General features: G+C 46.5%; 6 protein-coding genes across 13 annotated transcripts in view; 2 read left to right on the forward strand and 4 right to left on the reverse strand.

Annotated features, from left to right (window-relative positions):
* polr3g (polymerase (RNA) III (DNA directed) polypeptide G) overlaps positions 1-3,122 on the reverse strand; it is a 4,851-nt gene extending 1,729 nt beyond the window's left edge. Inside the window, exons 1-4 of one of the 2 annotated variants that reach the window (XM_056285754.1) lie at positions 3,027-3,122; positions 2,405-2,536; positions 1,410-1,539; positions 1-46 (exon numbers count right to left, since the gene is read on the reverse strand). The exon at positions 1-46 is cut by the window's left edge and continues 20 nt beyond it. In XM_056285754.1, the coding sequence (XP_056141729.1) occupies positions 1-46; positions 1,410-1,539; positions 2,405-2,515 (287 nt within the window). In that variant the 5' untranslated portion in view covers positions 2,516-2,536; positions 3,027-3,122. Of the gene's footprint in view, positions 47-1,409; positions 1,540-2,404; positions 2,537-2,671; positions 2,806-3,026 lie in introns of those variants that run through there. The other variant, XM_056285763.1, reaches the window with a different exon arrangement.
* Positions 3,123-3,228: 106 nt separating this feature from the next.
* mblac2 (metallo-beta-lactamase domain containing 2) lies at positions 3,229-8,147 on the forward strand. Its single transcript, XM_056291804.1, has 3 exons — positions 3,229-3,910; positions 6,946-7,160; positions 7,442-8,147. The coding sequence occupies exons 1-3, from the start codon at positions 3,469-3,471 to the stop codon at positions 7,613-7,615; spliced, it is 831 nt and encodes a 276-aa protein (XP_056147779.1). The 5' UTR covers positions 3,229-3,468; the 3' UTR covers positions 7,616-8,147.
* A 3,201-nt stretch (positions 8,148-11,348) lies between these two features.
* Positions 11,349-97,655, reverse strand: rtkna (rhotekin a). 6 transcript variants are annotated; one of them, XM_056283197.1, is made up of 11 exons: positions 97,421-97,655; positions 23,115-23,376; positions 21,624-21,677; positions 18,894-19,011; positions 18,434-18,658; positions 18,173-18,267; positions 17,443-17,549; positions 17,090-17,221; positions 15,815-15,980; positions 15,165-15,269; positions 11,349-14,067 (listed from the first exon to the last, which is right to left on the reverse strand). In XM_056283197.1, the coding sequence occupies exons 1-11, from the start codon at positions 97,529-97,531 to the stop codon at positions 13,346-13,348; spliced, it is 2,097 nt and encodes a 698-aa protein (XP_056139172.1). In that variant the 5' UTR covers positions 97,532-97,655; the 3' UTR covers positions 11,349-13,345. The 6 variants fall into 6 exon arrangements, with proteins under 6 accessions (XP_056139172.1, XP_056139196.1, XP_056139181.1 ...); XM_056283221.1 differs by lacking the exon at positions 97,421-97,655 and adding an exon at positions 65,797-66,385 and having other exon boundaries at positions 23,115-23,371; XM_056283206.1 differs by lacking the exon at positions 97,421-97,655 and adding an exon at positions 65,797-66,385.
* A 13,938-nt stretch (positions 97,656-111,593) lies between these two features.
* Positions 111,594-116,077, reverse strand: smn1 (survival of motor neuron 1, telomeric). 2 transcript variants are annotated; one of them, XM_056289318.1, is made up of 8 exons: positions 115,945-116,077; positions 115,075-115,146; positions 114,857-114,976; positions 114,001-114,192; positions 113,530-113,700; positions 113,064-113,138; positions 112,782-112,889; positions 111,594-112,677 (listed from the first exon to the last, which is right to left on the reverse strand). In XM_056289318.1, exons 1-8 carry the CDS (start codon positions 115,990-115,992, stop codon positions 112,615-112,617), a joined length of 849 nt encoding a protein of 282 aa, XP_056145293.1. In that variant the 5' UTR covers positions 115,993-116,077; the 3' UTR covers positions 111,594-112,614. The 2 variants fall into 2 exon arrangements, with proteins under 2 accessions (XP_056145293.1, XP_056145301.1); XM_056289326.1 differs by lacking the exon at positions 114,001-114,192.
* A 54-nt stretch (positions 116,078-116,131) lies between these two features.
* Positions 116,132-119,175, forward strand: hspb11 (heat shock protein, alpha-crystallin-related, b11). Its single transcript, XM_056293699.1, has 5 exons — positions 116,132-116,332; positions 116,518-116,624; positions 118,657-118,725; positions 118,834-118,877; positions 118,988-119,175. Exons 1-5 carry the CDS (start codon positions 116,238-116,240, stop codon positions 119,078-119,080), a joined length of 408 nt encoding a protein of 135 aa, XP_056149674.1. The 5' UTR covers positions 116,132-116,237; the 3' UTR covers positions 119,081-119,175.
* A 5,972-nt stretch (positions 119,176-125,147) lies between these two features.
* lzts1 (leucine zipper, putative tumor suppressor 1) lies at positions 125,148-138,080 on the reverse strand. Its single transcript, XM_056294003.1, has 9 exons — positions 138,021-138,080; positions 134,860-135,206; positions 134,550-134,687; positions 133,202-133,364; positions 132,670-133,061; positions 132,382-132,555; positions 131,364-131,495; positions 131,013-131,207; positions 125,148-125,901 (listed from the first exon to the last, which is right to left on the reverse strand). The coding sequence occupies exons 2-9, from the start codon at positions 135,088-135,090 to the stop codon at positions 125,347-125,349; spliced, it is 1,980 nt and encodes a 659-aa protein (XP_056149978.1). The 5' UTR covers positions 135,091-135,206; positions 138,021-138,080; the 3' UTR covers positions 125,148-125,346.
* Between the last annotated feature and the right edge of the window lie 6,099 nt (positions 138,081-144,179).

Consider the following 144,179-nt stretch of genomic DNA (forward strand, 5'->3'; position numbering starts at 1 on the left):
TCCACTTGACTTTGCCTCAGGTACCGCTCCTTGTATCGTTCCACGTCTGTTTGATGTGTAAACAACAGGTTTTTACTTCAGTGCATTTTCACATGACCTCCAATCCAGCGTCCCCACACCCACACCTTCAGTGAAACCAGAACCGCCACATGTAACTTGATACTCTTAGCTACAACAGTGCACTACCCCCCCCTTTTTAATCCCCAGTTGTATCCGGCCAATGACCCCACTCTTTCGAGCTGTCCCGGTCGCTGCTCCAACCCCTCTGCTGATGCGGGGAGGGCTGCAGACTACCACATGCCTCCTCCGACACATGTGGAGTCGCCAGTCGCTTCTTTACACCTGACAGTGAGGAGTTTCACCAGGGGGATGTAGTGTGGGGGAGGATCAGGCTAGCCCCCCCGCCCCTCAAACAGGTGCCCCGACTGACCAGAGGAGGCGCTAGTGCAACGACCAGGACACATACCCACATCCGGCTTCCCATCCACAGGCACGGCCAATTGTTTTTGGATCCCCCCTCCCCTTTTTTTTTCTCCCCAATTGTATCTGGCCAATTACCCCACTCTTCTGAGCCATCCCAGTCGCTGCTCCACCCCCTCTGCCAAGCCAGGGAGAGCTGCAGACTATCACATGCTTCCCTGATATATATGGAGTCTCCAGCCGCTTCTTTTCACCTGACAGTGAGGAGTTTCGCCAGGGAGACGTAGCACCCGGGAGGATCACGCTATTCCTCCCAGTCCCCCCCCCCCCCGAACAAATGCCACAACCGACCAGAGGAGGTGCTAATGCAGCGACCAGGACACATACCCACATCCAGCTTCCCACCTGCAGACATGGCCAATTGTGTCTGTAGGGACCCCCGACCAAGCCAGAGGTAACACGGGGATTCAAACCACCGATTCCCGTGTTGGTAGGCAATGGAATAGAACGCCACGCCAATTTCGCCAGTAGTCCTGTTACAACTAGTTCCTCAGGATCAGATGAAATGTATGGCTGCATTAAAATGTCTTCAGGATGTGTCACTGGAAGCACACTGCCATTAACGTTGTTTCATACACATATTTCATTCAAGTTGGTTGCAATTTTCAAAGTTTTTTTTTTTGTGAAATAGAAAATACAAGAAAGACCTACCGGTAAAACCATCTCTACTACCTCATAGAAACATACTTGATCCAATCACTCATCCCTGACTGAATAATGGAGCTCTAAGAGCTACTAGCCAGACGAAGCAGTAGTGCTAACCCAATAAGCTGCTATACAAACCTGCCTCTCTCTCCATCTCCACATATGACTTAAATGCTCAAGTCCCTGAGTGTTGCAGTAGCAGCCAACCGTCTTTCCATCACATGCTATAGGATGTCATGTTTCTGATGTCCAGACTGTTTCCCGTGCACACCTCATCTCCTCACCTGCCTTAGCAGCCAGAGGTCTGATGTTGTGTGGTAGCCGTTGCATGGTTACTCTCATTTCTTGTTTCAAGGCGAGCAAGTAGTCCTCTTCTTCACCAACCTTTAGTGGCACTGGCTTGAATTCTGTGTTCTGCGAAAAGACGATTTGTGATGTGAAACTCTCCGACAAATTATCGCCCCTCCACGAGTAAAACGGGTGATCCAGAACTGCAGTCTAGTCAAAAGCTGATGGTTTCAACTTTGGGGACTTCCATCGTTAGTGTGAACTAACAGATTTGTGTGCCTATTTTTTTTGGGAGCAACTACCGGTTATGCTATGGAGCATGTTTGACAGTCTGCAGTGTGAGGAGTATATTTCAAATGAAGACTCCTACCTTCACTTCAATACATTGCATTTTAGCTGTATGAGTCAGCTATTTACATTAAATCCCAAACATTTTTAAATGGAAATAAAAAGTATTCAATTGGGACCCAGGACAGACATGAAATCTAAATCATTAATTAAAAAAATATATATAATAAGGCTGTTCACTTGGAATAAAAACCAGTAGTTTATTGGCACTAATTGTTATGCGCTACACAACCCCTTCATCAGGCGGTACTCTGTTTTCCCTGTGCCAACTTGAACACACAAACCACGCATGCGTGTGGAAAAGTTGCCAAAGATAAACATTACAAGCCTATTTCATTTGTGCCCTTCAGCCTTGGTAAACTGACGACATGTGGTTAAGGGTAAGCACACCTAACAAATTATGATTCAAGCCAAAAAGTGAATTCTCTCCAAAACCATCATTCACAAACAAACAACAAAAAAAAGCTTCAACATTTTGGAGCATGCCACAGATGGGGGAACATAAACCAGTATCTTGCAGTATGACTCTATGCAGAATACACATATATTTGACAACCTTTACAGGAGCCACTCCAAAATGAAAAATCTTCAGCAGTTTTTCCACAAGACAGCAAAATTCAAAATGAATATGATCAATACTTACTGGAAACAAGGGTTGAGGCCCCACCCTGACTTCTGGCATGAAACCCCTGGTGATGCCCAGAGCCTCGATGTTAAAGGAAAAGGCAGCTATACCACGGCCCTTGCCAGCCATGGCAGCAAGACTCCCCAACTCCTGCAAACAGTTCACATGAAGCCGAGTTACCTCTCGCGTCCGTCACCACCAACGAAATCACTTCCCTGTATTACTTTTTTTTTTTGGAAACTGTCACATAAACGATTCAAGATCAATCTGACATCAGTTAGTTACCCGTGGATGTAAAGGCGAGGTCAACACATTTCTATCCTTTCAGCATGTTTCACCGAAAACGCCTCGCCACCCCGTTACGTTTACGCATCAAACCACGTGGTAACACGCTGAGTCTGGATTATGAGGAGAAATAAACCCCTGTGCTCTGTTAGGCCTGTGGAGCGTGTTTGAGCAATTCGTTACATTTCATTGAGCATTTCATGAATCAGCACCCCCCCCCCCAACATCCCCCCCACACCCACCCACCCACACACACACACACACGCACACACACACACACACACACACGCCATACAACGTCCAGCTAGTTTATCTATCTATGGATTGGTAATGTCACAGCGGTCTGGCCGAGTACCTTATTGGTAGAGAGGAATTTACCACCCGCCCAATCTGCTGAAGAGATGTATCTGGAGAATAAGGACACGTTTGCACCGGTGTGGAGAACCTTTGCACGTTTATTTCATCCCCGTCCATCGACCGAGGGGGCTTTTAAATCGGCACGCCTCGACCGACGTGACGAACGCCCCTTCCAGCCAATGGCGGCGGGCGTTGCGCGTGCGTAACGCGTCCGTTCGGCCAATCAACGTGAGCTCCACCGACAAAGGGGCGGAACGGCCGTCGTCATTACGTGAGCTCCACCCACGAGGGTGTGGAAACGGTCGCCGTCATTTTAGCCCAATGAAAACAAGCTCGCGTCTGACCACCGGACGGTTATTAGCTGCCAAAAAAAGAAGAAGAACAGAAACCTCTTATCGTAATATCCATATCACTCAATTCTCGTAAACGGATGAATTGGGATGTCTGCCACAGACTGGTACGCTCACAAGTCTCTCGGCGATGGGATGTTCTGGATCCAAGAGCGGTTCTACCAGTCTGAAAATCGGGCCAACATTTGGCTGCTGCGCGGATCGCACCAGGACGTGGTGATAGACACGGGTTTGGGTCTGAGGAGCTTACCGGACTACATCAACGCGAAGGGGCTGCTCGGCGGGGATCCGCAAAGGAAAAACCCGCTGCTGGCGATCGCCACCCACGCCCACTTCGACCACTCCGGCGGCCTGCACCAGTTCCAACAGGTGGGCGTCCACAGCGCAGAGGTCGAAGCCTTGGCCAACGGAGACAACTTCGAGACGGTCACCTGGCTCAGTGACAGAGAGATAGTCCAGGCTCCGGCTCCAGGATGGAGGGCACGGCAGTACAAGGTTAAAGCCGTGCAGCCCACGCATATACTACAGGAGGGTAGGTAGGCTTCATCTTACCCCCCCGGTGTGTGCAACGTGCAGTCGCGATGGGCCACTTTGGTGGCTCTCTGATCTAAGACCAGATCGGCCTTCTCTGTAACTGGGATCTCTGCGTCACTAAATACGTATGTGAGATAAGGCTTTGGTCAATATGAATGCAATTAGGCAGTATTTAAAGGATGCCTCCACGTGCTCAGTTCCATTAGAAACACTTATACTGCACAGTGAAAGAGGACCAACATCCTACACACACACACACACACACACACACACACACACACACACACACACTGAAACATAAAGTACATGAACCCTGATCATGGTCTGCTTTCACATCTGTCCATAGAGACAAGAAGGCTGTATACCTGCTTTAAGTGATGACCAGGTTGAACATGGGCAGCCATTCATTTGGTCGAGCTCTGTTTGCAGTGTACACTATATTACACACAAAAAGGACTACATAGAAGGGAGTCATGTTCTCAGACGGATCCACTATAAACAAACCCGAGTTCTGATTGATGGGTCTACGTGTGGCCAGACCTATAAACCCCTTCATGCTGCGACCTAAACCATGCATATATATCCCCATCGACAAAAAGAGTCTTTTTGTCTATGGGGATATATGCATGCTTTAGGTCGCAGCATGAAGGGGTTTATAGGTGTATCTGGCCACACGGTATCAGATATCTGCAGCACACATAAAAAGGACTATAGAAACGACAGTCATCTGTTCTTGAAAGGGTCCACCGGAAAACAAAAAAATATTATGGTTTATGATGGGATGCTATTAAAACGGTCTCCTCACAACTTTAATATTCCATCTCTACTAAAGAGGAAAGAGCAGAGGAGGTCCTCTAGAGAACATAATAAACTGCCCATATAGTCACAGAAGCATTAAACGGTGCAGTTGAGTCATAACTTCTGGCCATTAATTTGGCAACGGACAACTTTTATTTTTATCTGCTGCCCGCTTTCGTATCTTTGCTGATAGTAATTTCTGCACCGTCAGTCAATACGCGGACCCGTTCTGCTGTGTCAGAGCCACTGCTGCAGTGCAGATAAAATATCTTATAGCCCAGCGTATCATTTGCAACCATCTGCCACACAATCTGATTGTCCCAAATCAGTCCAAGCCTCTCTTTCCTACCCTGCATCTAGTGGTAATTCCAGGTGGCTCGGCGATGATCTATTCCACTGCGTTTTCCCCACAAGGAAAATGAAGTGTAGCATATCACACATGGGGTGTGTGCTCAAGTCTGGGAGATTGCATGGAGTCGATCCAAGTTATACAAGTTATAACTCTGAAGTTATGTCACATAGTGTGGGGTGGGTCATTGATTTTAATGATTTTACAAATCCTTTTTTTTATTATTGAAGGAGTGAATCGGTAACACTTCACAGGAAGTAAAGTAGTTCTCCATTTCCTTTTGAAGGAATAACAAAACAAAACCCCATTCAAACTAGTGAAAATAATATTAATAGAATAAAGAAGATAATAAAACAAAATTAGACAATTCTGCTTAGTGATGCCCCCCTCGCACCTACCCCCCCCACACACACAATTATACCATTATGTTCTGTATAGCAATTCAAAGCAACAGGATGTGCTCATGAGCAAAGCACACACGTAGGCATGTCATCACACACAGAACACTCAGGTCTGCCCCGTGGACTTAATAAGTAAATAAACCTACAATTATACAGACGTCAGTGACGTTGCTCAGTCCTCACCATGGTCGGGCATGTGCCCCGTCCTTCAGCCAAACCTCGAATACAAATAAACGGAGTAATAACAACACAGGGCGGGCTCCAGTCTCATCCATCAGGCAGTACTTCCAAGATTCTCAAAATGTGTCACAAAGGGTGAAGTGAAACCTTTTGATTGATCCCCTCAACGTGAATTTGATTTTTTTCTAGTTTAAGAAAAGATATAACGTGGGCATCTGGGTAATATAGCAGTCTATTCTGTTGCCTACCAACATAGGGCTCGGTGGTTCGAATCCCTGTTACCTCTGGCTTGGTCGGGCGTCCCTACAGACACAATTGGCCGTGTCTGCGGGTGGGAAACCAGATGTGGGTGTGTGTCCTGATCACTGCACTAGCGCCTCCTCTGGTCGGTTGGAGCACCTGTTCTGGGGGTAGGGGTAACTGGAGGGAATAGCGTGATCCTCCCATGTGCTATGTCCCCTGGCTATGTCGGGTGAAAAGAAGCGGCTGGTGACTCCACATGTATCGGAGGAGGTGTGTGGTAGTCTGCAGCCCTCCTCGGATTGGCAGAGGGGGTGGAGCAGCGACCGAGATGGCTCGAAAGAGTGGGGTAATTGGCCAAGTACAATTGGGGAGAAAAAAGGGTGAAAATTTGACATAATGTCTTTTTTTGTGGCTTTTTCCTGCTTTTTCCCCCAATTGTACTTGGCCCACTCTTTCCAGCCATCCCGGTTGCTGCTCCACCCCCTCTGCCAATCCGAGGAGGGCTGCAGACTACCTACCACATGCCTCCTCCGATACATGTGGAGTCACCAGCCGCTTCTTTTCACCCGACATAGCCAGGGGACATAGCACATGGGAGGATCACGCTATTCCCCCCAGTTACCCCTACCCCCAGAACAGGTGCTCCAACCGACCGGGGGAGGAGCTAGTACAGCGACCAGGACATATAACCACATCCGGCTTCCCACCTGCAGACATGGCCAATTGTGTCTGTAGGGACGTCCTACCAAGCTGGAGGTAACACAGGGATTTGAATTGGCGATCCCCGTGTTGGTAGGCAACGGAATAGACCGCCACACTACCCAGATGCCCCAGACAGGCATAATGTCTTTTAGCCAGGAGGCAACAGATGGGGGACTGGGAGATCTTCAAACTGGTAAAATTCTACGACAGGCAAGAAGTGACGTAAAAGCACTGATGTCCGATTGATTCCGAGTTACAGTTAAGGTCTCATCTGGGATACCGAATATTACGATTAAGGGGCAAGGCTGATTTTAATAATTTTAAGGGGGTAATTTCTCTCTCTCTCTCTCTCCTCCTTAGGTGACGTAATCAATCTCGGTGACCGGCAACTGACGGTGCTTCACATGCCTGGTCACTCTCGGGGCAGCATCTGCCTGCATGACCGTGACAACAAGTTGCTTTTCAGCGGGGATGTGGTGTATGACGGTGCCATGATCGACTGGCTGCCCTACAGCCGTGTCAGTGACTACATCGGCAGTTGTGAGCGACTGGTGGGGCTCGTGGAAAGTGAACAGGTGACAAAGAAACAGACCGCGGCACTCACTACTTCACACACATGTTCAGTTACTTTTTAATTGGATTCGTTTACGTTGTCTGGCTGAATGGAACCGATCGGATCATCCTGAAACGGTTCGGGTCAATAGATGCACTAGGAGCCAAACTGACTCAGATTCATACTGATCCTGGTGTGCATGAAAACAATGCTTCCTTGTGTATAATAACTAAAGATTTTGAAGTTCACTTAACATATGGCAGTAATGTTCATGTTTTAATAATTGCCACATCTACTGCAAAGGTTGACCAGGTCCTTCCGGGACACTACAACACCTTCGGAGGGAAACGGCTCAACCGGCTCGCGTCCACGTACATCACCAGAGCCGGAACCTGCCCCGCAAAGTTCTCCACATTTGCCTGGAGGACTCTGGCGGGGTTGGCGCTACGGGCATCCAACCCACGGAGCGGCTGCTAGCGAGAAGGTATGGGAGTTGGCGATAGCAAAAGCAGGCATGAAATGTTTGCTGACTCTGGTGGACAGGGTCGAGGGTCAGAAGGGCAGAAATCCCCTCGTTGGTCTTTATGTCACAAAGTGACATTGTTTTACTTATGCAGCCCTTCAGAATTCATGTATTTATCAAACAGTCTGTAGAATGGCCCGAGTGGGGCGTGAATCAGTCAGCGCCATATAGAGCATATACTGTATTTGTGATTGTGAACATGTGTTTATTTGGTTTAACATGGTTGAATGGATGATTTTATACTGTCAGCACTTCAGTGAAGAAACAAGGGCACAACAATGGTATAACTCAGCACTGCGAACAGAGAGTAGGAAGCTTTGAGCTCTGCTCTGAGACCTACCTTACATGAGTAAATATGGCCATAGTATTTCTCTATGCATACAACAATGCTCAGTGAAGACTTGGTGTCAACTACCTCCTGTGTTAGTAACAGTGCTTTGTACTATTAAATTGTATGACTTCAAAAATAAAAACTAAATAAATAAATAAAACAAAGCCTCTGTTTTACCTACTTATATGGGTGTAACTCAGACAGGCTTCTGTAGCCTCTATATTTAGACGCTCAGAGTTTCTTTGTGCGTGTTCCATGTGAGACGGCGTCTTCAGAGGGGATTTATTACGACTGCGAGAAGCGAAAAGAGAGAAAATAATTCATTACATTCTCGGGTGCTTTTAGTAGCCAACCTAACACAACGCCAGCTATTTTATTTATTTTTTAACTTCGGAGAAATGTTCCTTGCAACATCAAAGGAGAAGAAAAACATTAATCTATCCATCTGTCTACCTAGACTACTTCCATACAGTGTACACAGAGTAAGATGAGCATTTCTGTGACCTCAGAACACTCGTTTAAGTGACCGGTATATTCTGCCTTATGGTTTGTGTGGTGCCAAGGAGAGGAATGTGGAAGGACAGATGGTGGTGGGTTTTGCGAAAAGGATGGAGATAGCTGTGGTGAATACACACGTTTCAAGAAGAGGGAGGAACACGGGGTGTTGTATAACAGTGGAGGAGGTGGGCGTCCAGGTGGCGTGGCGGTGTATTCCGTTGCCTACCAACACAGGGATCGCCGTATCGAATCCCCGTGCTACCTCCGGCTTGGTCGGGCGTCCCTACAGACACAAAAAGCTGTGTCTGCGGGTGGGAAGCCAGGTGTGGGTATGTGTCCTGGTTGCACTAGCTCCTCCTCTGGTCAGTTAAGGCGCCTGTTTCTTACGCGCTACGTCCCCCTAGTGAAACTCCTCACTGTCAAGTGAAAAGAAGCGACTGGCGACTCCACATGTATCAGAGGAGGCATGTGGTAGTCTGCAGCCCTCCCCGGATCGGCAGAGGGGGTGGAGCAGCAACCGGGATGACTCGGAAGAGTGGGGTAATTAGCCAACTACAATTGGGGAGAAAAGGGGGGGGGGTGGAGGATGGGGCGCCCCGGTGGCTCACCTAGTAGAGCGCATACCACATAAGGCTGAGTCCTTACCGCAATGGCCTGAGTTCGAATCTGGCCTGGGCCCTTTGCTGCATGTCATCCCCCCCCCCCCGCCTTTCCTGTCTCTCTTGACTATCGCTATCTAATAAAGGCAGAAAATGCCACCAAAAAAAAAAAAAATCTTTAAAAAAACAAAAAAAGTGGAGGAAAAGCGCACACAGGTGGACTATATCTTATGTAAAAGGCATGATCTGAAAGGGATTGGAGACTGCAAGGTGGTGTCAGGGGAGAACACAGCTAGGCAGCATCAGATGGTGGTCTGTAGGATGACTTTGGAGACTAAGAAGAGGAGGGAGAGTGAAGGCAGAGCCAAGGATCAAATGGTGGAAGTTGAAGAAGGAAGACTGTTGTGTGGAGTTCAGGGAGGAGTTAAGACAGACACTGGGTGGTAGTGAAGAGTTGCCAGATGGCTGGGCAAGCACTGCAGAAATAGTGAGGGAGACAGCTAGGAAGGTACTTGGTGTGTCATCTGGACAGAGGAAGGTAGACAAGGAGACTTGGTGGTGGAATGAGGAAGCACAGCAAAGTAAACAGAGGAAGAGGTTGGCAAAGGAGAAGTGGGATAGTCAGAGAGATGAAGAAAGCAGACAGGAGTACAAGGAGATGCGGTGTAAAGTGAAGAGAGAGGTGGTGAAGGCAAAGGAAAAGGCGTATGGTGAGTTCTATGACAGGTTGGACACTAAGGAAGGAGAAAAGGACTTGTACCGATTGGCTAGACAGAGGGGCCGAGCTGGGAAGGATGACATGCAGCACATCAGGGCGATGAAGGACAGAGTTGGAAATGTGTTGACAAGCGAGGAGAGTGTGTTGAGAAGGTGGAAGGAGTACTTTGAAGGGCTGATGAAGAAGAAAAAGAGAGAGAAGGTTGGATGATGTAGAAATAATGAATCTGGAAGTGCAGTGGATTAGCAAGGAGGAAGTGAGGGCATCTATGAAGAGGATGAAGACTGGAAAGGCGGTTGGTTCAGGTGATGTACCTGTGGAGGCATGGAGGTGTTGAAGCTAGAGTAACAGAAGCTAGGTTAAAAGGAGAGGTGAGCAGCAGTATGGTTTCATGCCATGAAAGAGCACTACAGATGTGATGTTTGCTTTGAGAATGTTGATGGAGAAGTATAGAGAAGGTCAGAAGGAGTTACATTGTGTCTTTGTGGATTTAGAGAAAGCATATGACAGGGTGCCGAGAGAGGAGGTGCAGTATTGTATGAGGAAGTCGGGAGTAGCAGAGAAGTAAGTAGGAGTGGTGCAGGGTATGTATGAGGGCAGTGTGACAGTGGTGGGGTATGCAGTAGGAATTACTTCAAGGTGGAGGGGGGATTAAATCAAGGATCGGCTCTGAGCCCTTTCTTGTTTGCAGTGGTGATGGACAGGTTGACGGACGAAATCAGACAGGAGTCTCTGTGGACTATGATGTTCGCGGATGACTGATCTGTAGCGAGAGTAGGGTGCAGGTTGAGGAGAGCCTGGAGAGGTGGAGGTATGCACTGGAGAGAAGAGGAATGAAAGTCAGTAGGAGCAAGGCGGAATACATGTGTGAATGAGAGGGAGGACAGAGGAATGGTGAGGATGCAAGGAGTAGAGGTGACGAAGGTGGATGAGTTAAAATACTTGGGGTCAACTGTACAAAGTAACAGGGAGTGTGGAGGAAAGGTGAAGAAGACAGTGCAGGCAGGGTGGAGTGGGTGGAGAACAGTGTCCGGAGTGATTTGGGACAGAAGGGTACCAGCAAGAGTTAAAGAGAAGGTTTACAGGATGGTTGTGAGACCAGCTATGTTATATGGTTTGGAGACAGTGGTACTGATGAAAAGACAGGAGGCGGAGCTGGAGGTGGCAGAGTAGAAGATGCTAAGATTTTCATTGGGAGTGATGAAGAAGGACAGGATTAAGAACAAGTATATTAGAGGGACAGCTCAGGTTGGACGGTTTGGAGACAAAGCAAGAGAGGCAAGATTGAGATGGTTTGGACATGTGTGGAGGAGAGATGCTGGGTATATTGGGAGAAGGATGCTGAATATGGAGCTGCCAGGAAAGAGGAAAAGAGGAAGGCCAAAGAGGAGGTTTATGGACATCATGAGATGATCTCCTGTGGCGACCCCTAACAGGAGCAGCTGAAAGTAGTAGTAGTAGTATTCTTTAATGACTGTAATAGTGCCTATGTGAAAATTATAAAACACCCTGTTGAGTAAAGTATTTTGCAGCATTTCATCGTGCAAACCACTTAATACATTTTATTACTTACAAGTTTCAAGTTAATACATTTCTGATGAAGCGTAACAGCAGAGGATAAGGTTTGGCGTAATGAAATACACTCAAATACAACGAACAAATGAAGGCGGTTGTAAAGTGAGAGCGCATTTGTTATCTTTATTATGTTATATTATTTAAACACGAGACTTCCACATTTCTCATTTTGTGTTGGATGGTGTGCATGCAGAACATACAGCCTGCCGCTGCCAACAAAGGACACTCTTGCAAGGTTATAACATTCAATGTTATTCATCGCAGAAGTTAAGGATCTGCACATCACCTTTTTTTTAAAATTATATTCATGTCATTATAGCTGCATTAATAACAAAATCATTGCTGTAAAATTCATTTAAACAAAAGACAAACTTTGATTTGTTAACTTAAAAAAAAAAGAACAAATTTACAGTAACAAATGCTGTTTTCAAGCATTTGACAGTTTTAATATCGAGTACAAACGGTCGCCCCCGTCCGAGGCCCAGTGGAGAAAAGGTTAAAGTCGAGAGTAAACGACAGAAAACAGGGAAGAACGGGCTATACTGCACTGTCAGGTGGCAAACACTCGCATGCAGAACTGCCCCGTTTTGACCGCAGCGATGCAACTGCCACACAGTACAGAAAGACAGGTGGCGGTGTAAACAAAGCCGTGTGCGCCTGCTCTTACATGATTGGCATTTGAAGGAACACTCATTGAAAGTAAAAACATCCACCACATCACAACTTGATATAAATATTTCCTCTATTGCATAATATTTGATTGATGGGTCTTTCACATTTCGTTGGGGCTGAAATCAGTTTGCAAAAAGCAGGTACCGCTATTCTCAGTGGGCTCCTATAATACCGCGACAAGGTAGTGTCAGAGAGATTTAAGTATGGCTTGATTTGGCTTATTTGGGATAATGATAAGCAGCATTTGGTTTATTTTAGTTTATTCTACTGTAAGTTTTGTTTTGCTATTACCAAACTATAACCATAAGCCCCTTATCAGTGTGCAGCTCAATAATTAAAATGAGAACGAGAGCAGTTTTTTTTTTAACCTGAAGAGATCACAGTAACATCCAGTACAGTAAATGCCAATAATTTCATTAACATCAACTTTCATTCACTGAAATGATTTCAAACAACACAACTCCTTAATTTTAAGCCAGATCATGCAATAAAAAACAATGTGCATAGTATTTTTTTGAAGAGAACTTACAGATAATCTTTGTTTAGGTATCAGATGATAAGTACACTGACATAGATATCACAGCAAATACAATAAACATCAACCCTCCCCACAACACTGAACCACTTCCATTATCTGAAAACTCACTGATCGTGATCCTTTACTGACATGGAGTTAGCCACATGCTCTCTACCCTTTGTCATCCAGACAATGCAAAACTATCACTTGCAAAACACCAGGGAGAAACATGCAGTCAAAATACTGCTAGTGCATCAATGCAGAAAACCTTGAATTAACTGTTGAATGTCTCGTGTGGGGCCAACTATTGCTGATGTAGAGGATGAGATAAGCCATTTCCATTTTGCAGCTTTTGGATAGCGGTCGCAAATGGAAAAAAAAAAGTTCTGTCGTCTGTAATGGGCAAAGTTTTCATTCTTAGTATCACCCTTTCTCCACGTAGCATCACAGGTATTTCCTAAAGCTAGCGGAGCATCTCCCATGTGGTTTTGGACCATATCCAGTTTGTGACAAACCCAGAAAACAGTGTAGCCTGCAGAGATTGTCATGTGTCCGTTTTGTTAGAAGATCTTCCAGTTGTACTCCAGGGGAGCCCCCATAATCCATTCTCCAGCAGAGAGTAGAGTAGAGGCAGCTTTACGGCTTCAGGACCGGGTCTGTGGTTTGCCAGGTTGCCTGAGCTTGTTTCATATATGTTATGTTTATGATAACAAAGCATTAGTTATTTCATGTTAAGTTATGTTGTGTCAGTGTGAATGTTTATCAGGTGAGAGTTCATACCTGACTTTGGAGCCAGTTACGGGGATCAAGTCTGGCCCTGAGGTTCCTGAGGCTGCGTCGGGCCGGGGAGGGCCTTGAGAAGGGAGCTCCCTCGGACGACTCGGGGCTGTGGCTCCCTTCACTGTTGCTGGAGCTGGTGCTGGAGGTGGAGCTGGAGCAGGAGAGGATGGTTTGGGTGCTGCGTGGTGACCTTGGAGAACATGAGGCGGCTGGGAGTGGCGTGAGCAGTGAGGATGGAGGAGGCTGGCAGGAGCACTGGTTAATCCCTCCTCCACCATACCTTCTCCCTCGGAGGGTGCTGAGCTTAGCATCTAGCGACAGAGTGCGTGGCCTCAGGCGCGAGGGGGAAGAGGACGAGGATGACAAAAGGGAGAAGTTTGAGGGAGGCTCAGCCCAGTGGTGGTGGGAGCAGGGGCTGCTGCTGCAGTAGCTGTCACTGTCTGAGGTCAGACTCGCATCTGAGGACAGCAGGCCCAGTTGTGGGCAGCGGCGGGGGCTCATGGGGCTGCGGGCCAGACAGTGGGGAGAATGTGGGCTGTGGCCAGGCAGGCGGGAGGTACAGAGACGAGGGTGGCCAGGGCTTTGGTGGGCTTCCTCTTCAAACAGGGATGTCCAGGTAGGAGAGGTGCCCAGCTGGCTGCGAAGCTCCAATTCCTGCATTCTCCGAGCCAGGATATCCGACACAGTACTGCTGAGGTCATCAGATGTCTCAATAACTAGAGAGAGGGGGCGGGAAAATGTTTGTCTATATGCTGTTATATTTTATCACTTTCCAACATTTTCATTTATTTATGTCAACTAATATGGTCCTGCCTGCTACTTTTTTCCCTCATGTGTAGCTAGAAAAAGATACCAGGACATGTCACGGAAATGGCTCTGGAACACATTCAGCAAGTTTTGGGGCATTTGTCATACAGGGAAGTTAACAACTTAATCCAACCTGTCTGGATTGCAAGATTCGACACATCAAATGATGGTTTTTGTGGCGGCCTGTTCCTGTTACTTCACCTGTCGTTGTAATAGGAGGAGAGCAGAGCACGAATCTCAGCAGACACTGCGTTATCCTGCAGCAGAAGACCCTCAGAGGAGGGTGTGGCAAGGGGAGCTGCCGGGAAGCAGTAGAAAGAATGGCGGGGGGGTGGTTGGCAAGAGAGCATAGGAGGTGTGGAGAGAAGGAGGTGTGCAGCACATGGTGTGAGGGAGTTATGAAATTTCATAAGTATCAGACAAAAAGAATTGATTTAGGTTTTGTTAGAATATATATTGGTGTGAGATGATGGGAGTGTGCAAAAAAAAGCCCCATTCAAGTTTGAAGATGAATTGCCCCACGAAAAATTAAAAGTGAAAGGCAATGGAAAATATAATGTTGATGATAATGAAAAATTTACAATGAAAAGGAGCACAAAAATTATAAAGAAAGACAAACCAGAAGTGATGGAATCAGGACATGAAAGCAGAGAAAGGGGGACAGGCAGAAAGACAGAGAGAGCATTAGCATGTCAGAGATAGGATCCATTCAGTCTAAAGTACAACGGTAAAGCAGAGTGTGAGGCTGAGATCTCAGAGAGGAAACTTTAATAGTGATAGTGACATCTCATGCACTAAGACCCACAAAGTTAAAGCTACAGCTACATGCAATGCAAGCACAGAGGAAAGGAAACTCATTTCTATGCCGTTCTTTTCTTGATTCTGGGGGTTGATCTTCGTATTTCCTAGTTTCTCATAGTCCTTTTTTGTCGTTTCCATTACTTTAAAAGATCTGTGTACAACATTACTGTGCACCACAGTGAGCTGATCAGAGAAGGCGTTTTACCCATTTCATGGTAGAGGGAGCCCTGTTTTGGTGTGACAGGTGCTGGTTTCCTCGGTGAAGGGAGTTCAATTTTCATTAGGTCATCACAGCACTGCTTCCACTGGCCTGTGTGATGGAGAAAAGCTTTGAGTAAACCAATCACAGAGCTTGTGTATGCACCTAAAATTCTGCGAAAACTTGTAAATATTTAAGGAATGGATATGGGATATAACTAAAAAACATAATCTCTCTCTCACCCCCCCCCCCATCTAAAATCCACAAAATGCCCTGGTAAACATTAGCACATTTAAGTGCTGAAAAATCAAAACTCTTGCTTTTTATATATTGCCGAAAAAACCGGATCGCTGTCATCTTCAAACTGGGTAAAAATCGGGATATGTTTTACATGACAAGTTTGATGTCTTTGGTTCAATGTGTTATGCCCCATCTTTCATGATCTGCCCAGCATGTGTCCTCGACATGCCTGTCGGGCTGTCGACATTTCACCAAATTTTCACCACATAATTTTGAATGAAATAAAGTTATTGGAATAGGTCTTTGAATAGAAAAGCCATTTTATCAACCCTTCAGTGGTGACATGTAAATGAGATTAATCAATGTATATCACATGTAAATTGTGATATATTGTGGAGTACGGTATCTGTACTCACTCATGTCATAGAACTGTTGCCAAAAGGCTTCCATCCACCGGTGTGTGTCTTCACGGCAATCTGTGGTCACCGTGTGTGTGACATCTTCGCCTCCATACTGGTTACTGATACAGATACTCTGGGCTTTACTTTGTGGATCCTTCTCTGATGCCCGTATCCTTGTCTCCTAAAACATAAGAAAACACCACAAATAAACATGAGTAAAAGTGAAAAATAATAATGTGCCACAAAATAATTACAGCCTTGTAATATGGCAGCATTTGTGCTTGTTGAGAAGAAACATGTTCTTCCCGAGTAAAACTATTTCCTTCTGGAAGTTATCCTCTAAAGCAGTGGTATTCAGCTGTGTGCCATGGAGGGCCATGTGTTATCCATGTGTTTTTGTTCCAATCCAAACCTACATCAGCTGATTTCCCTGGTTAGTATGGTTGAAAGTGTATTACCGTGAAATCGGGTGGTGTGGTGTGAGGCTGGAATGAAAACTTACAAAAAACCTGCCCTCCGTGACCCGTTGTTTATCTCTAAAGGTTGAAGGCAACCAACTCCCCATTCCGTTTCAGGATCACATTTTAAATGTTTCTAAAGCCAGTTCTGACCAGTAGGTGGCAGTGTTACACTATTTGTGTTCTCCCAATCTGAGCGGTCTCGAGACGCTTGCCTAGGCCTGACGACATTCCTTTTTCCTCTTCAGCAGAGTCAGGGTGCTGACTAACACAGGATCCTACAGATCTGACGTGACCTGAGTGTCTTCACTCCAGCTCAGCTCTGTATCACAGCCCTGTGCTGAGGGTCAGAAACTACGAAAGTGAGTCACCGTGGAAAGAATGAGAGGTCCCACAGGGATCAACGCACACAGATAGACACAGGAAATAAGATGATTGAGTGCCTGCCTGGCTGGACGGCTGACAGACTTGACTGTCCTCCACTTGTGTGTATGCGGGGAAACCTGGGCTATGAGAGAAATATGATGTCTGGTTGGAAGGAGCTCCACTTGAGCGATCGACATTGGCTTTAAGGTGTCCCAGTAGTAGCTTTTTCTAAACAGGAAAAGTCTTTCTCAATGTCTTACCCAGCTAGATTTTCCCAGCTGGTCTAGGGATTTCAACTGTCAAATTTCCAGTCACAAACCCGCTTCTCTAATTTCTTGGACATAGCCACCACTGGCGTTTTAGAAAAATACATGTTTGTACGAGCCCAGAAAAGGCTTCAAATGCTCTGGAGATGGTCATAAATCAGTCACCGACTTTTGGTACTTTTTGTTTTTCTCTTTCTCACCTTGTTGATGGCTATAGTGAAAGCTGGCTCAACATTACACTCCACGTCTTCCTGTCGGTGATAGCAGAAAAGGTTTGTTCCTTTCAGCACGGCATAGACTTTTGTCCAACTCTGAGGGTCACCTCCCAGTTGCTGTGAGGCAGAAAGGAAAGAAAGAAAAAAAGATCAAGTGAGTTAAGGGAAAAAAAGAGATTGGGTGAGTGAGGTGGAGGGGGTGGGGGTGGGAAGGGAGAAAGAGAAATCAGAACAACACAACATAAAAATATTGCAGCTCTAAAAGAAATGGTCTCCTATCATTGCAGCCTTCACATTTACATACATAGACGCACACGCACACGCACACACAAATATACCTTGACTTTCATGTACCCGCTCATCATCTGTTGGGTCATACAGTGGGGCTGTGCAGCCAGGCGACAACATACACTACCATAGAGAGGCAGCCAGTATGAACACTCCTCTGCAGAAGAGAGAAATGGGGAGAGTTTAGTTAAAAAAAAATACTCTATGACATTCTATGCATAAAATAATTACATAAAAATCACACACACACACACACACACACACACACACACACACACACAAGTTCCAACCCCCAACCTCATACTACCTACCCCTTTCGACACAAATAAAGCATTGGGGTGTAAAAGGGTGGCAGCTGGAGGGAATGTCGTGAAGTGCCGCCATGAAACTTTACTGCAGCCTGAAGGGCCAGTGAATAAAACACCAGGGCCTGTCTGTCTGAGTGTCTGGGCTCTTGTTAGCTTGCATCATTACAGTTTTACGCAGCAGTCACCTCACTGGTGCATTCTTTATTACGGCGACCTTGACAATGGCTGTCTGTCAGAGAACATGAGACGACAGGGAGGACGGAGGGAGAAAGCGAGGGAAAGAAAAGAGAGCAAGAGTGACAGAGAGGGAGAAAAAGACAGGAGGTAGGCAGGCATTGATGGAGGTAATCAGAAGAAGGGGAAGAAAAGCCAGACGGTGATGATGGAGAAAGGGGGGGGGGGACAGATGGCTGATATGGCAGAGAAAACCAGAAGAGTGTGAGGGGACAGATTTTTGGAGACTGCCACTCACCGTTGCCTGAGATTGTGAGGTCGTGTGTGCGAAAGCTATCCTGGACGTGTGGTAGCGACAGGGTGGTATGGGCTAAGAGATGGTACTTGGGGCCGCTGTCAACACACAAGAGAAGAGAAAGGAATGAGTTAAAAGTTGTGTATGTGCCTCTTCAATCGTGCGCGCTTACATGCACTTATGTCTACCACTGCCCAAACAAAATCCATCTAACTGCTATCACAGTAAATGCTAGTACAAAACATGTTAAAAAAAAAAACTTACGGTACAGAGGGAACAGGCAGCAGCAGTGGCGCTGCCCCTCCATTGCTGACAGGACTACACGCTCCAGGCTCCATGGCTGCCCGCAGCTTCTTCCCTGCTGATCGGCCCAGCGAGGAGCTCAGCTTGCTTGCTAGTTTCCTTGGCGTGCTCCCTGCTGAGTAGTCATCCTCCGAGCAGCAGCTGTACAGCTCAACACGCAGCTCAAAGCCCGGGCTGGCCTCATTACTGCAAATGGACACACGTATGAATACTAAGTACAATGTCACTTGCGAGCGTACTCGCCTGAAAAACTGCGTATGCTGTATGTATGAGATGCATTACCCCAGACTGGATAATGTGCTCTGCTAACCTCACACAGGTCCACGGGGGCCCAGGATTTTTAGTGTGAATATTTAATGAACGGTAACATTTACATTCTGTGCCATCATTTGTGCCCTCTGAGAAAAATAAAGACACTTACAAAACAATAGTGTTGTCAAAGCAGATGTCGGTGAGTGTCCTGTCGACCATCACCATATCTGTGTCAAAGATCTCTCCTCCCAGCTGGAGCAGACAGAACACCGCACATCTATGGAGCTCTGAGAGTTTGGCAAGGAGGAGTGGGAAAGAGAGAAGCATTTCATGCAAAAGGAAAAAAATAAAGCTGTTACATGTGGACCACATCTGCATTGCTGATCAGCAGACTTTGGGAACCCTTCATCTGCTCTATAGAAGCACCAACTGCATCTTTCAAAGGTATTTTAAAATGAGGACCTCCTCTGTATCCCCACAACCTGACTCCGCATCATGGGCGACCGAGCCCTCTCCTCCTCTGGCCCTCGCCTCTTGAATGCCCTACCCCGTCATTTAATTATTATTATTATTATTATTATTATTGTTAAGGGTCATAGTTTGGTTGAACCAGGGGCCAGAGAGGTTATATGACCATGATGATGAGATGCTGCTCACATGGACATCTACAGTGGGTAGATCCAGCAAGGCGATCAGACTCATTAGATGTAGTCTACCAATGCTAACTAATTCTACACCTATACATACCTCGCTGTTAGCGAATCAATCTCAGATTATGCTATATGTGATCCCTAAACTATACATATGTGATAGAGCGACGTCCTTGCTGTTTACACCAATTTTATTAAGATTCACAAGCGTAAATAATCCTGGGGGAAAAATTTTCATGAAAAACAAAATGTTCTGAGAAATATTGTATGAAAGCAGTAATATTCTTCGGGGTAATCTTTACGGTTATTATGGGTGCTGCAGTGATGCCTGATGTCTCCTTGTATTACTGTCATGCCCCGAGTAAAAATTGCCCAGATTGTCATAATCACTGCGTGACAATCTAATCTTTCCTTTGTCGCTCTTGTTGTGCATTTTTACAACGGGACAAAACTGAGACGATCATTTTGGTTTATCTCATTAAAAGTTAAGGTTACTTGACTTTTAAAGAGATGTACTTTTAGTGTTACTTTTAATATTAACTTCAATATTACTTTTTCAAACTGTAGCTGTTAGGAAGATGGGTTGTTCCTGTCTCATTGACTTAATCTTGGCACTTAATATTCAAAGGTTGCAAACTCATTACTCCCAAGAATGCATTCAATTTCACTCTACTTAAAATATGATTGGACATGTGGGCCAGGACCACACTACATTCATCCCAGCCTCCTGGGTTCAGTTTTGTCTCATTGCTCTTATTAACCCTGACTAACGACCTCATTAAGCTTGGTTGAGTCTTCTACCTGTCTCCTGAGCTTGGTTATATACACAGGTCATTCAGATTAATTCCATTCAACTTGTCAGGGCACAGAAGGGAAGGAGAGACCCCTGAATAGACCTCCATAATGACTGTGAGACTTAACCTATATAGCAATCATGAGGTGGTGGGCCATAATGAAAAGTCAATAAAAAGGAAATAATAATCTTGGATGAGCGTGCCCTTAAATTCAGAAACAACACCAACACATTAAACGTTTCTCCGAAGAAATCTCTAAGAGCCCAAAACCACAAAGAGACAAGCTTGACAAGAGCTGTTTGTTAAGGAAAAAAGCAAAGCAGTCATTTGACACAGGACAACCCCCCCCCCCCATTGAGTTCCTAAGGAACAAATCTGATCTCATTTTCATTTTTCAAGGTGTGTCTTACCTTTCTAATAACAACTCAATTCAGTGCGTATATGCTGATGATTCTCAACTTGTAAAATCTGGAAAGCTGTGACATGATCCAACTGCCCTCTTCAGTATCTAAGCCATCTATATTGCATGCAAATCGCTTAAAATACATCACAGAAAGCTGAATCAGTTCATCTGGACACAACATCTATTGAGAGAGACACGTTTCATCACTCATCTAAGTGACCTCTTCAGTCTCAGCTGACTGCAGGTTTCCCCACTCTTATATAAACAACACAGTGGCATAACAACCAAAAACAATGTTGGCAATGTGTGCTATTCACAGAGGGTTGGGGAACAGTTGCAATCACAGCATTGTAAGATGGCGACAGATGTAGTCCCCCCCCCCCCCGGGTTCAGGGATGGTCGTTCCCTCTTCACATAGATGGCAGAGGGACGGAGTACATCTGTCACCATCTTACAATGCTGCATTTGCAACTATTCTCCAATCCTCTGTGAATAGTAGACATGGTCATGGAAGCTAGTTCATGGTCACAGCAATTTGCATATGAAACTGATCGTTGGCTGGGTCGTTATGTCACTGTATTGTTTATAAAGGCGGGGATACCTGCGGTCAGTTGAGACTGAAGAGGTCCCTTAGATGAGTGATGAAATGTTGCTCCCACTACAGATGAACTGATTCAACTTTCTGTGATTTTCTTACCTGGATTATTGAACATACATAAAGATACTATACATTTTAAAGAGTCTCCATTTGGCATATCAAAGAAATGTAGAAAAAATGTATTATGAGTATTTGAATATTGATAAAAGTGTGATATTATAAGTCTCTGAATACTGATAAAGTCGTGATTCATATTCTGTACCCATTAGGGCATCCCACACACAGCTCCACCAGTTTGATAAATGTATACAAATTTAGACTGACTCTGTTTGCAGAGTCAGTGGCAAACATGCCACTCCCTCAGACATTTTTCAATAAAAATCCATTAGGCATGAATCATTAATGACCCAAAATGAATTTCTTTGTACACAATATAAACAACGTGTGTGCTTACCTCCTTTGTTCTTAAAGTACTCTGTGTCTTTCCACATGAGAGGGATTCGTAGATCTACAAAGGTCAACAAAAGGGGATTCAAGTCAAAATTATATTCACTTTCACTTTATAATAAATGTGTGAGTTGGTGTGTCTGTCTGTCAGTTTGCAAGTCTTTACGTTAGAGCTGAAGTGATCCGTCAATTAACTGATTATCAACAGAAAATTAATAGAGTAGAATTTTGGTAACCAATTAATTGCTTAAGTAATTTATCAAGTAGACATACCAAACATTTGCTAGTAGCAGCTCCAGAGATTCTAAGATTTGCCGGCCTTTCTCCATTTCACATCATTATAAAATGGATACTAATGGATTTTTTTAGGTTACCAGCTCAGACAGTGTAAACAGTTTTAAGACACCACTTTGGGTTCTGGGTAATCAAGATGAGTATTAATCATTATTTTGACATTTTATGGACAAGTGATTAATCCAAAAAAATCAATAGATTGATCAATTATGAAAATAATTGTTAGTCACAGCCCTACTATACATCTGGTTTGTCCAAACCAGTGGTGTTTTTAGCCAGCCTTAGCTATTGGTAGTTAAATCACTCGGTCTATAGAATGTGTGTGCGTGTGTACGTTTGTGTACCTGGTTGTCCAGCTGCACCTTGAACCAGACAGGCAGAGGTTTTGCCATGTATGTATCACGAGGACCTCAACACCTTGTGCCCAGAACGTAGAGCAGCCCTTATGGGCCTTCTCACGTAATCACCTCTCTCACCAAATGCTCCCCCTTCACCGTAACCTTATTCTTCTCCTTGTTGCCACCTGAAGCTCTTCAGTGTTAAGTGCTTTAGCCAGTGTCTTTCTTAACACTCACTGCCTCACCACACATTTACAACCACTTACTGCTGGGATGCCCTTGATTAAACCGCATGTTACGCTATCTGAAGCATTTTCCCCTACTCTTCCATCACACCTCTTCATTCTTTGACTTCGCAAATCTCAACCCTCTGTTCTATTTATTTCTATTTCCTTTCCTCACCTTCTTGTCACACACACACACAAAAAGAGACCCATCTAAAAGAAACCCGCTTTCCACAACCGTTTACCCTTATCTTGACTTTCTCTGGTGTGGGATTTCTCTTTGTGGTGTTTTGCAAGACTAATAATAACTAATAATAACAGAATGGCTCCATGTCTTTTCATCCGACTGCCCTCTCTTATGGTGAGATACACAGAACCTGCAGGACGCCATGGCCACAGCCAGTCAGTAATGAGCAAATGAAACATCTCATAATAGAAGGGGAGGAAGCAGGGCGTCACCCTGGGCCTGAGAGAATAGCCATCTATTAAAATACTCTTCTCTCCTTTGCTCTTTTTCCCTGCACTCACTGGAGTGCCGTTTTTCAAGTGAAATTCTCTCTCTAAATAAACGGCCCACTCTGATCTCTGCCTCTACTGACGACTCCCTACTGTCTAAAGATAATGAGACAAGCTGGGACTCACCAGAGATCGCTACTTTCCCTTTGCATGGAAGCCTGTCGTCCATTGGCCCAGCGTCCGAAGATCTCCGTGCTGCCCTCTGCATGACCTGCGCCTCCTTCATCCTCTGCAGCTCTGACATGTAGGCCATGATGCGAGTGCTGCACGTCTGCAGGCTCTTGGCTGCCTCCAACGCCTGGTCTCTCTGGGAGCAGGCTGCCAGCAGCTTACAGGCCCCATCGCGCATCCGGATCTCATGGTCAATCTTCTTCTGGATATCACTGTCCTAGATGAGGCCCAGCAATTGGGAGGGAGGGCGAGAGAGAGAGCCGGGGAGGGGGGGTGAGAGAGAGAGAGAGAGAGAGAGAGAGAGAGAGAGAGAGAGAGAGAGAGAGAGAGAGAGAGAGAGAGAGAGAGAGAGAGAGAGAGAGAGAGAGAGAGAGAGAGAGAATGAGAGAGCTGTCAGTGGCTTTAATCATTTTTGGGAGCACCTCTAAAAGACTTATTGTTTTTGACAAACAGATGAAGACAATCAATGGCGAAATGAAGCGGGAAAGGGAGAGAGGGGGGCAGAGAGAGGCAACGCTTTATTGAGATAACAGTACAAAACATGTTATTCTGGAAATGGAGGAACAATGAAAGGAAAAGGGAAAACTGAGTTTAAAAGAAACAAATTAAATTGAAGCGATTAATCTCCTAAAACAAGCACAAGAGTGTATTTTCAGTTAAGTTTTCAGTTTTCTGTGTATGCAGGTTTGCATGTGGGTGGGTGTGTGCACGTGTGCGTGTGTGTGTTTTTCAGAATAATAGTGTGTGAGGGGCAAGTTTCATAGTGAGAGACTGTGTGAAATCCACTGGCAGCCCTCGTGGATACATGAGTAGCGTGTGTCACTAAAAATCTTCCGTTTGTGTTCCCTGGTGTGTGTGTGTGTGTGTGTGTGTGTGTGTGTGTGTGTGTGTGTGTGTGTGTGTGTGTATGAGAGTGAGTCTGTAGGCATTGCCATGGATGGTATTCATTCAAAGGGGGAATTATGGCTTCACACCCTCTGCCACCCCCCCCAAGCAGACACAAAGACACTGAGTCTTTGTGTCTGCTTATGTCTGTGTGTTTAGCACACTCTTAAAACACACACACACACACACGCAAAATCAGATTTCCTCACTCAGTTTCAAACTACCGTTTTCTCACAGCTTTCTGCAAAAAAAGTATGTGTGTGTGTATATATATACATATATGTATATATATATATATATAGACGTATTTCAACAAAAACTTTTGAGTTTGGCTTATCAGGGTCAAGACAGCCCTCTTTGGGTTATTAGAGCAGACATTTGCACTCATGACTGCAAGCATGAATGAACAATTTTCACGCACACACACACACACACACACACACACACACACACACACACACACACACACACACACACACACACACACACACACACAGGCACGCACACACACTTTCAAACAAATGCACACCATTACGATCCTCAGCCCCACACTACTTGGCTCTGGCATCCTGAGGAAGAGGTGAAACCCTCCAGGATTTAAACAAATCCTCAAATCCTGCACCACACCGTCAGCAGGAGAGAAATCCTACATGTGATGATGGAAACACAGGGTGCAACAGGGTCAGGAGGCTGAGTACAGTTTAAGCATATGCAGAGCTGACAGTGGAATAAAGACATACTGATGTCCAAGCAGCTGTGTTCTTGAGTCTTACAGCCGGCCAGTTCTTTTCCAAGCCGTGGGACCTTTCAGTAACATTCATTTGTGACAACAAGCCTTTTATACCTAGAAATTATCGATGAGAACCTCATCAACATGAAAATGGCTTAACAAACTAAATAGGCATCCACTCATCCATCCATCCATCCATTATCCAAACTGCTCGTCCTGCTCTCAGGGTTGCGGGGATGCTGAAGCCTATCCCAGCAGTCCATGGGTGGCAGGCGGGGAGACACCCTGGACAGGCTGCCAGGCCATCACAGGGCCCCCACCCCACCACACACACACACACACACACACACACACACACACACACCTAGGGACAATTTAGTATGACCAGTTCACCTGACCTACATGTCTTTAGACTGTGGGAAGAAACCAGAGCACCCGCAGGAAACCCACGCAGACATGGGGAGAACATGCAAACTCCACACAGAGGACGACCCAGGATAACACCCCCCCGACCCACCCACCCAGGGGCTCGAACCCAGGACCTTCTTGTTGTGAGGCAACTGCACTAACCACTGCACCACCCCTAAAGAGATATTTCCTTTAAATTCACTTTGAAACCAATGAAATAATCCACACACACACACACTGCTTGTTTTTTGTCCCCAGTCAAAGCCACACAACTCTTGAAAAATGCACGCTCAATTTGCCATCGCTCTCTTTACTTCAAAGTTAATTCCACCCCTGCTTCCACCTGATAAACACACCCTCCCTCTCCACTACTCCAACCTATCCCCATTTGCTCTCTCTCCCCCTTTTAAACCTTTCATTCTTTTAATTTAACCTTTAATTCTGTTGCTCTTGTTTTGATTCCATCTTCTTTCACAATCCATCAGCTCCACTTCACTGCCCTCAATAGGCGTCACTTCTTCACACCTCTTCCTCTCTCTCTTCCTCTCTCTCGCTCTCTCTCGTTATCAGTCCCAGACGGTGTTCAACAGAAGTACAGTGGGAGAGGAACAGATGTGTTTTGGCCATAACACCCCGTATTTGGACGCAGATTTTGGCTTGGATATATTGCACTTAAATATAAGGTTTCGTGTATTTCTCATTTCAACGCTGGGTAAACGGGTAAACAAATGGGTCTGCTGAATAACGGCGTTGGCTGTGACCACACTGGCTCGGCACGGCAATGAAAGCTATGCTAACATTTATCAAACATAAGACCCAAATATAGCTAACCACGCCAGACGCAGTGAAGCCCCAACGCAACACATTAAATCCCTGTTGAGATATGGCTGGTTTGGCCCACAGGTAGGTAGATATAAATTACTGGACCTCTTTCAGCAATAACACTGTCTGACATTACAAGGGATTTAAGTGGTTACTAGCCGGGTCCACCACATGAACCAAAGAGTTAGTAGGACACATGACACATGATAAAGTGTAGCCTATTTATTTATACTGATGAGGATAATAACCCAAAGCCATGTCATGTGTGTGTATTAAGCGACACCGTAGATGGACTGCTACTGATAAATAAATAAGCCTGTCTGCATTGAATGAACACATTCAATTACCAACAGACAACTGGAAGGGAAAGCAGAACATTAAAGCTTTGGTATAAATGTAGTATGTCCAACTAAGTATGTCCACTAATAAAATGGATTTGTTGTTTGCAAAATAAAATTTGGATAATGTCAGGTTTTCTTTTTTTTTTTTCCTGCCTTTTTCTCCCCAATTGTACCTAGCCAAGCAACCAACTCTTCTGAGCCATCCCGGTCGCTGCTCCACCCCCCTCTGCCAATCCGGGGAGGTATCCGGCCAACCACCCCACTCTTCCGAGCCGTCAAGGTCACTGCTCCATCCCCCTCTGCCGATCCGGGGAGGGCTGCAGACTACCACATGCCTCCTCCGATACACATGGAGTCACCAGCTGCCTCTTTTCACCCGACAGTGAGGAGTTTTGCCAGGGGGACGTAGCGCGCGGCGTGGGAGGATCAAGCTACCCCCCCGCCCCCCCGAGCAGGCGCCCCAACCGGCCAGAGGAGGTGCTAGTGCAGCGATGAGGACACATACCCACATCCTGCTTCCCCACACGTGTCCGCAGGGACGCCCGACCAAGCCGAAGGCAAGAAGGGAACATGAACCGGGAGCCCCGATTTGGTAGGCAAAGGAATAGACCGCCACGCCACCCGGACGCCCCGGGTTTTCATTTTTAATTGAGTGCGTTTTTGGCAGTCAACCTTGTCCCTTGATAAGAGAATGAGAAAATGAAGATACACAGTGAAAGAAAGGACAGAAAAAGACAAAAGACAGGTAGGCTTATATTGACAGCAAAATCCACAGGGTACATTTTAGAGAGACCTACCAGTGTCAGTGCCAGAATAAGCTAAATCCCTGTACCACTATTACAAGTCAACAGAGTGCCAAGTTTAAAACTCAGTCAACTCCAGGCAACAGACAATTAGTCTTCATCCTTAGCATCTTTCCAGTAGCACAGAGCAATACCCTGAAAGACAGACAGACATACAGACAGTGGCAGGAAAGAGGGGAAGGAGGAAGGTTAGCCGCAAAAAAAAAAAGATACCCTTGGTTTGTCTCGGCCTATACATCTCAGTGTCCTTGTCTAGTAGCACCACAAACCATGCTTCATGCACCGCTGAGCACTAGGCTGGCTAGCCAACTGTTAGTGAACACACATGTGTAAAAGTACACACGTGCACACACACACACACTGCTGTCGCCACGGCACAGCCCGGTGCTGTGTATCTGAGGCTGGCCCTCTAGGAGGAGGTCCTGTATTTATAGCAGCTAAATTAACAGGTCTCTCCTTGTGGGGATCTCAGAATAGATGACGGTCAGACTAATTCTAACGCCTAATCCAGGTACACATGGCTGTACGCTGGATTTAAGAAGTAAAGACTCTCACATAAACAGTCGCGGAATGGATTAGGAGATCAACTTCCTCAAATAAAGAAGACAAACACGCTTGCCACAACAAGCAGGGCAGAATGTGTAGGACGACACATTCTTTTTTCCCCTACCCCTCTCACTTGTGTGCGTGCACACTTGCACGCGCACACACACACACACACACACACACACACCCCTTTCAGGGCAGCAGGTGCTAGACCGGTGGGCCGTGCCAGAGAAGCTGCCAGTGACGGTGACAGTAGCAGTGAGGAGGGCAGCCAGGCGGGGTGACGGAGAAATGTGACAAGAGGGACTATGAAAGAAGGTGGATAGGTGACAAATGAAAGAGAGACAAGAGACATGCTGATACTCAGAGGCTTGGTATCAGCCAGCATCAGGATGAAGTGGGAGAGGCTGTCAAAGGTGAAACGGCAGGAGAGTGGAGTCGGGGAAGAGGTTGGAGGGTGAAGGTAAAGGGAGGTGATGAAGGATGATGGTAAAGGGGCAAGGTGGGTGTATGAGGCAGTTGGACAAACATTTTGATATAAAGATATAGATAGACAGAGACAGACAAGAGAAAGGGGCTGACATGGGGACTGAGAGGAGGTAGCCAGGAAATGGGAAGATAGCCAGGAGGATGGTGGGAAAAAGACAGAGGGATGGTGGGAAAAAGACAGGAGGATTGGCGGGTGCCACAGGGGCAGATCTGCTCCCAGAGCAATAAAGTGGGGGGCTTTGAAACTGAACCCACATGGAAACAATATGGGAAAAGGGACTTTTTAAGGGGACAGACTGAGGACAAATGGTGACACATATTCAAAACAAGATCATAACCAGACTCTGGTAGATGAACTGCACTTTTATTTGCAGTTGTATATTAGAATATCAGCCTTGAACCATTAATATTACCATGCTTGTGCTTAACCAGGGTCAGGTCACTAGACAATGTGCTGAGCTGCCGTCGCACAATGTTGTAAATACCTGTCGAGCTCAATTTTTTTTTGTTCCATTGTTAAATCACATCTTTAATTCTATTGCCCGCTATTAATGAATCTCAGATGACTGAAGTACTAGTATTGAATTAGTAGCATATAGCAAAAGGAGGGCATTTGCCTCACTGCAAAAAACAATACTGTATTTTGCTTGACAGAAAGAAGTAGTTGCGTTTAACTTTCCCCCAAAACCAACATCCTCACTTTTTAAGAGCCCATGAAGTCTAACTATAAAGCATTGTATGACTTGGCCAAAATATATTCTATGGTGTTACAGGGAGATAATAAAGAAATTCGTAACTATACAGAAATGTAATTGATGCAACAACATAAAGTTTAATTTGACATCAGTCTCCGTAACTCAATATCAAACCAATTCTCCCTGGCAAAGGCAAATGTAATCTTTCAGCAGGTAATTTGATGCCTCAGTAAATACCATCTGGTCACTACCTCTGTCACCTCGCTGCCCCTGTCTGGCTGTGTGCGCTGGGTGTTGATCCTCACTTGTATGTCTGTTTGTGTTCACACATACACACATGCGCGCGCGCACGCACACGCACACACACACACACGCGCGCACATGGGATCTGACTCCGTTGCAGATGGTGTGTAATGGTTTGTTTACAATGTGTTGTTCAGCACGGGTAGGCTTTCCTGTTCAGATCCCTGACCCCTGACCTCTATCCCTGACCAGACCCGACGACTGTCCCAAAAGCTTAAGTTCAGTCTCACTGCCTCTGACGAGGTGTGTATGTTTATTGCCGTTGCTGGATAGCGTTGGCTAAAGAGACCTCAGTGATGTCTTCATCTAAAAACGGTGTGAATTTTAAGCACATTTCTGAATAACAGCATGTGTTTTGATCAACTGGCATTATGCAAACAAATTGTGCAATGAGACTCGGTCATCAGGAGTCTTGATAAGGGTTCCCTCAGCTAGCATAACAGCTTACATGTGCAAACTCCCAGGTAGAGCCCAGCACGGCCAAAAACTCCAGCCCTAGCCCGGCCCTGGCTCGTGGCGTTCAAGCCCAAGCCCAGCCCGACAAAGTCTGCAATTTCAGACCGAGCCCGACACCAATATCACTTTAAGCTCTCTCTGACACACGCTTACTCTGATGCGCTGATGTGTTCTCTCCGATACACGCAAACACACACACACACGGCATGGTCAACAGTCACGTGTCGATGCGTAATAATATTTATAATGTAATCAATATAACAATATTTCATACAGTGGCCTATGTGTGCTCTGCATGTATATGGGAATCTAAATGAGTCCAACCCGATCCTGATCTATATATATATATATATATATATAAAAAATAAAAATGGCCTGAGCCCAGCCCGAACCGCCCCAGCAAGTCGGGACCTGTTGGGACCCAACAGGCTTGCAGACTTCTACCCCCAGGGGAGAAAAACTGAGAGCTTTTTAGACTCATTTGCCATTGGAAGAATTAACACTGTAAGTCTGTCGGTTGTATCTGGTCATATTCCACATTGTCCAAAGACAAAAATGAAGAAAGCCAATGGGTAATATCATAAATGGTTAAAGCAATGGCTATGAACTTTATCCTGTACATCATCATCTATTCAAAAATTGTTGCAACAACACCCTTTATTTGTATCTAATCTTTATTTATCAACATGCTTACTGTCGAGCAAGCATAAAAACTTAAAATCAAAATTGGTTGTTTCATCTAGCTTTTCTTATTTGCAATATAAAATTCATGTAAAAATTTTATGGTCACCTGCTATTGAGAAATGCCCAAAAACATCAAGCAACTACTGGGTGACAAAAATACATGAATCCTGCCATATGGGAATGGTCACCAAGAATGAGGAACTAGAGAGATCAAATGAATAAAAACAGACAGACAGGAAAAGAATTTAAAATGTTAATCATGAAAGCAAACATGTTCTGAAAGGCTCTAAACGGGGTTAATTTACAGTTGAAATGCCTGCATATCCATGGGTTCCCAAGAAGTTACACCAATTCCAATGGATAAAATACTTTCTCTAACCTCTACCACAGTTTCTGCCACATTGGATCTTTTTTCACAAGAAGTCATCCTGTTAGCTTGATGTTTGAATTACTTATGATTGACCAGCGTTGTCTTTATGCATGACCAATAATCCAGGCAAGAGACCAAAGAAAGGTGAATCAGTTCATCTGGATACAATGTTTCATCACTCATCTAAGTGACCTCTTCAGTCTCAGTTGACTGCAGGTATCCCCACCCTTATACCTTATAATACAGTTACATAAGGACCAAAACCAACGATTAGTTTCATATGCAAATAGGCGTGACCATTAACTAGAGTTTCAATGGCCATGTTTAGATTTGGGAATGTTTGCAATTACAGTATTATAAGATGGCAACAGAGCACTATGGATTTTGTGGATAAGGTGAGGGGCAGCATTACGGAGGGGGATGAAACAATGGTCTCTTATGAAGTTAAGTCTCTCTTCACGTGCGTTCCTGTTGTTGATGAAGCAGTGGAGGTAGCCTGTATGAAATTACAAAATGACCTCACCCTTAGCAATAGGACCACCCTTAACATTGACCAAGTGTGTCTGCTCCTGAAGCTGTGTCTTCAGTCCATGTATTTCACATAGAATATGGAGGGAGTGGAAAAGAGGCCTCTGATATCCTCTCCAGGGACACCACCTAGCCATTGGTTCAGATTTGTGGATGACAGCTGGGTTAAAATTAAATCTCAGGATGCACCACATTTCAGCGACCACATTAACTCTGTGGACAACCACATCAAATTCACCAGGGAGGATGTGAAAAATGACAGGTCAGCCTTCTTAGACGAAATTGCAATTGGTGATGGGGACATTTGATTGTTGATGTTTACTGTAAACCAACACATACTGATCAGTACTTAAGGTTTGACTCTCATCATCCACTGGAGTACAAATTAGGAGTCATCAGGACGCTGTACCACCGAGCTGTCACGCCCATTTGCATATTAAATTGATCATTGGTTTCGGTCGTTATGCAACTGTATTGTTTATAAGGGTGGGGGTACCTGCAGTCAGCTGAGACTGAAGAAGTCACGTAGATGAGTGATGAAACTTTTCTCCCAATAAATGTTGTGTCTAGATGTACTGACTCTACTTTCTTCTACATTACTGGAGTTCTGATGTGTTTGTGATGTACACCTCTGAAACCAATGCACACACAGTGAGATGAGACTTCAGACAAAAACGATAATGTAATGTTTCAATGATGTTCATAGAGAAATCCTTTTTTGCATGTCCCAATACAGGGACCTTTGAGTGCCTGATCTGCTACAAAACTGCGACCCCTATGCGGAAAGACACTTGAGTGACGCAGATGTTTGCTGACATGGGCCTTGATCCCAAATTCAGCTGTTGAAGCATGGACCCTAGTCACAAGACCACCCTGCCTCCTCACAAAATGTGAAGCGGCTCACAGACATACTTCTTCGTAGGGGCCTTGCTAACCTATTTTCTACTGATCCAATTTTCCGTCATGTGCAGCCAAGGTAAACATCGTTAATAAAACCCATTTACTTTAAGATCACTTCATTTTTTTTTCTGTGACTAGCCTGGCATGGCAGTGTTGCTGCAGACGCCCCGCCTGACTGACCAACTGTAACAGCTGGATAGAGAGCCAAAGACAGGAGACTCCACAAGGAGAGGGAGGCGGGGAGGGGTGAGGATTATGGGAGATACATACAAAGAAAGTGATATAGGGACAACAATGAGGACTGAGGTAGAGGGAACGCCAAAACAAACACAAACACACACACACAAACACACACACACACACACACACACACACACACACACACAAAAGCATACTGTCTCAAAGATATTTGCAGATACACAAGCATAGTCCCTTGTCTCTCAAAGACACACATGGACAGACAAAAACAAGTGTGCCATCTTTCTCTATCTCCCTCCTCTTCACTCTTTTACAAATACCCACACACACACACACACACACACACACACACACACACACACACAGAATGAAAGGCGACTGCTGGTGAATTCCTGACCACTCCCATACATTGGGACTTAGCTGACCAAAGTTAGCTGGCTTTCAATTAGCCAGCCACAACTATGTGCCTTGCCTTCCTCCCCACCCTCTTCCGTTACTTCCCCTCTCACTTTCCTTCACTCATTCTCTCCCACACCCAGAGCATGGTTGTGGTAAAGGATGGAGGGAGAGGAGAAGAAGAGGAAGAGTATTGGAAGGGTTGTGGAAAAGAAAGAAAAAAACAGCCGAAAAAAGCCAAGCACCAAGGATACAAAAACCGAGATGTCAGCCAGCGGAGGTCAGAGGTGAAAGAGAGTGGGTTGAAATGGAGGAGGGAGGATACAGATGAAAAGAGAGCAGAGACCCCGAGGACGTGTATGCCGAGATCACGAGGGAAGATGGCGCATGGGCCGACTGTCATTAACACACAACACATGGGCTCTCTGTCTCTCTCTCTCTCCCACACACACACACACACACACACACACACAAACTAAAAGCAATGCAATTTTTGAATGCAAAAAGATGCACAAAACACATGATCTACATAACATAAATAGACAACTGTGAAAGTCCACTCCATAAAAGCCACAAACTTAAAGCAAACCCACAACATCCAAACACAGAGTTGCTATTGACCAAACACAGTCCCTACAGTGTGTCAGATAACAGCTGCTGTTGGGAAACCACAGTACAAAAGAACAGAACACAGAGGAAATTGGCTTGGTGCTGGGCAGTTAGGGGAGAAAGAGGTGAAAGGAGGGAGAAAGGGAGGAAGAGGGGATGGGGTAGAGCGACAAAAAGAGAGAGAGAAAGAGAGAGCAGACAGAGAACAGTAACTGGGTGGGGTGTTTGCGTGCACCTTTTACACCAGCAAAGCAGACTGCAAAGTGGTCCAAGCCTGTTCAGCCTCAGAACACACCAACACACACACACACAAAAACACACACACATACACACAGTAACACTCTCAGGGCACTCTCTCACAACAAAATGTTGTAGTCTTTCCCACTCCAGGTGCCAGCATGCTGACGTCACTAGTGATGTGCTAGCTATAGGTTCTGCTAGCTAGAGGCCGAGCCAGAGGTCCGCTCTTATAGCTGCAGCACAGCGAACTGTTCCCCCTCAACAGCTCATGTATTCAATTATTCACAAACAATAGACGGTTTTAGCCCCGTATGCATCGAAATATGAGTGTGTGTGTGTGTGTGTGTTTGCGTCTGTGTCCAAATGACTTTGCAGCCAGCTGTTCTCACACAAAGGCAGTGTGTTCCAGTGCAGCTGGGTCCCAGATCACAGGGGCGGAGCGAGAGCACAGCGCTAGAGAGAAAGAATTTGTGTGTGTGTTTGTTTATACGGGTCTGTGTGTTTGAGAGCAATTTCATTAATTGTTTTCCAGATTATTATTTGTTTTTTTGCCTCTGTATGGTGCAGGAGCTTATCATTTGTGCTTATGTATACATGCAAGTGTGCTATATGTGTTTGTGTGTTGAGTTTTTTGGTCTTGTCCTTTTGCTCATTCATAGGAGACCCATGGGATAGTCTCCTATCTGAAAAACTCATTTGTTAAGAGCTGTGCACAGAATCTGCCTCATGGTAATCAGCACAACAATTTATGGGCACGCTGAAGCTTTTTGGCTCCAACATCCCTGTGCAGATGCAGACTAATACACTGGGCCTGTATTAACATACACAAACACAATAGGGCAGGGACTAGGACAAGCACTAGGGTGTCAAACCACACCACAGAATCCATATGAAGACATTCTGTATGGTAGAATACAGGAAGTCTCTGTGTGTATATCTATATATAATCCGGTGAGTCAAGTAAATTCTTTATGAGACAGTACAAGCCTGTTTCATGCCATAAGCGATCACAGTTATATATATATATATGTTGTGTGTGTGTGTGTGTGTGTGTGTGTGTGTGTGTGTGTGTGTGTGTGTGTGTGGTCTCACAGCACCTAGCATGCCTACTATGCATAGATTTATGGGATGATGTGTATAGTTTCCAGATTCAGCTTCATAAATAACAGTGTGGCTCAGAACAAAACAGTACACAAATAAACTGCAGGGGAGATTATTACAAGTCCGCAACAGTATCTCCCTCTTTCTCATACAGTCTCTCCTATGAGAGAGCCAAGGGGAACAAACCGGGCAGCAATTAACGTAAAGCAGACCTGCATTCAGAGCACATACGTTTCAAATGTTTAGACTGGATAGTAACAGTTCTGCAGCTGACCCACAAAGAAACTAGAATGCTTTAGGGAGTTGCTCCTTATCCGATGAGAGGGTCTAAGGACAGAATGTTGTGTTGCTGTTAAGCCGACTGAGGACAAATTTGTAATATTGACTATACAAATAAAATTGACTCGACTTGAGTTTTACATACTCTGCTTTTTATGCTTTTTGGGCATGGTGGCCCAGTGATTAGCACTGTTGCCTCACAGAAAGAAGGTCCTGGGTTCGAGTCCCAGGTCACTTCTGTGTGGCGTTTGCATGTTCTCCCTGTGTCTGTGTGGGTTTCCTCCGGGTGCTCCAGTTTCCGCCCACCATTGGGGTTAATACGCCTGTCTGTGCCCCTGACCAAGGCAATAGGAGAAAAGGAACTGGAGTTGGTCCACTGCGGATGCTGCCTACCGCTCCCAGTGTAGGATGGGTTAAATGCAGAGAATGAATTTCATTGTATGTAGTAAGTACAATTACAAATAAAGCGTCTTCTATTAAGCTGCAAATTTGTGGGGCTCAAATTGACCATGAGAGGCTGAGGAAAGCAACCGATCGGGGTGCAGCTCACAAACCTGTATTAACTTGCAAGAGAGATAACGATGATGATTATAATCTGTAGCAGTAATGAGTGTTGATTTTGTCATATTCAAATGAGCTTTGCAGTAATTTAGTGCAGAAAGCTGTTTGAACTGCCTCTGACGCACGAGGAAGAAAGAACAAGAGAAATCAAAGTGGAGCTTGTTGCTGAGCAGCCTGCTACTCAAACGAGAACAGGTAAACCTAATGAGGGCCCTTGGCAGCACTGTCTGTATGAGAGCTGCAAAGAGTCATTAGTGAATGAAGAAAAACTCACGTATGTTGGCGCACACACACACACACACACACGCACATGCGCACACACACAGAAAGGCAATGAAACATATTACCTTAACTCGGTGTTTCCCCTACCACAGCTATTAGTGGTCAGGCCCCCCCACTAATTGTGAAGACCCACCCACTAATCCCCCCTCCTTTCCTTTTTTTTTAAGATTATTTTTTTTGGCATTTTTGCCTCTTTTTTTTTTATTGGATAGAGGACAGTGAAATGGCAAACCGGAAACGAGGTGAGAGAGAGATGGGTACGACGTGCAACAAAGGTCACTGGCTGGAATCAAATCAGGGACGTTGCAGTTATGTGGCGTGCACCGTAACCATTTGGGTACCAGGGCGCCAATGTTTTAATTTTCATTGAAAAGGAAAACACACCATGTGCAGTGTGTCTTCATGCATGCTCAATAACCCAGGTAGGGAAATCACAGACAGGTGAATCAGTTCATCAGGACAAGTTTACTGAGAGAAACGTTTCATCACCCATCTAAGTGACCTCTTCGGTCTCAGCTGACTGCAGGACCCCACCCTTAACAACAATACAGTGGAATAATGACTGAAACCAATGATCGGTTTCATATGCAAATTGCCGTGACCATTAACTAGAGTTACACTGGCCATGTGAACTATTGACAGAGGATTGGGGAATAGCTGCAATCACAACATTGTAAAATGGCGACAGATGTACCCTTTCCCTGATGTACAAGTCATGGCAATCCTCCAAGCACTTAACAGCATCCACTAGAATGACCATCCCTGAACCGGGGTTTGGGGGGGACTGAGAGTACATCTGTTCCCATCTCACAATGCTGTGATTGCAACTATTCCCCAATCCTCTGTGAATAGTGCACATGGCCACTGTAACTCTAATTAATAATTAATGGTCATGGCAATTTGTACTTTGCATATGAAACCGATCGTTGGTTTCGGTCCTTATGCTACTGTATTGTCTATAAGGGTGGGGACGCATGCAATCAGTAGAGACTGAAGGGGTCACTTAGATGAGTGATGAAACATTTCTCTCAATAAACGTGTCCAGATGAACCAATTCAACTTTCTGTGACATGTGCAACGAAAGTACATTTTACTGCACCAAGCAATAACAGCTTTTCAAAACAATAATCTGTAGCTCTCCAACTGTTCATTATTTTTTCCATAAAATTGGCCTTTTTATGATAACAAACCCCTGCAGGAAAGTTGCGGCTCTGTTGACAGTACACGTCACACACTGCCTGCGGTGTCTACATGTCATGCTTCTGTATTGTTTAAGCAATTCTGAATTCTTTTCCTCTAAACGTTGCTTTAAATTTGACAGTTAAGTTGAACGATTCGCCTTCCAGTGCGTTGAAAGATGACACTTTGAAAGACAAGATGACTTGTATTTTCATACCACACGCTTCTTCAAAAAAACAAAAACAAACAAACACGCCACAGTGACAATAATTGCACGACCCCAATACCACCACAGCCATGTGACGCCTACTGTGGGGTTGAGCTCACTACCGCCATCACCGCATTTTCTTTTGTGTTGTTTTTTTTTGTTCGTTTTGTTTTGTTGGTGGAAGTTACAGGAGTGCATATGGTGTGTGACAGGAATATAAACAATAAATATAAACACAATAATCATTGTTTAGTTATCATCATTAACTGTCTTCCAACCTATGATCAAGAGCTTCTGGAGAAACCAACCTTTTCAGTTGCTCATTACTTCAGCTTCGCGAGAGAGGGGGAGGGACAGTCCATTAAACATATGGGGGATTCGATTATTTCTAGGCTTGAGTACTTGTGATATCTAAAGATAACGTTCAATTTAATATATATATGCAAAAAATACACAGACACAAAAGGCCGAAGTATAAAGTAAACAGTTGGAGTTAGATTTTAATTGCAGGTGCTTATAGCGAACACACGCCCACAGAGTTGTCACAAGCCACTCTAGATATCATTCGATTCAAGAATGGCAAGAAATCTAGTTCCAAAGCCAAATGTTACATCGCCAATTTGGGCACATTTTGGCTTTGAGCCAGACAACAAGGGGAAGCCAGCGAATTTGGACGAGGCAATATGCAGCTACTACTACTACTACTTTCGGCCGCTCCCGTTAGGGGTCGCCACATCGGATCAACCATTTCCATCTCTTCCTGTCCTCTGCATCTTCCTCTGTCACGCCAGCCACCTGCATGTCCTCCCTCACCACTTCCATAAACCTCCTCTTTGGTCTTGCTCTTTTCCTCTTCCCTGGCAGCTCCATATTCAGCATCCTTCTCCCAATATACCCAGCATCTCTCCTCCACCCATGTCCAAACCATCTCAATCTTGCCTCTCTTGTTTTGTCTCCAAACCGTCCAACCTGAACTGTCCCTCTCATATACTCGTTCCTAATACTGTCCTTCTTTGTCGCTCCCAATGAAAACCTTGGCATCTTCAACACTGCCACCCCCAGCTCTGCCTCCTGTCTTTTTGTCAGTGCCACTGTCTCCAAACCATACAGCATAGCTGGTCTCACTACCATCTTGTAAACCTCCCCTCATACAATAATTCCTCATAAAATATCACACATCCTTTCTTGGCACCTTGTCATATATGTCTTGATGCATGCTCAGTCCAGGTAAAAAAAACAAAGAAGGTTGAATCAGCTCACCTGGATACTGTCAATAAACATTGTATCCAGATGAACTGATTAAACCTTCTTTGACCCTGTCATATACTTTGTCTAAATCCACAAAGACACAATGTAATGTCTTCTGACCTTCTCTATACTTTACATCAACATTCTCAACGCGAACATCACCTAATCATCACCTGTCCTCTTAACCTAGCTTCTATTACTTTCCCATATCTTCATGCTGTGGCTGATCAACTTTATACCTCTGTAGTTGCTACAGTTCTGCACACCACCCTTATCCTTGAAAATTGGTACCAGTACGCTTCTTCTCCATGCCTCAGGCGTCCTATCACTTGCCAAGATTGTGTTAAACAATCTAGTTAAAAATTCCACTGCCACCTCCCCTAAACACCTCCATAGGTAGGTATTGGCGGTAAACCGCCAAACCATGGGGTTATGTTTTTTTTTTCCACCACGGTACAAAAACAAATCCATACTGTCGCAGCCCTCAGAAAATTCGACTAATTACTTTATTACATAAACCAATGCACAGTATACTATGCACCCCTTTATCAATGCCTTAATGTTCCCAGACAAATGAAAAATGTTTTACGAAGCCTGTGACAATGTAATGTTCGGATACAAAATGGTTAACCGGTAAGTCTTCATGTCCTGTAATGTTAGCGCCTTTGCAGATTCGTGGTTTTCGCCCTAGTGATGATAATTAGCACTGTGAAACTAAGTATAGTGTTGTGTAGTGGAAGTCTATGGACAGCAGCTGATGTATGGTGACAAAACGAAGTAAATGAAGGGAACCTGGCAAAAATTTCAACCCCGCCCTTCTCCCCATCGACGACATACATACCTACACCTCACCACCCCCACCCAGTAAGTGAAAATTTCTAGTAAAATACTGGGCCCCAACTACTGTACATTAATGAACTTCATTGGCACACTGTACACTGGCATAGAGCCCCTGACTATTATTCAAGTTAATGTTGCTTTTTTTCTTTGGCTAATTAGCCAGCTTCTCCTGTGGGCAGGAGGTCCACACACATAAAAGGGAAAGAAAGAAGGGGAGTATAAAAAAAATTAGAAAGGCTGATCTTTCTAAATCCTTGATTGAAGCTGTGAGGATTTATAAAATGGGGATTTAATCACATTAAGAGCTACTTGGGAAGCAAAAAGTAAAACGACATGATAGTTTAATCCGCTACGTGTTGGCAATTTTGATTTCTAGTTAAAGCCTAACATTAGAACATTAGCGCCTCTTACATGTTAAACTGCGTTTTGCAGACATGTTAGTCAACCACATTTTTATGGGGAAAAAAAATCTGAGTGAACCTTTTTTCCCCTCGATGTGTGCATCAAGTACCATGCTGACTGACAGCCCCTCAGTCTGACATGTCTCCACACACTAATTTGTGCAGATGCCACTTCTTTTCAAATGGAGGATATGTCAAACTGGGATGAAAAAAAAATTAGTAAAAAATTTAGAAAATGAGATGGATTTATATTCGGATAAGACGGGAAAAGGGAAGGATGTACTAGAGGATTACTGGAATATGGAAATATGGACGCAAACGGATGATGAGAGACAGAGGGATGAAGGGAGGTGCTAGAGAGCAAAAGGTCACAATATGCCAGGAGGAGAGAGCCCCCCCGCGTGGACTCATACAGCTAAGCTTCTTTTCTTCACTGGTGGGGGGCTCTATCTCACTCAACCAAACTCTCTCCCAGCACTGACACAGCTACACACTGGAGGACATTTGTATAACTCCCATTACCATGCCTTCACAAACAAATGCAGAGAAACCCCCCAAACCCCCCTCTTTCGAATGATGAACAGTTCAAACAGGACTCTGTCAATGTTGCGCATGCTCTCTCACACACACACACACACACACACACACACACACACACACACACACACACACACACACACACACACACACACACAAATAAAATGCTAGTCTCAGTAATCCTAGCTTTCCTCCTTGTTTGAAGCAGGATGAGGAAATCAGTGCTAATTAGCTCAGCCGGCCTAACTAGCCCTTAAGCCCGATAGTCTCTCCTCCTGCTCTCTTTTTCTACTCCTATAGACATACATGGGAGGTGGAGCTAAAATTGAAAAAAATAATGCTAATGAGTTTCACAATTGCCCCCCTTCTGCAGGATGCCATCCAGAACTAGATCACTGCTGAACTAAACATATTTAAACGTTGTTTAGCCTTTCATGTCATTGCCTAAGTCTACCTCAATATATTTACCCATTTCCGCTGTTAACCGAATGCAAAATGCCAGTTTCCATAGCTTTGTGATTCTATCACAGAGAGGCGACACTATGCTCACTAGCGATAGTTGTACCTCATAAGTACACGTTGTATATAAATATCCAGTCTACCTTTGTCTCCACATCTTACCTCTCTTCTCCTCTGTTGACTATCTTATGTAAATTGACTTAAGTCACCGAAGTCGACTTTTAAAGTCACCAAACTCTACTCTAACAAGTCACCAGGCTCCACTTTTATTCCTGCTTGTCCTCTTTACTGGATGCTTTCTACCTTCTCTGCAAGATACTCTCCTGTGCATATTCAAAACCAGTTAACAGCAAATTAGCCGATTCTGTAACTAGCCGTAAACACTCCTCTCTAATATTTGTGCAGTGCTTCCTCTCTATCAGTGTCTTGCGAAAGAAATGCTCTCTCTCTCTGTCTTTCTCACAGATTTTTCTCTGTCATTTCAGGGTTGTCTTTTGAGTCCCAACCAAGGGTACTGCAGCAAAAGCTACTTTAATCAGTCCATTATTCATCACCTCTGTTACCCCTGTTGCCTTATTTAGACCCCAATGCCACATGTTCATATATAACCACATGTGCTGGCCACACGTGTCCTTTAAAGGGGGCATGAGAAACGGTGTAGTACTCTGCACGCGCACATGCAAAGGGTCATTATGATGACAAGGACAAATTGCACTGTGGGGATGCTATGGGTGTGTGTGTCTATGGGCACTATCAACCAGTCAGGACCTTGGATTTAGGGTAGTTCCTTGGAAAATTCATGACATGGCAAGACTCTGAGGACAGAAGAGTGTGAGGAGGGTAATTTAGGGAAAGCAAAGTTGTTTAACTAAAATTATCAAACGTGCCATGGTTAAAGTCCACAATTTTACACTTAAAGATGGGTTCTGATGGCTCCTGTGATTTTATATGACGCCTTAAAAAAAGCATTTGTTTTAAGCCTGTCCCCACCTACTCAAATTTTGAAAAAGGATAAAAAAGGGGTGTGGCTATAGAGGACAGTGACGGTGGTTGGGGAGGGTGAAGGTGGCAGGGTTGTAGTAAAACGCGATGGCCAGGCTGGCTAACACTGGCCTGTCGGCATTCTACTCTTCTCATATCTAATTGGTCTGACATGCCGGACCCCACGTTTCACCTACATTACATAGATCGCTGCCTCTTCTCTATCCTCATTTTAAGCAGGCAATTTGGAGGGGGTTCATTGCAATGCGCATATTCCTGCAGACTTAAGAAAAAGCATCGCTATTCTTCCTAAAAGCAGAAGTGAGACGCATCTTGTTTTCCTTAACTTTCATGAGGCCAATCATCTCGACCATCCTAGATCCATACCAACATGTTTTCAGCTCAACAAAAAGTTCACGAACCCTTTAAGAACACACCTCACCCAGTCGTATTCAGCGGGTGTAACGTTACTGACGCCCTCAGCTCTCTATGACAAAACAGTCAAGTAAAATGTAAAGATTTTGGGTGTCCGGGTGGCATGGTGGTCGATTCTGCTGCCTACCAACATGGGGATCACCGGTTCGAATCCCCCGTGTTAATGCCGGCTTGGTCGGGCATCCCTACAGACATGACTGGCTGTGTCTGTGGGTTGGAAGCCGGATGTGGGTATGTGTCCTGGTCACTGCACTAGCGCCTCCTCTGGTCGGTCGGGGCACCTGTTCGGGGGGGGGGGGGGACTGGGGGGAATAGCATGATCCTCCCACGCGCTACGTCCCCCTGGCAAAACTCCTCACTGTCAGGTGAAAAGAAGCGGCTGGCGACGCCACATGTATCGAAGGAGGCATGTGGTAATCTGCAGCCGTCCCCAGATCGGAAGATGGGGTGGAGCAGCAACAGGGACAACTCGGAAGAGTGGGGTAATTGGCCGGGTACAATTCGGGGGGAAAAAAGGGTGAAAAAAGCCACAAAAAAAAGAGCAAAGACTTTGAGGAGCAGCATAATATAAAGACTGAGATCAGACTGGGATCAGTTGAATATGATATGTAAAAGGCAGTTAGATTTGTAATGTATAGCCACTGCAGGAGAGTATAATCGCCTAGTGGTACACCACATTAGTTATTGGCCCCCATGAAAGCTCTGACACCAAAAGTACATTGGTACCTCGGGGTAGTAAAAGTAATGGGTGTATTTGTTTCATAGGTTTGATAAATGCCCATATTAGTGTCAGGGGGAACATGTGTAAGGTGAGATTCACTCACGGTCTGTGACTCTGTCACTTAGACTCCTCTCTGCTGCTTTACAGCACTTTACGCCAGCTCTGGTTACTAATGGTCTATAGTCTAACCCTGTGTGCATGTGTGTGTGTGTGTGTGTGTGCGCGTGTATGCCCGAGTGTATCAGGTCACATGCTCAGCAGAAAGAGAAAGCGGAGAATAAGAGTGGGGGAAAGAGGGTAAGCACAGCTCGGATTGACAGGCAAAGAGAACAAAGAAGGAAATGTAATGAAATGTGGGGAAGTGTGTACATGTGCATTTGTGTGTATTCATGAGCCCGAGTTCTTATCTCTGCCCTCCAGAACCTGTTTAACATATTCAGTAGACATGCCATGTACATATTAAACACACACATAAAACCAAAACTTCACTATCTACACACATTGACACCTCTCATCAACGACTCAAGACAATTACAAAACTACTACTGTAACGACATATTGTTAACGTTTTCATTACGAAAGAATACTGTACAGCTGCTGTCTAATTACATATAACTGTACCATAGGCAGGTGGATATGGGAGTGGTTTGTCTGGGTCCTACATGGGCCCCCGTTCAGACTGAAACTCCTATCATTTCTCTGCCTCTGTCCATGCTGTGAAGGGAATTGTAGAAGACACTTAAAATGGCAAGTCTGTTCAGCTATAGCTCAGCCGTGACTTGTAAGGCACAAGCTGAAAAGCAATCATGTTTACAATTTACATGAATTCAAAGACACTATATACTGCAAAACTGTACTAAAAAACAAAGAAATCCACACAAGCAGCTGGGCACGTTTGCACAGGCGTGTTTTTATAGTCATGGACACATGCTAGCTAAATACGACATGAGGGCAGAGGTCAAACACTCAATGGCAATTTGACATTGGCATTTACGCAGGCAACAAAATGCTCAGTCTACGTACAAGCAGACACAGACATAGACACATCCCACTGTAACAGTAGCAGGCCACTCGGATGTCAGGCATTAAGTGTGAGCCACGCCTGACTGACATTCTGTCTGAGGCATTGTCTCTGTTTATTCAGACACATGCTTCAGTCACATGACCTTCTCTGTCTGAAATGTAGACACACACTCAAGTATCATGAGAGTGTATTACAGCGAGACAGCGGAAGTGCAGGTTTGTCTATAAGTATGTGTGTCTGTGTATGCAGCTGGACCCTTAATGTTACTACGGATTCTATATGGTCATGCCAGCATTTCACCAGAGGCCAACAGGCCTGGACAGAGGGCAGGATTTTCCTATATTACCACTATCACATAAGATCCCTCTGACAAGTGGCACCTGTGGGTTCCTCTGTGTGTGTGTGTGTGTGTGTGTGTGTGTGTGTGTGTGTGTGTGTGTGTGTGTGTGTGTGTGTGTGTGTGTGTATACACAGGTGTATGAGTGCAAATACTTCCACTCTTATTGTCTGCATTCATGTCGAACCCAAGAGCAGCTTCGCTAGACAAACATCGGATTTTTGGCCGGCTAGATGAGACCAGGAATCAGGAACACTTCATTTGTCATTTCATTTCAGGAATGCAAGTACATGAAATGAAATATCATTTTCCCCAGCCCACAGCAGTGCAACACAAAGACATACCCAAACTTAAATAAATAAATAAAAAATCCCTGTTCAGGAGAACAAATGCCAGCCAATGACTGTTGGAACTGCCAGTCTGCATGGGTAAGCAGTTAGCTTAGCCTGCACCGCTTCCGCGTCCTGTCAGACGGCCCTCGGCCTTGGTGTTTCCTCTTTGGGCACAGCTCCGGGCAGGACCGTGGTCCTTGGGGCCACCGGACGCAGCAGACCAGGCTCCCTCAGCCAATCCAACGCCAGCTCTCCCAGCCAGACACCTTCGACACACCTCCCCCACAGTCCACACGACGACACTAAAAACACAGTCAACGCTAGGCGAAGCCGACGCCAGACCGCCCTTGGTGTTATCGGAACTGCTGGTCTGCTAGTTTAGTCTGCCCCACTTCTGCATCCTGTCTGACCACCCTCAGTGTTACCTCTTCGGGCGCAGCTCAATGAGCCACCACACATGAATACATACATGCACACAGAGACTCACACACGTGCAAACATGTATGTACAATTGCATGCACATAAGAGGAGGTATAAGAGTGCTTGTCAGACAGCAGTGTACATATAAATGACTGATGTCTAAGCATCTTCTTACATGGACTGACTTTGACAGGTAGTCCAGGACTGAGTCTGCCTATCTGACTGCCTGTCCACGGGCCTGGGAGTTTAACGCCATAACCATCAGTCCAGCCAGCCTTCCATTGGATCGTCTTGATGGCTGCTCTTATCTTATTGTCAGTTTGATTGCCTGTCTTTCCTGTCTTGTTCCACCACATCAGGATCATCAGGGCAGGTCATCACTCTGCCAGTCTATAAATATATCACTGCCCTATGTATGCTTTCTCCCACTCAGTCAACCCCATCTATCTTTCTCTCGCCCTCCCTCATCTCTCTCTCACTTCATCTTTTATTTTAGGAAGTAGGCACTCATCTTAGGTCAACCCATCCAGAAGAACTGCCACATCACTGGCCCAGTGTTTGCCCGTACAAGCAGAGTGAAAAATAGGACACAACAGCACTAGGGAAGCCCTGTCAGTGCTGTTTTTGTATCGTGTTTTTTCTTTTTTGTACGTGTGGTTGAATCCCAGAGTCATGGGGGGCTAAGGAGGCAGAGACAAAGAAAGATACCATATGTGAGTTAATTGTACTTAAAAGATCTATAATTTGGCAGGTAGGAGAAAGGTGATATCAAAATGCAGAAGCATATAAGTGGCTAATTTTTCATACTATTTTTTAGACACTGCACACACAGTCCCGGTTGTCCCCATAGCCACTGTCATGCTTTGGGCATACAGAGCACCAGCCTGCAGTCCCTCGTATCGGGACTGCTGTTCTGCTTCCTAAACTGAGGAAGTCTTACCTATCACAATGCCAACAGCTGCCCCCTGGGGAAAGACTATGCATGATAGCAGCAGAGAAAACAGATCGGATCATGAAGCCTGACCCCTGCTGTAGACACACAGTCCAGTGCAGGGGGAAAGACAGGAATACCAAGAGAAAAATGTGACTGTTGAGGGAAAGGCAAGTGAAGAAGAAAGAGAAAAGACAGACAGATACACAATAAAGAAGACATTGAAACATTTGCCTTTTATTGGCAGATTGATAGATAGATGATAGCAAGAGAGAGAGAGAGAGAGAGAGAGAGAGAGAGAGAGAGAGAGAGAGAGAGAGAGAGAGAGAGAGAGAGTAGAGCTTCTCTGCAGTAAGTGGTTATTGATTGTAGGACAGGGGAAAGAAGATTCTATGGCCAATGCACACAAAGAGTGCTGCAATTTTTTCTCCCATCATTAATGCAGTGTTCAATAAACAGGACAAGTATCACTGCAGTATCTAATGAACAGGACCAGTATGATTGTGGTGTGAAATGATTTTGAGCACTATCATTATGGTGTGCAAAGAACAGATACCCTTATAAGTATAATTGCAATGTGCCATGATATGGATTGTATCATTTAAGCTTAACATGAATAGCACCAGCGTCATTGCAGTAAACAACAAATACAATAGGACTAGTTCCACTGCCTTGCACAATGAATAGCACTGGTATGACTGTACAGAATGGATGCTGCAGCAGCATTTAGTTACAATGAAGAGCTATGGCACAGCGATGACCTTTTCAGTACCAATCATTGGAGGCTAGACTCTTGCTCTGTGAAATTACAGAGACAGGATGATCACATACACAACGGACAAAAAGTTTGCATAAAGGCACACATGCAAACACTCATATACACACAAACAAAACAAACTAATATTGTATGCAGGAACATAAAGTGTAGGTAGCATTCCAGCAATAGAAAAAATATTTGTGACTGCCGCTGATTTGTAGTACATACATAAAAATAAGTGTGTGAGTGTGTGCATTTCTCTCCCTCACCACGAAGCTGTTTGCGATTAGCTAAACAGGGGGCAATTAGTGCATGTGATGTAGCTAACTAGTTAGTTAACAAATTCATGGATAGAGTTTCAGCCGCCAGCATGAGTTAACTGGGAGGAACTCTTCAAAGCTCCCTGTCTGCTGACCAAGTCAGAGACACACTCACACTTTCCTGACATTTTGTAATAGGAAAAAAAAACAAAAAAGGGTAGCTTTCCTTTTTTGTTAAACCACTATTTTTGGCACCTTTTTTAGTTTGGTGCATTTGTGGTTTGCGTAGTGTGGGTGTGTCACCACATTTTGCAGGTTTGCTTTAGCCCGTGTGTGTGTATGAGTGAGTGTATTTTTCTGTTTCACTTCTGGTTTTCTCTCAGTTTGAAGAAGAAACATGTAAATGCATCATAGATCTTGCCTTGATGGCATTTGGCTGGCATCTGCAGAGTCCCATACTGTCAACATCATGGCATTGCTTTGTGTCACTGTAGCCAAAAGGCGGCAACAGAAGAACCAAATATCCTGACAGCTCGTCTTCCCTGCCCACTGATGTACGGTTGAACCATTGCTATATTTTGCCTTGCCCACATGCCGTCAACTCAAGAGGTAGACTTCCCTATGGCTGCAAGGAGAGACTGACGTGTGAGAGACGTAAGTCATCGTTGGAAGTATAACCAGACAGTGGTCACATTGTTCTCGGATTGGGAGCAGCGTGTCACAGAGTAGTCAAACAGAAAACTCTACCAATAATGTCAGCGCTGTATGCCTATGACCGACGTTATGACATTGATTTGGGTTAGTAAATAATGGAAACCTTACCCGAATATGCGTATAAACTCTGTCCATGTAGGCACACCTGTCAGTAGCCACAGGGTCTCAGTAACGGCACCACATGCCCCTGCCAACAGCGGTACAGTGCTAACGGCGAGCTGCCACGGTGTCTCAACAGGAAGCTCTCTACTGAGCCGCCCGCTGGTCCACAGCCTGAACACTTCATCACCGTAATGTGACTCGACGTTTGAGGAATTAGCTTGAGGTGTGACGCGTGGAGTAGCACGCACCACGGTGGCATTTTCCATTCGACAGAAAACTAACAACACTTAAAACCCACATTAAAAGATTTTTTTTTAAATCCACAAAAACTTACCCGCTGATGGTTATCTGAATCATTCATCCTGGCGGGGACAACTCAAGAGGGGGGGGGGTCACGTTTTCCAACTCTCCGAAACGGGACAGTGCGCGCGTTTACGCAACGTCCAAAATCCAAACAATCCGCCCGACGCCCCACGCAGCCTCTCTATCTAACCTTTACCCGGGGTTTCCCATTAAATGTTGGCTAAAATATCCGCGGATATCGCCCTTAAAGAAAAGTTTGTATGGGTCCGTTTCCTCTACGGGAAAACAAGGCGCAACGCCGAACCGCGCAGGACCTCACTGGATATAACGGTCATATGCGCGAGCACATCCTTGCGCTGTCATCATCACCATGACGATCTCGAGCCCAGACTGGCAGGGCGGCGGGGGGGGGGGGGGGGGGGAGAGCGTAAAGACCGACCGACCGGCAGCTTTTCCCGATCAAGGCGTTTGCGCGCGTAATCTTCCGTTTTGACGGCGGTACACTCAATTAATTCGAGTTGGTGTGCAGTTTGAATATGGCTGGCGAATATGAAATACCGTATACCGTGTAGCCCTCTCTGCGTGTACTCCACCCACCTTGAGGGGATAAAGTCATTTATAAAATATGCCAAGGTTTTACAAGATGGAAAAAACCTGTCTGTGGCAGAGATCATGGCAATAAAATTAGCTTCAAGACTCCCCCCACCTTTCCTCGTCACACGTGTTCTCTTCCTCCGACTTCAATAGGTAGGAGGGTCAGGAGTGACGGGACTGCCTTGACAGTAACACGCGGATAACGTGAACCCGTCCAGACCTTTAAACGATTCCTCGTCACCGGAAAATCATTTCGCTAAAATGCTGCCCTTAAACTGCCCGCTATCGTGCTTCGTTAGAAATCAAATGACCTCGTATAAGACACCACCCTGTGAATTTAGGATGCAAGTCTTGGTGTCTGGAAATTGGACCGGCAACAAAAATTAGACCCCGTGCCTTTGAAAAAAGAAAAAAGAATACGAGACGATTAAAAACCCTTCCCCTCTGCACTTCTCTCCCCCGCTCGCCCGTTTATTGCCCGGACACGCGAGCGCTGCGGGAGATGCGGGTGTGCGGTGGAGCGTGTCGCCTTGTCGGTCGGTGATGTATGAGAGTGATCTGTGGGCAGGTGGAGACGGAAAATGCGAATTAAGCGTGCGAGTAAGGCGCAGGCCAGTGGATCAACTGTCTGACTGCAAGATGCACGTCATTCACAGAGCAAACCTTATAAAATTCTTCACAGGGAACACTGTTGGACACAGGAGATCGTTATGGAAATTGAAAAAAATAAAGAAATGTATAAGGTTAAAGAAATTATGTTGATATTTCCAACATTTCTATTTTTCCAAATGAGAACGTCTTTGTGAAAGAAGGAAAGCGCCACAACAGCACACGCTTGTTTATGAGTGACACGAGAAGAGGAGTGAGATTTATAGAGCAGAGAGTGATGCAGCAGATGAGGTGTAGGAGGATGGTGAAGGAGGAGAGAGAGCGTGTGGGCATGCTTGGCTTTGCTATATCACCAACAGACCAGCAGTACTCATACCGGCAGATCAATAATCCATCAGTTGATCTGGCAGTGTAAACACAGCTCTTCACCTCTAGCTAAAAGACAACGGAGGAGGGGGGTCATGCCTTTACGCTTTGTCATGGTAACCTCTTCACTGTACTGAGCAGATGAGATTCCCACACTAGGCTCACAGCCAGGGGCAAACACGGACACAAAAGTAATGCTGTTAAATAAACGATGTTATTAAACAACCTCAATAGCTCTCTCTCTCTCTCTCTCTCTCTCTCTCTCTCTCTCTCTCTCTCTCTCTCTCTCTCTCTCTCTCTCTCTCTCTCTCATGTGTGTGTGTGTACATGTGTGTCTCAATGTGTTTGCATGTGCAAAAAGATGAGCCTCGACAGCTCGGCCTCTGAGCTGTAAATATCTCCCAGTTAATCAGATTAAACAAGGAGCTATGAAAGGGACTTGGCCGGTGAGCTACCGTCACATACTAAATCACACACAGTTCACTGGGGGAAAGAGGAAGCTAATTACAAGCTACAGAGATGATGCCGACACACGTATGCTCAGAAGTAGACAGATTCGTGGTAGGCCACACACTTGACCTCTATCCATTAAAGTGAAAAATATTTCCATGGCATGTACTCACCAACCCGAAACACATACGATACACATAATTTCTTAACATATGAACACATATGAAGGTGCAGGCGTTCTGTCCTTCCGACCAAATCAAATATATCAAACTGTTGGGGCGTCCGGGTGGTGTGACGGTCTATTCCACTGCCTACCAACATGGGGATCGCCGGTTCGAATCCCCATGTTACCTCTGGCTTGGTCGGGCGTCCCTACAGACATGACTGGCCGTGTCTGCGGGTGGTAAGCCGGATGTGGGTATGTATCCTGGTTGCTGCACTAGCGCCTCCTCTGATCAATCTGGGTGCCTGTTCGTGGGGGAGGGGGAACTGGGGGGAATAGTGTGATCCTCCCACGTGCTACGTCCCCTGGCGAAACTCCTCACTGTCAGATGGAAAGAAGTGGCTGGTGACTCCACATGTATCAGAGGAGGCATGTGGTAGTCTGCAGCCCTCCCCGGATCGGCAGAGGGAGTGGAGCAGCGACCCGGATGGCTCGGAAGAGTGGGGTAATTGGCCGGATACAATTGGGGAGAAAAAAGGAGGAAGAAAAATATATATATATATATACACACACCGAACTGTAATCCCAGAATAAAATTACACAATGATGAGTCAGTCTAATTTTCCCATAGCCATTAACTGGAACCAGTGCATGGGACCAGATGAGTGAATGATATTTCGGTGGTATGACACTGCATTGCTGAGGATGACAAAAACAATCCTTGTACTTAGTCTAACCTAGTCATGACTCTCCCGCTGAGATTCCTGCACTTCCTATTGACTCACCATGAAGAGCCTTTGTTTCCTAAACAAACGGCATCTCAAGTCCTATCTCAGCCATTACTGTACACAGCTCCCTTCCTTCCTACATACACACAAACACATGCGTGCACGCACACATGCACACACACACACACACACACACACACACACACACACACACACACACACACACACACACACACACAATAACAGGTTCTTGTAGCTGGTTTTATCAACACTGATAATCTGTTTAAATATTGTAATCTGTGAACTGATTGTTATTCTTGGAGCTGGGGTATTTCACCAGAGTGCTACACACTTTCACATACTTAAACCAGGCCGCTGCCTACTACCATAGTCTGTATTGCTGGCCCCATAGTTGGAAGCTCCATGTCTTTTTTTAAAAATTTTTTATACCCACATCTGGTTTCCTACCCACAGACATGGCCAATTGTGTCTGTAGGGACACCCGACCAAGCCGGACGTAACACGGGGATTCGAACCAGCGATCCCCGTGTTGGTAGGCAACGGAACAGACCGCTACAATACCCGGACGCCCCGAAGCTCCGTGTCTTTTATCAACAGCCGTGGAAGAAGAGACGTATTTTACTCGTGAACTTCCCTCCTGAAGTCTGGGGATTTGAACCGGCTACCCTCCAGTCAAAAGTCCGCTTCTCTAACCGCCACAGTCTCGTTATAATTAGACCATTTTCTCCATGTTCATCCATTCACCAAGGTCCTTTAACTCTCCATTTTCTCTTGTATTGGCACTCATTTTACAAGAATCCGTTTGTTCTTTTTTGTAAAAAAATTTTTTTATATGACTTATGCAACAACCAAGAGAGACATAGAGATGTGTGACCTTCCCAGAGGCAGGGGTACGTTAGCCCGGGGTACTTACTACTGTGCATTCAGAGCAGTTAAAGCTCCTAAAAATGTCCTAAGCTCAGTCATGCCTGGAGCGGAGCAGCAACTGACGCTAATCCCCCCCGAACAAAAGCAACTTTTTCTTAAAGCCCTTTCATGAAAATGTAACAGGGGACATGAGATCATGGCGCTTAACAGCCCTTTGAAAAATTACATAGGACCGTTATCTAACCGGCGGCATGCAGCTATAATGAATATGACCTTTGTAGTATATAGACATGTTAACAAAACAGTGCTAATGTTTAAGAGTTGTATGTATGTATGCAAGTGGTGATTATAGCTGGCATTTTTGATGGTTCTGCCAGAAAGAGCGGATTATGATCCTAAAATGGCGTGATGTGAGGACGTGACCGGTGTGTGTGTGTGTGTGTGTGTGTCTGTGTGTGTGTTCAGCTTACATGCTTTGTTATATAACACCCAACATCCATCTGTGTTCGGTGACATACTGACCAATGACACGGTGTCGGCGGGGAGCGTGGCAGAGCAGGGGTTAACAGGGCTCCCTGAACCGGCTGGCTGACACAGCCAATCATATCGAGGCTGATGCTCCTCAGAGCCCGTGTATTCCGCGCCTCGGTCTTCCTCTGCCATGATAAGCTGGTTTAACCTTTCCTGGCGATAACGAGATTAAACACACATACGCTAACGTATGGATTCATTCATGCCTGCGGCGTTTTCCTCCTAACGGGCCTCCGTGGGCACCCAGGATTGCATCTTAGTAAAATAAACTGAGAGGAAGAGACTGATGGAGGGAGGGAGGGAAGGAAGGATGTGGAGAGGAATGGAGGTTAAGGGAGAGGGAGGATGGGAGGGGAAGTGGGCGATATTGCCAAGAAATGCACAGCGAATGCCACAAGAAGCAACTGATCATCTCAAGGTCATCCAGTCTTTAAGGGGCACTGTACACATTCGTTCACATTCACACACACACTCACTCACTCCCAATGTGACCCTGAGCTTTTGACCCCTCCGAGTCCTCGACATGACATCATCTGGCGGGAGGGTTGTTCCGCTGATCTCATCTGGGTGAGACAGGGAGGAGGGCGGGGGTTATTATTTGTGGGGCAGACCAGCCGGGCCGTGCCTTTCGACACCTCACACAACAACAAGAGGCCCCTTTCAGCAGCACCAGCCCTCATATATCCATCCCAGCCCTAAGCCCCCAGCCCTGGACATATCTCCAAAATCCTGCAGGACTCCCCCTTGAGATTTGCCCGGTAGCATTTTGGGCTCCCACAATGGCGGTCATCCATCATCTCGAGGGCACACCACCGCAAACAAAGGTAATTCAAAAACTACAGCTCAACTCGCCTTCCTGTACGGACCGACACGGCTTAGTGATAATGAAGCATTACATACATGTCTCATTATGGCGGTGCAGTTCTCCCAACATTAACTTTGCTACACTGAATCTACTTATAACAGCGGGGCACATAAAACAGCAGACCTTTCTGCACATCCGCCGTGAGACTATCTGCTCAGGGCAGCCGCAGCCGTTTCAACTGTCAGTGCTTCATACACAAATAATCCGTTATCACCATTTTCCCCCCCTCATTTTTCTCCTCAATTGTACTTGGCCAATTACTCCACTCTTCCCAGCGGTCCCGGTCGCTGCTCCACCCCCCTCTGCCGATCCGGAGAGGGCTGCAGACTACCACACGCCTCCTCCGATACACGTGGAGTCGCCAGCCGCTTCGTTTCACCTGACCGTGAGGAGTTTCACCAGGGGGATGTAGCGTGCGGGGGGGGGGTCGCGCTATTCCCCCCAGTTCCCCCGACCAGAGGAGGCGCTAGTGCAGCGACCGGGACACATACCCATATCCGGCTTCCCACCCGCAGCTGCACACAGGGCCAATTGTGTCTGTAGGGATGCCCGACCAAACCGGAGGTAACACGGGGATTCGAACCGGCGATCCCCGTGTCGGTAGGCACCGGAACAGACCGCTACGCCACCCCGTTATCACAATGTTGTCGTGTTAGCGGACCTGGGAGAGGGAAGCCTTCATATATTCAAAGGCGTTGCTGCTTGTCCTTGACTGAAGTTAAATGGAGCTTCAACTTGGTTGGAGGGCAGTCTTCCAACTTGTTCTTTTTGTCCAGTAGCCAAACACAAACAACCCCTGGTTAGATGGACACATAGAGCCCCAAAAGACTCTCTTGGCCCCAGCGATGGCGATGATACCACTAATGCTATCCACTTCAGAGGAGTGAGCACTAGAGAAAGGTTTACGTTCACAATGGCGATGGTTTGTTTGAACAGTAATTGCTTTTCCACTCCGCTTTCCCCACAGTGTCTGTTCCTTGGCCTCCACTTCGAGTGTTGAAAGGGATAAAAGAAGAAAAAAAAGAGAGCGAGAGAGCGAGAGAGAGAGAGAGAGAGGAAGTGAGCGTTCAAGCCATGGTAAAACATGAGGGAGAGAGAGAGAGAGGTGCCATGTATCCACAGAAAAACAAATTCCCACACATGCCTCGACATCAGCAACACACATTGTACTTATTTGACCATAAACTCGAGCAAATTCACATGCATTACGCTGGATATTTCCAGAAGCACAAAGCGACGTAAATTACATCCATATGGATAAACACAAAAGGCAAATATCCAACGGCACACATAAACACAACTGCAAAACGTGTTTATATGCGTGTTCAAAGCTAGCCGTCTGATTAAACGGGCCGTTCTGCGGGCCGCATCTCCACCACACGTTCCTACGTCCTCCCTGCGTGTTTTACAATAGAGAGCATGATGTTTTCAACATCGCCGCTTTTCACAGAGGCGGTTTACTCGCCAGCCTGTTTATATAGTAAAGCTTAAACACAGCTTACAGTCCCAATCTATGCTAATTTGAAGAAAAAAAATGACTACGGCGCCGATTCAAAGTGCTCCTATTATCCGTGCAGCTGCAAAGTGACCTTAAACTGACAACGCAGACGCGTCCGCGAGCACGCTGGCGTGAGCGGAAAGCACAGAAGGGAGGGATGAGAGAAAGGTGAGGCCGAGGACGGAGATAAACGAGTGTGGAAATGAAGAACGAGGGCCGAGCAAATTGAGATGAGGTCCCAAAGACAACAGAACGGCGAAGTGACTAATCATTTTGTACAGACAGCGGGGCAAACAAAATGGAAACGAAAGAAGCGCGTGACAAAGGAAAAGGAAGGGGCGGCACGGGGGGGAGCCAGATCTATGTTTGAAGTGGCAGTAAATGTCTGTTGGGTTTGGTATTTGCTTGGTATTTTCTCATCCCTCGCCCTCCTGGCTCACGGCTGCTGTTTTTCAAAGGAAGCTGGCTCGGGCCTATGGGTATTTTACTGGTCCCTGCTCACACAGAGTGTCTATTCAGACCCGCCGTGCTCCTGGGTGATGGCGGGGACTGGGGCTGAGCTAACAGGGGGCCTAAAGGCGCTGCAGTTCCAAGCCAGGGAATGGAGGGGGAGTGGATTGGGTGGGCGGAGGGCTGGAGGCCGGAGGCCAAGAGGGAATTTGGCCCAGATTGGGTGTAGGTAGGTAAGGGCAAGGAGCCCAAGGGTCTCAAAGGAATGATCTATCACTGGCGGAGGGAGAAATGGACTCTGTGTGTACTGTAGAGCCGAGGAAGGGAGATGTTGGAGGGGAAGGAGTTGAGGGCTTTGGAACCGGAGTTGGACATCAACATTAGGGGAGAGGGGCTTGGTGAGGGATGATGCGATACAAAGCCCTCTTTCTCCACTACCTTACACACACCACGCTCACTCCTGGCACAAACTGCTGGAAGTACTGGAAAACGACGTAGATGCCAAACACACACACACACACACACACACACACACACACACACACAAACAGCTTAGCAGATTTAAAGCCACATAATACATTTGGTCATTTTTTTAATTATTCATGAATAGAAAGAATTTATATTTATAATGACAAATATGGGGGGATACTGTATCACACTACGCACAACTGCGGGGCACGTATATCTCCATGCATGTCAATGCAGAAGTTAGAAAAAACCAAAAAAGAGCCTCAGAGAGACCTACATCGCTAATTTAATCAAAACAAAGTTGCTGAGGGCTTGCCCATACAGCCTACAATATGGGTCCACTACTGTGAAAATATTTACATACACACACACAAACACACACACACACGTTCCTAAGCTCAGCAGGGAGCGGTGTGCGATGAAGTGGCCCGTTGTGGAGGAATGTGTTTTGGCTCAGGCGGGACTATATATCCTGTATCACCGGAGACCTTGTGCTGTTAGCTTTAGCACACCTTCCACTGGAGCGAGCCGGTCTGGTGTTGCTTAGGCTACCTAAACAACCCCACAGCTGAACCCACATAAAGACATATCTATACGCTCCTACAGTTACACACATGGACTCGCGCACACATGGGATGTGCACACACACACACATACACATGCATAGTACATGCATGCAAGGCCACAGGGATGGTGCAATGATGCATGAGTAACTTTCACAATTAATGAGAGAAAGAGGAACAATGACTGAGTGTGAAGGAATGAATAGCATCAGTAGAGATGGAGTAAAAGATGACGGAGGCGAGACTGCGTACACAAGACAAGAGTGCATAAACGAGTTAAACAGGCAAGAACGGACAAGTTGGGAACTGAATCGCTGCAACTTAAACGTTAGGTTCGAGGTGTAGGTAAACCCCCTCGAACCTGCATTGTTTTACTGTGCCCCGACATAAAGATAGACCTTTGACAAAACTGGAGGGTATTGGTTTACTCTCCCAATATAAGCAGGCTTAATGGGTTTAATTTAAGCCTCCGCCCTTTTAGACCTTTACTATATACAGAAGGCATAAGGTCTAGAGGTCTAAAAGGCCTCAAGTTGAGATCCACACGCAATACCCACGGCCGATATTTAGGCTTCACGTATACAAGGGAATCGATGATATAGCCTCGGCTAAAACTGTGAAGTTTGGCAACACAAGACAACTAACAGAGTAGGAGGCACAATTACTCCGTCAGATGGAGGAAGATAGCTACACAATCTGAAGCAGCGAGTAGTTTGATTGATAGTGTTCTTGCAATACACGAGCTCTGCAGAAGTGATGAGGTCATGGGAGCTTGATCAGGAATTTGATACCGGCACCGCCAAATCAAGACGGGCCGGATAAATATCAGCCAATTGATTTTCAGAGCCCATAAAGCATCAAGGGTCTGTAGGAGTAGCCAGGGCATGGTCATAGCTAAGTTTAGGGTTTGGGAGCGTGTGAGGGGTCAACCATGACTCCGGCTCGAGGTAGCATGACAACTCCCACCTGACCCCGGCAAGAGCTCCCAGTAAACCAGGGTCAAAGACTGAGCTACCATGACTCCATCATGTTAAGGTCAACCCGTCTAGAGTCTCAGTGCTTAAAAGGGACTTCTGCAGCAGGTCAATAAATACGGAAATGAATGATTTTTTATTTTTTTGATGTTGGTTGATGCTTACTAGTCTAGACTAGTAAGCATCTCAAGCATCGAAGTAAGCATCACCAAATGTCGTAATGTCCAGAAGGATTTAAGTTCTGCTAATAACAAACAAAAAAAAGTGAGCCTAAAACGGTCTCAACGTGGATCTCAAGCTGATCAGTGTCGGAGAATTAAACCGCAACGTGGTTTATAGGGATAACAAACTACGGCTGTGCAAGCTTAGCGCCCTATGTCGCAACCCCTGCCCCACACCTGGCTCTACAAGCTGAACACACACACACACACAGTATGGTGCTTAATGAGTTACAAGCTGTCGCGTTCAGCTAATGACTAATCAAACGAAATGTTCATGACAAATCCTGCTTTCATAACTTGGGTTACATTAAATGATTTCAACAGCCTCTTAGCAAATGGCTGCGTTTGACCCCGGCAAAGCCATGATCTGCATAATCCAGGGCGGTCTCTCTAGGACACGAGGGCTCGTCTGCAAGCTATTATTAGACCGGAGAGAGAAAGTGTCCATCTAGGGCCCTCTGGTTGCCAGGAGGGAGAAAAGACTGGAGAAGGACCAATATACAAGGATGAGGTGGACAGGACTAGGGAGGAAGAGGGGCGGATAATCGAATGTGGACAGAAAGACTCTGAACACGGTTGCACAATCAGGGACCTTTTTCTGGGCAGGAGAAGGAGGCTGTGGAGTGAGAGGAGGCAAAGGGGAGCGGGCGCTTTAGGCTTTGAGAGGCCGGTACTTCTACTGGTATGTATGGAAGACACGAAGGTCCTCAGTATGGAACAGAATCCGTGCCTTTACAAAACGCATCTGACACAATCGAATTTGTTGAAATGCAATGCAACACCCAAATATACAGTACACAGTTATGATGCCACAGGGAAAAGCAACACATGGACACGTTGAATTTTTACACACACATTGCGGTATAGCTTTTCTTACATGAGATGTGTTTACATGACACTTTGAAATCCAATCCTGACATCATTGCAGTTCTTTCTGTTTCAAGGCCACATACTATACCAGCGGTCGGGAACCTATGGCTCGCGAGCCATATATGGCTCTTCCGGTGACGGCATATGGCTCCCAGACAATTTTGAGTTGAAAATTATTTTTTTTTCAAAAAAATCAGTTTGGAACTGATTTTAAAATACTTGTGATATTTCTTAATAATACTGTGTCATTTTAAAGTAAACAGAAATTAGTTTTGAAGATAAATTTCACGGGTCACGGGTCACCCGTGGGTCGGGTCGGGAACCAATGGCTCGCGAGCATGTCCGGGTCATTGTAAAGGTGAAGAAATCAATTTTATCAGATAGCCAACTAGTTTATCCGCTTCAACCCTTGTAACGGAAAAGATGGCGAAAAGAAAAAAAGACGATGATTACCGTGCATTCCAGGCTGCGTGGACAGAGGAATTTGCATTTGTGGAGAGAGCAGGATCTGCGGTATGTCTAATATGCAATGATAAAATTGCATCGATGAAACGGTCAAATATAAAGCGGCACTTCGATACGCACCATGCTTCATTTGCATGGAAATATCCAGCGGGGGACAGCAGGAAAAGGGCATGCGAGGAGCTACAGCGGAGAGTGCAGACGAGTCAGCAGCAACTACGTGTGTGGACCAAGCGAGGTGACGGGAATTCCGCTAGCTTTGCGGGGGCTTTGGCAATAGTAAGGAATGGAAAGTCATTCACAGATGGCGAGTATGCCAAAACATTCATGCTTGATGTGGCCAATGAACTGTTTGATGACTTCCCAAATAAAGACAAGATAATCAAACGAATAAAAGACATGCCCCTGTCAGCAAGAACTGTGCACGATCGTAGCATCATGATGGCAAATCAAGTCGAGGAAACACAAATTAAGGACATAAACGCCGGGACATACTTTTCTCTCGCGTTAGATGAGTCAACAGACGTTAGCCATCTATCTCAGTGCAGTATCATTGCCAGGTATGCTGCACTTGACACACTGCGTGAGGAAAGCTTGGCTGTTTTGCCAATGAAAGGGACAACAAGAGGAGAGGATTTATTCATGTCTTTCATGGAGTTTGCTAAAGAAAAAAAACTACCGATGGATAAACTTATTTCTGTCTGTACTGATGGTGCACCCTGTATGTTGGGGAAGAACAAAGGATTTGTAGCGCTTCTCCGTGAACATGAAAAGAGAGCCATCCTAAGTTTTCATGGCATCCTGCACCAGGAGGCGCTTTGCGCTCAGACGTGTGGCCAGGAGCTTGGCGAGGTGATGTCTCTGGTCATTCGAGTGGTCAACTTTATTGTTGCCCGAGCTTTAAATGATCGCCAGTTTAAAGCTCTGTTAGAAGAAGTTGGGAATCATTATCCCGGTCTGCTTTTACACAGCAATGTGCGTTGGTTGTCAAGGGGGAAGGTGCTCAGCCGTTTTGCAGCTTGCCTGAGTGAAATCCGGACTTTTCTTGAAATGAAAGGCGTCAAGCATCCTGAGCTAGACAACACTGACTGGCTCCTGCAGTTTCACTATCTCGTGGACATAACTGGCCATCTGAACCAGCTCAATGTGAAAATGCAAGGTATTGGAAATACAATCTCATCCCTTCAACAAGCAGTGTTTGCATTTGAAAGCAAGCTGGAAGTCTTTCTCAGGGACATTGAAACAGGTCGTCTTCTGCACTTTGAAAGACTGCAACAATTTAGAGATGCATGCTTAGCAAGTGACTCCACTCAACATCTGGATCTCCAGCAGCTAGCTGGCTTTACGTTCAATCTCCTGCAGTCATTCAAAGCACGTTTTGGAGAATTTCGTGCGCGCACTGGTCTTTTCAAGTTCATCACTCATCCACATGAGTGTGCAGTGGACAAAATCGACCTGACATGCATCCCCGGGGTCTCTATCGGAGACTTTGAGCTGGAAGTTGCTGACCTGAAGGCATCAGACATGTGGATGAGTAAGTTCAAGTCACTTAATGGAGAGTTGGAAAGTCTTGCGCGACAGCGAGCAGAGCTGGCGAGGGAACACAAGTGGACAGAAATTAAAAATCTTCAACCTGAAGACCAGCTGATTCTTAAAACTTGGAACGAGCTTCCTGTGACATACCACACAATGCAGCGTGTGAGTATTGCCGTATTGACCATGTTTGGCTCTACATATGCATGTGAACAGTCTTTCTCGCATATGAGGAACATTAAGACCAACCTACGCTCACGTTTAACTGATGGAAGCCTCAACGCCTGCATGAAGCTCAACCTCACCACGTATGAACCAGACTACAAGGCCATCAGCAAAACCATGCAGCACCAGAAGTCGCATTAAAAGTAAGACATATTTAATTTATTATACGTTAAAAATACTATATGGCTCTCAATGAAATATATTTAGAAATATTTGGCTTTTATGGCTCTCCCAGTCAAAAAGGTTCCCGACCCCTGTACTATACTATATAGGGTGTCACTTCTCGGGAGAACTACATTCACCTGTAATCAACTACCCAACCACAGTTCGGGGTGGTTGAGGATGGGATAACTGAAATATGTTTGTATTTCAATGTGTTTAAAAATTCAAAGAAAATGGGCGTCCGGGTGGCCTGGCGTTCCATTCCGTTGCCTACCAACATGGGGATCGCCGGTTCGAATCCCCGTGTTGCCTCCAGCTTGGTCGGGTGTCCCTACAGATGCAATGCACAAAAAAAAAGAAAAAAGACCCCGCTTCTGGTGTGGGAAGATGGCGGCATGAATTCACGTTTGCAGCGGCCTCTCCCATTGCTGGTGTGGGAAGATGGCGGCGCAAATTCATGCTTGTGGTGACCTCACCCAGTACTGTCCACCGTTGTCCATGTTTGCGTTTAAGTTTTGTCTTCGTTCAATGGCTGGGAGAGCTTGGCCTGCTGCGTCCTGTGGGCCCATGGACCACGACCCCTGCCTGGAGCTGTGACCGAGGAAGTAACACCGAGGGCAGTCTGACAGGATGTGGAAGTGGGGCAGGCTAAGCTAACTGCTAGCCCATGCAGATCGGCAGTTCCGATAACACCCAGGTCAGTCTGGCAGCGGCCTCACCTGGCGCTGACTGGTGTTTTTGGTGTCATCGTGTGGAGTGCGAGGAGGTGTGTTGAGGGTGTCTGGCTGGGAGAGCTGGCATTGGATCGGCTGGGGGAGCCTGGTCTGCTGCGTCCGGTGGGCCCAAGGACCACAGCCCCTGCCTGGAGCGGCGCCCGAGGAGGAAACACCAAGGGCGGTCTGACAGGACGCAGAAGCAGGGCAGGCTAAGCTAACTGCTAGCCCATGCAGACCGGCAGTTCCGACAGTCCTCCTGGCTGACGTTCATTCCCTTGGACAGTGATTTTTTTTTTTTAGTTTGGATATATGTGTTAGTTTGGATATGTGTTTTCTTGAAGTTCTTGTAGTTTTTGGATGTGTTTTTGTCTTTGTGTTGCACTGCTGTGGGAAAACAATATTTCGTTTCATGAAAGGAAATGAAATGACACTTCCTTCCATGTACGGAAGTACATGGAAGGAAATGACAAATAATGTGTTCCTGATTCCTGAGTCCTGAATTGGCCGTGTCTGCGGGTGGGAAGCCAGATGTGGATATATGTTCTGGTTGCTGCACTAGCACCTCCTCTGGTCGGTCGGGGCGCCTGTTCATGGGGGAGGGAGAACTGGGACTAGGGGGGGGGGGAACAGTGTGATGTCCCCCTGGCGAAACTCCTCACGGTCAGGTGAAAAGAAGCGGCCGGTGACCCCACATGTATTGGAGGAGACATGTGGTAGTCTGCAGCCCTCCCCGGATCAGCAGAGGGGGGTGGAGCAGCGACCAGGACGACTCGGAAGAGTGGGGTAATTGGCCAAGTGCAATTGGGAGGGAAAAAGAGGGTGGGGGATAAACCCCCCACTCAAAAAAAACAAAAAAAACAAAATCAAAGAAAACCATTCTGCATTTTGGCTTTTACTTGTGGTGCGATACCTTCGTGTGTACACTGGAAGACAGTCACGTGACTGCATCGCATCTCAACATGTTTGGTCACGTCAGCTGCATTTTCTATAGGCACGTATTCTGCGTGACACTTAGAACAGTCAAAATAGGGCAAGCCGGAGTCAGTTGGCTGCACAAGGCGAAAAAAAGACACGGAAGAGGAAGGACAGGAAGCAAGGGGCCTGGGAATGCACAGCTGGGGGTAGTGACACAGAGGACACAGTCCGTGGCACCCTGGGGACCAGACACTCCTTCAGCCATGAACATTTTCCGCTACAAACCATGTCTGTCCATGCTGGGGCTGGAAAATGGTGTGTGTCCATTAATGGCTGAATTGTTCTCCGACATCGTGTTGTCACTCCCAGTGGGAACAACCAATTACACATGGCTATTTCCTGTTTCCCATCAGCCACCTCTGGTCTCCCAGCTACCGGGGATTTTTAAGACTTTGCACTACACATAGTGCGAAGTCTTAAACACACAAAAAAGAAAAGAAATCAGTGCAGCAGTAGCCAAGAAGTCAGTCACTCATTTTATAAATGAACCTGTTTTAAACCTTACAAGAAGGAGAGACTTCCTACTGAGGTTGAACACTACCAATGGACTGCCCCCCCCCCGCTCTCTCACACACACCCACACCCCAATTATTCATGCCTGAAGAATGCTGAAACATTTGTAGTTGGGAAATGCATGTTGTTGTTGTTTTGTTTTTTTTGTGTTGAATTTCTTAGGAACTACCAGATAACCCATATATATTAAAAGGCTATTTGGTGTCCTAGCACAATACAGAACAAGGGAACAGGGGGGGGGGGGAATTAAACAATCTAACTGATAAGTGTTGGTGCATGCATTGGGGCCAGACTTGATGCTTCCAGTCCGGCATGGCTGCAGAGAAACACAAGTGCAGCATGGCTGCAGGGAAACACAAGTGCAGCATGGGTGTACTCCGCAATAACGGCAGGTCTCGGTGATGCACCAGACTGCCCCGGGAGCACAGGCTGGTGTTCAACAGATCTCACTTGTGCGAACTTGGCTGAAATTACGGTTACACCGTGGGCTGAAGACCTCTGCCACATACAAAGAATCCCTGTTTCACCACCCCACCCAGGCAGGGGAGAGATGGGTGAGGGAGGGTAAGTGAGAACGAGTTCGTGGGCAAGCAGGCGAGCGCTTTTAATATTCACTGGTGAAATATGACAAGGATTTGAAGATGCCTAGAACTTTTCATCTAGCTACTGGACCAACCAACGAAAGGCTCTGAATTTCTAACGGTACCCTGGAGATACTGCTCCGCTGGGGAGCAGGTTGTCGTCAACAGGGATGCCGCCCCTTCAGACAGCGGACTTTGGTTCAAACTCCCCATCAACAAGCATCTGCCTTGTTTAAGTGTCCCCCGAGCAAGATGACGAATCTCTACCAACTCCGGCAGTATGAACTCTGACCTTGTGGATGAGGGCCAGGAAAAAGAAAAAATCCCCATGGGGGATCAATAAAGCGTCACATAATCACAATGATCATCACCACGTCATAATCCTGTTCTGGCCACAATATTCAAAACAAACTGTGACCAATTTCATCTCATCTCATCATCAGCCGCTTCTCCGCGGTCGGGTCGCGGTGGCAGCAAGCTAAGTAGGGCACCCCCAAACATCCCTCTCCCCAGCAATGCCCCTCCAGCTCCTCCTGGGGAATCCCAAGGCGTTTCCAGGCCAGATTGGACATGCAGTCCCTCCAGCGAGTTCTGGGTCTACCCAATTTTTGGTACGAATTTGGGTACGATTATTCTCTCTGATAGAGAGAGACACACACACGTGTGCGCCATGTCCTACTTTAACACACCGCCCTCGACACAGCGTTCAGACACACGCCGCGGACTCTTTTCGGTCTATTAGCCGAGCTGGAAAACAATTTATTCTGTCAAAGTAGGCTCTGTGAGAGTATCTAATAAGATGATTAGTGTCCAGTTAAATTCTGGGGGGGAGAGAGACCTCGTGAGGACTGGATGACAACAAGTGTAATTAAGGCCGGAGGAGCTGGTGATGCCTCACGAGGACCGTTCTCACACACACACAAAAAAAAGAGAGAGAGATTGGTTCCTTCTGGTAAACAGTCAGATGGCAGATTGGCAGTGAGGGGACCCTAATATGGTTGGCCACCAAAAAGAGAATGGGTTAGGGTACACACAACTTCCAGTCCACAATCTGGACTGGCAAGAGAGAGAGAGCGAGCGAGACAGCGAGAGAGAGAGAGAGAGAGTATATGTGTGTGTGTTATTCATTACATCACAGCCATTTACCTCTCCTTTCACGATGTGTTAAATGCCAGAAAGACCACCTGGCACCCGGTGCTGCACTTGGCAGAGACAGAAGCACAAAGAAACACCTCATTCACAAAGCCATGCCAAGCTGTGAGTGGGCACAAAGTATCAGAGTGATATCACCTCTCACACAGTCACCAACCATGTCCCATAGAGGAGGCAGAAAGACTAGACTGGAATTCCTGTCGCCAGTGAGACACAAACCCTCCGTCTCTAACAACCCCTAACACACAACAGCTGCACCACACACACAGCCAATATCTTTTCATATAAAGGAGCCAAAAAAAAATGAATATTTGAATTTCCCCTTTGATATTTTTGTATCATTTCCAATGGCCATATGTCTCCGGATCCCCGGTCTCCTGCTCAGACGGAGACGGACACATGTTTCAGATGTTTGCTTTTGGATTCTGAAGGGGAGCACAGCCACCTGAGAATCTAATCTAGAATTTACTGTTTTTATCAGTAAGTATCAGTGATTATCACTAACTCTCACTACACTCTCACTTTCAGAGTATACACACACACACACACACACACACACACACACACACACACACACACACACACACACACATACACTTATGAGTCCCATATGTGCAGCTGTGTACTACATGTGTGTGAACCTGGGTGGGATGGGGAGAGAGAGATCCACACACACACACACACACACACACACACACACACACACACACACACACAGAAGGAGCGATATGGCATGTGGTATTTTCTGTTTGCTGTCACTGAGAGCTTTGCCATCTGTAGAGAGATAGACCACACCAGTGTAAGCTTGACCGCTCACATAGAGATATACTTCCAACTACCACCCTGCAAACATCACAACACACTGTGGCAGCTGCAGACTCACTCAACCAGCTCTAGGCTATATTTCACTGTACTCTTATGGGGGGGGTGCATCTGAAAATAGACTTTTGTCGGTGTGCCAGCTTGATATCAGAATAAACTGGGTGAATGAGGAAGAATCATCACATAGAAAACAGTCCAAAACCCACACACTGAGCCCCCCACCCCCCCCCCCACCCCCTTACTCCCACCCTGCATCTCTGAGAGGATCCCTGTGTTGACACACTTTGGACAGACCGCAGAACGGAAGAGGTGATATTATAACAGACAACAGAAACACTTGACACATGGAACAAGACGAGACAAAAAGCTGCAAGGGCGAGGGGCACTGGAAAAGTGATGTCCAACCGGGGGGGGGGGTGCCCTGAAACGGACCGTTCATTTACCTGTAAACTGAGAGCAATCTGGCGAATGTACATCATATTAAGGTCCTCCAGAATCCACAGTTTTTCCTCCATGTTGGCGAACTTATCGACTGGCATCCTTCGGTGGAGGGGGGCGAGCCTGTCAATCAATGTGGCCGAGAGTCGAGTCGAGTCCGGCTGAAGCGGACTCCCTTCCCGCGGAGATCGGGACGGGGGGAGATGATAATTACATCTGAAGAGGATATAGTTCCCTTCCTCCGATTATCAAGTTGTTGTTGTTTTGTTGGGTTTTCAGTCAGGCGATACACGTCAGATTAGTTATCCAAAGCAGCGTCGTGCTGTAAAGTTTCAGCCCAGATTCAGTCCCCGCGTGAAAGCGGAGGTGAGGACCCCTGTGACAGCAGCGCAGTGATCTCGTCGCCTGCTACCAAAAAAAAGAGCGAGGAAGAAATCCCCCGAACAGGGAGCGCGTTTTCTCCTCCGCTACTTTCCTCCAGTCAACAAAAGGTCTTCTCAAACACCCACAAGTCAACACCCTCCACCATGGCAGCCGCAAGGGAACAGAATGGCTCTTTTTACAATGCAGCTCTCTCTCTCTCTCTCTCTCTCTCTCTCTCTCCCTCCCTCTTTTTGTCTCTGGGTCCCGACTGTGAATGTCGTCTTGTATGACAAGACCTCTCCTCGAAAGGGCATCGGCACAACTCCTCCACTGTGCGCAACCTTCACTCCCCGACTCACCCGGGGAGGCTACATTAACCCCTACAACGCGCCGCGAGTGAGGGCGACGGACTAAAATAAGAAGGGGGAAGAAAAAAACCAGAGAGAGGGAGAGAGAGGGAGGGAGGCAGGGAGACAGAGAGGGAACTGTAGCAGTCTTCACGCCCTTTGAAATAAACAAACAAACAGGCAGAAAACGAGCACATCGGAGCAGAGTTGTGTATCTCGGGCTGAGATCAGGTCTCTCTTCTCCCTGGCTTGATAACGGAAGGTTGAAATGACCCCCATGTCAAACTGAGCTGGGTGAGGGAGGGAGGGAGATGGCCACCAGAATACAAACACACAGCCAGCCTGCCCAGTGGTCATGATCAGGGTGCTGTCCTGCTCACGCCGGAGAGAGGATGCCTTGCTGTTTTTGGTTATTTTCTAGATTCAGACAGGTTGCTAAAGTGAAGATAAAAGGACAGATAGGCTACGTACAAAACGTATAAGCCACGTGTGTCCCGGGGTCAGCAGCGTTTCATAAAACACTCCCAGTGTCACAAAGGCGTCTCAGTTTTTAACCCCCTGGCTTCTGACTTATTCAGAGAAGTCTGTTCTTCAGGGCGGAAAAGAAGCGGCTCGTCAAAACGTATAGAGACCGCCGCAGTCAACGCTGATGGACACCTTAAAAACCGGGTTTAAGTGGACCAGCGATTCTGTTTTGTAATTTGCACGTGCCACCGGTTAATATCTCCGCAGCTAATTCAGTCGCTCCGCTAATTAAGCGCGACCCCTCCCCCTCATCTAGAGTCCAAGTTAACAATCCCAACAAGTAGGTGTATGTCCACATGCGCGTGCTATTTGGAATATTCTCGCGTTTGGAAACTCGAGCGAACAGTGGGCGCGCCGACACACGCGCGCGCACACGCACGCGCACACCCACGCGCTTCTCCAGCAGTGCGTTGATCCTGGACCTGACACAAACTCATCCGCAACACCGAGGGCGTGAGCCTGTCGAACGCGCGTCACAGACCTCCGACACGCACCAACTGGGAACTGGCGTCATCTTGCCCCCCCCCCCTCGAATCACGGCGGGGCAATTAAAGTCAAACATGAATTCTTCTAGTAGTCGCCAAAACACTTAAACACATTTGCGCAAGCACTTGAGCGAGCTTCATAGTCATCCACCCTGCGCTGCCCCCCCCCCATTTACTACCCCAACCCTCCAACTCCTGCACACCCGCCTACAGTGTGTCACGTAAAGAGTTACCGCGAGAAACATTGAAAACGTTGGAGCAGTAAACTATCTTTTACATCTGGAGACAGGAGCAGGGGCAGCAGTAGCAAGCAGGGGCATTTCCTCAAGAAAAGCCTCCATCCTACCAGTACATACGAGGTTAAATGGCCGGGCTAATCTATCTCAGACACCGGCGTGCACCTCAGTAAGAGAAGAGATTTATTGTTCTCAAGGTGAAAAGGGACATGGAAAGACAAATAGCTGAGGTGCATGTACAGCAGGGCGGGGGCAAGTTGCTCTCAAAACATTCTCAGCCTCTGGTTTGTGTGAGAGAAATGTGCCGGACTGAATGGGCAAGACCCATTCAATATCCTCCGAAACTCAACCTGATATGTTGAAATATGCTGCAGCGCTAAAATAATACCCCAGCAGGCCCGCCAACCAAAACCCTAACCCCCCTCTCCCATTTGTTGCATTGATTTGTGTCAGAACAAAGTGAACTTTCTCCATAGAAGGAAAGTTCGGCGTAACCACTTTAGTAGCCATTAACACAAATAAGGAGGCCAACATTTCTCCCAAATTTGTACCTTTTTTTTTTGGGACACACACAGATGTGGAGGTTTCACTAATCAATCATAGCTGAAACACAAGTGAAATCAAAATCTGGGGAAAAAATAATGTTTGCTGCTCTCATCTTGTTTGATAAGTTGTGTTCCTGCTGAAATGTGATCAATCCAGGATACGAGTCCCAGCATTTCTGAGACAATACCCGTAGAGCCATTTTTAGGCCAGAATATTACAGCTGTCCTGGATCCCACCGCTTAAATCCTGCCAGACTCTTTGGGCTCCTCCCCAAACGGTGATATAATACCAAAGATTCTGAGGCGCTTTTTTGCCCGGAGTCCATAGAAAAAGGATCAAAGGAGAAAATGATTTCGACCCGCTCCTTCAAAAGGATGGTGTTCGGTATTATGTGTCATATGGTGTAAGCCTGCAGACAAGATGGTGATAGCTATAACTTTTTGGGTCATGTTGTCCTAAACGTCGAATCCAACTTGGCCTCCTCCCCACACCGCACATTTTCTACTGAAGAGGGTTTGAGGAATTCAGCCTCTTACCGTGCCTAACACAGCGTGACGTGTCGGTTGTGTTCTCGTCATCCACCAAGACTATAACCAAGATGGGATTTTGTCATCGTCGATCACATGATTATATAGTTTGTGGGCAACCGTAGAACGTAAATATTAACATTATGCACCAGCATGACCCAATTGAGTAGACCCAAATTATGCAGCACATGTATGTTTACAGATTTATCAATATGGTGCATCAAAGAAAGTTAAATCAGTTCATCTGGACACAACGTTTATTGACAGATACGTTACATCACTCATCTAAGTGACTTCATCAGTCTCAACTGACTGCGAGTATCCCCGCCCTTCTAAACAACACGGTTGCATAACGACCGAAACCGACGAGGATTTTCATAAGGAAATATGGGTGTGACCATTAACGAGAGTTTCAATGGCCATGTGCACTATTCACAGAGGATTTGGGAATAGTTGCAATCACAGCATTGTAAGATGGCGACAGATGCACTCTTAGCCCCCCCCCCCCTCGGTTCAGGGATGGTCGCTCCTTCTTCACATAGATGGCCTCTTTGACCCCGTTCAAACCAGCGTTCCTCCCTATCAAGGATGTGTACATCCTCATCCTTGAAAGAATGGCCACTGGCCTGTAGATGGGTGTAGACTGAGGAGTCCTGGCCTGACGCGTTAGCTCTCCCATGTTGTGCCATCCTCTTGGCCAGCGTCTGTTTAGTTTCCCCAATGCACAAGTCACGGCAATCAGCCTGGCACTTAGCAGCGTACACTATATTGCTCCGTTTGTGCCGGGGGACCCGATCCTTAGGGCATGCTGCACCAGAAGTTGGTCCACCCCAATTACTCCGATCTTCCAAGCTATCACGGTTGCTGCTCCACCCCCTCTGCCGATCCAGGGAGGGCTGCAGACTACCGCATGCCTCCTGCGATACAGACATAGCTACATCTTTTCACCTGACAGTGAGGAGTTTCGCCAGGGGGACTTAGCGCGTGGAAGGAGCACGCTATTCTCCCCCCCAGTTCCCCCTCCCCCCTGAACAGGCGCCTCGACCGACCAAGGGAGGCGCTAGTGCAGCGACCAATTGTATCTGTAGGGACACCTAACCAAGCGGGAGGTAACATGAGGATTCGATCCGGCGATCCCCGTGTTGATAGGCAACAGAATAGACCGCTACGCTACCTGGATACCCCCGATTCAACTTTCTCTGATTTTCTCAACCTGGATTATTGAGCACACATAAAGACAACATGGTTCATAATACCGTTTCTGAAAGCATAATGAAATGAAGCCCACATCGTATTGTGATTAGAATATACTACAGCAACAGGACACGTTTCGGCGCCGGCAGGCCTCCGCTTTATCTGTGGAACAGCTGCTTGAAGTAGAATGAGCCGGTAAATCTCAGTGCACAAAAAACCCCACCAAAAAAACAAAACCGAAAGACTGACACCTTGTGACAAGAGCCCGAAGGCTGAACAACAACATCGCAAAAAACCAGCTATTATCTTAATGACGGGGTGCGCTCGCAAGGTGACGACTTGCTCAACCAGAGTGCTGTTGTTACCTGGCCCGATGCACGCTCAGGTATTCACAGACCGCAGATAAGTGCTTAATGGGAAGGCCTAACAGCTCGGCTGGACATGGATTTTGTGATGTTAATCAAAACGACCTGCCGAGCAAAGGTGGATTAGCATTAGGAACCGAAGGCTTGATCTGAATGTAATGAGCCCAGATGCGCTAATTGGCTAACAAGAGAGGGGGGGGGTGAAATCAAAACATTTCACAATCACTTAATCCGACATCGCCTCGGAGGTTAGATCTCATACTGTGCGTGCGGCTTCAGGTGCATATTGACTTGGCTGACAGAAGAAGGATTAAGTACATGGAAGAGAATCAAGTAGAAACATGGAGTAACTTGTTCCAGGATGAGACCATGAACCGAGGAAAAACAACTACCCTTGTAGAATAAACCCCAACCAACCCTTACATAATGGACTTGGTGGGGGAGGTGGCGGTGGGGGGGGCTGTTTTCATGACAATACCCTGTTCGTGTGTTGTTTGGAAACGGAAGACAAATGACAAAGAAATACAGAAAACATCCCCTCTACCAACCTTATCAGCCGGCTGAGATCCTGAAACACCGGGGGTTAAAGCCCAAGGACACTTCGGGCATACTCACACTAGGGACGGTTGCATTGTACCATGCCCAAGCACGATTGTCCCCCCCTTCCCCACTCCCACGCCGGCCTGCGCTCACATTCCGCTTAATGTTCCGGCCCCGAGCACACTTACGTCATCGCGATGCCACTTTTTGTGTTGAAAAGAAGCGCTCTCGCATAGCACAGTGGAATTTATGGTTTTATTTACCTTGCAACCCTCTCACATGCCTTATAGACGCGGTCGCCTCACAGCAAGAAGGTCCTGGGTTCGAACCCCGTGGTTGTCCAACCTTGGGGGTCGTCCTCTGTGTGGAGTTTGCATGTTCTCCCCGTGTCTGCGTGGGTTTCCTCCAGGTGCTACAGTTTCCTCCCACAGTCCAAAGACATGTAGGTCAGGTGAATCAGCCATATTAAATTGTCCCTAGGTGGGAATGTGTCGGCCCTGTGATGGCCTGGCGGCCTGTACAGGGTGTCCCCCCGCCTGCCGCCCAATGACTGCTGGTATAGGCTCCAGCATCCCGCAACCCCGATTGGGATAAGCGGCTTGGATAATGGATGGATGGATGGATGGATGGATGGATGGATGGATGGATGGATGGATGGATGGATGGATGGATAGATGGATGCCTTATAGATTTCTCAATTATGCAATGCAGCGATTTTCAGTAAACTGTGCCGCACTAATAACAATATGTTTTAAATGGGACAGTCGGATAATTGATGTCATAGTGTCTGAGTTCCGTGTTTGGGCATAGTTAGTGATCAAAATAGATGCGTACTATGCCCGAGTCCAATTGAATTGTGCCCGAGCCCACCTCTTCAGGCAGGCCAGGGTACGGTACGCTGAACCGAGCCCGAGCACAGTATGCAGTGATCACATTAGGCAAACGAACTGGACTTTGGGGGTTAAACATGCACGGGCAATGCACGAATCGCCTAGTGCAAGTACACCCTTAGTCAGCTAATGGTGCTGCCGAATAAGCAGATTAAAGACATACCGTAATATCTCCAGCCAGGTGCGGAGCTAAGCTCTCAGCCCAGAGGGGGCGAAGCATTCTCAAGGGGCCCTTCTGATAGTGATTTTAAATGAATGAAAGTCACTTTGCTTGACATTGTATTCTTACAATGGATTTGTTCTCTGCGTTAACCCATCCTACTGTATAGGAGCAGTGGGCAGCTGCAGCACCCGGGGACCAACTCCACTTCTTCTTCCCATTGCCCGGAAATGGAAATAAAATCCACAACTGTAAAACAGCCGATATATCCTACCCATAAACACAAATTGTCACTTGCTGAGCAAAGCAAGCCTATGTCTAAGAAAATACAGTGAAGCCACTTCGTCAGACGAGCCTGTTCTGAAGAACAAAAAAATAAGAAAACAGGTTGCCAGTTGCGTTCAAATGCTTCAGCACCCAAGACAGCCCGCGGCGCACTATGGGGGCATTGACTGACAAACGGGTTCAGCTCCACCGCCGACAGACAGTGACAGGCCAGGTGCTCTGTCTCAGTACCGTGTCTTTCTTACACGGGAATAACAAGAATAAAATAGACACGGCGGTCTGTAACACTATAGGGCCTATTCAGGCATAACAGATGGTAACACTTTACATCAAGTCAATGTAATAAGTGGTAGTTAATAGGCAATAAGGCCCTTATAAGTCCTTATACAGCCTTATTAACACATGATGTGAATAAGCATTTTATAATATGGATATGGGCAGCCGGGTAGTGTAGCGGTCTATTCCGTTGCTTACCAACATGGGGATCGCCAGTTCGAATCCCTCCGGCTTGGTCGGGCGTCCCTACAGACACAATTGGCCGTGTCTGCGGGTGGGAAGCCAGATGTGGGTATGTGTCCTGGTCGCTGCACTAGCGCCTCCTCTGGTCGGTCGGGGCGACTGTTCGGGGGGGAGGGGGTACTGGGAGGAATAGTGTGATCCTCCCACGCACTACGTCCCCCTGGCGAAACTCCTCACTGTCAGGTGAAAAGCAGCTGGCGACTCCACATGTATCGGAGGAGACATGTGGTAGTCTGCGGCCCTCCCCGGATTGGCAGAGGAGGTGGAGCAGTGATCAGGACGGCTCGGAAGAATGGAGCAATTGGCCGGATACAATTGGGGAGAAAAAGGGGGACCCTCCCCCCAAAAAAAGCATTTTATAAGTGTTAATGCTAGCATCATAAACACGTTTTCGGCCACTGGGTGGTGCTTTTGAAATATGCAAAACCTACTCTTTCCACAGTGGTCTTAGATTGTAAATCAAATCTGCGTAAAACTTTGCACATAGCATCTAAGGACCCTCGTGATTAAAAGTTATTAAAGGAATTTTGATACTCCACAAAATGCAAACGTTATGCCTTATAAGGGCCTTATCATCCATTAACCAACACTTATTATAGTCTTATTGACATAATAATGTCAAGCATTTTATAGGGATTTACAAGGGCCTTATTACCTATTAAATAACACTTATGACATGCACATAATCTAAAGCATTACCAAATCCAACATAGCGGCCTAACAACAATATAAGGCCTATTCAAATACAAAGTAGACAGCCTACAACACCACAGGCAGCGGCACAGACGTTTGCCGAGATGCGGCAAGCATGGGGTTAAAAAACAGATTAACCTAACATTCTGTCTGATTTCTTCTTAAAGAATAAAAATGGACGTTTCTCTCGCCAATTGTTGTCCCTGCTCAGCCTGCTGTAGTTTAGTGTAGCCAATTTGTGTATTCCACCATCCTCCATAGAGCAAAAAAAACTGAACAGGATGGTGGAATACACAAATTGGCTACAAGCTTTGCACATATTACGGTCCCTTTTTAAAAATTCATCCTCCTTTCCTTCACGGTGGCGAACCTGCCAACCACTTTGTCTTTGTCAATGTTTATGTCCCCCTCAACATACAGCAAAGTGAAGCTGGATAGTCTGGCCTCGTCCATGTATGAACGCAAATCTATCTACCATCTAACTAAAACGGAAGGCATCTTGTCTGTCTGCATGTGCCTGTCCTTCAATTTTCTCAACAACCATTCGTTCAATTGATTTCACACTTGGCGGGTGTATTGCTGAGGATCCAAGGAAGTGCAGTGTTGAGTGAGAAGCTGTTTGGGTGAGCGGTTGTCAAGAAAATCGAAGGACAGACACACATTCATACAGACAGACTTTCTTCCTGTGGCAACCGTACGAACAGCGCCACTCTGCTATTGCAACCCAAATTGTGGTTGAAAAGGGGAATTACACCCGAAGGACCACTGCACTAGCAGCCCTTAACGGCTGAAACTTCGTTCAACACCGGTGCTGCTAATGGGAATGGGTTTGTAAAAACCAGCAGGGCCCCTACTGAGCGTGGCTCCTGGGGCGGTCTCCACCTCTGGCCCCGTGTGTTACGTCTCGCCGCTCCACACCCGCTCTGCAGTGTAACCTTGGCCAAGGCTCAACGTCTCCCCGCTCCACACCCGCTCTGCAGTGTAAGCGTACCCGGAGCTCTGCCAACTCCACCTGATGCCTGTTTCCTCGTTACCCCTCCACTCACCTGTTGGCAATCACCTCCCTATATCTGGCTGTGTCACTCTCAGCTTGTTGCCAGTTCGTGCCGTTCCCTGGGAGAGTACTTGTGCTTGTCCTGCTCATCGAAGTTTGTTTACTTACCTGGATCTTCCCTGGAGATTTCTCTGTTGGACCTTCCTCGTTGCTCCCCTTCCCCTGTGCGCTGCTTTCCGTTTACGAAGAGGATTTCTTCACTCCAGCGTTGCTGTGATTTTCCGTTCTCCTTTGGTATCCTCCTGTTTACCCCCCCCCCCCTCCTGCCTGGATTAAGGGCCGACTCCACTGTTCCCGGATTAAAGGGCGACTCCACGGTTCCCGGCTTAAAGGTGGACTTCGCGTTTCCTGGTGAGAGTGGACTTCCTGAGTTTTCTCTTCAATAAATTAGCCTGTTGGTCCCGCTATATTGTGCCTTCTGTGTTTGTGCTCTTGGGGTCGGGTGCAAACCCTAACAGTACGAACTGGCCATGACGACCCCAGCCAGCACAGACGGCACACCCACAGCCAATCCGGTGCAAGCAGCCCTAGTAAAACAAATTCAGATTACCAACGCCCATTCCCAGCAATTACAAGAGGCTTCGGTTGCTGTGCAGGGTCTCCAGTCTCAAGTTCAACCCCTGCAAGCTTCTGTGGAAGCTTTAGCTGTCCAGCAGGCGGCGATGGCGAGTCGGCAGGCAGAGATCATGCAACAACTGCAGACCATTTCAGCAGCTCTTGCCAACCAGCAGCTGAACCAGCCTGTACCGCCAGCAAGTGCGCCCCCTGTGGCCGCCGCTCCAGTAGATCCTCCGGTTCCTGTTTATTTACCCCGTGGAACCATCATTACTAGTCCACGCCCATTTGACGGTAACTTTGAAACTTGCTCTACCTTCATTATGCAGTGTGAGCTTGTTTTCACACACCAGCCCACCGTGTTCTCCAGTGATGCTGTTAAGATCGCAACCTGCTCAGTGGTCGAGCAGCGCAGTGGGCTACGTCTTCTTGGTCCATGGGGGCCAGCTACTGTAACTCTTATAGAGACTTTGTCGCAGAGCTACGTAAGGTTTTCCACCATCCGGTAAGCGGTCGGGATTCTGACTCACGACTGAATAACATCCAGCAGGGCGGCGCCAGCGTCACAGATTACTCCGTCGACTTCCGCCTGGCTGCCGCTGAGAGCGGATGGAATGACCAGGCCCTGCGTGCCACTTTTCGTAGAGGATTGAGCGAGGCGGTGAAGGATCAACTTGCTACCCGAGAAGAACCCTCATCTCTGGATGACCTCATTGCTCTCGCTATCCGCATTGATGGACGTATCCGGGAGAGAAAGCGTGAGAAGGCCTTGCGTGGAACTTCCTTCAATCCCAGAACTACCTCTGCGTCAGACCGAACCGCTGTTCCCGTTTCCCCGGCCAATCCCTCCTCTGACTCTTTCGCGACAACGCCACCTGGGGATGTAGAAGAGCGGATGGAGGTAGGACGTGCTAGACTTACTCCTGCTGAACGGGAGAGCCGATTCAAGGCAGGTCTTTGCCTGTACTGTGGTCTTAAGGGGCACCGACTCCGCGACTGTCCCTCACGGCCAAAAGATTAGGCTTACCAGGACCAAGGGAGATCCTAGTAAGCCGCCTTTCCTTCTCCCGTGGGTCCGAATCTCGCGGCCATCTTGTTCCTATTGCTTTAGTCTGGGCGGGCCAGAGACTTTCCCTTGGAGCCCTGATTGATTCCGGAGCAGATGATAGTTTTATGGACCTTGACTTTGCCTCGCAGGCAGACATTCCCCTTGAGTCTCTTGGGACCCCCATTGATGCGTTTGCCTTGGATGACCGGAGATTAGCCTGTATCACACAGCGGACCGTCCCCGTTACTCTCACCGTTGCAGGTAACCACACAGAGACAATGCAATTTTACATCATACGTTCCCCGCTTAATCCAGTTATCTTGGGACGCCCCTGGCTCAGACACCATGAACCCCACATCTCTTGGTCCACAGGCACAGTCCTTGGATGGGGCTCTACTTGCCATGCCCAATGCCTTCGTGCAGCTCCTAGTGCTACGCCTTTGAGCTCGCCTACTCCCCTGCCTCCTGATCTCTCCTCCGTGCCCCCTGTGTATCATGACCTTGGTGAGGTATTTAGCAAGACCCGTGCTAAGTCACTCCCGCCTCACCGCCCGTATGATTGCGCCATTGATCTCCGTCCTGGGGCTACTCTTCCCAGTAGCCGCCTCTACAACTTGTCACTCCCTGAGAAGGCGGCCATGGATGAGTACATCACCGAGTCCCTTGCTGCAGGTCTCATCAAGCCCTCGTCTTCCTCTGTTGCTGCAGGGTTCTTTTTTGTGAAGAAGAAGGACGGGGGACTTCGACCTTGTATTGACTACCGGCAACTGAACGCAATCACCATTAAGAACAAGTACCCGCTTCCACTTATGAGTTCGACTTTTGAGCCTCTCTCACAGGCGACCATCTTCACCAAGCTAGACCTGAGGAGCGCTTACCACCTCGTGCGAATCAGGGAAGGCGATGAGTGGAAGACCGCCTTCAAAACACCCCGAGGCCACTATGAGTACTTGGTGATGCCGTTCGGACTCACAAACGCACCAGCAGTGTTTCAGGCGTTTATGAACGACGTACTCCGTGACATGTTGGATGTGTTTGTCGTCGTTTACCTGGACGACATCCTCATTTTCTCCCAGTCTCTTGAGGAACACGTCCAGCATGTTCGCAGGGTACTGGAGCGCCTCCTCCAGAACCAACTCTACGTCAAGGCGGAGAAGTGCCTGTTTCACTCCCCCTCTGTGGATTACTTGGGATTCATCGTAGAGAAGGGACGGACCAGAGCAGATCCCCGCAAGGTCCAGACAGTGGTGGACTGGCCGGAACCTACCAACCGTAAGGAGCTGCAGAGTTTTCTAGGGTTCGCAAATTTCTACCGGAGATTCATTCGCAACTACAGCCAGCTGGCAGAACCGCTTACTGCGTTGACCTCCCCAGCCAAACCCTTCATCTGGTCTCCTGCTGCCAGCTCTGCTTTCCAAGTCCTCAAGACAAGGTTCACCTCGGCCCCAGTGCTGCTCCATCCTGACCCCAAGAGACAATTCGTGGTAGAGGTTGATGCCTCGGATTCAGGCATAGGGGGGGTGCTCTCCCAGCGGTCGGCTGAGGACCAGAAACTCCATCCTTGCGCCTTTTTCTGCCGGCCGAGCAGAATTATGACGTTGGAAACCGGGAGTTACTGGCTGTAGTGGCTGCTCTGGAGGAATGGCGCCACTGGCTCGAGGGCGCTGAGCACCCGTTTCTCATCTGGACGGACCACAAGAACTTGACTCACCTGAGGGCAGCCAAACGTCTCAACAGTCGTCAGGCTCGGTGGGCTGGCTTCCTTAGTCGTTTCAACTATGTTCTGACTTACCGTCCTGGGACACGCAACGTAAAGGCTGACATCCTGTCTCGGCTACACCCGAAGGAAGGCGCGTTTGAAGAGCCTGAACCCATCCTCCCTGCGGCTAGAGTGGTCGGTGTTGTCACTTTTGGTCTCGAGTCGGCTGTTCGCACTGCCCAACGTGCTCAACCCGCTCCGAGTAACGTGCCACCCCGTCGCCTCTTCGTCCCAGATGCTGTTCGGTCTCGAGTTCTTCAGTGGGGTCATAGCAGTCGTTTCTCCTGTCACCCAGGAGTTAGTCGTACCCAGTCGTTCATCGCTCGGCGCTTCTGGTGGCCAACTATGCGGGAGGATGTCAAGAGCTTTGTAGCGGCCTGCACTGTTTGCGCCCGCAGCAAGGCCTCTCACCAGGCGCCATCTGGTCTGTTGCAGCCACTCCCTATTCCTAGCCGCCCCTGGTCTCACGTGGCTTTGGATTTCGTTTCCGGACTACCACCTTCTCGGGGAAACACTGGTTCTCACCGTCATAGACCGTTTCAGCAAGGGCGTCCATCTGATAGCCCTTCCCAAACTTCCTTCGGCTGCTGAGACCGCGGACCTCTTGATGCAACATGTCTTCCGGCTTCATGGCCTGCCATCAGATGTAGTCTCCGATAGAGGTCCTCAGTTCACCTCACAAGTGTGGCGTGCATTTTGTAAAGGCATCGGAGCCACAGTAAGTCTGTCTTCGGGCTACCACCCCCAAACAAATGGTCAGACCGAGAGGGCAAACCAGAGCATGGAGACAGCGTTGCGTTGTGTATGTAACAGCAAGCCCTCCACCTGGAGTGACTACCTACCGTGGGTAGAGTACGCCACCAATTCCCTGGTCAGCTCTGCATCTGGACTTTCTCCATTCGAGGCATCCCTGGGGTATCAACCTCCCCTGTTCGACCCACAGCAGGATGAAGTGGCCGTTCCCTCCGTACAGCTCCACTTGCGACGCTGTCAGCGTGTCTGGAGGACCATCCGGACAGCACTGCTCAAGGCTAGGGAGCGCGCTCGCAGAGGGGCTGACCGGCGACGTACCCCTGCGCCGGAGTACAAGAAGGGACAGAGGGTCTGGCTGTCCACGAAGGACGTTCCCCTCCAGACAACCGACAAGAAACTCTCGCCCCGCTTCATTGGTCCTTTTGAAGTCCAGAAAGTCCTGAGCCCGGCAGCTGTTCGGCTGAAGCTGCCTTCCTCCATGCACATTCATCCTGTCTTCCACGTCTCTCGAGTTAAGCCCGTCTCCAGCAGTCCTCTTATGCCCCCGGTTCCTGAGCCTCCGCCTCCGGAATTTGTAGATGGTCATCCTCAATGGAAGGTCCGCCGGCTGCTTAAAGTCCGGCGCTGCGGCCGCGGGTTCCAGTATCTCGCGGACTGGGCAGGTTATGGACCTGAGGAGCGCAGTTGGATTTCGCGGAAGCTCATTATGGATCCCTCTCTCCTCGCCGACTTCTACCGTGCCCACCCGGGGGCGCCAGGTCAGTCGCCAGGTGGCTCCCGTAGAGGGGGGGGGGTACTGTTACGTCTCGCCGCTCCACACCCGCTCTGCAGTGTAACCTTGGCCAAGGCTCAACGTCTCCCCGCTCTGCAGTGTAAGCGTACCCGGAGCTCTGCCAACTCCACCTGATGCCTGTTTCCTCGTTACCCCTCCACTCACCTGTTGGCAATCACCTCCCTATATCTGGCTGTGTCACTCTCAGCTTGTTGCCAGTTCGTGCCGTTCCCTGGGAGAGTACTTGTGCTTGTCCTGCTCATCGAAGTTTGTTTACTTACCTGGATCTTCCCTGGAGATTTCTCTGTTGGACCTTCCTCGTTGCTCCCCTTCCCCTGTGCGCTGCTTTCCGTTTACGAAGAGGATTTCTTCACTCCAGCGTTGCTGTGATTTTCCGTTCTCCTTTGGTATCCTCCTGTTTACCCCCCCTCCTGCCTGGATTAAGGGCCGACTCCACTGTTCCCGGATTAAAGGGCGACTCCACGGTTCCCGGCTTAAAGGTGGACTTCGCGTTTCCTGGTGAGAGTGGACTTCCTGAGTTTTCTCTTCAATAAATTAGCCTGTTGGTCCCGCTATATTGTGCCTTCTGTGTTTGTGCTCTTGGGGTCGGGTGCAAACCCTAACACCGTGAAGTTTCGCTTATTTGTAATCATGAGGTGAGAGCGTATTAGTAGAAGAGTTGATATGGTCTTCCTTATGCAAAGAGACACTGGCCAAGAGGATGGCACAACGCAGAACAGCTAACGCGTCAAGGCCAGGACTCCACAGCCTACACCCTTCGACAGGCCAGTGGCCACTCTTGCAAGGATGAGGATGTGCACATCCTTGATAGGGAGGAACGCTGGTTTGAACGGGGAGTCAAAGAGGCCGTCTTTGTGATTTTCTTACCCGGATTACTGAGCAGGCATCAAAGACAGTTTGAAGATTATATTCTTTCAAAAAGTTAACAAAGGGAAGCATTTCATCAGTTTTATCGTTTCGTCTTTGAAGGCAGTGTCACTTCCGTCTCCGAAACGGCAGGTTTCACCCCCGTTAGCGCTAAGCCTATTTGCAGTCTGCTATACAGTCTGACAGCAGAGCAGGCCGGGGAAGCGTAGTAGTGCCCTGCAGGCCTGCGGCGCCCTAAGCCACAACAGAGCGCCTGACTGTCATCTCGACAAAATCTAAAAGCTGCGCCCCACCCAATGAACGGCTCCCACGCACTGATTTATTTCACAGACAAAAAATCTAAGCTTGCATATACATACAAAAACACCAAAATAAATACATCGAAATAAACAAACACTATTGCACATGTGGGAACACACACACACACACAGACAAACACACATACTTCAGCGGAGAGAAAACCGTCTCAAATTATGGGACACAAATCGGTGCCGTCATGGTCTGTCTGCCCGATTATCGCACGCCAGCCAGCCAAGAATGCTCCCTGTTCCTGTATACGTCCAGAAGGAAGTAAAGAAAACAGCGGTGTTATACTCTCCTATTTTCTCCCCCGTGTATCTCTTATCAAATAAGGATCACGAGAGAGGAAGAGGAAGAGCTCAAAACGATTTAGGCCGCCGAGAAGAAACCCTCTAAAAGAACCAGCTGCCAAATATGTGCCTTAAGAAAGGTGCCTTGCAAATAATAGGTGCGTTTACAAAATTGACTGGGTGGAGGTGAGCGCCCGCCGCAGAGTCAAGACGCCAGGAGTAACTGCGGGGGTGAAACGATGCCGCTGAAAGGTGTCGTTAAAGGAAAAGTGGAGCTATTAACAACACTACCCGGGAATGGAGAGTCCAACACAATGCAGCGATGGCTCCAAAAACAGCCTTTTTTGGGGGGGGCAGATTTAAGCATTATAACGCCTCCATTCCACAGCTGGGTTGCAGCAGGTGGTGTGTCACACCTGGTTGACCCGATGACATCACCGCACGAGGATGTGCGAAACCGAACGTGTCATAGAGAAACCCCCCCGGGGGGCCAGTCACTTCTTAGTTATAAGGCATGACAAATGCGTGCCGACGGCACACCGCCGTAACTCAAGAGAGACGCCGCGTAATGACAAGGTAAACCCTGATGTGCACCTCGTTATTCGGGCGTATCGGTTTCAATCCGTGATGTCAGACTGACCGCACTCCTCTCTCTATCCCATCCTGTTGCTACGCCATCCTTCTCTCACTAAGACGTGTGATGAATTTTTATTTATTTATTTATTACATGGGGATGCTGGTCATGTGGCTCGGGTGTCTGGACACTGCCTGGCATCCTCCTCATCATATTCCGCATAGATTTTATAATTCCATCATAATTCTGTTATCTTGTCTCAGTGTTGTATTGTGTAAATTGTGTACACACAACATCCATTGCACGTTGTCCGTCTGGGGAGAGAGAGCTCCCTCCTCTGCTGCTCTCCCTGAGCTTTCTTCCTATTTTTTCTCCCTGTTAAAGGGAGATGTTCCTTATCCGATGTGAGGGTCTAAGGACAGGATGTTGTGTTGCTGTAAAACCCACTGAGGTACATTTGTAATTTGTGATAATTGGGCTACACAAATAAAACTGAGTTGACTCTCATCTCAGAGAGTGTAACGCCTCGTCCGAAACGCACCCGCTCTGCAAACTCCCACAAATAAAATAATCCGGACCAATGCACCGGTCCCGACCCAAGAACCATAGAATGGATATTCTGCCATTTTAACCATCTACTGGAAATCACCCGTCGAAATCGGGAGAGGAATCGGACGTGCGTCACACCTCGGTTGAGGTGGGGGGAGTGGTGCACCTCATCGTAAGCCCACCTTGTTTGAGGTGGCATTTGTCATACCTGGCCGTCAGCCCGTTTTACATCTTGCAACATAGCCCCTGGTTCTGGGAAGCGGGAGATAAAAATACATGCAGCAGGCTCATGTAACTCTTTCACAAACACACACATACACACACACACGCACACACATGCACACACACACACACACACACACACACACACACACACACACACACAAAATTGCCTGTAAATGCCATTCTGCAGAACGCTAGCAACAAGCAGAACATTCTGGCGGCTCTCCAGAATCCTTGCTGACTTTCAGGAACGGCGCTTCCATCAGTCACGAGATAGCGCCGCTTCTCATCAATCCGCCGAATAAGGCCGGCGTAGGGAAAGCTTGATAAGCGCAGCAGATTATTAATTTACCTTCACTATCTCTAGAAATTCAGAATGTGCACCGCCCTGGTATTGTGGATAAATAAATAAATAAAGATGTGCCAGCTATGGTTCATTACTTTGCACTTCCACGTGGTCAGAAATCAAATTTCATGATTACGAGCAGAACATGAGGTGGAACTTGCTGGTTATCTCCGGTTTAAATCGTTCCCCTAAACCCCCCCCCCCCCGCCTCTCTCCTTACCCCTCTTCTAGAGGGCAGTCGGTAGGGGGAAGTGAGCCGCTGCAGTTTCCTGCAGGATCTGAAATGGAGCCATGGCGCCCTCTGCAGAAAGTATAGAAAAAGCAAGGCAGCCCGCCGCTTATTGTCCGACACCGGCCTGTTTTTCCACAGAAACAACATTTCACGGTCAGGCAGCCCCACAGAGCTGCAGAAATATGCAGCTAGCTGCAAGACACACGCTTGACACGCGCGTCTAAATAAGATAACGGCTCGTGAGTGAGTCCACTGAGAGGAGGACAAGTGTGACTGCCGAGTAACGAAATGCTGACCGGTTTGGTTTCCAAGGCGAGAAAAAGTAATTATCCACAACAGAGACGAGCTGCAGAGCCGCGCTTTCAAAGGGTGTCAAACACGGTAGAAAAAAAGGAGACAGCAAGACAAACACGAGCACAAAAAGCAAGAGAAAACGGAAAGAAGAGGCAACAAAAACAAGTATTTATATACTACATGCAAGTATTTCTGCAATGTGTGTGTGTGTGTGTGTGTGTGTGTGTGTGTGTGTGTGTGTGTGTGTGTGTATATATATATACACTCACCGGCCACTTTATTAGGCACATCCGTCCAGCTGCTCGTTAACGCATATTTCTAATCAGCCAATCACATGGCAGCAACTCAATGCATTTAGGCATGTAGACATGGTCAAGACGATCTGCTGCAGTTCAAACCGAGCATCAGAATGGGGAAGAAAGGTGATTTAAGTGACTATGAACGTGGCACGGTTGTTGGTGCCAGACGGGCTGGTCTGAGTATTTCAGAAACTGCTGATCTACTGGGATTTTCACACACAACCATCTCTAGGGTTTACAGAGAATGGTCCGAAAAAGAGAAAATATCCAGTGAGCGGCAGTTCTGTGGGCGAAAATGCCTTGTTGATGCCAGAGGTCAGAGGAGAATGGCCAGACTGGTTCGAGCTGATAGAAAGGCAACAGTAACTCAAATACTAACCACTCATTACAACCGAGGTATGCAGAAGAGCATCTCTGAACGCACAACACGTCGAACCTTGAGGCAGATGGGCTACAGCAGCAGAAGACCACACCGGGTGCCACTCCTGTCAGCTAAGAGCAGGAAACTGAGGCTACAATTCGCACAGGCTCACCAAAATTGGACAACAGAAGATTGGAAAAACGTTGCCTGGTCTGATGAGTCTCGATTTCTGCTGCGACGTTCGGATGGTAGGGTCAGAATTTGGCGTCAACAACATGAAAGCATGGATCCATCCTGCCTTGTATCAACGGTTCAGGCTGGTGGTGGTGGTGTAATAGTGTGGGGGATATTTTCTTGGCACACTTTGGGCCCCTTAGTACCAATTGAGCATCGTGTCAACGCCACAGCCTACCTGAGTATTGTTGCTGACCATGTCCATCCCTTTATGACCACAGTGTTCCCATCTTCTGATGGCTACTTCCAGCAGGGTAACGCGCCATGTCATAAAGCTCGAATCATCTCAGACTGGTTTCTTGAACATGACAATGAGTTCACTGTACTCAAATGGCCTCCACAGTCACCAGATCTCAATCCAATAGAGCACCTTTGGGATGTGGTGGACCGGGAGATTCGCATCATGGATGTGCAGCCGACAAATCTGCAGCAACTGCGTGATGCTATCATGTCAATATGGACCAAACTCTCTGAGGAATGTTTCCAGTACCTTGTTGAATCTATGCCACGAAGGATTAAGGCAGTTCTGAAGGCAAAAGGGGGTCCAACCCGGTACTAGCAAGGTGTACCTAATAAAGTGGCCAGTGAGTGTATATATATATGTGTGTGTGTGTGTGTGTGTGTGTGTGTGTGTGTGTGTGTGTGTGTGTGTGTGTGTGTGTGTGTGTGTGTGTGTGTGTGTGTGTGTGTGTGTGTGTGTGTGTGAATTGATCCATATCTGGAAACACCTGCAGAAAAACATCAGGTAGGCAATTTCTCATAATTTCTCATACTGACAACCAAAACATACTAGAAATGAATTTGGGAAATATGACCATTATAGATACAGCCACACAGACAGAGAGCGAGACAGAGAGAGCGAGAGAGAGCAAGAGAGCGAGAGAGAGCGAGAGAGAGAGCGAGAGAGAGCGCAAGAGAGCGAGCGCAAGAGAGAAAGAGATTGACAGGGAGCGCAAGAGAGAAAAAGAAAGAGAGCGAGAGAGAGAGGGAGAGAGAGAGCAAGAGACAGAAAGAGAGAGAGCAACAGAGAGAGCGCAACAGAGCACAAGAGATTGACAGATAGTGCAAGAGAGAAAAAGAAAGAGAGCAAGAGACAGAAAGAGAGAGAGCAACAGAGAGAGAGAGTGCAACAGAGCACAAGAGATTGACAGATAGTGCAAGAGAGAAAAAGAAAGAGAGCAAGAGACAGAGAGAGAGAGAGAGAGAGAGAGAGAGAGAGAGAGAGAGAGAGAGAGAGAGAGAGAGAGAGAGAGAGAGAGAGAGAGAGAGAGAGAGAGAAATAACACAAGAGAAAAATACCAGGAGAAATTTAAAAATCAGATTCCAGATTTTCTTCTCCTGAATGAGAAAGAACAATGGCCACTTATTTTAGGAGAGGGCCAAGAGTGCACACACCTTGCGGCACAGTATGTGTGTCAGAGTGCCACAGCCCAGGGGTCAGCGAGTGACCAGAGCACTCTCAATTACTGTCGGCTGCTTTTCAAGCACTGTCCCATGTTTCTGCCAATTCCATCTAATCCTTTTTCCTTTTTTTGTTGTTTTGTTGTTGGTTTGCTTGGTACTCTGTTGACCTGTTTTGCTGTCACCTGCTTTGGCAACATTGTAATTAATGCAGTCATGCCAATAAAGCATCATTGAACTGAACTGAGAGAGAGGGAGAGCGAGAGAGAGAGAGAGAGAGAGAGAGAGAGAGAGAGAGAGTGAGATTTAAACATTTTAATATCAGGGCCACTTGTAAAGCAAATAGTTTAAAACACACACACACACACACACACACACACACACACACACACACACACACACACACCCGGTCAGCGCTGTAACGACACACAACTTTACGACACGCTCGGACAGGGGGCAAGCTGAGGCGACGAAGATAACGAAAACAGCCTGAACGGCACGGCAACAACTGGAAACACAAAGTCTGCCACAAGTTAACGCAGGCCTGGGCGACAGCACGGACAGGGGGGGCAGGCAGCCGCTAGTGACCCCACTGCCCTCGCTAAGCCGACACCTGCCCCCTGCATCCACACGAGAGAGAGAGGGAAATCTCCTGTAGTTGGCATCCTCTGTGTCCTTTCTGTCAACTCTCTCAGCCATGGTCAGGGAGACAGCACAGGAGAAGATTTCCCCACCCCCCCTTTTTCTCCCCAATTGTACCCCACTCTCCCGAGCCATCCCAGTTGCTGCTCCACCCCCCCACCCCCCGCCGATCCGGGGAGGGCCGCAGACTACCACACGTCTCCTCCGATACATGTGGAGTCACCAGCCGCTTCTTTTCACCTGACAGTGAGGAGTTTCACCAGAGGGACGTAGCGCATGGGAGGATCAAGCTATTCCCCCCAGTCCCCGCCCCCTGTACGACCAGAGGAGGCGCTAGTGCGGTGACCAGCACACATACCCACATCCGGCTTCCCACCCTCAGACACCGCCAATTGTGTCTGTAGGGATGCCCGACCAAGCTCGGAGGTAACACGGGGACTCGAACCAGTGAGCCCCGTGTCGGTAGGCAACGGAATAGACCGCCACGCCACCCGGACGCCCAGCACAGTAAAACCTTTAAGTCAGTCAACGCCGATGCAGAGACGTACACCTTCAGGCATGTGGGCTGCTCAGTTCAGATCACTGTCTTCTTTCAAAGGAATGGAAGTTTTTCTTGGACCTTATTACTTGTAACTTGTACCATGATCCGCAAGCATTTTCACAAATGCGAAAATGTTTGTGGCTCACGGTACATATTTGCGGATTGTCTTCTGCGGGTTACAAATAATAAAGTCCAATAAAAACTTCCATACCGAGGGAGCAACTCAGCATTACGAAAACAACTAATCAGATCAGTCAAGGAACGGGCATGTTGGAGCCCCCCCCCCCAAAAAAAACATCCCTCCGTACCCGTTTCTCTCCCTACATTCCTCTGCATGAAAGAGGGGCCCCGACTCCGTTGATTTCACAACAGCCAGGTGGGTATGACATGTGCTGGGCAGGGCGCATGAAAACGCATCTTTGTCCGGACGGAGATGGAAGGAGTAGCGTAGGACAGGAGGGAGGGAGGGAGGGAGGAGGAAAAACAGGTTAAGTAATGTAAACTGTACCGGCAGAAACATGCCCCCCCCCCCCCCCCGATTCCTCAGGCGAAACGAGCGTGCCAGTCTGGCGGTTAATGACTCGTCCCACGTAAACGAAGTCTACAGCATAAACTCGACATTTGAACAAATTCGTGGGGCTGGTGTGAGCCGCACGTATTGGTACTAGTGCCGCTCATCCGCAAACCTGCCGTGCAGAAACAAGTACACTTAAATAAGCAAGAGGTTAAAAATCCACCCTTGACACGCAACAGAAATTGAATCTTCAGTTTCCTTTTCACCGGGCTTAAAATAAAATAAAATAGTAAACTGAATGGAAATAAACGCGGAAATCACAGATGAGCCGTTACGGAACAAAACATATCGGCCGGCTCGACCCAATCAGGCGGTCCGAATCATCGCCTGATTGCATCCTGCTCCCTCTCTCTCTCAGGATCTGGGCCTGAGAGAAATAAGTAGTGGTAAATAACTCCAGCTTTATTTTTGAATAAGTGTTGTTCCAGGGGGGACAAGGGAACGGGAGGAAGCGGAGAAATAAATGCGAAAGCACCGCATGAGTTTGAATTTACAAAGAGAGCCGGAGTTGTCCAATATCTGGAAGCTTTTTCGACAGTTTTTTTTGCATAGCATATGGCGACTTAATTTGGTGAGCAAGACACTGCAGCGAGCGAGCGAGAGAGAGAGAGAGAGAGAGAGAGAGAGAGAGAGAGAGAGAGAGAGAGAGAGAGAGACTATATACTAGAGTGTGAGTGTGCATGAATGAGGTGAGTTATCAGTATTACACCGTGATATTCAGAGGAACCTTCGTGTTGACATGTCCATCAGGAGGAGGTAAACATTCATGAATATCAACAATTCTTCCCGGTGGGCTTAATAACAATAAGCCCAATAATAATAATAATAACTGGGCGGCACGGTATCGCAGTGGTGAGCGCTGTCACCTCACAGCGAGAAGGTCCTGGGTTCAAACCCTGGGCCTGTCCAACCTTGGAGGTCGTCCAAGGTCCTTTGTGTGTGGAGTTTGCATGTTCTCCCCGTGTCTGCGGCGGGTTTTCTCCGGGTGCTCCGGTTTCCTCCCACCATCAGAAAGACATGCATGTTAGGGTTAATACTCCTGCCTGTGCCCCTGAGCAAGGCAAAGGAAAGAAGAAGTGGAGTTGGTCCCCGGGTGCCGCAGCTGCCCACCGCTCCTCGCCACACAGCTAGGACGGGTTAAACGCCGCGTGTAATTCCCCCGCGGGGATCAATAAAGTCTCTCAAAATAAATAAATAAACACGTACATAAAAAAAATAAACTATTCATACCACACCTCTCTGAACAATGGTACAAGGTGCCTTACACAACAAAACACAATAAATAAAAATATAGGACATAACGCCGGAGCCGCTGCACACAGCAAGGTAAAACAAGGTCAGAATAAAATCAGCAGGCGCATAATCAAAACGTGCAGAATCAGAGCCCATAAAATAAGGATTATGATAAAAACAGTTCAAATAAGGCGATGAAAGACAAATATAAAGAGCTAAAATGTAAAATTACAAAAGTATAAGATATAAACAATATAAAAAAAGTTAAAAAAAAAAAATTGGGCAACAACGGATTTGCTATAAAAAAGCTTCCCTGTAAAAGGAAGTCGATGGCCAGCCACGCTCCATCCACGCTCCGCGATCTGCTGGCACGTACGGCAATTACGGTTCACGTCAAGGCTGAGCTTTGTACATGGATGGACAGATATAGAAGGAAAAACGGTGGAAAAGACGGAAATAAAAGGAGGGTGGGAAAAAAAAACACAATTTTTTTTTCCTGTTACGGGTGAGTCCTGCAGCGTAATCTAGATCAGGAAAGTAGGTTGGTACAACGGTACATGACGGGGAGGGAAAAAGAGAAAGGGAAAAGACTGATTTCCCTGCTATTTCAAGGTGCCAAAGCCACAGTCAAACCAAATGGCCCAGATAGCATGGCTCTCTTGGGGTAGGGTAGCGCTGAGGTAGATAGAGGGAAATGAAACTGGGGGGGGGGGGGGACATGAGCGCTTAGTGCATGAGGAAAGTAGATATGGAGATAATGATTCTCTCAAGTCTCTTCAATACCACCATTTCCCTCTTGTAAATAACCCTCCCCTCCCCTCCCCTCCCCTCCCTAAAGATATAATTTTCATGCCCTCTTCATTCCAATCAACCGGCACAGTCCATTTATCTTTATAATTGAAATTTTTACAAGGCACAAGCACATCAGCAATACGCCGCTGTCAGGAGGTGTTCTTCGATGATGCGACGGCTCGGTGCTAAATAACCCACTGCGAGGTGCTGCTGGAGCGCCTCAGCGGCGCCATTCACATCGGCTGGGTAGGCGGAGGAGGCCAAGCGGTATGGAGGAACCGGAGAGTCCTGGCTCTGTGTCTTTCTTATACGGTTTGTTAAAAATTACTGAATCTAGGGGCGTCCGGGTAGCGTAGTGGTCTACTCCATTGCCGCCGGACCGAATCCCCGTGTTACCTCCAGCTCAGTCAGGGGGTCTCTACAGACATGAGTGGCCGGGTCTGCAGGTGGGAAGCCGGATGTGGGTGTGTGTCCTGGTCGCTGCACTAGCGCCTCCTCTGGTCGGTCGGAGTGCTTGTTCGGGGGGGGGGGATAGTGTGACCCTCCCACACGCTGGGTCCCCCTGGCGAAATGCCTCACTGTCAGGGGAAAAGCGGCGGCTGGCGACTCCACAATGTATCGGGGGGTACATGTGGTAGTCTGCAGCCCTTTAGCGACCGGGACAGCTCGGAAGAGCAGGGCCGGATACAACCCCCCCCCCCCAAAAAAGACTGAATCTGTGATTCCGGCGTTTCATTCACCCGTCGAGGCAAGGCAGTGCTTGTCTGAAACGAGTCTGATGACACATGGAGGAAGCTCCCCATCCAGGAGAGTGTCACGTAATGATGCCACCCCATATCTATCCATCTGTCTGAAAATCAAGTCACCGTCTGCGACAGCCCGACTCAAGAGTGCATGTCCAAAAAACAAAAAAAAAAAGCCCACCTGTTTGAGAGAAGACATAGCCACTTAGTCACCGCCTCAATCTGAAGGTGTGTTCATTTATAACAGTGGCCCACAGACCGACAAAAGGAGTGACTACCCTGAATGAGTCAGGACGACTTGCAAATACAGCAACCATTCTCCACACCGCCGAAGTGTGAGGGAGGAGGGGGGGGGGGCGTGCAAAGTATAAAAACGCAGAGGTTTGCTGAGCGAGTGGGAACTGCGTGCTTTCAGTATGCATGAGTCACTTCCTCCCCGGCCGTGTGCGAGCATGTCTCATAATCTATCTTTGCGCTCTCTATTAGCGCCCCGGCTCTAAACACAGCTCTATGATGGAAATGCATACATGTGTGTGTGTGTGTGTGTGTGTGTGTGTGTGGTTCACTTACAACGCCAGTTAAAAAAGACCTCAGCTGTGAAGGTGCCCTGACACCGGCTACCACTTACCCACATGCGTACGCCGGCTCGTACCATATTTAAATGTCAAGCTGTGCACATGGATAAACCCGACAAACGTGCACGCAGGGCCTGACAGAAAGACACACCTCGTCCACGCTCAGGTGATTGTGGTGTGAAGGTAGGTATATCATTTCAAACAGCACAAAACCAAAGAGTCACTTGGGAGGATGGGAAAAGAGAAAGCCCCCACTGGCGAAGGCTTAAGATCGACGTATCCACAAACCACCGAAATCCCCGAAACTAAATTATAGTCATCGTCCCCGCAGATCAAACCCCTTCAACTTCATGGTGCCGGTGCCGGTGCTCTGCTCTCTCTCACCGTCTATTTTCCACTGCACGTCGGCTACGCGAGATCTAAACAAGATAAGGTTGTGGTGCACTGCGCCGTCCTGCGGCCTGCGGAGGAGGCAAGAGGAGGGCTGGGGCAAGAGGACGTAGCTTTTCTGCCAGTGGGGTGTGTCTGTGTTCTGTGTGCACATGTGGAATTTATTAATTTATTTATTTTGAGGGATCCTCCCCCCCATTTTTTCCTCCCTCAATTGTACCCGGCCAATTACCCCCACTCTTCCGAGCCATCCCGGTCGCTGCTCCACCCCCTCTGCCGATCCGGGGAGGGCTGCAGACTACCACGTGCCTCCTCCCATACATGTGGAGTCGCCAGCCGCTTCTTTTCACCTGACAGTGAGGAGTTTCGCCAGGGGGATGTAGCGCGTGGGATGATCACGTTATTCCCCTTAGCCTCCCCCCCCCCCGAACAGGCGCCCCGACCGACCAGAGGAGGCGCTAGTGTAGCGACCAGGACACATACCCACATCCGGCTTCCCACCCGCAGACACGGCCAATTGTGTCTGTAGGGACGACATGGGGATTCGAACCGGCGATCCCGGTGTTGGTAGGCAACGGAATGGACCGCTACGCTACCCGGACGCCCTGCATGTTAAAATTTAAACCTTCATTTGACCGGACCGTGCGAGATTACAAATCACGGAGACCTTCAGAGCACAACACAAAAATCGACAAGGATTCTGACGTCTTTCCTCTGGACGGCGATGAAAAGAGTCAAAGTGAAGACCAACATGCGACACCATGCATCAGGCAAGGCTGTATGATAACTACAATGTTAAGGAAGTCACGTGTCGTGCAATGAGGCCACCATAGAAACAAGGGCTCCATCGTCTCTAAGGGACAGACGACCATGTAACCCCCTTGGAGGTCAACTAGAACGATGAAAAAACAACAAGAAACAAAACACTGGGCTTGTGTGCAAGTACAAAACACCTGGACTATCTGAGATCAGTAAGAGTGAACAGTATGGCTTTGAGTGCCTCTTTTAAATGGTATTATTAGGCCACCAGCAGCCATCACAAAGTGAATAGCAGGAAGCAGTTCGTTTCTTCGAACCCAGCATGTGAGGAGCAGTTTTTTTTACGCGTGGAAGCACTGATGGGGAACGGCGTCCGTAATGGCTCTCATTTTCACAGTACTTCGCTATGACGGCTACCCAAAGGCTGCCTGACTAGAACAGTTATATTCATGGGTTGATATATACAGCCTCCATGCATACAGCCACAGTGATGGAGCTTTGTCAAAGGAAGGGTCTCAAAAAGGACAAACCGTTGTTCCTTGGGGGCGTCCGGGCGGCGTGGCGGTCCATTCCGTGGCCTCCCAACACGGGGATCTCCGGTTCGAATCCCCGTGTTACCTCCGGCTTGGTCGGGTGTCCCTACAGACACAGTTGGCCGTGTCTGAGGATGGGAAGCTGGATGTGGGTATGTGTCCCGGTCACTGCACTAGCGCCTCCTCTGGTCGGTCGGGGCGCCTGTTCGGGGGGGGGACTGGGTGGAATAGCGTGATCCTCCCACGTGCTACGTCCCCCTGGTGAAACTCCTCACTGTCAGGTGAAAAGAAGCGGCTGGCGATTCCACATGTGTCGGAGGAGGCATGTGGTAGTCTGCAGCCCTCCCCGGATCGGCAGAGGGGGTGGAGCAGCGACCGGGATGGCTTGGAAGAGTGGGGTAATTGTGGCCGGGTACAATTGGGGAGAAAAAGGGGGAAAATTCCAACAAACAAAACAAAAACAAAAGCAAACTGTTGTTCCTTGCATCTCCCCTGGACTCCTGCGGTGTTCAACAGGCCAGAAAGCCCCAAGGGTGGACACACTAAGAGATTAAGCAGATTTACCTCCCACTAGACAGTCTGATTGGATGGACTGGGCTAAACGTCCGTCGTGGTTCTCTCTCATGGCCCCTGAACAGCCCATTCTCCAAAAATCTGGCTCGGCAACATCGGCCGTTCGGTTGTGGATGAAATGCGAGTCTTCCGCCTTTAAGTAACCCCAAGCCTCCCAACAACCTCGCCGAGCATTCACGGCCTAAGACGGGGCCTCGTTTTGGGCTACAGAGGACCAATGACGGTCCATTGTTGACTTGGTACACAGAGCGGCCTTGAGAGGGGGGGGGACTGGGGGGGATTTTTTTTGGCATTCCTTGAAAACGATTTCCTCAGTGGGCTGACAGTCTGAGGCGCTTCCTCTCTGCTGGCAGCAGTGTTGTCCTGGCAGCATCTACATGACCTCTCATTAGCTCTGTGTTGTGTGTGTGAGAGAGAGAGAGAGAGAGAGAGAGAGAGAGAGAGAGAGAGAGAGAGAGAGAGAGAGAGAGAGAGAGAGAGAGAGAGAGAGAGAGAGAGAGAGAGAGAGAGAGAGAGATGTGTGTGTGTGTGTGTGTGTGTGTGTATTGGAGGGCTAGGTGAACACAAACCGTCTCGGTTCCTCACATTATCTCCATCAGCGAATAGAAAGAGCTTCAGCAATAAAACACACACTGCGGGGCCGCGGCGTGACGGGTCTGACCCCGAGCACAACCACATATCTGAACAGCGTCTGCAGAAGACGTACGCCGTTTCCCCAAAACGAGGAGCGACGGAGCAAGGAGAAAGCATCCGCTGACAAAAAAAATAACCCCAATACCTGAAAACAAATTGGAAAAACAGTTGGAAATGAACATTTCCCACAGCCGGAACCGAGTTCAGAAAAGCACGGGAGTTCACGTCCATCCGAGCTGCTGGATTAGTGGTTATTAATAAAACATCTCAACAAAAGGAGCGACCGCAAGTATCGGTTTGACCAAAACATTCCTTGCAGGGCGAATGAATAAGATACTGGGCGCAGGGAACACCCATAATACCCCGCCAACATGCTCGGCTTGGTACCACAAGGGTGTGTGTGTGTGTGTGTGTGTGTGTGTGTGTGTGGATGTGCAGGGTGGGGGTGAAGCGAAGAGCACCATACCAGCCAGACCACAGCCTGGAGCTGTAAAAGCTTTTACTCGCTACGAGCAGCAGGCTCCCAGACCCCGCCACACAGGCCTGCACACTGAGAGAGTGTGTGGGAGGACGGGCGTGTCATCACTTACCAAAACACACACACACACACACACACACACACACACACACACACACACACACACACACACACACACACACACACACACACTCTCCACCACTTCCTGGCCCTGCATAGCTGGCGGTGGCCACATTGGTAGAAAGTGGCTCCATCAGTAGGTTAAATGTCATGCTGGGAGCTGGAAAGTTGTGCAAGACCACATTCCACCTCCACCTCCGTAACCACCCCGCTCTCTAAGCTCCCACACTGCACGCCCGGCCCCGGGTGGCTTCAGCCGTCCCGGCAGCACCGGCGGCGTTGTGGATGAGAGAGGGATCTAGAGAGCAGATGTCTTTCTCTGCACGGACATAGGCAGAGGAGCGGCAGGGCAGATGAGGGAAGAGATTACTGGGCAAATATGTGTATGCAATCACCTTGCCTGTTTCGGTCTCTCCCACTTCCTCTCCCTTTTTTCCCCTCCATCACCCCCTTTCCTCCATGCATGCTTTTTAAAAAAAAAAAATACACATGCACAGATAAATCCACACAAGAATACTCATATACATAATCGCCACACAAACAGGTATGGTGATGACGTCACACAGGCACGAGATGGCCAACACAACGATCAGATAATCGGGCCCCTCGAAAGCGCACACAAATCAGGACTAGAATAGGCCTACTGTTTTCACTGTTTTAATGCCTTCCCCCTCCTCGGTTACGACCACACTGGGCCCCGGCGTCTGCAAGAGCACACGGTTCAACACTAACCTCCATAGTGAAGGCGATTAACATGGCCTCGGCGGGCATTTTCAGCCTCCTCCCACACGCGAGAAGCAAAGCCCGTATGAGAAACAAGAGTCTGGTGAATCTGGATTTGCTCCGGCAAATGACGCACACACGACAACAAAGTCTTTTGTTACTCCGTCAGCAGTCTCAACTTTGAACGTTTGATCCCGCTGATAAGATACCAGCTGGAGACATTTCAGACCGATTACGGTTGATGTTTAAACAGGAAGTTCTAAGCGCCACGAAGTTAGCACAAAAACAGAACTGTAAACGAACACGCACGCTTGTGACGTCACCGTGTTTGGCGTTTGGCGAGAGCCCGGATAGCGTCCGGATGTGGGCCGCTTCAGGCAGTGATGCGGCCCTGATGGCCGTTTTCTGGCCCTGACAAAACGGATGTGAGCCTGAAGTGGCCCACATGTATAATAGCAAATATGGCCCAAATATGCCAAATCAAATGTGGGCCTTTGCTGGCAGAGATGCGGTGCTCTCGGCGACATGTAATGTTTGTGGATGTGACCCTGAAGTGGCCCTTGTGGAAAATGGCGAATATGGCCCGAATATCCCAAAACAAATATGGGCCACCTTTGGCCAATATGTGGCACATGCGGCATCGCTACGGCTCGGTTCTGGCCCAGATCTGGCAAACAGGAGCGGACCGCCCAAGCGCCATCATTCCACGTGGTATGTGGGGCCGGATGAGGTGTCGGGTGTGGGAAGGGTCCGGGTCACGGCAGTTTGGCTATCCGGAAGGGATCTTTTCAAAGTGTTGTTGCAACCGGCTTCATTGATATGCCACACACCGATTTCACCATGGCAGCAAGAACTTTCACACACACACACACACACACACACACACACACACACACACACACACACACACACACACACACACACACACACACACACACACAGAAAAAGGATCATTACCATTAGTAATGGTGGCGGAGACCCCCAGCAGGCCTAGCAGAGAGCAGATTGGAGAATCAAAGAAGCCATGATTATTTTGTTAAAGAACAAAATATCTTAATCAGATTCAACCAACAGGTGGGAAAGGTGAAAGCAATACAAATGAAGAACTTCTCATAGCTTTTTCTATGGTTAGAAATAACTGATAGGCTCGCGCAAAAACTGGTCAGCAAAAAAACAGGGGGGGGGTTGAGTATGAGTATTTAATTAGCAGCAAGCATCATCTTCAACCACTAAATGAACACTTCTACGCGCAAAAACATTTTCTCTTCTAATCAAATTCATTAAGCGTCTCGCTCTCCATGGCAAACATCTGCACTGTCTGCCGCACCGACGACAGACAGACAGACAGACAGACAGACAGACAGACAGACAGACAGACAGACAGACAGACAGACAGACAGACAGACAGACAGGCTTTATTCTCCCTTTACTTCTGCCTGGATAAACAGGAGAGAGAGAGCAAGGTGAAATGAGTGCATCTCCGGGAACGGAAAGGCTGATGGGGGAGGGGGGGTACATGAGCTCATGTACTGGGTCAGACATTAACTCCCAGTACCCAGAGAGCACACCGCAGCCTTTCCATTCCAGCACCAGATCGATACAGCTGTGGTGGACAGCGTTTGACTTCCTTGGGGGGTGGGGGGTGAGTGTGGGGGTGTGTGTGTGGGGGGGTCAGTGGAGATCTTCTGTGACATGAATTATAAAAAAGTACTGAAAATGCACATGCGGACAAAGTGTATGTGCTACACATTCTGGAGCAAGAGAGAATCAATACCTTTCCCCCTTCCCTCCCCCACACCACGTCCCCCCCCTCCCCATTTGCTGTATATTGCACCACTTTTAGACTGCTTAAGCATCCCTTTCACTAACTGAGTTGGTTCCCCGCCATTCTGAGCTTTAGCTAAACCACACGGCATCTTAAGAGTGCGATACAACATCAGCCTGACAGACACACACGTGTGTCCACCGCTGATCAGCAAAAAGGCCCAGATCTCCCAAAACGTAACCCCAGTCCTGCACAGGCCCTGCAGTGACTGAGGCGCTCAGGAGAACGCGCGCACGCACGTGTGTCGGGAGCGATCTTCCAATCAAAAGCGTGTCCGCAAATAAAGAGAGAGAAAGAAATAATAACAATAATTAGTAGGTTAGATCCGAAGTCAGCCCTTCTAAACCTGTCTGCCCCGCCGACACAGCGGCTAACGAGAAGCAGATGTTGACACGGGCCGCTTGGCACAAAGCAGATGCGCGCCGCGTTACCGGCCACGCTCCGTCAGAATAGACACAACTCTAATCTGTTACGGTTCAACTTTGATGCGCTGTTTTTATTCATTTGTACTTGTTTTTTTGGTGTCCATCCCTTCACGGATAATTGTCCCGACGTGGTTGAATTTAAATGAGGGGAAAAAAAACAAAAACAAGAAAACCAAAACAAAAACGATATAATGTCGCAATTTGGCCCCGATGACTTTATCCGTCCCCATTTGAAGCGAGGCATTACCGGAGTCCACGCCGCTGCAGCTGCAGCGGCAGCAGCGGCGTTTCTCTCAGATTCAAAGAGCAGGCTGGGAGAGGAATATTAAACCCAGCGGGGAGGAGGGAGAGGGAAGAGCGGAGAAAGTTGTAAACAGAGAAACCCGACCCCATGCTGCGTTTGTGTAGAGAAGGGGGGGGGGTAGTGGTGATAGTGATAGCAGGCGGACAATTCCAGATTATACCTGTGATGTGTCCAAGAAAACGCTCCTTCTGAACTTCCCTCGCCGTATCTCCATTTCAAGGGCAGAGCCGCGGGCGACGGTGGCTCTCGCCGTTTGATTTCGGCAAAACATTACTCCTCTTTTCAACTTCACAAAATGTCTCCTTTTTTTTTTTTTTGGTTGATCCTTTTATCGGAACTTATAAAGTGAGTTGACTTCAGTAGCTAAATGAATCGCTCTGGGAAGTCAGGAACGAGCAAACACGCAGATCCAAGTGGTGTATGAACGCGCCCCCCCTCCTCCTCCTCCTCCCCCCTCCCACGCACACAGAGGGCCTCCCCCTAGAGACTTCCACCACTTCTCTGATCCGCCGCGCCGGGTCGCGGTTCGCGTCCGTTCCGCGGGGAAGGAAACGCTGCGGCGATTTTGAACGCGTCGTCCCGTCCGCTTTCCAGGGACGCTCAAATCAAAGCCCGGTGCGCTTGCGCCCCGTCCGGCGGGACACGCCGTTGACAACCCCAGTAACCCGAGTTTAACCCGGCTCCGTGTCCGGGGACCTCTAGCGGCCACACTCCGCCTAGCAGCGGGATCACGCAGCCAATACTTCCAAATTCAAAGATTTCGACATAAAAAAAACCAATCGGAATTTTAAAATCCCCGATATAAAAGCGTCTTGTGTACTGAAATTCCATTAAAAACGCATTTCAAATTCTGAAATGTCGACATAAAAGCGTTTTAAATGTCGCTGGGTCCCAGTCCGCGGCCCTCACGCCACTGAAGTCAACGGAAGAATTAGAAAAATAAATCCTTTTTGGTAAAGGGGCGCCTATCTCTCCCCCGTGGGGGGGCTGGTTTATCGATTATGTAACGCTAATTGTTATTGATAATTATTCAAAGATTCCATCTTGTTATTATTAATCCTTTATTTATTCCCTTAGAGACTGTTTTCTGAACTCGCTGCCGGGTGTTACACCACATTCTGTGACCCATCAGATCATGTGACCCGTCCACTCAAACACTCTTTCAGACAGAAAACGGCAGTTTAGATGAGGTTAAATTTAGGCATAAAGTTAGAGATGGTTGGGTTGGAGATATTGGGTTGGAGACATCTGATGTTAGATGAGGGTTTGGCGTGGTTAAAATTGGGTTTAGCATCTGGGGGTGTGGCAGAAATAGAGTGTTTTAAAGGAAGGGTCACATAATCCGAGGGGTCACAGACTTCGGTGCAACACCGGCTACATGTTGAACAATCCTTGGTTAACAACACAGTGTTGAATCTTTAGAGAAAAGGTTTGGTCAGAAACGTGCAGGTGGGCATTGGTTTTTATGTGATTCATATATATGTATATTTTTCACTTTTCAAGCATGTTTGTTTCATATTTTTGATTCTACGTGGCCTGAAATGACAGAAATGATGCTCCTAAATGAGCAGTACGTATTTCTTGTAAGCAGATGAAAACGTTTTCTTTTGCTAAAACATGTTTTTTTTTAATAATTTGTCTGTCAGTAATAAGTGAAATCTACCAAAGCAAAGGGCTGTTGGGGGGGGGGGGCTGAGGTGTTGAATGTAACTGAACTATTTAGAATCGACTTCCATCCAGCGGTCAAGCAGAAACTGATTGTATGCAAATATTTAATTTTTTAACAAACAGCTACACGTTGAGCGTCCTGGTTTGAGGGTGTGTGGACACCCAGCAGGACTAAAAACAAAACCTGCCAAAGGCCGGATGAGTTCCTCTGTGAACCAACGGCCATCCATACCTGGAGAGGAGATAGGGACCACCAAGTACCCCCCCGCCTACTGAAACACAATGATGACTCAACCTGTTGAGGCATCCGGCTGTGCTCCTACGACCTCCATAGGTTACAGAACTGATGATGACGATGATGACATGTTGAGCAGGAACCCCACACGGACCCAACAGCACTGAGGACACACTAAGCATGTCCCCTTTGATATCAGCTGGCGTGGCTGTTATACTACAGATGATACATCTGGAAATGCTGACTATGAACTGTTGGCTGCTCTGTACGTTGATCAGTAGGGGAGAGCTGTGGGGCATTCACAGTCCCTTCATCTATGTGTAACTAAACCTGACTGGCCAGTTTATTGTTTCTGCATGGATTGCATTTATATTGCACTTTTCTGGCTGCAACAGCCACTCAAAGCACTTTACATTCAATGAATGCCTCACATTCACCCATGCACACGCACTTCACACACACACACACAGACTGATGGCAGTGTTAAGCATGCAAGGTAACAACCACCTCACCAGGAGCACTTTAGGGTGTTTGCTCAAGGACACGTCAACATTTTTTTTTGCAAGGAGTAACTGAGGATTGAATCAGCATCCCCGCAGTTACCAGACAAGCTGCTCGACCTCCTGATCCATACTGTACAGCTTTCCCTTTCCACACTAGTCAGGTGCAAACATTGCACGTTGCATGCATTTTAATTCCTTTCATTGGCAGTTATAATGGGGCTACGTTACCCCCCCCCCCAAAACAAGTTGGCTACCATATCTTCGCAGTAGTATTTCATTTTAATATCTGGTAACAATTGTCCAAAAACTTATTATTTTTATGTTCTCATTCGCTTTTAGGGTATTTGTTGAGATCTGCAAAAAAAAAAAAAGCTGATGTATTTTGATGAAGAATGTCTGTTCTGTGAAGCGTCGGGTCTGGTGGTGGTGTGTCTGTACTTGACACACCACCAGGCATGCTTAGACCTTTTTAATGTTTCAGGCAAGACTGCTCGATTTAACCTGTGGGAATGCCCCGTTCATTAATATCAGTTGCACGGCCTCGCTGGAAAGCTACTGGGCAGGCCGAGCCCTGGGTGGCTGCCAGCGGTTTGCTTTTTATTTACAAGCATTTGCAACAGACCATGAAGATGTAGCAGGAATGTGAATGAGAATCTCTGGTAGGCCCTTGGGCCCCTGCAGGAATTTGCTGGACCTGCTGTGAATGGAATTTTCAAAGTTCACGAGGTCATCTAGGAGAGGTTCACATCCACGCAAGAACTAGGAGCCTAAGAAAGCCCCTTTTCATTCAGACATTTGAGTTCATTTCCAAAACAGGGTTGATTTATGAACAAATTTCTACTTTGACGCACCTCCGGTCTGTTGTAGTCGCCGCCGGTTAGTGTGTGTTTGGGGGGGTCTCATCATGGGACGCTCCGTGAGCTGGCTCCGCCAGCGAAACACGCCAGCTGCATGAAGCCCTTACAGGCCAAGAGTTCTTAAATTACTTCGGCGCTGAAACTTTGCAGACCGAGCTCTTGTTTTCGCTGGACTAAATGTAAGATTCTGCAGCCTTCGTTGACATCGTGGTTCAGAGGCAGACACGGTTTTATGATAGGACAGTAAACATAGTATTTAACTTCTTAATACTTTCAAACAACTCAATCAACCGGCACATAATTTGTCAATTTGTTACACTTCTTACAATGACTTTCATACTATTTGCTTCACAACATTGTGCCTAATACATACACACGCACACATATATATAAAACTTTGTCAAAAGAAACACTCAGTGGTAGGGAAAGTGCTTAATGAATAAGGAGCAAAATAATCCAGTGAGTCAAGTAAATTCTTCATGAGACAGTACAGGCCTGTTTCATGCCATAAGCAATCACCAGCTGTCAATAAACCTGCTCTGACAGCTGATGATTGCTTATGGCATGAAACAGGCCTGTACTGTCTCATAAAGAATTTACTTGACTCACTGGATTATATATATATATATATATATATATATATACACACACACACACATACATATATATATATACATACATATATACATACATATACATATACATATACATACACACACACACACACACACACACACACACACACATATATATATATACTCAAATCACTAAGTTAGAGGCCTGCTTCGCTACTGTGAAAAACTGGATGTCACTTAACTTTCTGCTTTTAAATTCAGATAAAACCGAGATGCTAGTCATTGGCCCTGCTAGACACAGACACCAATTTGATCGAGTAACGATAACAATCGACAACTGTGTGGTTTCACAAAGTGCGGCAGCCAAAAATCTTGGTGTTACGTTTGATCCCAGCCTTTCCTTTGATAAGCACATTAAAGAAATCACCAAGACTGCCTTTTTTCACTTACGTAACATTGCTAAAATTCGGTCTTTTCTCTCCGTGGCTGATGCAGAGACTCTAATACATGCATGTGTTTCATCCAGACTTGATTACTGTAATGTTCTGTTCTCAGGTCTGCCACATTCTAGTACTAAAAGTCTTCAGATGGTTCAGAATGCTGCTGCTAGAATCCTAACTAAAACTAGGAAATTTGACCATATTACGCCAATTCTTGCCTCCCTTCATTGGCTTCCTATCCCTGTTAGATCAGAATACAAGGTGCTTCTGCTGACTTATAAAATCCTAAATGGGCTTGCCCCATCCTACCTGTCTGATCTCCTTAAACCTTACATGCCATCTCGAGCTCTTCGTTCTCAAAATACAGGGCTCCCGTGTGTACCCAAAGTTAAAAAGAAGTCAGCTGGTGGCAGGGCCTTTTCTTATCGGGCTCCATTGTTGTGGAATAACCTGCCTGCTGCCATCAGACAATCAGAGTCTGTTGAGTCCTTTAAATCCAGACTTAAAACTCATCTTTTTGCCTTAGCTTACAATTAGTTGCCTTTATGTTGGGTCCTTCACAACCTGTACTGGATGGCGGGTTGGTTTTCTGTCTCAATGAATTTACCAACCACTGTTCTGCCGACGAGATTATCGAGTATAGATTACAGAGTATAGATTATGACTAGTTGATGACTTAATAGATTATGGCTAATGACTTTTGCAAACTGTTCTCTTCTCTAACATGTCTTTTCTCTCGCTCTGAATGACGTCTTCTCCTTTCTCTTTTTCTGTGTTTGAATGGTGTCATGTGAGTCTCTCTTGCGTGCACGTGCAGTCGGTTCTCCTCCCAGGTCTCCGTGGTGATGGTGGGCGCCATTTGGATGCTGCCTGCCCTCCCACTCCTCACATAAGTTTTTCTTTTATTACATGATGATGCTGGTGGCGTGGCTTGGGTCCCGGACTGCTCCGTTGGCATGTGGAAACTGCTTGGCATCCTGTGCATCATGTTCTTCATAAATGTTATGTCCATTATAATTCTGTTATCCTCTTTCAATGTTGTATTATGTAAATTGTGTGAACACAACATCCATTGCACGCTGTCCGTCTTGGGAGAGCGATCCCTCCTCTGTTGCTCTCCCTGAGGTTTCTTCCTATTTTTTCTCCCTGTTAAAGGTTTTTTTTAGGGAGTTGCTCCTTATCCGATTAGAGGGTCTAAGGACAGGATGTTGTGTTGCTGTTAAGCCCACTGAGGCAAATGTGTAATTTGTGATATTGGGCTATACAAATAAAATTGAATTGAATATATATATATATATATATATATATATATATATATATATATATATATATATATATATATATCAACACAGATACAGGGGAAAAAAGGTTTCATGCATAGCAGTACAGGCCTGTTTCGTGCGTCGCACACTCTTTTTCTCCTGTATCTATGTTGATATTCCGCTCCTCATTAGTTGAGCACTTATAACACCATTGGCGGTTTCGGAAAAAAACGTTATATATATATATTTTTCTTTTTACTACTTTATTAATCCCTGTGGGGCAATTCTTCCTCTGCATTTAACCTAGCTGTGTAGTTGGGAGCGGTGCCCAGCCGCCGTGCAGCACCCGGAGACCAACTCCAGCTCTTTTGCCATTGCCTCGGTCAGGCGCACAGACAGGAGTATAAACCCTCACATGCGAGGCTTTTTGATGGTGGGGGAAACTGGAGCACCCGGAAGAAAACCCACCACAGACACTGGGAGAACATGCAAACTCCACACAGAGGATGACCTGGGATGACCCTCAAAGTTGGACAACCCCGGGGTTCGAACCCAGGATCTTCTTGCTGTGAGGCAACAGCGCTAACCACCGTGCTCATATATATATATATATATATATATATATATATATATATATATATATATATATATATATATATATATATATATATATATATATATATATATATATATATATATATCCATTTATCCAACAAGCCGCTTATCCCAATCGGGGTCGCGGGGATGCTGGAGCCTATCCCAGCAGTCATTGGGCGGCAGGCGGAGAGATACCCTGGACAGACCGCCAGTCCATCGCAGGGCCCTAATAATAATAATTATTATAATAATTCCCTCACAGCAAGAAGGTCCTGGGTTCGAGCCGCGGGGTAGTCCAACCTTGGGGGTCGTCCCGGGTCGTCCTCTGTGTGGAGTTTGCATGTTCTCCCCGTGTCTGCCTGGGTTTCCTCCGGGTGCTCCGGTTTCCTCCCACAGTCCAAAGACATGTAGGTCAGGTGAAACGGCCGTACTAAATTGTCCCTAGGTGTGAATGTGTGTGTGTGTGTGTGTGTGTGTGTGTGTGTGTGTGTGTGTGTGTGTGTGTGTGTGTGTGTGTGTGTGTGTGTGTGTGATGCACAGGGCGTGTGTGATGCGTCAGTGCAGTAATACTGGGGTAGTAGTGCTTGTAGTTAGTGCATGCTGCATGCTGCTTCTGCTTGCTACACTCTGCTCTCAGCTACTGCCGCCGGCTAGCCCTCTTTGTGGGGGTGAAAAGAGGAGCCGAGTGCGTAAGTCTCCCCTGCCGGTACATAGCCTCTCTACCGCCAAGACTCCTGCAGTGCCTCCTCGTGGCCACACACGGTAACTGGGTACCTTGCGGTCCCTGGCTAAACTGTAGGGGATCTCGGAGCTACAGTGGTCCCCAGAGGTCTAATGCGCAGGCCCATGTGAAGTGGATACGCCCTGGCATTGACCAACCACTGTCCCACTGCCTTGTGGGTAAGTGTAGGACGACAAAGGCTAGGGGAGCACACCCTGAGAGAAAAGCAATGTGCATGGCGGCGCACGATAGGCGGTCCTCTGACAGACTGGAGCTCCGGCAGCCTCCTGCAGCTGTGGAAGAGTGCTGGTCGTCTTGGGCCCCCCTTGCCACCAGATCCCACCCTCTCACAGTGAAGAAGTGCTGCTGGGACATGCGCACCCCCAGCAGCACTGTAAATAATCTCTTTGCGCAGGTATCCACCTCTGCCTCGGTGAGACCAGCAACCGGAATAAAGTCTGGCGGCGATGGGGTGTCTGGTGACGGGAGCAGGTATGAATGCACTGGAAGCTCCTAATCAGACCCCTGCACGCCAGCGGCACAGGGCTATTCATGGTCGCCAGCAGCTGGGCTTGAGTGGCAGCTGCTCTCGGCAGACCCCTGTGTGTCTGAGCAGCCCTATTTAGGAGCCACACTGCTCACCCCAACTGGGGAGGGGCCTAGAAAAGGTGGCCTAAACATTGCCCACTCAAAACATCCTGGATAGGCTACCGCACCTATCGGGACATTCCACTCTGCGGTCGAAATAAAAAAAAGAAAATAATTCCCTTTAAACTGGCAACATGGAACATAAGAACTCTGCTGGACGTTAATGCCGAAAGACCTCAGCGAAGGACTGCACTAATTGCAGCGGAACTCAATCGCTACAATATTGACATTGCTGCACTCAGTGAAACCAGGTTCCTGGATGAAGGCTCCCTGAAGGAGGACACCTACACCTTCTTCTGGAAGGGATACCCTGCAGGAGGACAACATCAGCATGGTGTGGGATTTGCAATAAAAAACAGCATCCTATCAAGACTCACTGAAACACCGATTGGCATAAGTGAAAGGCTCATGTCGCTCAGGATCCCTCTGGCCAAGAAACGTTATGCCACCCTCCTAGGTGCCTATGCACCAACACTGCCATCAGAGGATGACGTAAAGGACCGCTTCTATCAGTCACTAGATGAGGCTCTCCGTCATATACCCAAGGAGGACAAGATCTTTTTGCTGGGCGATTTCAATGCCAGAGTGGGGAAAGACAACAAGGTGTGGAGTGGTGTCATTGGTGGGCATGGCATTGGGAAAGTCAATGCAAATGGACTGCGCCTCCTAAGCCTCTGTGCTGAGCATGGCTTGACCATCACAAACACCCTCTTCCATTTAAAAAATAAGCACAAAACATCCTGGATGCACCCACGCTCCAAACATTGCCACCTATTGGACTACATCATTGTGAGACGTGCTGATACAAAAGACGTCTTACTCACTCGTGCAATGAGAGGTGCTGAGTGCTGGACAGATCACCGGCTCATCATGACCAGGCTCCAGGTGGAGGTACGCCCTGCTGTTCGTCTCCAAAGGTCAGGAAAGAAGAGGCTTGACTGTACCCGGCTAGAAAAGGCTGAGGTCCAGAACAATCTCCGCCTCTCTCTGGCTGAAAACCTGGAAGACATTGAGCTTCTCTTGAGCACGGATGATTCCATTGATAGGAAATGGTCTTCCGTGAGCTCCAGACTCTACAAGGCAGCATCCCAATCCATCGGTTACAAGAGCAGAAAACACCAGGACTGGTTCAATGACAACACAGGCACAATAACTTCCATACTCAAAGGCATGCATAAAGCACACAGTGCTGTCCTCAACAATCCCACATCAGCTACACTCCGGCAACAATGGCAAGCATCCAGGAGAGAGGTGCAGTCAAAATTGCGTGCCCTGCAGAATGAGTGGTGGATATCGAAGGCAAATGAAATACAATCCCATACCGATAGAAATGATATGCACAACTTTTATGATGCAGTGAAAACCATCTACGGCCCAAGAAACTGCTCTGTCTCCCCCCTGAAGTCTGATGATGGTACCACCCTCATAAAGGACCAGAAACTCATCACAAAAAGATGGGCAGAACATTTTGAGACTCTTTTGAACCAGCCCTCCCCAACAGATCCCTCGATCTTGGATGAACTACCTGTCCGCCCCACCATCCAAGACCTTGACCTTCCACCAACCTTTGAAGAGGTTCATTGTGCAGTTAGGTCGCTGAAAAATAACAAGACCCCTGGCCCTGACAGTATCCCTGCAGAGATTTTTAGACAGGGAGGCTACCTCTGCACCCGTGCACTTTTCCTGTTCATCTCACACGTATGGAAGAACGAAACTGTCCCTCAGCAGTGGAGGGATGCTAACATCATCTCCATATATAAAGGCAAAGGAGACAAGTCCCTCTGTGGCAACAGCCGTGGCATTTCACTACTGGCTGTTGCTGGAAAAGTCCTGGCCAAACTCATGTTACACAGGCTGGTAAAACACATCTCAGAGGAGCTGTTGCCTGAGTCACAGTGTGGGTTTAGGAGGAATAGGAGTACTGTGGACATGGTGTTCACAGCACGGCAACTCCAAGAGAAGTGCAGGGAGCAACATCAGAACCTCTTCATAGCCTTCATCGACCTGTCAAAGGCTTTCGACACAGTCAACAGGGACATCCTATGGAACATCCTCCTGAAGTTTGGCTGTCCACGAAAGTTTGTCAACATCCTTCAAAGATTTCACGTGGGGATGATGGCACGTGTGACCATTGGAGGCCAGGAATCCGAGCCCTTCAGGGTGTGCACCGGGGTACGTCAGGGGTGCATCCTTGCTCCAGTTCTCTTCAACATATTCCTCCTGTGTGTGACATTGCTGCTCCACAAGGAAATCAGGAAGGACAGTGGGGTTACTGTGGACTTCAGACTAGATGGAAACCTATTTAACATCCGTAGGCTCCAAGCGGTCACAAAAATGACATCTGAGCACATCATCGAGTTACAGTACGCAGATGACTGTGCAGTTGTGGCCCACACATCCGAGGCACTACAAGCTACCCTTGCAGCTGCTGCAAGGGCGTATGGTAGGCTGGGGCTCTCTATAAATGTGACAAAGACTGAAGTAGTATGCCAGTGGGCATCTACTCCTCCATCTCATTCACCAACCTTCAACATCTCCGACAAACCACTTGCAACAGTGGAATCCTTCAAATACCTGGGCAGCTTCCTCTCTGACGACTGCAGCATCGACAGGGAGATGCAAAACCGGATTAAACAAGCGTCATCCTCTTTTGGCAGACTTAGGAGAAGGGTCTTTCAAAACAAAGACCTCAACCTCCACACCAAAATATCTGTCTACTTGGCAGTTGTCATCACGACTCTCCTCTACAGCTGTGAGGCGTGGACCCTGTACAGCCACCACCTCAGGATGCTTGAGGCCTTCCCCATCAGATGCCTACAATGCATCCTGAGGATAACCTGGCATGACCGAGTGCCCCACACTGAAATATTCCGCAAGACCAACTGCATCAGCATGGAGGCTACCGTCACCCAGCACCAACTTCGATGGCTCGGTCACGTCATCAGGATGCCAAAGGAGCGCTTACCGCGTAAAGTGCTGTATGGCCAGCTACATCTTGGCCGCCGCTTGGCAGGGGGCCAGAAAAAACGGTACAAAGACCAGCTGAAGACCATCATAAAGAAGTGCGGCCTGAACCCGAGCCAGCTGGAAGACACTGCCGCCCAACGCTCCATCTGGCGGCAGCTCTGTCAACAAGGGGTGCAAAACCTCGAGAAGGACTGCGGTGATCGACGGACCAGAAGACGTCTGAAGAGACATGAAGCCAGTACCACACCTACACCCCCAGTCAGTGATTTCACCTGTTCTGTCTGTGGCAGACATTGTGGATCGCGGATAGGGCTTTACAGCCATAAGAAGACTCACAAGTGACAGAGGCAGGATTGTCATCATCGGACACGACGGACAACCTAAAGCAAAGCAAGCAAGTGTGTGTGTGTGTGTGATAGTCTGGCGGCTGTCCAGGGTGTCTCCCCACCTGTCGCCCAATGACTGCTGGGATAGGCTCCAGCATCCCCGCGACCCTGAGAGCAGGATAAGCGGTTCGGATAATGGATGGAATGAATAATAATAAGTTCTGTAGAAGTTCAAACCCTCCTTCATGTGGCACGGACCGGGCAACGGAAGTATAGCAAGCCAGCAATACTATATATATATATATATGTGTGTGTGTGTGTGTGTGTGTGTGTGTGTGTGTTTGTTTGTGTGTGTGAGTGTGTATATGTATGTATATATGTATGTATGTATGTATGTATATATATGTATGTATATATATATATATATGCATATACATATACATCCTGTCCATACATACAGCTAGTTGGATGATTTATATTTATATATGAATATTTAGATTTCAATTATATCCAGCAAGTTTTAGATTTTCTATTGGTGAAACAAAACGGCCATAAATACTGTCAAATGCAATGTAGTCCACTTCTGTACCAATGAAATATGTGCCGGGGGGGGGGGGAAGCTGTGCTAAAACTCAAATTCATAAAGAATATGAATATTTAACCTTTAGCCCAAAACTAGACTCGTCTGTTTCAGGATAAGTGGAACTTGATCTCTCGGAGTGAAAATATTGCACAAGCGTCAAGTCTGAGTCCATCTTCTGCACGGACTTGGCAGGGCTTACAAATGAACTGGCTGAAAACAATGCTTGGACTTTTTCCCACATGAAAATTAAACATTTTCTAAGATGTAGTCATGACGATTTCTCTCTCTTTTTTTAATGACGCTGAACTTAAGTTTCTCGAGAAGAGGTTATAAGAGGTTATAAACAAAATAAAAATGACTTGGCTTAATGCATACCCCGACAGCCCAAATATACTTTGCTGCACTTAAGGTATTTATGCTGTTATAATAATAATAATAATAGTAGTAGTAGTAGTAGTGGTAGTAGTAGTAGTAGTAGTAGTAATAGTAATAGTAACAAAAATAATAATAATATTAGTAGCAGTAGTAATAGTAATAATAATAATAATAGTAGTAGTAGTAGTAGTGGTAGTAGTAGTAGTAATAGTAATAAAAATAATAATAATAGTAGTAGGAGTAGTAGTAGTAGCAGTAGTAGTAGTAGTAGTAATAGTAATAGTAATAATAATAATAATAATAGTAATAGTAGTAGTAGTAGTAGTAACAAAATAATAATAATAGTAGTAGCAGTAGTAATAGTAATAATAATAATAGTAGTAGTAGTAGTAGTGGTAGTAGTAGTAGTAATAGTAATAGTAATAAAAATAATAATAATAGTAGTAGCAGTAGTAGTAGTAATAATAATAATAATAACATTAATAATAAATTTTATTTGTGGGCGCCTTTCAGAGCACTCAAGGACACCTCACACAACACAGTTAAGATACAAAAACAAGCGGCACCGTATCAGACAACAAAAAGTCAACACAACAGGTAAGTATATATCTGCACAAGACTCAATGAAGCGCGGCTCAGACTGAGTACGCCAGTTGGAAAAGGCACGTGTCGAGATGGGATTTGAAGGTTATTACGTGTATTGTGCGCTAGGCGTTATGGCGCTCCAGTTTCTCTGTTTTGTCAAGGTTTAAAATCAAATCAATGCTGCTTAATAGTTCCTTAACAATCATTAAATTTTAAATTAGACATTCTTTTCATTCGTCACGCCCTTCGTCGGTACAGACGAAAACGTGCAATTTTCTGTGACAAATGATGTTTTGCACGCCGTTGCACCACTTCACCGTCACGAGAGGATCCTCACGGCTACTGACAATACGGTAATGTAACCGGTTATTTTCTTGCCCGGTGCGGGATTCGATACGGGGTGTACTGCACCACAAGGCGACAACACTAACCGCTCGGCTAAAGGGTCAGACCCGTTAACCAGGGGCTAACGTGTCTTACTAGTGGTTTACAGTGATGTCGCCTTGTGGTGCAGTACATCTTGTAGCGAATCCCGCACCGGGCAAGAAAATAACCGGCTATAATAATAAAAAAAAAAAAAAAACATTCACCCTCCGAGAATTGTTTTATCAAGTGTAAATCGGCCATAAACGGGTCCTCCCTGTTTTCGTCAAATTGCCCCCCCCCCCTTCGCTTTAATGCGGCGTCGCACAATTTTTTTTTTGCAGCATAATCTGAACGTCAGACTAACGCTTGATCAAAAACGTACTTTATTTCCACACCGGGTGTGCGGTGGCCTCCGTAACCCCTTATCCCTCTTATCTCCCCCCCCCGTCCCTCATTTAAAACCAGGATGTTTGATGCTGTTGGGAGCTTATGTAAATAGCCCAGAGCATTGTTACTTATACAGCAGCGCAATCTCATTTTTTGGAGTTTCCGTCTCTTTGCTAGCAGGCGCCGTGTGACTCGCAGAATGTGTTTACACATCACGTGGCCTCCTCAATCGCAGAGGGCAGAGCGATGATTTCCCGCGCTTGGGCCCTGACCCTCTTTTAGTTCCTGGCTGGGGAGGATCGGCCCCTTTGGGGGAGCTCCGCTCGCTGCACAGCTTGGGCAATAAGCTTATGTGTGTGCTTTGCCATGGCTGATTTCAAACCCTCTCTGGAAGGCACAGATAGGCCTGCTTCATAACCCCTCGTTTACAGCGGCAATCGTGCACGTCAATAACCCAAGCTACATTTCCTAACCGATTGTCGTTTGATTTGTCTTTATTCATTCAGTTTGCTCTTTCGCGCCAACGCAAATTCCCGCAAAAAAACCCAAAACAAAAACAAAAGGGACCAATGGGAGTTCAACGCAGATGTGCTCAAGTTACAGTAAGGCATAAGATGTGGGCACAAAACCCCACTCACAAAGGGGGCTACTCTCCAATCGAGAGAGCAATAGCTGGGATGGAAGAGCTGGGGGGGGGGGTAGGAGATCCCATGGTCTGAAAACATGAGACAATCAACGCTATCGCACCCCCCCTCACAACAAAACCCTATTCTGTCTCTCTCTCTCTCCTCTCCTCTTGCTCTCCCGTCTGTCTCGCACAGCTAAATAGTTCACCTCTTTTAAACTGGGCGAGTGGGCGTAGGAATAAAGCCACCAGTAGTATGGGCATGTGCGATAGGGCTCTTCTTTTTACAGACGGAAGGCATAACAAACCTAGCATAATGACTCTGGCTGGCTCCACTGTAATTACATGTGGCTTTCTTTGCTCAAAATATGTACTATCGTATGTACAGCCCTGTCAGTGTTGCATACGGTTCCCATAATACTGAAAAGCCAACCAGTCGAGATTAGGTCTTAGGACGATACATTAACTACATATAAATTTGCACAAAAAAAAGTTTTGTTTGCATCTAAATCTCCAGGACTGTTGCTTTAGTATGATTAACTGTTACTTTCCATCTCCATTTAATCAACAACAAAAAAATCAAATTAAGCTGGTATTAAGTAAAACTGTTTATATAGTCATGTCATTTATGGGACACTTTAACAATAGACAAGAAACTCTCAATGGAGACCCCGAAGTAAAAGATCTTCTGTTGTCAGCGATCGAGGAAAATCTTTATCTGCCTTCAGTCTCACCGAGTCATATTCTCTGATGTAAAAGATTCCTGCTTACATTTTTTTTTTGCCATCACCCTGAAGAATGCGGTTATCTTACATGAATTTCAAAGCATATGATGGATGTGATCCTATATTGGGTAGTAGAACACCTCAGGGAAAAAGCCCAACTTGAATGCAGGGCCTGTGCTAGAACGATACCCTGAATTAACTCTGTGGGAAGCACCACAGGGAGTAAAGCAGGACTCATGTCTGGCCTGCAACCAAATCCTCAGCAACCTAAAAAAAAAAAGGAGATACACTATAGGAACTACAGAATGTTCCTGTGTAGCAACGAACAGCAGGGAGTGCTTGCTATTAATATTAACGCTCAAACATCTTCCCAAGAATCTGACACAAAAGAATGATCCGACTTCTACAGATCCATACTCGCCATTGCAACTACATGCACTTGGTGTCTGTGACATATACATACTACTCCTACTTCTACTCCTACTACTACTACTTTCAGCTGCTCCTATTAGGGGTCGCCACAGCGGCTCATCTGTTTTGGTTAAATGGCTTCTCTTCAGTGGTCGTTCGCTCCATTCTTGGTCAATGAACCAACCAACAAAGAAACACAATGTTTTCTAATCATTTCTACAAAGTCTCTGCAACACAATATGTCAACAGTTCAACAGCAAAAGGTGTAATGTGAAGCTAGTCATCGATGAGATAGTTTTTATTTCATTAACTTACAAAAATAAAAGAACCATGCACCTTTGAACAACCCAGACACTTTACTTACTACAATGAACTTTTCATTTATAAACGTTTCCATTTACAAAGCTGACAATGAAGAGACAGACCCAAACGAAGCACTAGAGGGTGGGTTCATACTACAGGTGAAATCCGAAGGGACTCTCTCAAACTTTGAAAACTTCATTTGCGATGAGACTGAGTCTTCTTCCCAGAGCGAGCTTCTTTGCGTCCCTGTTTCAACCCCTGGGAAAACCAAACAAACAACTTTTACATAAGCGCTCATTTTTAAAATCACAAACTTTGCCTTAGCTATTCTAGATTGGTGAAGTTTCATTCTGTCCACATACCAGATAGTATCCAGTGTGGTATCCACTCATATACCAGGAGATGAGCATAGTGCCCAAGGCCTCATCAACCCCCACATCAGGACTCATTGGTGGTGGAGGTGGGATCATCTAGAGCAGAAATACACCGCATCAGGTATCGTCAAGACAGGAGAAATGATCTCCCCTTTTTTTTACTTAGTTTGTCAGGTGTGTTGGTCAGTTTATGTTTCGGTGTAGGCAGATTTTAATTTGCATAAATAAGTGATCAAAGCTGTTTTTTTCCTGTGTCATTTGTAGACTCACCGGTGGCCCAGAAGACATCATGGGTGGCCAGAATGGAGGTGGAAGGCCAGAATCCCTAGACTGGCTGTGTGTTGGCTAGAAGAATATAGCACAGGCTTCAACACAATGTGTAACAAAGGTCATAACAGACTCAACCCTTTCTAATGAATGCTTTTACAAAGTACTCCAGTCTTATCCATTGTCTAATTTCAGCTACTTCCAAATATTCTATGCTCAACCACGAAACAGACTTGGGAATATATACTTTGTCTCTGAATAACAGACTTCAAGATGGCAAGAAGAGAACTTGCTCAGCATAGGCTGGAAAAAAAGAATGGGGATCGAGTCATTTAAATACTTCGCTTGAAAACACACTGATCCTGGTAATAATGAAATTAGATATAGCACCCAACACCTCTTTGTGTGAAAAATAGGTTGGAGCTGTAACAGCAGAAAAAAGCATGACCTATATTTTTATTTTTTTTACCATTTTGAAGCTTGGCATGGGTGGCGGACCAGGGGGAAACCCAGGAAGCCACTTAGGGTTGGGATCCTTGGGGGATTTGGCCTTTGGGGGTTTGGTGTGTGGCTGCTGTCCGTGCAGGTGTTGTGCGGTTGACCTCTCACTTTCCTCTGTTGAAGAATCCTCTTCATTTACCTTTATTCCAAACAAACCAATGAAAAACAAACACATTACTTCAATCATAAGGCTCATTGACTCCTCAACTTCTTTATATTAATCTCTGCTTGAGTTTCAAAATATTTTCTCCAAATACTATGCACCAATTTGTTTTGAAGAAGAAGGACGAACATCTCATAAAAGCAAAGAACCAAATGGAGATACTAAATTATCAGTTCATTAATAGTGAATACTGTATGCTTATAGCACTATACTAATTCCAAGATCTTCTGTTGTTTATGGGCTAGAAGACTGAGAATGAAAATTTCCCTACTATACCTTGATATATGTCTCCTCCTTAACCTCAGAGGTCTCTGATAATAGGTCTTTAAGGTTCTGTTCTTCCTCATTCCCATAGTCTTTAAAAAAAACTACACAAGTACCCCTCTTCAGGTCCACGGAGGAAATGGTAGCTGGATAAAGAATGCCATCCTCTGACCAGTAAGCACAGCACGAGTCACCAACCTGCCACTGTGACACAACATGGAGGGATGTGTACACTGAATCAAAACACAAAAGGCCAAAATGTGTGAATTAATGTTGTAGTTGCCAATTATGCCTGTGCCTCAGGTATCTGGGATTGAAATGAATGAAACAGAGGATTAAAACTTGAGTTTAAGAAATTTTAACTGATTTTTTTGGGGGATTTTTTCTCCCCAATTGTATCCGGCCAATTATCCCACTCTTCCCGAGCCATCCTGGTTGCTGCTCCACCCCCTCTGCCAATCCGGGGAGGGCTGCAGACTACCACATGCCTCTTCTGATACATGTGGAGTCGCCAGCTGCTTCTTTCACCTGACAGTGAGGAGTTTCACCAGGGCGGCGTAGCGTGTGGGAGCATCACGCTATACCCCCCAGTTCCCACTCCACCCAGAACAGGCGCTCCGACCGACCAGAGGAGGTGCTAGTGCAGCGACCAAGACATACCCACATCTGGCTTCCCACCTTCAGACACGGCCAATTGTGTCTGTAGGGACGCCCGACCAAGCTGGAGGTAACAAGGGGATTCGAACCGGCGATCTCCGTGTTGGTAGGCAATGGAATAGACTGCTACACTACCCGGATGCCCAATTTTACACTTTTTAACAGCTGAAAACTTTTGTTCTCCTATATCTGAATAAATCCTGTTACTAACCGCTCTGTCTGGCGGGGTGTTAGCTCTTTTACTGCTCTGGTTATTTTTGTTGCTCTTGCGTTTTTTTCCAGGAGAATCCCTCTTGGAAGTCTGTGGATCACCGTCGTCCTTAAGGGCAGTCTGATGCAAAGACAAATTTTTTTTTAAATGGATAAAGCATGAGTATAAAGTAAAAATAAAAGAAATATGAATTTCTTTGATATAAGTAAACATTTTACCTTGAATGATGCCACTGCCTTGTCATAAGCCTTTATCAGTGCTGTGTCATCCCAGATATCTGAATCATCACTCTGAAATGTTTGAATGTGAAGTAGAATTATGGCCGATGTAGAAATGTTAAATTTTCCTTTAAATGATCTTTTCCCAATGACTGAAAACAGCAAATTAGGTATGGCAGAGCTTGGCAATACGGAAAACATCACAATAACCATATTCTTTTTTTTTTACAGAACAATATATATCAAAATATCTGTTTACCCATGCACAATACCATATTTAAAAACCAAACGAGGTTCATCACATCAAAATGTTTGGTTAAGTATATCAAATCAAAACTAGTTTCAAATTAATACTCGCTCATTTCAGACCTCGTTTTGTGAGAAATGTTTGGTATTAGATGGTCGTTATCACTCATTTAGACAACAAAATGTGTATCACCATAAATCAGAATTTCATCCTAACTCAATACCACTGAAAAACAATACACGATATTATCGAATTATTGCCCAGCCCTAAGAAAAATGACAGCTCTATAAAAAGGTGGACTCCTAATTCGAAATCAGTGGTTCCTCTTTGTGCATGCCACAGTGCAATTAATGCATACAGAGGAAGTTGACGTTTGGATGACAAACACCGTGGAACAGATAACCGTATTGTCGAAAAGCCATCTTCATTGACCTCGTATAATCTTGACAAGGACGGTTTTCGGTCCGACATCAACGCTATTTAACATCTGTGCAACTGAAAATGCAGCTGCAACTCCTGACCCCCTGACTGGGTGCAAACATTACATTATTAACAAATCTAGCGTAATCTACGACATGAGATAAGCACTAAGATTCTAGTCCAAGTATTTTATGAAAACATACCTGTCCTGTCCCACGTGTAAAAAGGACGTCTTCGCACCCGTTTGCCATGCTTAAGGCAACTTACAGCGGAAAAAAACGAGCAAGAAAACTTGAGAGTCGCTAACTCTCTCAGAACAACGTGTGTCGCAGGTAGTGACGTATCATCAAAGCGATGACGTAAATGTTTAGCGACAGTCTGGTTGGCGGGGCAACGGCGGAGGTTGTAGACTTGAGTCCGGATATAAGTTCTAACTAGCGCTAACGCCAGCTTCACGCTGCTCGTTTCATTGCATGTGAAGCTTGATGGTTTGCGAATGATGACAAATCAATCTCTTACTTCCTTAGGCGCAAACGTTGTCCTGGCTACATCCGGTGACGAGAATCACCCCCCAGAAAATATAATTGATGGGTACGTGTTGCTCTGATGCAGATACAGTTGATCTTTTTTCTTTTGTTTTGTTTTGTTAGGATGCTAGATTGCAAAGTAACGCTGGTAACGGTAAAGTTAGAAAAGCGACTCCTTTTACCTTCTTTGCGGTGTTTTGACAACAGTGTGTTGATACCGACTCATACGTTGCTCTCTCCTCTCCTCAGAAACACCGACACGTTTTGGATGTCCACTGGTATGTTTCCTCAAGAGTTCACAATTCGCTTTGCCGAGCCCACGAAGATTGCTGTCATCACATTGGACTGCTATAACGGTATGACAGATGTCTCCTGGGCAAGCTAATCCTTACTGCCAGAGGAATGTTCCTCTAATGAAACAAGAGTATTAGACCACAAAAAGAAGGCATCCCAGGGATCCATAGCATTGGTTCATTCCAGTATAGACATGATGAACAGATTCAAATAACAAAATTCAGGACAAGGAGATCACTGTGATATGATAATATATGACTTTAATATGTCTTACAGGTGTTCTCCAAGGTATGGTCATGATTGAAAGCATTCTGAAATCATAGCACTGAACTCCATAGGGCTAAAATTTACAAGTTAAACTAATCAAACTCAATTTCATTTCACTCTGGCAGACATGGTGTCCCGTATAGAACCACTAGCTATTGTAGCCTGTGTGTATTATGGTCTATTGGCTTATCCTTCTCCTGGACTGCCACCTTGTTGTGGTGGAGAAGCCTGTGTGTACTAATGATCCCAAGAGCTATGCCATCCGGAGCTTGGCTCCTGGTAGGGTCACCCAAGGCGGATAGGTCAAGGTTCGTTTCAGACGAAGTGCGAGCCAACAAAGACCTTAACGGCGGAACAGGCAGAAGAGTTCTCCAGCTCACAACGGCAGTGAAGGCGGATGAAGGCTGCAACAGTGGGTGGTCCCCAATCGTCTTGGTTCTCCATGCCATTGGACTCTGGCCACCCCCTGCCAAGGACCGTGTGGTGGCTGCAGGCGCATCAGCCACTCCACGTAAAAAGCTGTCACGCGCAGGTGTCCTCCCGTTATGCAGCTCCAGGATCAACCTCTACACCTCTACACCCACCTGAAAACCCAGAAGGAGGACAGTCATACTCGACCCCGAGTGACCGCCAATGATGATGTTTGCCTTATCAGCCCTATTACGTTGGCTCGTCAAGTTAATTTAGAATGGCCAACAAAGTGTCTTCCCAATGTCTTTATTAATTTTCCCTTGTGCATTTAAGTTAATTTCAACCCATGTAGAAGTTTTATTTGTAGAGAGAATTAGAACTTGGTGTCATTTTGGAGGTACAAGTGAGAGAGCAGTTTAGAGATTCCCTTATCACAGCTTACCATGAACAAACATCACTAGAGGTGGATCATTTTACTGGCAAATTCATAAAAGAATAAAAAAGATTTTGGTTTGAAAAATATAAGAAGTTTCCTCAAGCTGTTGGACATTTGTCATACAGTCAAGGGCCCTTGATGCATTAAACTGGATGTTTGCTCACAAGTCAAATTTATTTGTATAGCCCAATATCACAGATTACAAATTTGCCTCAGGGAGCTTTACAGAAACACTTTATCTTCATCTTAAAGCAGTATCATTCATTTACACAAGATTATCAGTGTAATTGAACAATCTATTTAATGTCTTTATGCATGCTCAATAATCCAGGTAAGGAAATCACATAAAGTTGAATCAGTTCATCTGGACACAACGTTTTATCTATTTGACCCTGAATCCATGTGAATCTGTGTAGTGAGACCAACAATGAAATCTATCAGGTTGTACTTGCCAAATAAAGCTGTTAACACTGTCAAAGTTTGTCCTATAATCAGATTTCTGTGTCATGTATTCAGTGCTGAAATGAATCAATCAATTATTTGATTTGTTCATGGATGTAAAATTAGACCTAATTGATGATAATTTTGGTAAATGATTCATGGTTTTAGTAATTTTATTAGATAGCCTAAAACATTCACTGGTTACAGCTTCACAAATGCTAACATTTTCTCGCATTTCTCCGATTTATTTGGTTGTAAAATAAATACTAGAGTTTTTTTTGTGGTAGCTGTCAGAGTAAACAGTTAAGCTCTGGGAACTTGTGATGGGCAGATTTATTGTCATTTTTGTCATTCTATAGACTAAATGATTAATTAAATGATTGTTTTTAAAAAAAAAAATTAATTGATAATGAAAATAATTGTTACTTGCAGCCCTGCTTATATTTAAAGGCTATGACTTTGTTCTAACTTCCTACTATTTTTGATTAATTGATTGCTTAGGACAGGTCTGATAATGTCGCATATTGAATCTTTTGCAGTCAAGGATCTAAAGATTGAAAAGAATACCTCTGATACTGTTTCCAACTTTGAGTGCATAGCAGAGAAAGGTAAGGATAAATCAAATTCATCTGTATGTCATTCATTACATTTTCACATCTGGTAAACAATTTTCACAAATATTAGACTTGCTGCTAACAACGGTCATTTTATTGCAGAATTTGAACATACTGAGGGACAACGACAGTCGCTTAATTTTTCAGTAAGATGACTCAAGCATTACCAGTGTAAAACTCATACATGTATGGAACTGACCAAAGGAAAAAAAAGACATCTCCCATCTCTCACCATCTCTTCTTTCTCTCCTTTCAGCTTAATGAAACCAGTGCAACCCACCTGCGTTTCATCATCGCTTCAGGTTACGACCATTTTGTCTCGGTACACAGGGTCAGTGTGGAGAGCTGACACCTCCATGCCGGGGTTAATAATGGGTATGGCAGATTAAGTTTTGACAATGTCTGAACATTATTTTTGTACATAACCATAACATAAAAAGTATAATCACATTAAATATGAATGATTCTCATTATTTCTCATTGTTTCTCATATTGTGTTTTAATTAAGAGGTCCGTACATTGATATCTTATCCTATAAGCAAATAGCCAGGACGGTGATCCGGTACGTTATTCACGAGTGTCAAGCAAATTCAAAGTGAAATTCAATCTGTCAATATTGTAAAACACATAAGTGAAGGCAAATGTGCGCTTTAGCTAATGCATTTAAACCTAGATTATTTACTTGGAACCTGAGTATGTTTTTGATGCTAGGATTAAATTTGAAGGGTCGAACTTTAATATTCAGTATTCAACACTGTAGTATTCCAGTTCATTTTGTTAGTAGATACTTGCCTTAAGAATAATGATCGGAAAAGTGGCTGAATGATAGATTTTAAATACAGAACAAGTCTACTGAGATAATCTTTGCAGCTACTGACTGAGATCAAGATAATTAACTAATTAAAAACAAGGGGACTTAAATTGGCACCCCATATAGCCCCTCGTGAGGAAACTTCGACACCCCTACAGATATGGGGACTTCGTGTCTTGCAGCTGGGGGATGGGGGACCAGATGGTTTCCCTGCCAACCAGCCAGTCTCTATAGGCTGCAGGCCTATTCAAACAAAGGACACAGGCCACCTCCTGTACTCCATCTTCAATTCGCTGAGACACACACACACACACACACACACACACACACACACACACACACACACACACACACACACACACACACACACACACAGAGGCTCCCATCTACCTCCATGGCTATTTAGACTCAGCAGTAGTAAAGGGTTGAGCAGATTGGTGGGGACCCTATGGGACTCCCTCCCCAATTACTCTGTTGACTGTGGAGCAGCTTGGGGAGCTGCGAAGACTGTGAATGCAACAGCTAGGTCTGCATGCAGCGCTCCGGATAAACCAATAAAAAGAATTTAAAAATACTAGTCTGAATTACTATCCCCCTGATATTTTGCTACAGCTAATTGCTTGGGGTATAATTGGGATGCAATGCATTTGAGTATTAGTGTGAAATAAGGAATTAAAACAATATGGAAATTGATACAGTATTGGCCAATCTCTGAAAAACTGGTTTGGCATATTTATTATGAGGTTAGACCATGAATGAGAACACAAGGTGCCATGACAAGTTATTCCAGCAATTGGTTTTTGGTACTTTGCAAACGTGTTAGCCGTAGATTTGTGATTAGAGAGCTTTTTTTCCCCTCTTTTTTTAATGAAAAAACAGGGTTGCACATGTGCCACCCCATACCTAATATATTCAAACCCCTTTGTGCTTGACCGTCGGCTGATCATCAGATTCGCAGCAGGATATGACTGCGTTATTATGTCAGCGCAGGCCAGGCCTAAATTATCAACCCATCTCTTCTGAAGGCTCCCTAATTGTTGTCCAATCGCACTGAGACATCTGCTAGACCTAAACTGTGTATGTTGAGCTGAGTTAATAAGACAAGAAATAGGATAACCTAATCCGTTTTCCAAGCTTCTTGCTTGCAGTAATTGCAAAACACGTTTGTCTGCAAAAGCTGAAAAAGGTTTATTAGTATTATGGAAAGACACAGTTCGACAACTGCCTGTAGTGCCATTACAAGTTGGAAAGTGGAGGGTGCTGTTTAAGGTATTGCGTTTTCCTTTCTTGTCATTGCCGTTTGAAAGGATTGGCAATAGAAATTATCTGGATTTTTAGAGAAAGGATAACAAGGCTTTATTTTGTTGTTGTTGCTTCGCAGTGTTGTTGGTTGGCCTAGTCGGCGTCATTGTGATGCTTTTGCATGCAGGTGTGAAGAATGAACCAAAGCGGGGCGTCCAGGTAGCGTAGCGGTCTATTCCGTTGCCTACCAACACAGGGATCGCCAGTTCGAATCCCCGTGTTACCTCCGGCTTGGTCGGGCGTCCCTACAGACACAATTGGCCGTGTCTGTGGGTGGGAGGCCGGATGTGGGTGTGTGTCCTGGTCGCTGTACTAACACCTCCTCTGGGTGGTCGGGGCGCCTGTTTGAGGGGGAGGGATAGCGTGGTCCTCCCACGTGCTACGCCCACCTGGAGAAACTTCTCACTGTCAGGTGAAAAGCAGCGGCTGGCGACACCACATGTGGTAGTCTGCAGCCCTCCCCGGATCAGCAGAGGGGGTGGAGCAGGGACCGGGACGGCTCGGAAGAGTGGGGTCATTGGCCAAATACTTGTATTAAGTGGCCAAGGGGAGAAAAAGGAGGGGAAATCCCCCCCCCCCAAAAAAAGAATGAACCAACCATCAGTTCTTTCTTTCATACCAAACCAACAACTGGGACTTTCTGTTGTTAAGTGTAAACCTCTGTTTATTTCACTGACGGCAGTATAAACTGCTGACAGTGGGCCCTACCAGTCAGCCTTGTTGTGAGAGGGGAGGAAAAGCTGGTGTGGGGCGGTAGCTGGCAAAAGGCTGATATTAGATAAATATAATGAGATTAAAATGTACTTCATACAGAAGAGTGGCCAATTTGCAAGTGCATTTTAAAGCAGTTTTGTGTATATACGTAACCGCACACATATTTCTTTGACCGTGGAGACGGTGGGGTTTTTGCTAGTGTGAGGGAAGCAGACATATTTGTTGCAAAGCAATATTAAAAATAATGCTTCTGAAACACTGCAGCAAAAAATATTCCTGTCTACATGTGGTGTTGTGGCTTGTTCATCAATCATTTGAAACTATGTACCTTGTGTGTGTGTGTGTGTGTGTGTGTGCGTGTTTTAAAATGCAATACTTTTCTTTTTATACCACCCAACCAAAGTGCCAGCTTGTGCAATATCGTGTTTGTTGTAAATTACGTTTTCACAGTTTGAATGAATATCCTCATGGAGGCCAAACATGTCATTTGCAAAACATTGGAGACGTATTCAGTGTCCATCTTTTACTGTGTCTAACTGGAGTGCAGCTTGTCAAACCTTCCCTGCCAATATTGTGTATAACGTTGTAACATAATAATGACCAGTGCTGCATCTGTACCTGTATATATCTATATATATATATCTATATATCTAGATAGATAGATAGATAGATAGATAGATAGATAGATAGATAGATAGATAGATAGATAGATAGATAGATAGATAGATAGATAGATGTGTGTGTGTGTGTGTGTGTGTGTGTGTGTGTGTGTGTGTCCCTGGGTATCGTGTAGGTAAACCGGGGAAACCATTGCCAGGCGGACCTCCTCACCCCGGAAGTGAGAGGTGGAAGTTGTTCGGAGCAGAAGAGCCCAATAAGCCGGGATGTTATTATAAATGCTCGTCTGACTCCACCCGGAGAGATGGCGTTTTTTTTGGACGCTACGAAGGTGGAGGGCCGGTGTGTGGAAAGACGGGCACCGCTGGGAAACCGGAAGTCGTTCTACATTTTTAAATCGCACGAGATCTAGTAGCAGGCGGCTGTACTTCCTCGTTTTAAACGCTTGCGCGCGTTATGACGCGAGGCCCATTAGCGTGTCTGCGTGTGGTGGCGGCCGATGACGGCTGGTCTGTTCTCGGCGATACGGAGGAGCGCTAATTCAGGACGCCGACACTACTTAAAGTAATCTCCGCATCGGTGCATGATTCTGTCTGCTACTCCCAGAAGACCTGACGAGGTGACACACACACGATGTTTTGTTATTGTTCACGAAATAATGTGCTCATCGATGCCCACGTCTCTTAAACTTTTCCCGAAGTGGTAGTTAATGAAACCCCCAGGGGCGTCCGGGTGGCGTGGCGGTCTATTCCGTTGCCTACCAACACGGGGATCGCCGGTTCGAATCCCCGCGTTACCTCCGGCTCGGTTGGGCCGTCCCTACAAACACAATTGGCCGTGTCTGCGGGTGGGAAGCCGGATGTGGGTATGTGTCCTGGTCGCTGCACTAGCGCCTCCTCTGGTCGGTCGGGGCACCTCTTCAGCAGGGGGGGGGGGATTGGGGGTAATAGCGTGGTCCTCCCACGCGCTAAGTCTGCCTGGTGAAACTCCTCACTGTCAGGTGGAAAGAAGCGGCTGGCGACTCCACATGTATTGGAGGAGGCATGTGGTAGTCTGCAGCCCTCCCCGGATCAGCAGAGGAGGTGGAGCAGCGACCGAGATGGCTCGGAAGAATGGGGTAATTGGCCGGATACAATTGGGGAGAAAAGGGGGGGGGGAATCCCAACCCCCTTTTCAAAAAAACCCCAACCTCTTATTGTCCATCTGATTACATCCATTAGCGCTTCATGATTTAGCCTGCGTACTCCTAACCTGAAACACAGTCAGTATATTTCCCAAGTTTGTATTTACATAGAAATGTTAAAATAGCATAAACGCATCTCCAGTAAAGTGATTGATGACCATATGAAAGTCCCAACTGTAATTACTAAGGTTTTATAGTGTCTGACCTGAAGCATGCAGCAGCAATGATTCACAGTGACAACAGAGATCATGATAAACTGATGAAATATTCTCAACCACAAAAACAAGCTACAAGCTTTTCTGATATCCTGAGAATGACAAAAAGACTAGAAAAAATTCACAAATACATGTTAAAGTCCAAATCGGGGTGTTATGTAGTAGTATAGCATGTTGCTCCCTGGTGCACGTTGGGCGTGTTCACGTGCAGATTAATAACCCTATGGTCATGTAAGCTCGCCTGTCTGATCATCATTACCGGGGTTAGCACCACCCAACTGGCAATCAGATTTTTACTAATCTTTGGATTTACTGGCAACATGTAAACAACATAGCTGATTTATAACCAGTGTTTTGAAACGGCATGTGTAAGATGCAATGCACAAGATGTGGTTTGCATGACACAAGGGGAAATTGCCGAGACTTGAATGAAACCCCATCAAACCAGTTAGGTCTGTTTACCCTGGCAAACTTTGCAACAAAAAAAGAAAGAGGGATTCAGTCATGGCATGATAAACACAACTGAACACAATCTTATTGCTCAATCTGCAGTGGTAGACCAGTTAGTTTGCTGGGTAATACCAGTTTCAACTCTCATAAAGGATGGCAAGGAGAAATGGGTGGGTTACGGTTGTTCTGCGGTAATGCATGAAAAACAATGAAAGGACAGGAGGAGAGAAAAAAAAAAGTAGCCTACCTGCTGGAGGACTGCTACTGCCTCGGAAATGTTGAAAGAGCCGACATACTGGATATTAAAATAATCAAGCCAGGTTTTAGAGTACCTGAGGTTTTTTTTCCACATAATGTAAACCTTTTTAATTGATGCTTTATTTTTAACTGATACTCCCAGCCATCGCCCAGTTAAATCAGTTAATCCATGTCAACACACCATCACCTCCACTAATGACTTGGTTTTTTCCCCCATTCTTGAGTTAATTGAATAAGTGCTTATGCTCTGTGATAGTTAAACTGTTTCATCGTGAGCGGTGTGTGTCTGTAAATGTTTATTTATGATAAGGGGTAAAAATACGTACTTTACATTATGATGAGTCATGAAACTTAAAGAGCTTGTCTTCTCTTAAAGGAGTCAGACTCTGAGAAGTGTGTGTGTTTGTGAATATACAGAAACGTAACAGGAATATATAGCAGTCTCCGACTTAGAGCTTTGAAATGGAAGTAGGAGATATCATCTCCGGCGGCATAGCCGAATCTCATGCTGGGGCATTAACGTTAACGGGGCGCTGTCATTGCTCATGCCGGATGGGGGTAAAAATGTGAAGAAGCTTAAATGCCATGCTTGTCATGTGACGTCATCATGCATTAATCATGGAAAAGATAAATCATACGCCGTCTGCCCTGATTCTGTGTACAGCTAGTCGTCTGTGTTTTAGATAATGACACATAACTGACTTGACGAGTTTCTCTGTGAAAGCTACTGGTCCTTGAGCTGGAAAACATTCTTTAATGACCACTAGATAACCCACTATTTACTTTTGAAATTATATGAGGGTTAGTGCAAACTGCTAGTTCACCTTTTTGTTTTGTTTTAAATAACTTGTGACCTGGAGGCCGAGTCAATATAATGAGACATCAGATTTTGCAGATGTTGTTAAATATTTCTTCTAACCTTACAACTACAGTAGCAGAGAAAATGACACAAGTATATATGCCTGTGAAGTGTAAGTGTCCTTATATGTGGTAATAAAACAGTCCAGTACCGATATCACGACAAAATTTGTGTGAGTGCGTGGCCCATTCCATCCCCAGGCCCTTCAAATCTCAGTGGCAATAACATCGTCGTATGTTTGTAACCCTGAGCTGTAGGTAATGTCCACGTCAAGCTCCGTGCGGCTCTCCAGTTCAGTGGTCAGTTCCTTTAGGATCCTCTCGAGGTCCTGGTTCTTCTTGTGCATCTGCAGGTAGTTGATCTGGAGCTGCTTCTGGTATTTTATTACTCTGTCCTTCTCCTTATTCCATGTCTGCCTCTCCTTCTCAAAGCTGCTGGACAGCCTCTCTTGAGCCTCCTTCTCCTCCTTCAGCTGTCCTTTCAGTCTCTCTACCTCTCTCTGGAAGTACTCTATGGAGGCATGTCCCATGTCCCCCTCACCCAGGCCCTGGGTAGCGGTGCATGTCCTCTGGTTTAGTCCTTCCAGTGCCTGGGCCTGAGCCAGAGCTTGAGCCTCAAGTTTCAAGCTCTGCTGATGTCTCTGCTCTTTGGCCATGGCGAGATCCTGCTTCATCCCCTGGATATCTGTCTCCAGTTTGCCCACTTTCTCTCTCAGCAAGTCAGCCTCATTCTTCTTACGCTGGAGTTCGTTTTGGCAAACCTAAAAGAGAGAAATAGTCACACCGCTGTCAGCAATCGATGTCAGAGGCTCAAATTTGACCAAAATTTAATTTAGGGGCCTTCCCCAAACCACTCCCTACACACTTCACCGTCAAGTGTCACTCCACGTTAAATGATACTCACAGGTGCTGAGTGCCCTTACAGTTAATGGGAAGTATATAAATACAACTGGTAACTATGGAGCCCCCTCACCACTACATTCACCGGAAGCAGGATGCAACCCCACAAAGGCTCCCGGTAGACACTTTGCTCTGCTATCGCTCAGTCTTTCGGTGTATGAACACCTTGAAAGGCAACCATATAAAGTGTAAGAAATGACTGAGAGCCACAACTTGATATTTTTTTAAATTGCAATTGTGCTTGTGTACATTTTAGAAATGTTCAATTATTTTGTGATAGTTGTACTCCTGCAATCCGTGGGAAGGCCAGTAAATTAGCCAGGCATGGGAATCATGGAAGAACAGGAGTGTCTTGTCATTCACACCTGAGCCTTAATATTACTACTGCATCTGCTAGTACTTCCGGCTGCTCCCATTAGGGGGCGCCACAGCGGATCATCAGTTTCCATCTCTTCCTGTCCTCTGCATCATCCTCTATCACGCCAGCTACCTGCATGTCCTCCCTCACCACATCCATAAACCTCCTTTTTGTCCTTCCTCTTTTCCTCTTCCCTGGCAGCTCCATATTCAGCATCCTTCTCCCAATATACCCAGCATCTCTCCTCCACACATGTCCAAACCATCTCAATCTTGCCTCTCTTGCTTTGTCTTCAAACCGTCCAAACTGAGCTGTCCCTCTAATATACTCATTCCTAATCCTGTCCTTCTTCATCACTCCCAGTGAAAATCTTAATATCTTCAGCTCTGCCACCTCCAGCTCTGCCTCCTGTCTTTTGGTCAGTGCCACTCTCTCCAAACCATATAACATAGCTGGCCTCACAACCATCTTGTAAACCTTCCCTTTAACTCTTGCTGGTACCCTTCTGTCGCAAATCATGCCTGACACTCTTTTCCACCCACTCCACCCTGTCTGCACTCTCTTCTTCACCTCTCTTCTGCACTCCCCGTTATTTTGAACAGTTGACCCCAAGTATTTAAACTCTACGCCTTTGTCACCTCTACTCCTTGCGTCCTCACCATTCTGCTGTCCTCCCTCTTGTTCACACATGTATTCCGTCTTGCTCCTTCTGACTTTCATTCCTCTTCTCTCCAGTGCATACCTCCACTCTCCAGGCTCTCCTCAACTTGCTCCCTACTCTCGCTACAAATCAATGTCATCCGCAAACATCATAGTCCATGGAGACTCCTGCCTGATCTCGCTCATCAACCTGTCCATCACCATTATAACTAAGCAAATTGACCAACTGCGGTCTTTATTTGATTTAATGTCCAGACAACTGACAGTTTCTTGAGTTTTGGAGTTGGCCGAAGTTGACTCAGTGTGATGATATAGGCACACTTTGCAAAGACAGAACGTACAAACGGCTTGAACGAGACCTTCTTTTAAATGTGCTAATAAAACAACCAATTAGGTCATTATCATAATAACCACTACTCACTCCCAGTCATCTTTTGCAGCATTTCTTTTTTCGTTCAATTGCCTTGTTTTTTGTCCTGAACTTGACTCACCATAGCACTATAACAACCGTGCACTGTCAAATCAGTTGCACATTTCCCCCCCATTGGATATGTCATATATCATATGCACACATCCCAAAGGTCACAGTAAAAAGTGTAACCTGCACTTATACAATGCCTCCTCCATTTCTCAGCCTTCTACTCCCTTAAAGGTGGAGTTGCATTTTGTAAGTCAGCCTCGACGTACACCCGCGCTGAAACAATTAGTCGATTAATCGATTACAATTTTGGCGTCGATTTATTGTTTGAGTTATCCATCCAGTAAGAATACCAGGCACTTGTTTGTTGCAGTTTCATGAATGCTAAGATTGGCTTGCCTTCCTCTGATTTGCGTCATTATGAAATGCATACTTGAGGGTTGTTTTTTTTAGCTGTTGGTCAAACTGAGTACTGAGTAAACAGTTTTAAGACATCACGCTGGACTCTGGAAACCCGAGATAGGCGTTCTTCAGTGTTTTTGACTTTTAACAGACTGATGGCCCGTGTCCACTGCATGGTACCGGCTTGACTCGACTCGACTCTACTCGCTTTTGGTACCAGCTACTTTTCTGGATTTCGTTTGCCACTACAGAGAGTACTCCCTCAGTGTAGCTGGTCGTCATAGCGATGCTGCGTGAAAGTGCCGTGACATCATCTACCTTCAGCACGACACACAGTTTAGAGCAGGGGTCCCCAACCACCGGGCCACGGAACGGCACCGGGCCGCACAGCACTTGCTACCGGGCCGCAAGGAAACAATATGATATACAATATTCAAATAAAAGCCCGGTCCGGCCATGTGGACCGTGTACCGCTAGAGGGCTTTTAATTTGAAATGGATACTTGAAACGTGTGTACAGTGACGCAATTTTATCACGCATCACGTGGCATTCGGCAGACCAATGGTTACTAACTTCATAACTCAGAGACGCACTCGGTCCACTCGCTACTAGCAGCTAGTTAGCTACCACGAGTACCGGTAAAACCAAACAAACGTCGCTTGAGAGTTTCTTCGGAAGAGTTAGGGGGAGATAAGAGGTCTAATGACGACGATAAAGCAGAGGCCGAGACAGCAAAAAAAGAAAAAGAAAAGAAAAGAAAGCTTCCTTCAATAGGAAGTACTAGTTGTATTGCTAATGCTACTTAGTGGCTAGTCGTATTGCTAATGCTACTTAATAGCGTGTATTGCTAAGGCTACTTAGTGGCTAGTCGTGTTGCTAATGCTACTTAATAGCGTGTATTGCTAAGGCTACTTAGTGGCTAGTCGTATTGCTAATGCTACTTAATAGCGTGTATTGCTAAGGCTACTTAGTGGCTAGTCGTGTTGCTAAGGCTAAGAAGCCTTTCACTATCGGCGAAGAATTGATTCTGCCTGCTGCCAAGGACATGTGCCGTGAACTGTCGGGGGAAGCTGCAGCTAACAAGGTGGCAAAGGTTCTTCTGTCGGCTACCACAGTTTCATGGAGAACTGACGAAACTGGTGAGTTACAATGTTGTTGTATGTTGTGTTAATGCGAGAAAAATATGCGCTTGTGTGTTTAATATCCAAACGTTACTTTAAATGCTATGATACTATTGACCTATAAACCTAATCTATATTCCGGTCGTTATTAACCCACCCCCTCCCCTCCCTCGGTCCCTCAGAATATCGGCGTTCTGGCCCTGCCAGTTCTGAGTTTTAATTGTCTAGCCAGAGACTTTTATTTTGATACCGTCTGACACTCGTGTAACAGACAGCATCCTGGGAATAAGAGATCAGTTCGTTAGTTATGATCCTCCTTCTCGGTAGCTTTTGAACGCGTTCTCTGTAAGTAAAAGTAAAATAAAAACACGAATGAATGTTGATCTAAGTTAAAGTACATTTACCTGTGAAATGAGTGAAGTTGTATTAGACAGCGCGTTTCTGTTGATTCCGTACATAACAGTTTACCTCGTAGTTGCCATATATGCTACCGCTAGCCTAGCTACATGCTACATTTATTCCGTAACGTATTTGTGAGATTCATATTTCCTTCTACTTACTGGTACATGTATTTGTATTTCAGTTTCACGCCATTTTCATAATAAAGCTCTCGACGTCACCCCCGGTGTGCGAGATACGTTATGTGGAGGTGTTGATCTTGCTGGGTAATGGAATAAGGCATTCTGTGAGGCCAGTACAGTTGGGGACCCCTGCTTCAGAGACTTCGTGGTAGACCTCGTTACGCCTTGCTCGATCCTTTTGTTGGCAACCAAACAGAAGAACGTCCGCACCTCCTGCTCCGTCAACCGCGGCGTGTTTTTGGCGTTGGGGTTGGCGTTTAATCGAGTGATGTTAGGGCAGGAAAAAATGAAATAAAATGCTGCTGCTTCAGTAGCTTGGCTGTTTAAAATTGACCGGTTTGGGCAGGATGTCCCATGCAAAGCAATGACAACACAGTGATAATAATAATAATAATAATAATAATATAATTATTATAATAATTATCCAATCATCTATTATCCAAACCGCTTAGCCTGCTGTCAGTATCACGGAGATGCTGGAGCCTATCCTAGCAGTCACTGGGTGGGAGGCAGGGAGACACCCTGATATCTATATATCTCTATCTATCTATCTATCTATCTATCTATCTATCTATCTATCTATCTATCTATCTATCTATCTATCTATATATATCAACATGGATACAGGAAAAACGATTTTGATACATTGCAGTACAGGCCTGTTTTGTACGTCTCGCACTCATCAGCTCCGTGTTGATATTCCGCTCCTCATTAGTGAAGCACTGAAAACACCATTGACGGTTTCGGAAAAAAACGCTATATTATATATATATAAAATTATAATATAATATTAAAATTATTATAGTTATTAATATTATTATAATTGAGTATTATAATGACTCCTAGTGATGATTGTCTCTAACCAATCAGTGGTCTGCAGTGTTTTCACGTCAGCTTTTAGTATCGGCTCAGCTCATTTGGAACCTCGATGGAGGTGGTGCCAAAAACAGTACCAGGTACTATCCCCAACGTTTGCCTAATGGAAAACCAAAAAAAAATCGAGTCGAATCGAGCCGGTACCATGCAGTGGAAAAGGGCCATAAATGATTAATGGAACAAGTTGCAGCCCTAATGTACTCTCACTAATGGAGGGTTTTATTGGCCACCTCCCCTCAGAAGGGTTTGGAATGCCTTTCAATATGGCGGAGGCATCATGCAAATGTGCAAACGGATTGTGAAAGAGGAGGTTGTAAGGTGTGGATTGTAAAATGCCAATGACATGTTTATTACTCAAAAGGTTATGGTCACACAAGTGCTAGCTAACAGATTCTGTGGGTCAGTAAAAAAACAGTAAAAGCACTTTAAGGTAGGAAGGCTACCTTTCACAATAATGCTTTCATAACACAGGCAACATGTTGGCATTGCACTGTATATTTCCTCATTTGATCTGTCAGCTGCACTGAATTGCTGTGAAATAGGCAAAAACACCAACCTCAACCTCGACTGTGCGAGAGTGGATCTTGTCCTCGTGTTCTTTGTTCTGTTTCTCCAGTGCCTCCATCTTTGCAGCGATTTCTTTCAGGGATGCCTTAAGGCTGACAATCTCATTCAGCTTGTGGCTGATGTCTGCTTGGCAGTCTCTCAACTGCTGCTTTAGCAAGAATATCTCCCCTGTCTTCTGGCACACCTACACTTGGACAGAAACAATGATGAAAGTGAAATACTGTGAAATTGTATGTTATGTAGCATTTCTTGAAATTTTGATGTACAGAGAGGTTTCAAATACATTGGCGATCACACACACAACCCAAACACCCACGCACAACACAAACTCCCAACTCACCTCCCATTGGCTCTCCTCCAGTGTGGGAGTTAGCCGTGTACTCTGTGTCTCATAGGCCCTCAGTCTGATTTCGACGAGATCTTTCTCCTGAGTCAACTTGGAGATAGTTACCTGAAGGCTGTCCTTTTCTTCCTGTGCAGCAGATCATTTTACATTTTATTCTGTGTGAAGGTTGGGATAGCTACACAGGTGCTATTGTTTTTCGCTCACATTGGAAAAAAAAAGAAAAAAGGATTTGTTTTACTAAGTATAAACATTTACATAGAGTATAGTTGTATAACAAAGACACACTGTGCCATCAGTGCAAAGCATATCTGTTGTGTTGTCTTTGTTGTGAACAAAACGATATGGCTTGAACGAGATTCAATGAGATTCTGGTTCAACAGAGCAAAAATGGGCTCGTCTGAATCATTATTTAGCCAACCAACAACCCAGAAAAGTAAGCTGACACATCAGAAACACTTATCAAAAAGATTGATTTGTTTGAGCACATTAAAGGTGATAGAGCACGTCTTATTTGCATCTCTGTCGATGGTGTTTCGGTGAAGTCCTACCTTGAATGAAACTGCATGGGCAATATCAAGTGATAGAATATGAGAAGAAGTGAAGACAGAGACAGAATAATATTGGCGGGGCAGAAAAATGTATTTTGCCAATTTTCTTCCCAGTGAGGATTATGATGTTGATTAAAAAAAAAAAGCGAACTCATGAACATCTTACAACAGCATATATTTTTAGATGCATTTACTCACTAGCATTTTTGGAGAGGGTCACAACCCCCAAATCTATAGAGATGATGCATGCAGTTAAACATGAGACTAAATGTCAGTTTGTGAGTGAGCTAGAGGTCAGGTCCATGAGGAGCTTTGCATCTAAAAAAACAATATGGTGTTTACAATACGGATTGTATGCTTGCTGTCCTTCTAAGGAGGGAAGGGAGGAGGTATAAGAAGGAGACGAAGTAGAGGGGCGGAGAGGTGAAGAAAAGATAAGAGGGGAGATGAGAAGGTGAGCCGACCTGGAGTTTATTGACTTGCAGCTGAAGTGCTTGCTGTGTTCTAGCGGCCCTCTGGGAGACCTGTCGTAGTTTAGTGGAGCAGCGCTGCTTCAGCCCCTCCATCTCCTCAGCACAGTATCTTTGCCTGTTCTCAAACAGTTGGCACGTGTCTGCCTCTTTCTCCTCAAAGCTCACCTGTAGAATAACAAGGATGAATGCCTAGTAAAGGAAGACTGTTTTCATTATAGTGGATGATCAAAAGCACTCATCTACCATAGAATTGCAAGCTGTTTGTTGAAAGTTTGGTACCTGGAGCTCTTGCAGTTCGCATTCTCTTTCCAGCAGTCTTTGTTCCAAGCGCTCGATTAGCAGCTCGTCTGTAGTGATAGGGGAGCGTACCCCACCCCCTGTTTCAGAGAGTGGGCTCGGCTGGTCTGCAGAGGGTAGGGAGCCAGAATCCCCATTAGCCTCAAATGTTAACCCTCCATCATTTGCAGAAACCTTGTAGCTAGAGCAGGGGTTAATGCCATTCCCGCTGGCCCATGGAGGAAAATTGGGTGGTTGTCCTGGGCTGAGGCCATTTGCTGGAGCTGAGCTGCCCACAATGTGAGTGACAGGGCCTGTGAAAGCACTTAGGCTGCCACTGGTGCTGTGGGTGGGCAAACTAGACATGGAGTTGTGCCCAGAGTCAGAGAAAGTCCCTAGGAGTAATGGAGAATTGTCCGTCAAAATCGTATTCATCTGAAATATTGTCTAATCACTCCAAGTGATGATGTTTTAATGTGCAAATATCAATATCACAGGCATATAATAACAAAATTGACCAATCAATTTGCAAAACCTGAGAAGGTGTCTTGCTTGTGACCGTGGGTGTCCGGGCTCTTTGTTTTCTCTGGCGGACTGAGAAAATGGTCTAAGCCAAGGGTGTTGTCTGCAGAACTTGTACTTTGAGGAGTCACTGGCTTGAAGGCAGTTGAATGGTTCAGTGATTTCTCAGCAGTGGTCTAATAAACCGAAATGATAAAATAATAAGTTTGTAATTTTTTTCCCCATTTTTTTGGGCGTGCTAATAGCTTGGCAATAAACAGATACCGCTGTAATCTTCAACAGGATCATCAAATTAGGTTACAAAGAACAAAGAAAAGTCTCAGACATGTAAGTCAGAACTACTGGTCTTCACAGAGATTAGTATTGTTGCATGCTGGGGTCTGACGCAAATGAAAAGAATAAAGCCTTTGTTCTGAGAATGTCCATGAGTATCAGCTATGGAAACAGTGAAGCGTACAGAACCTTTCTACAGGCAGACTCTATTAAAAGCTACACAGCAGCAACTGGAAGTAAAATCCACTAGTCTGTCATAAGGCAGAAAACTCATTTCGAAGATGAACTTATACTCCATGTGTCCCATCTGTGCTGTCTTGGAACATCACCACACCTCCTTTCCTTTCTGTCCTCCTCTCCTCCCCTATGTATGTAACATCTTTCCAGAATGTGCTGTCTGAGGGAAGATGAATAGCCTCACTCTGTGATATTAATAATATGAGTTGCTGCTGGAGTATGAGGTAAAGCCTGTGAAGTCAGCATTCCTTCTCACTGACTTCATGACCAGAGGTAGGATGCCATTACCTGTTTTCCTTTCACAATCTCTCTCTCGCTCTCTTCTCACTCTCACTGCCAGCGTTGTCCCCTCTGTTTGCCTCGTGCTTTGTCTCTCTCTGTATCCCTCTACCCCACCACCACCCTCTCTCCAGGGGCATAAGGCCCTATTGAATAGACTTGGTGTTTGCATCTCTGGCACAGAAATTACTCCTCTGAGAAGATCAAGGCATTCTTAGGACACCAGTCTGGGAGGGGATGATTATTAATTTTTGAAGGTCAGTGTAGGTTTTGTGGAATGGCGGCTACCTATTGAAGAATCCACTGTGCAACTTTAATGTCGAACTTTACCACTGCGTTTATCAATGTGACCTTTCATTATGTAATATGACCTGTTATTGGCTTCACTTATACACATAGCAGTAATTAAGTATAGTATGTGAGAAAGCAGCATTCTATGTAAAACTTTTATAATGATACAACAAGGCACGTAGTTAAATACAAAAAAGTAGTGTGTCCCTCCTCAATGCATTGCCATCGATGTATTTTGTGCAACTAGGCAAATTTAATTTTGTATTGGGCGGTTTGCTTACCCTTTCTGCCATTTTCCCTGGCATGGGCAGTAGTTTGGGTGGCAGTCGTCCATCTGGTTCCACATCACTGTTCCCTCCTTGTGTATGGTCCTCCATCGGTACTAGTCTGTGACAGATGGACCTGGGTTTATGGCTCACCTTGTAGAAAGCAGGAAACACATCTCATTAACTGAGTGCTTTTTTCATTTAGATATTTTCAATGTTTTTGCTGCCATATTTTAAAATCCTAAATGATACACAAGTTGTATCCCGTGCAAAAAATATGGTTTTGACTCATCTTCTCCCTGCTTGCCTTGAGAGCCATTTATACCTTGATGTAAAAGAAATCCTCGCTTCGTCCAGACTGGGAATGGGAGATGCTCTTGGGGGGATGACTGGAGGATGAAGACCCCTGAGTAAAGCCACATACCAGTAGCCCATCCAGGCTGCGGCCTCCTGTCTTCCTGTGATGACTTGTTCCTTTTTTTGGCCTGTGTTCAGATGCCCGGCAGTGCTTGTTGCTGAGGCTGTGGCCGCTGATAAGGCTGCTGACACTACCCATGGTCCTGCAGACATAGGTGAGGACAGGTCGGGACTGGAGTCTGGGTGGTCAGTTTATACCAAGATGAAGGGAGGACACTAGTCATGACCCTGGAGAGGAACTGTCAATGGCTTCATCTGCAAGACAATAAAAAAACACAAGCAAAATACAGGGAATGAGCATCTGGGTGGTGTGGCGTTCTATTCTGTTGCCTACCAACATGGGGATCACCATTTTGAATCCCTGTGTTACCTCCAGCTTGGTTGGGCATCCCTACAGACACAATTGGTTGCGTCTGCGGGTGGGAAGCTGGATGTGGGTATGTGTCCTGGTTGTTGCACTAGCACCTCCTCTGGTTGATCGGGGCGCCTGTTTGGGAGGGAGGGGGAACTGGGGGGAATGGCGTGATCCTCCCATGCGCTGCGTCCCCCTGGCAAAACTCCTCACTGTCAGGTGAAAAGAAGCGGCTGGCAACTCCACATGTATCGGAGGAGGCATGTGGTAGTCTGCAGCCCTCCCTGGATCGGCAGAGGGGGTGGAGCAGCGACCGGGACGGCTCGGAAGAGTGGGGTAATTGGCCAAATTCAACTGGGGAGAAAAAAGGGGGGGAAATACAGGAAATGTTGTTGTAGTGAAGTTGCATCGACCGCAGCAGTGTTTCAAAATGCTTGCAATCTCCGTCCTTGAGAAAAACAGGTTTTTGTCAAAGTCGCCCGGCACTATTATTCTTTTGTTATACATGACGTTTTTGATTATGGCCTAGCAGTAGGGTGCTTGCATTTCTGCTTTGTTTGTATTGTTTAACTGCATTGTTACCTACTGTATTTAAGTTCAAACTTGCAGTCAACAGATGTGTTCACATTTACAAAGCAAACATGGTAGAAGAACTACCTTGGCACTCTGCCTGGCTTTGTGCAGCTAGATTTATGGCTCAGCCGTTGATCTTGACAAATAACCCTTGGGTGCCCTTCCTCTAAACAAACTGGTAATTAGGCTACTTCACTCAACACCTGGCATACTACACTGTAACCTCAATATCACAGTGTAATACATGTAGCATGTTTTTTTTTTCTTCAGCAGTTCAACGACACACCAAGATTAAAGTCTCGAATCTACTGTAATGACCAAATGGTGTCACTACAAGATTTTGAGTGAGCTAAACACACTAAGGCACATCCTGGTATAGATTATAGTAAGACACATTTGCCTTTCATTTTTAACGTTCTGCCTTACAAACCCTAACGGCGTTTATTCACAGTGCTGTTAAGGGTTACAGATACCGATCCACTCCTCGTTCCACCGGTGCCGCCTCTACTTTACGGGGAACTGGGCCCCAGATGTTGCTGGTCATGATCTCTCATCCACAGGGGAAAGGTCTCTCCAGTATTTAGTTCAGAAGCAGAGAGCTACAAATTAGCTGATCAAGCCGGTGTGTTCCCCTTACCACCTGGTTGTCAGCCTTTAGGTTATTCCATCCATTATCCAAGCCGCTTAACCGAATTCGGGTCGCGAGGATGCTGGAGCCTATCCCAGCAGTCATTGGGCGGCAGCTGGGGAGACATCCTGGACATGCCGCCAGTCCCATTACAGGCCCAACACATTCACACCTAGGGACAATTTAGTACGGGCGATTCACCTGACCCACATGTCTTTGGACTATGTCAGGTCAAGTCAAGTCAATTTTATTTGTATAGTCCAGTATCACAAATTACAAATTTGCCTCTGGGCTTTACAGCAACACAACATCCTGTCCTTAGACCCTCTCATCGGATAAGGAACAACTCTCTAGAAAAACCCCTTTAACAGGGAGCAAAAATAGGAAGGGCCGTGGGAGGAAACCCACGCAGACACGGGGAGAACATGCAAACTCCGCACTGAGGATGACCCCCAAGGTTGGACAGCCCCGGGGCTCAAACCCAGGACCTTCTTGCTGTGAGGTCACCGCACTAACCACTGCGCCATCATGCCGCCAAGACTTGCGCAATTATAATAAAAACCTTGAGCCTTTAGGTTATTTGTACTGACAAACAACAAAAGCATGGACCAAACATGTTCCTACCTAAATTATTGAGCACACATAAAGACATGGACCCAGCAAGCTGCCATGATAGTTGCAGTGTAGTAGCAGGTTACACTTTGCTTGGGGATAAGCCATAGTTAATAATTGTTTGCACGGTCGTATTTGGAGGACACACTCAACTGTCAGTTTCATTGTTCAGGGAAGTTTGAATAGCGTGCACGAGGCGGTAGGTGTTGAATGATGACGGGGGTGTTGAAGGGGACTTTTGCTTTTCACCACCCGGGGAAAGTAGAATTAAAGGAATAAAACATGAATACAATGGATGTTCCGTGACCAGAATCATAACGAGAGCTACAAGGACTAATAGGGACTTATGGAGACTGACCGTACATGCAAAAGAAAGAGACACACACGTAAAACTGGGAATCAAGGGAAAGTTTGGGCGGTGGCTCTATGCCAGCCATTCAGAATGGAATAAAAAGATAGATGGCACATGCGAATGTTTATCTATTTATGGTGAATTTGTGATCAGGGCAAGGTGAATAACAACTAATCTTATTTTGCAAGAAGCTGTATAATCTTGAAAGGCAGTGTGCAGACAGCTACCTGGAAGTGGTCCAGCGCCGTCTTGACAAAATATCAAACCATAACAAAGCTTTTATGGAGGGATGAAACATAGAATACAATCTGCACCTCGAGCAGCTGCTGAAAACGTTGAATAATAGCACATGACATGCTCAAATTAGCGCCGTATAAATACAAAGTATAGCAGCACCACGTGTGTAAACAATCCCCCGACTGCTTCCCTCCCAGCCCGCGTGCACGTTTGCCTCGGGAGTCTAAACCTCCACTTCACTCCCGCGCCCGGATACTCTCCCCCAGTGTGAGGCTGTAGTGATAAAAAAAAAAAAACAATAGATTTTTTACTTACTGCCTGGTCAAACTAACCATCCATCTCTAGGGTCTCTGCGTGTCTGAGATTGTGTTTCCCCCGAACAGCCGCAAGCCAACGAACAGCAAGTAAAAAGGAAATCCTGACACTGTCACACCAGCCAGAAGGGTCTGCTCAATGTTATATGGATGGGGGGGTGGGTCTTCCAGCTTCTCTATTCAGCGGGAACCCAGCTTTGCATTATAACTGACATGTAAATTCAGATATATGTGTGTGTGTGTGTGTGTGTGTGTGTGTGTGCATTAGGGAGGTGTTCTAGGGTGGGGGCCCCCCCCAGGGGAGCCAGTGAACAACTAGACCGGCGTGTGCCGCTCAAGTGATTAACTTCTACCACTCACAAAGGATCCTTTACACCCCCCCATGTACTCCCTCTGTTCTCCCCACTATCACACACACACACACACAACCTCCCACCCCCCCACCCCTCGTTCCTCTATCGACTAACCGTGTTATAACCATTCATCCCTCCCTCCCTCCCTCCGTCCATCAATCCCTCCCTCTGTCCGTCTCATTGCTCTGTGCTCCGTGCCCTGCACCCACTCTGAACAAACAACCCTTCGGCTGGAGGGGGGGCAGGCAGGCAGGCAGTTGCCCTCTCCCTTTTCTCTCTTTGTCTGTTGAAGTGTGCCGCTCTTTGTGCGCACTCTTGTCTGCCAGTTGATGCATTCTTCCCGAACAGGCCGGGACCATGTTTGAGTGTTAAATAAATGGCTACTCCTCACAGTAAGAGGCCTGGAGAACTTTTGATTTCTTTTATGATTTACTGCCGTGCTGCCCGTTTGCCATTTGTGCCTTCACACACGTACATTCACACACACACACACACACACACACACACACACACACACACACACACACACACACTCATACACGCGCACACACACACACGGCGTTTACACTTTCACTCTGTTGTCTTTGTTGCAGCGGAGGCCTAAGCGGCAGAGCCCCCTGCATCCCGGGGAATACACGCTGTTGACAAAAAAGCTTGGGGATGAAATGCAATCGTACAGCAAGACATGAAAAGAGTATGAGGTACTTTGTTCCACACAGAAAAAAAGAAATGACGTGCCTTTAGTTCTTTCTTAAACGTTCTCGGGGGGGGGGGGGGCAACACATCGTTCCTTCTTGTAATCTGACATAAAGACTTCTTCTGAGCAGGATGTAAACTCCATAAGAGGAATACTGTGCTCAGCATTCACCAGCTGACCCCCGCTGATCAATTGATTGCATTGGCAATATTCAATAAAGACAAAATATGATGCAGAACAGGAACAAACAGGATTCTGTGAAAAGTCAACGCGTTTGGTGGTCTACCTTAATCGGGTCTGTGCAGGGATTTGCACTACAGACTGCGCGCTATCGTTTGAAAGCCGAAAACGTTTTAGCGCGAGGTGCTTTAAAAGAGTTATCTTTGCTCGCTGTGCAGTCACCGGCTAACTTTGACTGAGCTGTTTTGGTATCTCCACTGGAAGATCTTTTTCAGCCGCATCGCTCCCTACATCCTTTTCAGTAGACCGTCATTGTTACCCGATTAGGCCCATTCAAGTCCCAGCCTGCCTGTCTGAACAATGATCCGCCTGCTTTACTTTATGTGCCCGTCCACTCACTCGAAAGAATTTGTCTATTTCACTGGCAATTCACATGAATACGGGAGTAAATTGAAAATCTTTTATTACTTTATCATTCGAAATTTTTTTAATGTGCAGTGAAAATGATCCGACCGCAAGGCCTCTGAGTGGATGGCGTGATTTAATGCTCGGCGGATCGGTAGGGATAGGGCTTGTGAGTGGTAAAATGGGTGGGTGGGGTGGGGTGGGGGGATCAGATGGTGTGTGTGTCAGAAAGCGAGTGTGTGTGTGCATGTGTCTTCTGTGTTTGTGTGCATGCATGTGTGTGTTTGTGTGGTGTGCATGCATGCATGCTCTGTGTGTGTGTGGGGACGTGTGGGTGTGCATGCAGAAGCACCTCTATCTGATCGTTATCCATGTTTTGCAGTGTCTGCACAACAGTGTGTGCGTGCATGTGTGTGTGTGTGGGTACGTGCGCGCGCTCGCTCGCTCGCTCTCTGTATGTGTGTGAGCTTGGGGGTTGCCTTTGCTCTCGAGCCCCAGCTGACCTGCCCCGACACAAAGCCTTGCTCTGCAGAGCACCAGCTGACGCCCCCCTCCCAACCAATGTACCAACTCCTACGCACACAATACACACAAACAGACACACAGACCATAGCCAATCCATTGCCACAGTTAGTGGAAGGCAGCAGTATGCAATAAACCAAAACAACAAGATTTATACCTGCCGCATCAGGAGCATGAAACCCGGTGTTGTTCCCGCCGTACCTCCATGTCAACAGCGCCACCGTGCCAGATGGCCTCACAGTGACTGAAACTGTGTCAATGGTAATTTCTCAGGCCGTTGTTCAATTAATCCCTTTACATTGTTGTGCATATTTTTTTTTGGGTCAGCCTTACATCAGATACTGTTCAACAATAGTGCACATTTCTGTTTATTGTTTCAAAGCCATCTGCTTAAAAATCGTGTTGCACTTTAACTCTCCTTGTTCACAATGATGGTTTATTGTAAGGCCGTTTGCTGTTCAATCTTTGTTTGACTTACAGAATTTCATAGCTAAACATTTTACAAGTTAGTGCCATGAAATGTGTTTCAACTTTAGTTTTGTTTAAAAAAAAAATTAAAAAAAATATATATAGCGTTTTGTTCTTCCGGAAGCAGTGCTCAACAAATCACACACACACACATATATATATATATATATATATATATATATATATATACATACACACACACATAGTGTGTATTTAGTTGTGATGGTAAGAGAAATTCAGTCAACTTTCTTCATGTTGACCAGGCCCCCCCCCCCCTTTTCTCCCAATTATATCCGGCCACTTACCCCACTCTTCCAAGCTGTCCCGATCTCTGCCCCACCCCTCTGCCGATCCGGGGAGGGCTGCAGACTACCACATGCCTCCTCCAATACATGTGGAGTCGCCAGCCGCTTCTTTTCACCTGACAGTGATAAGTTTCACGGGGGGGGGGGCGTAGCGCATGGGAGGATCACGCTATTCCCCCCAGTTCCCCCTCCCCCTTGAAGAGGAGGCGCTAGTGCAGTGACCAGGACACATACCCACATCCGGCTTCCCACCCGCAGACACAGCCAATTGTGTCTGTAGGGGCGCCCGACCAAGCCGGGGGTAATACAGGGATTCGAACTAGCGATCACCGTGTTGGTAGGCAACGGAATAGACCGCCACGCGGCCGGATGCCCGTGAGAGGCCTTATTAACAATAGTCTGTATTCAGACAGTAAAATAACAACTGGACTGCATTATTAATCCACGAGGAGATACCTAAATCACACCATAGCAGACTGTCGGGTTCTTTCAATGAAGATTGCTGAATATATTGAGCCCACAGTCAGGCAGCGTGTTAGATAACCGGAATCAATCTCCGCTCCTCCTGAAGTTACTGATGTACAGATTACGAATCGCTTTCTGCCCCCCGATATTTCCCATCATGCCAAGGCATGACACATTCACTTCCAAACTGGGACTTGGCGGCAGAGCTGAGAGAGGAGAAAATGTGGAACAAAAACATCCAGTACATGACAGCCCAAAGTACATCTTCGGAGGTACGGTGAATTATTGAAAAGGAAAGCTCCTTTCCTCCCTCGTCCTCCGTGGCCCTGTCAAGAGATCGCGTTCGCGACCTCCTACCAAAGCGGTCTCACTCGCTGTCGCCACGTTGGGAGTATGAGTAATATGCCATTCTGCCTCTGAACTGCATCAACCGGGAATGAAGTGTGGGGCAGAGACAACCATCTATCTTTGACTTTCACTGCTAGCACATCTATCTACTCAACGGGCACACGCGGACGGGCAGGAACAGAAACACACATGCACGGACAAACACCACACGTGCACGGACACACACACACATGCACGCGCCGCACACACACAACGGGGCGTCCAATAGCAGCTAATTGGGTAATCCATTTAGTGCATTGTGGAGGAGATTGAGCATGAATAGGCCGTCCGTGCTGAAGAGCAGATACCAGACACTCATTACCTCCCAGGGTTAGGAGATGGAACACCAGGCACACAGAGAGAGAGAGGGGGGGGGGGGGGTGGAGAGAGAGAGAGAGAGAGAGAGAGAGAGAGAGAGAGAGAGAGAGAGAGAGAGAGAGAGAGAGAGAGAGAGAGAGAGAGGAGAGAGAGAGAGAGAGAGAGGAGAGAGAGAGCGAGAGAGAGAGAGAGAGAGAGAGAGAGAGAGAGAGAGAGAGGGGAAGGGCAGACAGACAAAATGCAGAGACACCCGGATTCATCCTCCAACTTTCATATTCTGCGTTATTTGTTCATCGACGGGGTGTTGATATGTCCAATCAATAACCAATCAACGGCCCATTCAAAGCCTGGAAAATGGAAGGCTATGGCTGAGCGGGGGGGGGGGGGAGGCAGAGGGGCGGTCACGTCGGGGGAACACGATAACGCTCAATTAATTCAGCGTCAGTGCCTTTTTTGTGGCAACTTGCATGGACATGTCTTTGATAAGGGGGCCGGCCCACCGTGGTGCAGGGACCTCTATTAAAACGAGAATGTACTCAGAGTCATTCTGTGCATGTAAATGAGACATTAGGTCAGGAAAACAATAAACCTCCTTGCTTTTAACAGATAAGGAAGATGTCCACGCCGCTCATTGGGATTTCCACGGCAATCCGAGCCCCCTATTCCAGTAGAAGTGGCATTTGCATAACCTTGGCAACCGGGGCACAGAGGGAGATGTATTTTTAATGGAGTCTAAATGGAATCCCTTAGCACTGTAATGAGGACTCATAGTGATGCCCATGAATGTGTGGAGTCTTAAGTTAAATGCTTGAATCTGCTTATTATACTACGTTATTGAGCTGAATCCGTCAATTCAAGATTATTGTCCTCCAATATAATGCTGCACTCTCTTCTAAAAGCGTTCCCAACTTATGAAACGCCCTGAGCCCTATCCAAAATAAAAAAAAATAAAAAAGAAAGAAAGAAAAGGGTTTTAAGAGTTGTGCTCATCTCCTGTTAAATAACACGAGTCACTAGCCGGCTCCATAATCATGAAATATTTATCCAAGGCTTTTATCCCCCCGACTTGCTCTAAATATCAGACTCCAGCGGTCGTGCACTTCTTTTTTTCTTTTTTTTTCCCCAGAGCGTGTACTCGGATGTAAAATAGAAAAGCGAAGGTGTAGAGTAACAAGCAGGTGTAGTATATTTTATAGGTTCCACATTATTGCCTTTCCATTACCCCCCAAATGGTAATCTCCTCTGTTGCATGTCACTTCTTTAATCAGGCAGTAGATTTTATGCAGGATATAAAAAAGTCCCATAAACATCATGAAATTATATACTTGAGATGCAAGATGGGACGCTTGTCCGCTAAATCTTAATTGCACTTCTCATGAAATGTTAACGATGCAGTGATAGCGCTTCACAATAAGCACTTCAGTTCATTTCAGCAATTTTCCAGCAGTTTTTGATGTTCTATATTTCATATAATATCTATCAACCTACCCGGCTATGATGTAAGTCGAGGGGGCTGGAGGTGAATAAGAGTCCATTAAATTGCATGAAATTGCAATTCAGACCGAATCATTTTTTGGGCGTTTATTGGCGTCAATAAATCATTGCATGATGAGTTCGGTTGGGATATGCTTAATCAGAAACATCGAGTGACGGCAAAGTAAGTACGTCCCTTTGTCAGGAGAATGAGGGATTTATTGTGGCTGATGTGCTATCGCAGCACGCTATGCATGGAACAGTTGCGGCGCGTGAGCCACGCCGCGGCCAGGCTGGATCACGCAAAGCGAGATTGTGCAGGTATGTAACTGTATGGCAGGCTATTTATAAAAGAAACGGGTCTTCCCTTTCATGAGGGCCCATTGACCCAGCTAGCTGACGACTTAGCGATAAACCAGACATTCCTGAGCAAAACCACCCTAATCTGTGGTACCTATGTGAGTATGCTCATGTGTTTTGGGGAGAGTGTGTGTGTGTGTGTGTGTGTGTGTGTGTGTGTCTGTCTGTTTATGTGTGGGCCTGCAGTTTTCGGGAGAGAAGATAAGATGAGCTCACTTACAGGAGTG

This window comes from Lampris incognitus, chromosome 1 (assembly GCF_029633865.1).
Source record: "Lampris incognitus isolate fLamInc1 chromosome 1, fLamInc1.hap2, whole genome shotgun sequence".
NCBI lineage: Eukaryota > Metazoa > Chordata > Actinopteri > Lampriformes > Lampridae > Lampris > Lampris incognitus.

Excerpts from the sequence above, each read along its gene's own strand:
- mblac2 (XM_056291804.1), top strand. The coding sequence starts at position 3,469 with ATGTCTGCCACAGACTGGTACGCTCACAAGTCTCTCGGCGATGGGATG. Across the intron at positions 3,911-6,945 it reads CACGCATATACTACAGGAGG|GTGACGTAATCAATCTCGGT; the intron begins GTAGGTAGGCTT and ends TCTCCTCCTTAG. Across the intron at positions 7,161-7,441 it reads GGCTCGTGGAAAGTGAACAG|GTTGACCAGGTCCTTCCGGG; the intron begins GTGACAAAGAAA and ends TCTACTGCAAAG.
- rtkna (XM_056283197.1), bottom strand. The coding sequence starts at position 97,531 with ATGTTTTGCCGAAATCAAACGGCGAGAGCCACCGTCGCCCGCGGCTCT. Across the intron at positions 15,981-17,089 it reads TCACTATAGCCATCAACAAG|GAGACAAGGATACGGGCATC; the intron begins GTGAGAAAGAGA and ends CTTATGTTTTAG. Across the intron at positions 15,270-15,814 it reads GCAACAGTTCTATGACATGA|GCCAGTGGAAGCAGTGCTGT; the intron begins GTGAGTACAGAT and ends TCCATCACACAG.
- lzts1 (XM_056294003.1), bottom strand. The coding sequence starts at position 135,090 with ATGGGTAGTGTCAGCAGCCTTATCAGCGGCCACAGCCTCAGCAACAAG. Across the intron at positions 134,688-134,859 it reads AGGATTTCTTTTACATCAAG|GTGAGCCATAAACCCAGGTC; the intron begins GTATAAATGGCT and ends GCTTTCTACAAG. Across the intron at positions 133,062-133,201 it reads CAAGCAAGACACCTTCTCAG|GGACTTTCTCTGACTCTGGG; the intron begins GTTTTGCAAATT and ends CATTACTCCTAG.
- smn1 (XM_056289318.1), bottom strand. The coding sequence starts at position 115,992 with ATGGCAAACGGGTGCGAAGACGTCCTTTTTACACGTGGGACAGGACAG. Across the intron at positions 115,147-115,944 it reads TTACACGTGGGACAGGACAG|AGTGATGATTCAGATATCTG; the intron begins GTATGTTTTCAT and ends CAAACATTTCAG. Across the intron at positions 114,193-114,856 it reads ACACCCCGCCAGACAGAGCG|TGGCAGGTTGGTGACTCGTG; the intron begins GTTAGTAACAGG and ends GTTGTGTCACAG.
- hspb11 (XM_056293699.1), top strand. The coding sequence starts at position 116,238 with ATGATGACAAATCAATCTCTTACTTCCTTAGGCGCAAACGTTGTCCTG. Across the intron at positions 116,333-116,517 it reads CCAGAAAATATAATTGATGG|AAACACCGACACGTTTTGGA; the intron begins GTACGTGTTGCT and ends TCCTCTCCTCAG. Across the intron at positions 116,625-118,656 it reads CACATTGGACTGCTATAACG|TCAAGGATCTAAAGATTGAA; the intron begins GTATGACAGATG and ends AATCTTTTGCAG.